The 107,564-nt window shown below is 50.4% G+C and overlaps 1 protein-coding gene across 1 annotated transcript; it reads right to left on the bottom strand.

The window, feature by feature from the left end:
• Positions 1 to 10,560: 10,560 nt before the first annotated feature.
• On the bottom strand, positions 10,561 to 106,779 carry SGPP2 (sphingosine-1-phosphate phosphatase 2). The gene is made up of 5 exons (XM_075530209.1): positions 106,561 to 106,779; positions 63,900 to 64,058; positions 31,012 to 31,191; positions 26,511 to 26,600; positions 10,561 to 11,112 (listed from the first exon to the last, which is right to left on the bottom strand). Exons 1-5 carry the CDS (start codon positions 106,777 to 106,779, stop codon positions 10,561 to 10,563), a joined length of 1,200 nt encoding a protein of 399 aa, XP_075386324.1.
• Between the last annotated feature and the right edge of the window lie 785 nt (positions 106,780 to 107,564).

Below are 107,564 nucleotides of genomic sequence, written 5' to 3' on the forward strand. Positions count from 1 at the left end.
CCCTCCTTGCTCCCCCCTCCCTCATGAACCCTTGATAATTTATAAATTATTTTTTCATGTCTTACACTGTCTGACATCTCCCTCCCTTCACCCACTTGTCTGCTGTCTGTCCCCCAAGGAGGAGGTTATATGTAGATCCTTGTAATTGGTTCCCCATTTCTACCCCACCTTCCCTCCACCCTCCCGGTATCACCACTCTCTCTACTGGTCCTGAAGGGATAATCTGTCCTGGATTCCCTGTATTTCCAGTTCCTATCTGTACCAGTGTCCATCTGTGGTCTAGCCATAAAGTAGAATGGGGATCATGATAGTTGGGAGTGAAGCAGTTAAGAACTAGAAGAAAGTTGTATGTTTCATCATTGCTACCCTGCACCCTGACTGGCTTGTATAATTAAACATAATTAAAGCATAGTGATTAATCACAAAACAATAGGTCATTATATACTATGACATATTTATGTATTTTCCATTTGATGCCCAAGGGGTCGCGACCCACGGGTTGAGAACCACTGTCCCAGCGCTTCGGCCTGGACTCAGTGGGAGTGAGGGCCTGAAAGGGCACCTTGTTCTTGTGTTCTGTTGTACGGATGCTCTTCATGTGAGCAGTTGTGGAAGGGATTCGTTCATTTGTGACATTTTACAGTTCTACCGCCGCTCCAGTGAACTCACACACACCAAGCCCACCCCACTGCCATCAAGTCGATTCCGTCACGGACACCCATGCAGGGCTTCCAAGGCTGTCAGTCTTCACTGGAGCAGATCGCCTCATCTTTCTCCCACGGAGAGGCTGCTGGGTTTGAACCTCAGACCTTGCGGTTAGCAGTCCAACACTATCCAACAGGACCACCAGGGCTCCTCCAACTTGCCTAAGCCTCCCCTCACCCAGCAGTGACTTAGGGCCCACTCAAAACCACCAGTCTCAACGAATGTGTAAGACTGAACACATCCACATCCGGTATTCGGTGGCCACATTCAGGGCTGACTGGGGTTAGAGATTCCTTCGATCAGAGACCGGGGTCAAATATTGCAAGACGGTGCACTTGGGTGACCCTGATGAGAGGCAGTCCCCTGCAGGGTGTGCTGTGGGCCGGTGAGAGCATCGGTGCAGTGGTGTGTGAGAAACCAGGCACACCTGTCACTTGGATGGCATCAACTGCCTGTGCCTGGGGGCGAAAGAGGATCACTGGGAACCATCTAGAAAGGACGTTGCTGAATATCTGAAGGATCCAAGAGAATTTAGGGCAGCTTCTCTTTATTATGAAGGAAAAACAACCTCACTGCTATCATGTCATGGCAACTCATAGCGACCCTATAGGACAGAGCACTGCTCCTGTGAGTTCCTGAGACTCTAACTTTAGGGATTCCCGCCTTTCTCCCAAGGTGCAGCTGGTGGTTTCAAACTGCTGACCTTGCAGTTAGCAGCCCAAGGTGTAGCTACTGCGCCCCAGGGTTTGCGCGAGTAAAAAGGGGGCTCTGGAGTCAAACAGGTTTGGAGAACCCTGCATTCCCTAGCGCCCTGTGGGGCGCACTGCAGCCCTGGAGGTGTCATTGGTTATACGTTGGGCTGCTAATCACAAGGTCAGTGGTTCAAACCCAGCAGCCTGTAAAGATGGACAGCCTCGGAAACCCACAGGGACAGTTCTACTCTGTCTGCTCGGAGCATTGCTGAGTCGGAATCAACTAGATGGCCATGGCTTTGACTTTTTCTGGGCTCGGTGGGGCTCACAGGCAGCCACGGATGGAAGGCAGGGAGCAGATAGTCTGGGAACAACTTGCCTACCATTTTACCTGCGAATGGCCTCCAACTGGCTGGCCATCACACACACACACACACACACACACACACACACACACATTTTTTCATGTGTTACTGTGAATTGGGTGAAGGTTTCCAGAGCAGACTGAGTCTTACATCCACCAATTCATACACCCAGTTTCCTTTCCTTCACTGTGGTCCCTCTATGGATCTTCACAGGAGTGTTTCTTGTTTCCACCCCTCCTCTCCCAAAGTTTAAGAATATTTATAGAATGACAAAAATGTTCCACCCCTGACAGCCAGCCTACCATTCACAGTACCTGATGAGGCATGGAAATCAGCGTCAAGAGTGGACTCCAAAATGGCACAGACGGCAACGGGACAGACAGGATATGATGATAAGTGTCTTCGGTATGTGTAAGTGGAAACGACAATGTCGGAGACAAAACAGAAAGGGATACGCTGATTGTAAACACACCCAGCTTCCCTGTCTCTCTCATGATAGCGGCATATACGGACGACATAACAGACTCACATTCAGTGGTGCCCCCCCCACCCCCCACCAATGAAAATCTCTATCGGGGCCTAATTAAGATGGCTAACGTGGCCTAAGTCCAGTGTGCACGGAGCAGAATGTGTCCCAATCCAAGCAGCACCCATCTGGTCCCCATGTGGTGGAGACACCCTGCAGACTGAAAGCCCAAGCCTCACTCCTAGATCACAGCTACAGGTGGAGTATACAACCGACTGAGCTCAAACGTTCAGGCAGCCTCCCGCCCTCACCCCGAAACTTTGAGGGGGTTGAAGAGGCGTTGACGTCCTTTGAGCACCTCCATGGGGGTGGTATCTGGCATGCCCGTCCACCAAGGGGACCCTGTTGCCTTCTGGGGAGAGAGCGCAGGGCCAGATGTGTTGCGTGTGTGCACTGACAAAACGTCACAGCCGGAACTCCTGGCTGCCTCCCAGCTTGGCTTGTTGTTGTGTTTGCATACCATACAGACAGGCGTGGAGAAAGAAAAAGAGTTCTTGGCTTCGTAAGGCTCCCTGGTCTCCTGTGGCTACACTTTCAAGAATGTTGCGTTCCATTCATGGCCCACAGTCAACGCTCTGCCTTCTTCGTGAGCATCCTGTGCCTTGTCCTCCCGTCTGCACCGCAGGTGTGCCTCGGCTTCAGAAAGCCCTCGAGGACTGGCGTCGGGTCGGGGGGGTCTTACTTTAACAGAGGTGACATTTCAACAGCCAACAGCTCCGCGGACATAACATTCACGTTGAAAACAGGTCAAGTGAACAAGCACCTTTTAGGAAAACGTCTCCTCTCTGAAATGAGATCTGTAACCCTGGGCCCATGGTCCTGGGTGTTCGCAGGCAGAGATCCATCGGTGTCCCTGTGCCAACAGACCTTGGTGTCCCTGGAGACCAAGGCCCTGCTCTTCCAAGCCAAGTGACTCATTCCCTCAAGGAACGTGGTTGTGTCAAAGAGGTCTTCATAACGTTGCTCCCCTGCGTGTTCCACAGTCATGGGGGATATTGCAGCAAAGGCAAGTACACAGGTACTTCTGTCCATTCATGGGCAGACTCCCCCTCTCCCTCCCACACCCGTTCAGCCTGCATGTCAACTCAGGCAGCTACTCGTAGATCACTATTGCAGGGTTCACACCCTGTCCCTGTCAGAACCTCTTACTAAGCCATGCACAGTCATTAAAAGGAGGACACGGGGAATTTCGACATTCATCAAAGAGCCCGGATGATGGGGCACTCTTGTGAAAGAGGGAGTTTCACAGGACTGGATGGGGAAACGGGTGGCCCAGGTTGCCAAGGAGGAGGCTGCGGTTCTCAGCAACACTGGCCGGCCGGGCCTGTCAGCTGAGAGCAGAACAGAGTGTGCGGGCGGGCTCCTGGGTGAGTGGTGCAGAGGTGGGAGCAGGACCCGCTCCCGGCGGGCGCAGACGGTGACCATGTCAGAGAGGGATGACGGCGGCTGTGACTTCACCGCGGGAAGTCACCACCTCCGGTCACGGGACACATGTGCTTCTGAAGGTCCCCTCCTGTTGAGGAGACTCAACTCTGCCCCGTACTCAGTCCTTATCCCCCCCACCGCTTATTCTTTTTTTTTTTTAACATTTTATTAGGGGCTCATACAACTCTTATCACAATCCATACATATACATACATCAATTGTGTAAACCACATCTGTACATTCATTGCCCTCATCATTTTCAAAGCATTCTCTCCCTTTGCATCAAGTCCTCTTTTTCCCCTCCCTCCCCGCTCCCCTCTCCCTCATGAGCCCTTGATAATTTATAAATTATTATTTTGTCATATCTTGCCCTATCCGGCATCTCCCTTCACCCCCTTTTCTGTTGTCCATCCCCAGGGAGGAGGTCACATGTAGATCCTTGTAATCGGTTCCCCCTTTCCAACCCAGTCACCCTCTACTCTCCCAGTATCGCCCCTCACACCCCTGGTCCTGAAGGTTTCATCCGCCCTGGATTCCCTGTGCCTCCAGCTCCTATCTGCTCTATCCCGACTTGCAAGGTAGAATTCGGATCATAGTACTGGGGGAGGGGGGAAGCATTTAGGAACTGGGGGAGAGCTGTATTCTTCACCGGTGGTATGTCGCACCCTGGCTGACTCATTTCCTCCTCTAGACCCCTCTATGAGGGGATCTCCCGTGGCCAACAAATGGGCTTTGGGTCTCCACTCTGCACTTCCCCCTTCATTCACTCCCACCGCTTATTCTTATGTGTCATCAATAACACTAGTTTTATTTTGTTTCCGTCCTAAGAGTTGGAGGTGCTCGGGAAGTCTCTCTGACAAGGCGTTTCCAGGGGTCACTCGCTGTTAGCTGCCATCAAGGGGCCCTGACTGAAGGCGGCATCCTGCGTTAATGGAGCCAGCACAGACTGGGTTGGCTGGACAGTGTGATCCCATTTCCATTGGCTGGTGTTCAGGCCTTTCTTCCTACCCCCTCTTAGTCCAAAGGTTCTTCTGAAGCCTATTCTGCATCCAAGCAACACAGAGGCCTCCTGGGGTGGGGGGTGGGGGCGCAGACAGATGGAGGCTGGGCCCCAGGTGCATCGGCTGGGGACTGCACTGGGCACCGCTCTGGTTCCTGCAATACTTTTTGCCGGGGGGGCGCTTCACTCAGTTGCTGCCGCTCCCAAGTCAGAATGAATCTCCCCCTCCTCTCAGTTCCCATAGCACCGGGAGGTTTTCCTTACAATCTTGATGTTTGGGGTCATCCATTGTAAGCTCTGAAACTGTCTTCTCTCCTCTGAGGACCCCAGGGCAGGACCAGGTCTCACCCAACTCACATTCTTCAACATAAGTCTCAAACCAAACCCGCTGCCGTCAGTCCATCTCAGTTCATCAGTGAGCCTCGATAGAATTTCCCAGGCTGTACATCACGGGCACAGTCAGCCGCATCGTTCCTCCCTCTGAGCTGCTGGGAGGTGTGAACCACCGACCTTGTGGTTAGTATTAATCAACTAGCTCACTGCCTCGAGTCAATTCTGATTCATGGTGATCTGTAGAATGGGGTAGAGCTGCCTCTGTGGGTTTCTGAGACTAACTCTTGACAGGAGTAGAAAGCCTGTCTGTCTCCCACAGAGCGGCTGGTAGTTTCAAACTGTAGGCCTTGAGGATTGTAGCCCAACTTGTAACCACGACACCCCTAAGGCTACCCTCACCTTAAGTTAAAATGTCCCCTTGTGCCATACGGTTTTGATTTTTAGCAAGTGGTCTAAGGCGATAATCAAATGTGGACAAACATCCAGGAGAGGGCCTATGAGCTCATCCTTTGAAGTATCTTTCCTTTCGTAGCTTCAAGGAGCCCCGGTGGCATCGTGCTTACACGCTGGGCTGCTCACCGCAAGGTCCTAAGTGCGAACCCCCCAGCCGCTCCCTGGGAGAGAGATGGGGCTTTCTACTCCCATGAGCAGCTGCTGTCTCAGAAACCCACAGGGGCAGGTCTACTCTGTCCTACAAGGTTGCTATGAGTCCGAACGGACTCGATGGCAGTGAGGCTGATTCTGGTGAGTACCTTCACCTACTGCCATCAAATCACTTCTGACTCAAAGTGATTGGGTGAAGCACTTCCAAGTCACCTTGAGTCAGAATTGATTTGATCACAGGTGCAGACAGCCCCCTCTTCCTCCCAGGGAATGGCTTCGTATGGCCCCCACCCACTCAGCCACCGCTAACGAGTCTATTCTGACTCAAAGTAGCCCTAGATACGGTCCCCAGGTCGTCACTCTTCATGGGAGCAAAAAAGGCAGCTGGTGGGTTTGAAAAGCCAGCCCTGAGGTTAGCAGTCCAATCTTGAACCTACAGCTTTGCCAGGATGCCTTGGGCCTCTCACCGGGTCTAATATCTAATATGATGGCACCCAGAGTATTAGACACCAAACAGACACTTGTTGAAAGGACCAATCCTCACGTGGCCCTTGCAAACAACGCATCAGCTCTCTGCACCCCCTCAAAGAGCCAGGTAGGCAGGGCAGGAGTCCTGTGCTAACTCCAAGGTCAGCAGTTTGAAACTACTCGTTACTCCTCAGGAGAAAGGCAGGGCTTCCTGCTCCCTGAAAGAGTTCCGCTCTCAGAAAGTCACGGGCAGGCCTACCTGGTCCTGCAGTTACTGGGTCGGAATTGACTGGGTGGCAGGGGGTTGCGTTTGGTGGATGTAGAGGTTAAATTGCTCAGCTCAGCAGTTCAGTCCCCTAGCTGCCCCATGGGAGACAGTCGGCTTCTGTCAGGGTCACAGCCTTGGAACCCCCAGTGGGCAATCCTGCTTGGTTGCACGTGGTGACTGTAAGGCGACCTGGCTCCACTCCAGAGCAGCGGGTTGGGGTTTCGCAAGGGCATGTTTCTGTAAGGTGTTCATTTGGCAGTCAATGGGGAAGAGCTACAAACTAAAACACCCAAGTCCATTGCTGTTTAGTCAATTCCAACTCACAGCGACCCTACACAGAGTAGAGCTGGCCCTGTGGGTTCCTGACACTGAGACTGTATGGGCGTAGACAGCCTCGTCTTTCTCCCACAAGCAGCTGGTAGTTTTGAACTGACTTGTGGTTAGCCCAGCGCTTAACCCACTACCCCACCGGGGCTCCAGGAAAGGGTTTAGTTGCCTTTAACTAGCCACACCTGTCCCACTTAATCTTTCAACCCTGTGGTATTTATCTTTGAAGGTAGGAAAGGGCGCCCCTGCGATTGGTTAGAGGAGGTGACGTAGGAACCCCAGGATAGTCCTCACTGGCTGTCACACGCGTGATGATTAACCTTGGTGCCTGGCTGGGTTCTTGCCAGAAGAGGGCACGGCCTGCTGTTTATTTCTGTCCCCCGTTTTGACTCAAGTTCCCTGAACCCACAAAAGATCCAAGGGGATGAATGCCCAAGCAAACCCACCACTGGTTCCCGAAGGATCCATTAAGCCAAACAAAGGCGATTTTCTTTATTTTCAAAATCCTGTTTACGTGGTACACGAGCGAGAAAACTGGAGGTGTGTGGTCCCCAGAAGGCCACTTGCACTGATTACCCTGGGGAACTGGGGTGAAGAACCCCCATATGACAACGGGACCAGCAGGCTGTTTGTTTTTGTGGGGGGGGGCGGTAGGGGAGTTCTGCCACTGTCTCTTCAGGGCTTGGGGCTCTGGGCCTCCTGAGTTGTTGGACTGCCTCCTTTTGGAGTGCAGGACAGAGTAAAACGGGCACTGAAGGACCAGGAGCCACATGCTGGCCCACGGTAGTAATGGGTTGGGGGCAGGCTGGTGGCAGTTAGGAAAGGGACATGCCAATCCACCCGGCTGGTGCCGTGTCCTTCACCCCCAGCAGCGGCGCCTGGAAAGGAGACTGAAGAGCACATCTGTGGGACAGCACCACCTGTGCGCACAGCATGCGTGTCTCGTGTGTGACTTACACAGAAGTGAGTTCTGGTGCCTCGTCCACCGCTCCTCCCCAACGGCAGATCTCCCAGATCATTCCGTCCACCGTCTTTAACCCTGGGTGTGTGTATAAAACACTGCTTGGGGTCACGAATACTTAGTGCAGGTTATCAGCTGTGGTTAAGAAGTCACGGGTCCAGCTTGGCCGGCCGGCCCGTGGCAATCAAAGATCACCCAGCCCCACAGGGCATCTCCTGCCCTCTGGACAGCTCAACAGCGGCTGACCGCATCCTTGCCAGATCCTCCTCAGAGAAGCTAGGGGTTTAGTCTGTGTACTCTGGAATTACATCTTCATCCGCAGGCCCACTGAAGGCAAGCAGCGACATGTGAGGACAAAAGCGGCACGAGACGCTTCAGAAAAAAGGTGTGGAGGGGAATGAAAACGTATCACGTGAGATTTATCTGTGGAAAAGGGGGCTCTTTCTTTCTGGGAGTTTTAGTGTCACGGCTTCCCAACCCAGGCTTGGCCAGACCAAGGGCCTTTACTTTGCACCGGGCCCATCCCTCAGCCTGGGGGCCATGATGTCCTGACTCGCGCTCAGGAGAGTGGCTGGAGCAGCAGGGGGCAGGCTTTCCCCAGAGAGAAAATCCCATTTCCTGCAAGGAGACCTAGCCCTCTGCCTGGGAGCACCTGGGCGGAAGAGAATGAAGTGCCTTGGGAGAGACAAGTGGAAGCCCGTTGACCAAGCAAGAGATGGCTCTGGGGATGGTTGTCTGCGGACGCCGAACCACAGAGCAATAGCAGGGTTTAAATACAAAACCGGACTTGGACTTCCCAGGGTCTATCTACCCCCTATATGTTCGCGTTGTAGGGATGAGGCCTTGAAAAAGTGACTCGGGACCAGCAGCTCTTTGGATCAGTCTTTAATGTGCTATTGCCCACACCGCCGGTCTCAGCGTCGAGTCGTGCGCACGGCGACATTGCTGGGGCTTAGGACAAAAACAAGAGTGGCAGGAAGGAGCCGTGCACATCTGTACGGAACAGCAACACCTTCGACGGGGAGAACTCAGTTCGTCTTTTCAAAAGGTACCGCAGGGGACGTCACTGCATTTCTCCGTGGGCCTCGATCAAATCAATTGGAATCATTTTGTATAAATATTGCCCAGTGCCATGCTCTCTGGTTTGGCAGCTGGGGTGACAGAGAGACTGAAATCCGTCACTCAAGAGGAGCAGATCTATGGAGGGGTTGCCTGACAGCAAGGGGTCTTCCTCCTCTACCATCATGCCACAGATCTCGGGCAGAATGTGATATAAAACAGCCCAGTGGCGGGTCACACTGGCCCCAGCCTTCTCGCTATCACGTTGAAAAGGGTCTGAAGGGGGTGATGCCTCTTTTGCTCAAAATGATTCTTCTCAGGGAGATGTCAAAGGCCAAGATTACCGTGACGATAAGGCTGCATACAGGGGCCTGCAGAAAGTTTGTGGGGAAAGGGAACTGCAAGGTAAGCAGATTTCCCCGTGCACTTTTTGAACCCCTCCCACCCCACCCCCCATCAACAGTCAGGAGAGGGCAGCTGTCAGCTTGAACGTCGGAGGGGGAGGGAAGGGCTCACGTCCCTCCAGGTGTGCACAGGGGGATGTGGACGGTTATAAACCTCAGCTTCTGTGGTTGAGAAGCTGTGTTCTAAAAGAGGCCTTGCTAACAGTGTTTAGCGTTTAAGCAAAAACGAATGATACCTGTTTCTTGTTTTTAAGGACTGAGAGGAGGAGCCGGGGGAGAGGCGGGGGGACCTGTCTGGTACCCGCAGAGCACTCGCTCAGTGAGATCACCGTGTCTAACGGGCATTTGTTGCACCCAGGTGACTTGTTTTCCGAGACTTGTTTTCTGCATTGACGATCCCTAAGTCTTCCAGTATGGGAGGCAACCCCAACTGCCGACGAGAAACAGATGGACGGGAAGGAATTAAGCAATGGAAGAGCACTGGGGTGACTCTGTCAGGGTCCAAGTCAATGTCAGGGCGATCGTGTCAAGGTCCGTATCAGGAAGCCACGTCTTCTTTCTGCGGCACCAGAATGGACTTACGCCACTGTTCTTTGATGGCACCTGAGAGGTGGCAAACGAAGCTGACTTAGGGCTGGCCCCACGTCTGGCTGGGGCAGGAGAGAGCCAGGCATCCAGTGAACCCCAGATGGACCCCCGCGGTTGCTCACTGTTGATGGAGGCTGGGCCCCGCTTGCCTGAGGGGGTGGGAGCAGGCACTTGGTTTCCTGGATGAGACAAGCATGGTGGTGGTGCCCGGAATCCCACAGAACGTACAGAGGCGGCCGAGCAGATGTCAATATCAGTGGGAATGCCTAACAGCAGCGAGGGCTTGCCACAGAGAAGGGTCTTCCTGTCGGCTTACAGCCCTGCCTCGGGCTGCAGAGTGGCCGTGCCACCTGCCAGGCATGGTCTGATTAGATCACAATTGAGTCACCGTGCGTGGGGAGTGTAGTTTTCCGGGGTGCCACCCATTCTGCCGGACTAAAGTTCCAGTCTTTGCAACGTTTGCATTGGGCTGCTCTCCTACCAGCTTTCATGTCACCTCTGTCTCTGTGGGCTATAGCTTGCCCTAAATTGTACCCCAACTCCTGGCGGCCTTTGACTAGGTCCAACACATGTGTAATAGGCACCTTCAGGAATGTTAAAGAACTTGCCTGTGGCTTTTAGCTCGGGTCCAATGGAATCACAACCCTTACAGACTAGTGGTCCCTCTATGTGTTTTTTGTTCCTTGGAGACAGCAGCATCATGTATCTCAGATATCAGCATCAGACACGCAGGTTTACGATTGAAGAAAAAATGCCTTGTCAAGACTTGCCCACCCAACCCGGTTCCTGTGTCTTGGCTCTCGTGTCACGTGAGCTCCTTCCCAGTTCCCCGAGGCTCACAGCAGCCCCAGAAACCTGTGCAGCATCGGCACGAACGTGGTGGCACAGATGGCAACAGACGTGTAGGTGACAAACTTGTAAGGCACTTCGATCTCCAGTCTCCGCCTGGCCTCCTTGTTCCTGGTGACCACCTGGAACCACGAGTATAAGACTTGCAGCGACAGGTTTTGCACAAGTTGGCGGACCAAGAGGACCACCGCAATACCCACGGTGAATTTGGCTAGACCCAACGTGAGCATATCCGCGGAGAGCAGAGGGATGTTCTGAATGATGGGGAGTGGGGCAGGGGGCTTGGCCACCAGCTGGAAGAAATGGTTCATCCAGCAGCCGGTGGTCACTCCGGCCCCGACAGCGAGGATGGTGGTGGTGTCTGCTCTGGTGGGGCTGTAGTATTCAGACACGGGGTAGTTGTAACACAAGAAGAAGAGCACAATTATGAGGCACACGGGGAAGAGGGGGCTGGCCGAGTCGAGGTGATCAATGAGGGTCCAGGCAGGGTAGGTCAGGGCAATGAACAGTGCCGTCATCAGGACGCCACAGACCACGTCCTGTGAGAAGGAAAGAGAAAAGACGACAAAGGTAAGTGTGGGAGGGGGGCAGTGAAGGAGCCCTGGTGGCGTAGTGGTTGCTTATTGGGCTGTGATCTGTAAGGTCAGTAGTTCAAACCACCAGCCCCTCCTCAGGAGAAATACAGGGTTGACTCCTCCTGTAGAGATACAGACTAGGGGCAGTTGTGCGCTGTCCGACAAAGTGGCTGGGTCAGCAGTGAGTTTGCGTGGAACAAATTTCATTTTCTTAATGCAGAGCTGACACCACTGTCCCTGCCGTCTCATTTGTAAAGTGTTTCTGTAAAAAGACATTTTATCGGGAACAAAAACAGAGATCAGAGAGCTCACTCACATCAAGCAGTGCTGTACAACTGCTACCACAATCGATTTCAAAACATCTTCTTTCGCCAGGGCCTCTTGACCACCCCTCCCCCACGGCACCCCCCAGGAACCCTTATTCTACGTGCTGTCTCTATCGGTTCATCAATCCTGGGTTTCAGATACTGAAAAACTGAACAACCTATAACTAAAATTCAAGAAGGCTTTTCAAATTTTGGTGAATCTCTGTTAGGAGTGGGGTACAAAGGCGCCCTGTTGGCATCGTGCTTATGTCTCGCACTACTAACTGCGTGGGCTTTCTACTCCTGTCAAGAGAGTCTCCGAAACCCACAGGGGCAGTTCTGCCCTGCTCTACAGGGTCGGCATCCACTCGAGGACAGGCAGTGTGGAGCTTTGGGAGGTGCAACGTGGACCTGGAGATGCGCGAGGAAATGCAGTGTCCACGTCGCATTTGATGGCGCTCTGTTCTCCCTGGGCGCCTGTTCCTCTCATCCTTCATCCCCATCGCCTTTCCCACGGGACTGCCCAAGGGCCAGCCCTTTTGTGCACTTCCTGTGGCCAGTTCTGCCCTCGGGCAATCACTGACCCCGCCTCCTGGAGAAGTCTCCACAGCGTCAGGTGCAGGAGCATCACCCACACAGACAGCGACGTGGCGGACCCCGGATGCTGACCTGCAGGGCCCCAGAGTCTGCATTTTAACACCAGGTGGTGTTAAAACCTTCACGGGTGGCCACGGGTGGAAATGTCCTCTCCCGTCTTCATGCGCTGGATGGTCAGGCACGGGCATGACAGCACCCTGACCTCCGATTTTCTAAAGAATGCGCTCCGGTTGCTGTTATTGAGACGACACAGCAAGGCCTAGGAGGGGGCTTCAAAAGGTCCGTGGAGAAATGGAATTCCAAGAAAATGGGATGTTCCCACAAGTGTTTGGAAGCCCCAATTGCTTCGGTGTGAACAGTTCCGAGACGGTGCCTCCATTCTTCGGGTTGTGTGACTACTCTCACTTTTCTTTTCTGAGTTATTCCTCCCTCATGAAGGTTAACTCCTGGCGCCCTAAGGCTCCCGTTTTATCTCTGGGGCGACTGTTTGGTTCCACACACGGGCGAATCTCAGGCAGCCCGGGGAAGCGGTGGGTTAGGCCTGGGCTGCTAGCGCCAGGTCAGCAGTTCCAACCCATCCCCTGGAGGGCCTTCCTCCCTGTCGCTGCCCCTCCCCTCTACCACACCCGATGTTCTTCTCCAGGGGCTGGTCTCCCCTGACAACACGCCCACAGCGTGTGAGAGATGAAGTCGCACCCCCTTGTTTCTCAGGGGCACTCTGGCATGACCAAATTCAACAGCCCAAAGACAGCTGGTCCAAAGAGCCCTAGTCAATGAATCCTGCTCTTCTCCAGTGAGCGCCTCAGGAGACCAGACCGCTTTGGTTCTGAGCCTCGGCAGTTGAAGCAAATATCATCTTAGCCAACATGCCTGTGGGCACAGATTTTTATCCCTTCTGACCACACAGTCAGGTTTTCAAGTATAAAAGGGGGTATTATAATGCATTTAGGTGTTTCTGTCAGGAAAACACAGAAATGATTGCTACTCTGGAGCTATAAGCTTCTTATAATAAAGTCTTCCACATGTCTTCTAAAAACAATGATTATTAAAAAAACAATGATTTTATGCTTGAGAAATTCAAGAATACCTTTGTACATTAGTTTTTTTAATTGGTTTTTTAACCACTGAATTCTCAGGTGGAAGCTCACTGCATCCAATCTCCGTCTTTGGTTTGGGTCTGCTGCGATGGTTTCCCCAAACCCCAAAGAGGTGGTTTCGTGGGGGATGACAGAGTCACGTGTTTGGCTGGGCCCTGGGGGCAGAGGGGAAGGGGTTCAGGGAAGAGCAGCAGCCCTCTGCAGGATGGGCAGGTCGCCCACAAAAGCACAGAGTGGAGGAGGCAGGCAGGAGGACACTGCTGGGGACAGACTCCATTCAGTGGCAACAGGCTTGGCTGTTCTTTAACAGGTGGATGCGGGAGAGAAGGGAAGTGCGCATGTGCTTTGGACAGAAACAAGAAGTGAAGACAGCCTGAGAGACCAAAATAAAATTGCTATCAGGTCAAATTCCAGCTCAGAAAAGCCCTTTCCGATAGGGTAGCCCTGCCATAGAGGGTTTCCAAGGCCGTCGATCTTTCCAGCCGCAGAGTGCCACATCCTCCCCCGGCGCAGCTGGCTGGTTTTGAACTACCAAGCTTTTGGTCAGCAGGGGAGCGCTTGACTTTCTAAACCACCATGAGGTTGCCATGAGTCATCAGCACTGACTCGATGGCGGCATGGGGGTGGTTTGGGAGTGCTCTGTATTTGAACATTCAAACCAAAATCAGTTCTGACTCATAACAACCCTGTGAGTTTCTGAGACTGTCAGTTTTCACAGGAGTAGAAAGCCTCATCTTTCTCTCGAATTCAAACACAAAGACCCAATTATTCTAGACCCTGCCCCCCCCCCCAGCTAGGAATTTGTTCTAAGAGAAAACCAAGGTGGGCACCAATGTTGGCATTTAGGATGGTTCCTGGTGGGTTACTTTCACACACACCAAGTAAACCCCAAATCCCACATATGTGCTCTGCTGCCAATCATCAGAAAACACAATCAGATGACATAAAGACTGAAGTACACGTCCTAAAACGGACCCAAATCTGGACCGCTACAAATCCAGCACATTTTGATGTTGTTTATACCAAAAGTGAGGCCCAAATGGCGCAGTAAAGATTCTTTACTGAGACAGCTTTGAAAGGTAGCATTCCACAGCTATGGGCCTCTGGTTGCAGTAGGCGAGATGGAACAAGGGCGACCCAAGCGCTTCTGTAAAGAGTGGGCCTCCCTTCATGTAAATGTATCCTTGCATGTCCCAGTAAATATGAGACGGGAACAAGCTACAATGTTTCCAGCGGTTGGTCTGCTTCTATCCGGATGTGACCGTGGACTATATTATTTATTTATGCATCTCAGTTCTTTCTGAACGCTTCTCCAGTCGACACCCGTTGGTATTATTCTAACACGAATAGAACCAAAGAGAAGGCCTCAGGATGGTAAAGCCAAGAATGAGCCGATGCTGCTCTTTGTCACAAGGAAGCAAGGTCAGCAGTTCAAAACCACCCGCTACTCCTTGGGAGGAAGACGGGCTTTCTCTTCTTTCCCATCAGGTGTTACCACCACAGGGGCTGTGCTCCCCGGTCCTATGGGGTCGCTATGAGTAGGCATTGACTTGATGGCAGTGAGTCTGCCCTTGTCACAACATGCCAACCCTCTACAATAAATCAGCACGAACCTCAGGACTACCCCCAGTGTGAGCGCCACGGGAAAGAAGCGCACTCGGGATGAGTGCTCGGGGTTACTCCCGGGTGGTACCGCCGGAAGCAGAAAGAGCCGTTCAACCCAAGCGACCAGCCCAGGTGCCGGGGCCGCCTAGGGAATCCTTTGGGGCCAAAAAGATCATGACATGGAAACTAACATTTTCCAGAAGTTAAAATGCACGTCCCTTTGACTTTTGTACCTCGTCTCATTTTCAACGATAACATTTAGTCTTTGGACAAAAACTGGAGCTGTGTTCTATCTCATTAGGTGAAGTCAGAACAGAGACAAGCGATGTAAAGTGTTTAGAAAAGAACACTGAGAGATGGAGCTGTGGGAAACAGTCTCAGCGAATGCTTACAGAAGCACTCGAAGCGGTGTGTGCATTCAAACACAAACAGTCCACCTGTCGGTAAACATCTCTGGATTTTTCATCAGCAGTGCTAGCCCCAGGATCTGAGTCCTGACCCTACATCCCATCACATTCCCATAAGCCATAAATTTACACTCTCCCTTCCAATCCCTTCCCCGAAGAAGCCTATTGAAGAGCCCACACAAGGTTAGCTAGCTAGAAAGTGAGGGGGGATAGGGAACAGACGGACAGACCTATTCATTCGATTGGCAGGAAGGAATACATTCAGATCTTGCAACTATTTATGCCCAGAACTCTGAGTCTGGCATCTTACCCTCGGCCAGGGCCCCTGCTGAGATCATGAAGGGCCTTCTTTGCCCTTGGCTGTCTTCTCAGAGGGAGTTGAAGCCCAGAGCAGAGCAAAAAGTCCAGGCCAGCTTTGGGCCGTTCTGATTGCAAGCCGACCCTTTACGTCAAAAACAAAGGGAAGCGACCCAGTCCCGCCAGGATGACAGAAGGTTCCATTTTCCGTCAGAGACCGGTCAGGTTGCTGGGCTAGCACCGACAGGATGCTGCTGCTTTTCCTAGCTCACCAGGACTTCGATTTTTGAGCATCACGCAGATAAGATTCAACAGAAGCCAAATGGCAGAAGGGAGGCATGGTTGCTCGTGAATCTGATACATACGATTGCAGAGAGAAACCGATCTGTTATGCAGTTAGGGATGAGGTGTGGGCACCTGTCCAAAACAATGTACATCTCCAACTGAAGCACACCCATGTCCTCGGAGATCTGTGGAAAGCAGGGAGCAGATACACTTTGCCCCGTTGTGTCTGAGTGGGCAGCCGGCCCTCCTGAGAGGAGCAGGTCTTTGGTGGGCACTGGGTCACGGATAGGAAGCCCTGGTGGCACAGAGGGGAGTATGCTCACTGGGCTGCGATCTGCAAGGTCAGTAGTTTGAACCCACTAACTGCTCTATGGGCCAACTACAGGGCTTTTTATTTGTGCAACGAGGTATAGTCTGAACCCACAGGGGCAGTTCTGCCCTGTGCTGTGAGTGGGAATTGATTCCGTGACAGTGAGTTTGGAGAGAGATGATTACTCTATCATGACGGGACCCATGGCTACACCCTGCTTCAGACTCGACTCTCTAGCAACATCTGGACAGCAAGTTAGGGTCTCCTCCCTTTGGAAGATTTTACTCTGAAGCAGCAGTCCTCAACCTGTGGGTCGCGACCCCTTTGGGGATTGAACGACCCTTTCACGGGGGTCGCCCGATTCATCACAATAGCAAAATGACAGCGATGAAGTAGCCATGAATATTGTTTGATGGTTGGGGGTCCCCACCACACGAGGGACTGTGTGAAAGGGTTGCGGTGCGAGGAAGGTGGAGAAGCACGGCTCTAATCCCTGTTGCTAGAGAGCTGGTCCTGGCTCAGGGTGACCCCAGGTGTCACAGGTGCTGGGTTTTCTTAGCTGTAAGCTCTACCAAAGCAGTCGGCCAGTCCTCTCTTCCGCGGTCCCGGGCTGGGTCTGAACTGCCAACTTTGAGATGAGCTGCTGACTACAAGCCACTAGTGCCGCCCAGGCTCCTCGGATGAGAGGGAGCAAGCAGTTCATGTCAGTGCATGTTCAGAAAAAGGAAACGCAGGGCTGGGTGTGCATCATCTCTATGGAAAGCACTGGACTTAGGTCAGCTCTGCTTTTGCCGTGCTTTTCAAACTCACAGTCTGGCCAACAAAGAAATCAGGGCAGTTCTTCAGTTTCTACTATGATAGACTAACTTCAAAACAAAACAAAACAAACCCACACCTCACTGCCTTCAAGCTGACTGCTATTCACAGTGACCCTACAGGAAAGGGTAAAACGGCCCCTGTGGGTTTCTGAGCCTGTAACTCTTGATGAGAGGAGAAAGCCCCCATCTTTCTCCTGTAGAGCAACTGGTGGGTTCGAACTGCTGACCTTGTGGTTAGCAGCCCAGTGCTTAACCACTCCACCACCAGGGCTCCTAGAATTACAAGCCCAGTGTAATATGATGTTAGGTAGAAAGATAATTGGGTGTACTGTGTCCTAGTGGCACAGTTGGATTGCTAACTAAAAGGTCGGGAGTTTGAAACCACTAGCCACTCCAAGAGAGAAAGATAAGCCTTTCTACTCCCACAGTTACAGTCTCAGACACGGTCTGTTGTATAGGCTTGCTGTGAGCTGGAATCGGCTCAATGGCGGCGAGTTCAGTTTAGAGTTGAGTGTATTTCTCCTTAATCCACAGTCATCATGGTTTAGGAAACAACTGCTCCTCGTCTTGACTTTAAAAATTCTAACAAGTCCAAACAGCAGGCCTTCCTTCAGCAAGACCCAACATCCCCACCCACTGTCCTCACTGACACAAACAAGTCTGAGAAGGATGAATCGGCGTGTTTGGCAGGCCGGTAGGATTATGACATGCCGGGCAGGTTATAACATCATCATTGACAACGACGGCAGGGCAGCTTGCAAGAATGACAGGTCCAGGGAAGGGCAACGTGCTAAAAGGCACAAAGGGCACTGTCACACCTTCAGCCACTTCCAATCTGGATGGCCGAGGGACCTGAGGTCAATGCCACATCACTGCAGGTGGAGAAGGAGTTGCCACTGGCACCCCACTGGCTGGGGGTGGGGCAAGGGTGAGGCTGGGGCATTCCTGGTGTTTTAATCGGGGTTGAACGTGGAATCAGCTGGGGAGTTTGCTGATATGCTGGTCTTGATTTGGGGGTCCAGGTGGACCCAAGAGTCTGTTCCCTTTCTTAGTGAGAACTCAGCTGCTAGTCTTGTGACCGGACTGGGAAGAGGTTCTCTGGCTCCCCTGGTGCGGTGGCCCCTATGGGCTCGTCAGCCGAGAGGAGCAGGCTCGAGCTAGGCACACGCTTTCTTGGGACCTAAGCAGCTGGATAAAAACAACAGAATCATATGAATGGAGCATCCCCACAGAGTCACCTGTGACGTGCATCCCCACAGAGTCACCTGTGACGTCCAAACCGGCAGGACTGCCTGGCTTTCCTGGGCTCCACAGGTTTGCTACATTTGACAGGGCGCAGCTTGGCGGGTTTTCCATGGTTAAAACTCCAATCCTTGTTATAAGTTCGAAACCACCAGCCACTCCTTAGGAAAAAGACCAAGCTTTCTCCTGCAAGAGTTAATATTCCCAAAACCCACCAGGGCAGTTCTACGCAGTCCCATAGGCCTGCGACGAGTCAGCATCGGCTCTATGGCACCGAGTTTGGTTTCTGGTTTTATTAAAACTCAAACCTTACTGCTGTCAAGTCGATTCTGACTCACAGACACCCTGCAGAACGGGGTTGAACTTCCCCTGGGAGTTTCTGACGCTGTGAATCTTTCCAGGATCAGTCAGCCTCCGATTTCTCCCTTGGGGTGGTTGGAGGCTTTGTACTGCACCTGTTGAACGTAGCAGCCCAGCACAGAAGCCACCGTGTCACCCAGTGAACCCCACAAGGGGAAAATGTCGGCCTGGTGCTTGTCAGACAGGCCGGCTCTGGCTCTCACAGTGCTGTGTAGGAGTGACCCGGAATGAAGCGCTGACAGATCTTGTTGATCTGGTGACTTGGATGCTCATGGTCGGGAGGCAAAGTAGGCCTGGCCCAGTCAGTGGCCGGGGGAGGCTGCCTCCACCCAAGGCCATGGTAGTCAGTGGGACTTTTTCATTGTACATCTGTCTTGCTTTGCAGACTGGTACACCGACGTCAACCACGGCCACGCTCTGGTTTGGGTGAGGCGAGCCATCATGCCTGGCAAAGTACAGGGCGGGGCAAAGAGGAAGGCCCTTGATGAGGCAGAATGACACAGGGACTGCACGCATGGGCTCAAACACGACAGCATTGTGAGCACTTGTGATGGCGCAGGCCGGGCAGCTTTGCCTTCTGTTGTCCACAGGACCGCTACAAGCCCAAACTGACCCAACAGCACACAGCACCAGCGACAACTGCAATAACAGTGATGGTCACTCTGTGCCAGGCAGTGTGTGTCTTTGGGCATACTAATCTCCAAGGTGAAGCACTGAACTTTGTGGCTATGGTTGCCAGGTGTCCTCGAGCCCAGGCTGACTCCTAGCGACCTGTGGTGTTACAAAAGTTCACGTCAATTTGAGGATCTATGAAAGTGCAGGGTGACATCCACCTGTCAGTCAGGTCACAACCTGATGGTGCCTCCTTATGGCCATGGCCTTCTCGTAGGGAGGGCCCAAGGAACCTCCCCCCACCCCCCGCCTCTGCCTTTACTTTCCTGCTTGCTGGCCACGCAGCGAGCGGCCAGAGCCCTGCTGTGTTTTCCAGCAACTCTGGACCCAAGCGATCTTGCACATACCAGCCTGTGACACACGTGCGGTCTGCATCACTGCACGTGGCTGTGTGAGTCTGAAGAGGGGCCTGTGCAGTAGCATCAGACTTAGAGACTTGAGTCGGCCAGGGCGGGGTTGTGTTCTTGATATGTTTCCTTCTTGATCCATGTGACCCTGATACAACTGCTGGAAACACTGCCGGGCCCTGGGCCACCCTTCCACTTGTGCAGCCTCTGTGTCAATCCATGTCGTTGAGCGTCTTCCACTTTTGTGCCCACCCTCTGCTTCACCCAGCTTGATGTCTTTCTCCAGGGACTGGTCCCTCCTGACAACACAGCCAAACTACGTGAAATCTTGAACTTTGCAATCTTGAAAAAATGCTATTCAAGCTACAAGGAGATACAAGTTTGTCACAATGTGCGAGGGCTCAGAATAGGGTACAGAGACCCAGCTGTGCACAAGGGCACCGCATTACCCCTGGCGCACGGTCACAGAGGTTTCATGGGTTCGAATAAACAAACAAAGCAAGAGGACTTAGAGGAAGCCCTGCGTGCATCTAAAAATGTGACGCATGGAATGTTCTAACCTCCTTCCAAGGAAGCATGTTTTAGGGTGCTTTCCCACGAACGTGCACGAACACAGACCCAGTTGTAGGTTTGGGTTACAGCTAAAGCCTGGGCCTTCAGCTGATTTTCAGGGTCAAAAGACAAAGCGAGTCTGCTCCTGTTCAGCATCTGCCTGCAGCTCCCCGATAAGTGTCCAGCCCGCTACTTTCCACAGCCCAGAATGCGTGCCCCCTGGAGGCTGACCATCTGCAGACCTTCACTGGCAATGTCACTGCTGATGGGGTTCAGAGAAAATCAATTCTGCATCTGTGTTGTGAGAGCAGGCTACCGAGGGAAAGTAGACTCACTGACTCACTGACTCACTGACTCACTCACACACTCACTCACTCACTGTCTTTGGGGGCACCGGAAGGGGAGCACCTTCCAGTGAGTGGAAACAACAACCCCGGAAGTTACAGTCTGTTGCCCTGGGTGACTGTCCACTGTTTCCCAGGTAACCCAGCATCCTTGCTGTTACATTTCTCTCTTGAGTTGCCTATACGTCGTTAGCGCTCCTTAACATTTTCCTGGTTCCTTCGCTAATGACCGAGTTGAGTGACGCCCTTGATGTGTTCATTTTACATTTGGACAAGAGCTCTGATGTCACCTTTTGAAAAGCATGCTCGAATCCCAGTGCTGCCGAGTAGCTAGCAGATTGGGCCAGTTCTCGGGCAGTTTTTTGGCTGGGACGGGCAGACTGTCTGGACCCCGCTTACTCTTCCTCTCTGCCTTAGCTGAGCCCGGGTCCGCCCTCCAAGCCTTTGCTGGGGAACCTCTCTTCCCAGCGCACTAATAAAGGATGAATGCCACTTCCGCTTGGCCTCTTCTTGGCTCTGTTTCTGAATCCAATTTGGGAGGCAGGACAATGACTAAGGCATTTTGCTACTCAACAGTCTGCGCGACTTTAAATTGATTCCCAAACCATCAAGGGACAAAAGAGAAGCGCTCTTTGAAACTTAGGTTGTATTTATGCTCTTGCCAAAACTCAAATTAAGGGCTGTTTATAAAGAGAAGACACAGAGAGAGGACAGAAATCATAAAAGAGGCAAGTCCCATCAGGGCGGGGGTCCTCAAACTTTTTAAACAGGGGGCCAGTTCACTGTCCCTCAGACTGCTGGAGGGCCGGACTATAGTTAAAAAAAAACTATGAACAAATTCCTATGCACACTGGACGAGTCTGCTGCTAAGTAGGACAGGCAGCGGCAGCAAAAACACCTGGCGGGCCAGATAAATGTCCCCGGAGGCCACATGTGGCCCGCAGGCCGTAGTTTGAGGATGCCTGCATCAGAGAGAAAGCTAAGTCCTCTCGTCTGCTCTGGGAACTCCTCACACAGTGCTCGGTGGCAAGCAGAGAAGTGCCGAGGGGTGGCACTGCGTGGATTTTGACTCCGAGCAACCCCACAAGGCTGAGCCCCACTGCCCACTGGGTTGTCATGGGATCCCACTGCCAGGTCTTTCTCCCGAAAAACCCAAGTAGGATTGCACGGCTCTCCATTTCCTGTATCAGAGGAGCGCTTAACCACTGCGCTTGCAGGACTTTTTAATCTGAAAGCCGGAGTTCAGGAAACTGTTAACTCATTCACTCATGCAATGACTATCAGGCGCTTTGTCAAAAATGAGCTATTCTATAACAAGAAACATACTAGGATAGAGGAACAACGACTCAGTCCGTTTCCATGAAGAATCATATTAGCTTTCATTGTTTTTGTAAATGGAGTCAGGCTCACTGTCTAAACAATAATCATAATAGACGCATTTCAGAGGCCTCTGTCCCTATCCTCTCCCACATAGTTTTATCACCAACAGCACCATGTTGTAGAAGTTCTTTTGGGACTTGGGACTAGCAATATGTCATAGATCCCTTTTTATGAAATCAGAAATACATTATTTGATAATGGCTGTACAACAAGTCTACTCGATCGAAATCCCTTCCTTCATTTCAAACCGAACCCGACTGATGGGACTATTTAATGAGTTTGGACTGCTTGCTATTGAACGCATTAATAACCATCCTGGAGGGGTAGTAATCTAACGGTAATTAAAAGCAAAAATTCTGAAGCCAAGTGGCTTCATAGAAAAGCTCAGTTCCATTTCTAACCAGTTACACAAGCTTGGCCCCATAACTTTGCCTCTCTGCACTTCCTGGGTAAAAGTTAAGACAACATCAGAACCTCCCTCAGTAAGTTGCTGCTTGCCACCCGTACTCATAAGTAGTCTATGTGCTTGCTGCCTCACAAACCCTAAGTTTTGCCATTGATATGTTTCCATGTGTGCTTGGGGAAAGCCCTTAGAAAGGGCTCGAAGCATAGAAAGTTCTGTGCGTCTTCCAATGGTTTAGCCATCATTTCACAGCAGTCATTCTTTCTGGGAAGGGATGAGATCCGGAAACTTGCTGTCAATTGGGCCAGCCCGGTTAAGCAATGCAGCTACTAACCATGAGGTCAGCAGTTCAAACCCACCATTCAGTCACCATGGAAACCACAATGAACACTGCTGGTAGGTGTGTAACTTTGGCTCAGTGGGCAGGTGGTCACAGTCAACAGACCAGCTCAAGGACCTGCAGGGAGGGACACAGGGAATTGTCTATCTACCGCAAACATCCTTCCAAAAGGGAAGTGGGGTTGGAAGACATTATGCTGAGTGAAGTTAGTCAATCAATAAAGGGCAACAATCCTACGTGATCAAATCAAGGTTTTCCTACCAAAAGAAACGGACTTTGATGGCTTAGGGGTGAGGGGGAAAGGGATGGATGGGGAAGGAAAAGACTAGAGGGGAGATTGGGGTAACTAGGTGAAGGGGAAGATCATAGCCTACAAAAGAGGGAGAATTCAAGGAGGAACAAAAAGCAGGGGTCAGACAGAAGTGAAATGAGGACATGCCTGGAAAGACATGGTTGAAAGCCTGGCCAGAAGCAGCATGCTAGCTGTGATAGGTTTTTGGTGCCAACATGGCTTCCTAGGAACATGTGGGTGGTTTAGCCTGTCAATTAGGTAGCAGCTTGATTAGAGGGCAAATGAAATAAATGGCTTTCTAGAGCCGGGTTCTTCCTCTTTCTGCCCGGTGATAGGACCAGCGTGCCACTGCCTGAATTAGCTGCTCTGCCTCAACCGTGTGCTGCACTACCCGTGAGCTGAGCCAACCCATGGATCATGCTGGATCATATTGCCATGCTGTGCAACCTTGAGGCTCTGTCATGACCTGCGTGACTAGGCTGCTGCTGCCTGCTACTGGGCTCTGCTATGTCTCAACATTTCATCGTCCTGCTGTTGCCTCCCAACCTTGCTATGTCTGCTGTCCGTGGGCCAGTTCGATTCTGCTCCTCTTGCCTGCAGGCAGACTCTGTGCCTCCCACCAACCACTTTGCTGTCTGCTTCCTTGACCTTGGACCAGCGGCCAGCATGAGAAAGGACCTTCAGTGTATTAACTGTCCGACAAAAGTGAGTTGAACTGAGACTTCTGTACTGCCACGTGGACTAATTAGCTGTTGTATTCCTTCTCGCTGTATAAGTCTGTCCTTTTTATATCATAAGTATCCTATTTTTTGTTTCTCTAGAGAACCCTGCGTAACACACTAGCAGAAACACTGCGTGGAATAGTTTAGGAAGAAGCCACAAGATACCAGATGGAAGCTGGGGCTCTGGGAACAACATAACATAAAGGGTAAATATGTGGCCTCACACAAATGGGCAACGACTCTTAGACAATCAAAGCAAATCTTGTTGGCTTCAGAGTACATGTGGAATTAAAATCACGGTGGAGAAAAAAAACACACTTTTTACTAAGCCCAAATTTTGACTCGATTAATACGGAGTCATCAAATACTTCAATTTGCCTTCATATCATTACAAAAGCTATCTGCCTGAACCTCTTCTAGGGTAGAAAAGAATTTCTTTCTTTCTATCATCATCAGAAAGACTAAATGCTTGTGATACCATCAGTACTAAGGACTTCTGGAGCCAGAAATGATGGTCTATTTTACAAAAGGGTAAAGGCATCTCTTTCTGAGTTACACAGAAAATCCTGGGCATCATACAGAGGTGAGTGTGCTCAGAAATATGGTCTAGTCCCTTCCCCTCCAGAACCTCAGCTCACGCCCGGGGCAGGGGAGAAAGTAGGGCATGCTGGGGTGTATGTAATTGGCATCTGACTGGTTTTCTTTCCCATATTAAGAAAGTCACTTAGAAGTTGTGTGTGTGTGTGTGGTATTTTAAGTGGTCAGTTTGAAAACACCCCTCCCAAAATGCTCGAGCCCAACGCCAGAAATCCGTTTCCTATGGTCTGCGGATAATTTAATATTTTAGAAGCCTTTTCAACATCCTCCAACTCCAACCAAAACTAAAACAACACTTAGGGGAAAAATAATAAGTGCGCAAATAAAACCTAATACCTATATAATTATCTGCAGCTCAATCCATTTAGAGACAATAAAATAGAGCGATATTTCAGCTCACTCAAGTCCAAAATCCTGGAAGTGTCACTGGCCATTTATTCAAATTACAAATATCCACTGTCCGAACAGCAACAAAGATGCCACCTAATTTTACTGCTTGTACATTTGGGCTGATGGCTTTATACGTCAAAGGATTCAACGTCAGCACTGTCTGCACTTTAATTTAGAGCATCACAAGTGATCTGCATTTTGATTGGCTCTGGTCCCTGTTCCCCAGCGAACACAAATGAAAAGACAATCTCCCGTTTGGGAGCCTCTGAAAGAACAGGGAAAGTGTACACTCAGAGACGGACAAAAAGCAACACTGGGGCTCGGTTGGCCAGCACCCCTCCTCCTGCCAGTAACAGGCTGTGCTGTATATGGGACACCTGCCACAGCGCAGTCTGATCTCAACCCGAATCCTTGCTGCCAGCCAGTCTTTGTGGTGGGAGTGCCACTGACACCTGCCCACCGTGGTGACCACAGTGGCATTGGGAATCCCAGTGGCACAGGGTCCAGCATCATAGTGACTCGGAGCCGCACAGTCCGATGGGTGGGCAGCTGGGTGGAGGACCTGATGCGTAGGCAGCCTCAATCAGAGTGAGCTTCTTTACTGGTTGGCCTCCCCATTTTGCTTCTCTGGGTCTGCCTCCTGCTGCTGTCTGTGACCCTGCCCCCTGTCAACGCTCACTGGGCCCAGGGTAGCACTGACCCTGCCTGGCTCTGGGCCTGCCTGAGGCTCCCCGGTCCGGTCACCCCCTGGATTCCATGTGCATACCCATCCTTTGAGCATATACATGCCACCTGCACAGTGGTGTCACTGGGCTTGCCAAGCGGTGTCACTGGGCTTGCCAAACCTGCTCGGGCCCCGCCTCAGGGAGGGTGCCTATTCACTGGGCGTTCTACGACCTGTCCATGCTACCCCAGTTCCTCCAGCCCTCCAGGGCGGTCATGGAACGAATCAAGGCTGGCTCCTCAGTGCTTCTCCAATCTGGTCTCACCCCCTCCCAAGCACTCCTGTCCATCACCTTCGGCCCAGCCAGACTCCTGCCCCATCAGCACCTCTCGGGTTTCCTGTGAGGGCCGCTTGCCATCCTGAGAGAAACAGGCATGAGAACCTCCTGAGGCCTCATGCCCTCTATCCCTGGGGTCCCCACCCTTCCAGGTCTTTGCCTCTGCCGAATCTGAATCTGCTCCTCTCTCCCAGGGAGGGCTTCCCCACCCCTCCCCGACCCTCTCATCCGATCAGCACAGGCTGGCCAGGAAAGGACAACGCTTCCTTTGGAGGGCTTTGCCAACGCCCCTTTAAGCCTTCACTCTTGAAACAACGCAATTAGCCAGGCCTGTTTCTCTGTTTTACAAAACACCAAGCCCTCTCATTCTAATCAGGAGGACGAAGGGTGCCTCTGGGAAACTAGGGTCAGCCCCGTTCTCGTTCTCGGGAGCTTCAAGGTAGTTGCACGTTGCCGCACAAGGAAAATAACTCTGAAGTCTTTTTAACTGGGCCAGCGCTGGCAGCCCGGGGTGGGGGTGGGGGCCCTAGATGAACAGACCCTTAGCCAACATGATCCCACCAGCACCAACAGCCTAAAGAAACATCATGGGAGGTACTACCCATGATTTCTGGGTTCTCCAGATCGACAAGCCCCTGGCCTGCCACACAAGGGCACCAAGACCCCTGAACTTGCCTCTGTGAGGAGCGAGGTGGGGGACTGGGTCCACGCATGCCCATCCTTGGTCCTGGGTGTACTCTCTGCCTTGATAACTCAGGGCAATTGAGTCCAAGGGCTGAGGGTCCAAGGGCCGAGGATCTGTCAGGAACTCAGATTCGCTGATGACATCTCTAAGATTCATTACTTTCATGACACACACACACACTGCAAAGTAGTAACAACGCACTGGCCTGGCGAGCGAGGTAATTAAGGCAGGAATGACCAGGGAGGGGAATCATGGGCACGCCAACCACAGGGCTCTGCAAGCAATGCTGGTGAGCTTGGAGGACACAGCCTTACCAGGATTGTGTGCATTCCAGTGTAGAGTCGGCTGAGACACACCAGGGTCGAGAACACCACGGCCATCGTCAGTCCCAAGGCAAACGGATACTGTGGAGACAAGGGGGTCAGTGAACGAGAGGCTCATACGGTGCTCAGATCCAGGGTCTGCTGCTGCGTGCCAGCGGGAAGAACAGATAGTCCTCCACCAGGCCGCTGCTCTGAATTGCACATCCCACAGATCAGAAACCTGACGATCTGCACCCATCTTTAAACGGAAGGAAGGGGCGGGAGATGGGCAGAGGAATGTGGCTCACAGGGGGGGAGTGGTGGGTGGAGATGGATGGTGACCAGATAGAACTGTGCGAGCAAGACTCAGTAGAACCTGGCTTGCCATCGTGTTGGCAGTTGTAGTGGATTAAATCACTCTGTCTCTACCTGGGTGTAGACGGTACTTGTTCGGTGCGGTTACGCTGGGTTCTGACTTGTAAGGACTCTGCGGACAACAGGAAACCCTGCGTGGTCCTGGTCCTAGACCGTCTGCACAGTCAACGCTACGCATGAGCTGCCTGTTGCAGTCACTGGGTCGGTCCACATCACCGGCGGTCTTCCTCCTTCTTGCTGACCGTCCACATGACTAAGCATGATGTCCTTCCCCAGGGACCGGTCCCTCGCGATAACAAGTCCAACGGTAAGTGAGACAAAGTCTCGCCATGCTTGCTTCTAAGGAGTTGCTCATTTCTCTGGAAGCCATGGTCCAGTCAGCATTCGCCACCAACACCATCAGCCAGTGCCACGCCTCTTCAGTCTCGCACGTATCAGGGCAGGGGCGACGGGAAATGCTATAATCTGGAGGTCACGGGTTGGATGATCAATGACTTCCTGAAAAGGACCCGAGTTCATGGGCCCAGCGACGAAGAGACCGATTTATAGACAGATGTCAACGCAAAATGCCAGATTCCCTCAAGCTCAGCTTTTGTCAGTTGATAACAGGAGCCGCTGGGGAAGTCTGGCTAATGCTACCTTGTATTAGGAACCTGCAAATACTTTGCTTACTAATTAACCCAGCGTTATGAGCCACGCGGTCAAACGGCGTCTTCCATTTCTTTCACACGCTGCCATTAAGTGGATTCGGACACACAGCAACCCTATAGGACAGAGAGCCTCCTCTGCGGGTTTCTGAGACTGGAGCTCATGCGGGGGTAGAAAGTCGCATCTTTCTCCTGTGGAGCAGCTGCTGGTTTTGAACAGCTGAGCTTGAGATTTAGCTGTCCAACGTGTAACACACGGCATCGTCAGGGCTTCCTTAATTCGTTCAAAGATATCCGAATAAAAACCAGAGTGCCACAGCTATGTGAAAGACGAAGTACTTGACGGCCACCATCCCATCTGATTGTCACTCAACGCTAGGGGCTAAGTCCTGTACTTGGCTCCTCTTAGCAAATGAGGACAGTCTAAACTTGCAACAGTTAGTTACCGTAGCACTGAACTTCCTAGTTCCCAGTGATGCTTCCCCACATCACTCACCGCCTTTGGCTCTCATCAGAGGGGCTGAAAAGGTTAAGATGACTTGCTCAAGGCCCCAAGGCTAGTCATGTGGGGACAGGCTCAGACCTGGAGGCCTCACGCAGTCGGAGGCCAAGTTCAACGTGTACTTCCTAATGGGGCACGTGAACTGAACCGCACCACCTGGCCTTGCCATTTGCCGGGCCTCTGGTTTCCATCGCAAAGCTGTTAAAAATCAGTGAGTTGATGTTTTCAGACACTGGAGGCTGGGCATAGGCTTCAAAATACATTTATATAACGAAACCCTTGCTCAGAGCTTTTAAAAAGCAAATCAACTCAAAACTAAATAGATTTGCCATTAAACATTAAATGGAGAAGTTACAAACACAACTCAGACTATAAAAATTACTGTATCAAGTAGCTGAAGGGAATTTTTTAAAGACGGCCCAGGTGTCTTCAAGTTGTGAGCAGAAATGTGTGTGTGTGTGTGTGTGTATGTGTGTGGTTTCCTATCATCAGCCTCCGTTGGCAGCTTTTCTTCCCATCATCCCATTCCCATCCCCAGGTCTCTCTGGAGCAGGCACTTTTAATCACAACTTTAATCACAACTCTTAATTGTGAATTAGTTTATAGAGGGGATCATCAGTTGTCCATTCAATCATTCATACGGGGTTCATCCCCTCCAGGGACCATCTCTCACCCCTCCTGCCATCCTGCCCCCATTAGGTTTATTTTTTTAAATAGTTTGATTGGCATATAATTCACATGTCATACAAGGTAATAGTTCAATCATGCTAAGAAGAAGTGTGCAATCATTAAGATAAATTACAGAACCTGTTCTTTCTCACACTCAGGGTTGTTAGCTCTCCATTCCCCCACCTTCCCCTGCCACGCACCTAGGGAATTACGAATCCAGTTATTGACGTCATAGATGTACCAATCCTGGATTTCGTCTACAGAAAACCAGACAAAGCAAAATAAGAAGAAAACAACCCAACCATGACAAAACAGAGAAACCTCAACTGAAAAGAAAGCAGAAAATACTGTTAAATACTAGAATATTGTTTTTAAATCTTGAAAAATTGTGATACTAAGAATATAGTTTAAAATATTAAAATAGGGAAAGAACTTTGAAAGAGGTGAAAAAGGGAGATCAAGTAATAAGATTGTACATTTTAACCTAACTCCATCTGCCACAATGACTTGACAATGCTGTCCGATGGCAAGGCCCTTCACACGCTGGACCGTGGTCAGAGGGGACACATCGGCGGCTTCATCCATGTCTGCGATCCTGCAAAGGGATTCTGGGCTTCCACCATCATTCACAGACTTCTACACACCAGGTATTCAGAGTTTAAGCTCCGATATTGTTCTCTCCTTCGGATTTGGATTTACTTGTTTATAATCTGGGGATGTTCAAGGCCGCCCGGCTTCTTCCACATGAACTTGGTTGTCGCCTCACTTGGATGGCTGCTCGTTTAAAGACAAGCCTTTCTGATCCCAAACACTATTCCTTCTGACAGTTGGGTGCCATCTGGTTTCTTCCCCACACGTTGCTGTAACACGGTATCTTCAGTGATCTTTTTATGTGGGAGTATTGAGTAGGGCCCAAAAGAGCGAATTGTTCTTAGATTGGGGCTAGAATTAGGTGAAAGCCCCAAATCCATTCATATATCTATAGCGTCTCTAAGTCTCTGACTCCCGTTAGAGACATCACTGTCATTTTATGATCAAGAACATTAATCATTCACCCCCCTATATCCCATATGGTGATTCTCTTGATAGTGCCTGCCATTCATACAGCCAATGGTATAGAATGTAAAACACTGTCGAGAAAAGGCAACTAGACGTTGGCTTTTCAGATAGCACTACATGAATTGTTGACTAGCACAGATTAAAGTCTTCAGCAACTGGGAACGATGCATACAGACCACGAGGGGTTGGTGACAGAGCAAAACTTTCGATAACACTCATTCCCCAAAGCAGGACCATGCCTACCAGACCACTGCGTGTCATAAGAAAGCAGGGAGGGCATTACACTAGTACATATATGTTAGTCCCGGGCCACCATTCATTGAGCACCTTCAAAGTAAGAGATCAAAACCCAAATCTAAAGATCCCCAACTCCGTAACCTTGGGCGAGCAGCCACCGACCTCTTCTGATATCAGGGCATTTCAGCCTCAGTCCAAGGGAGAACGTCAGTCCTTCAATCTGCTCGGGTGCGTTTCCCACAGGGTTTTCAGGGGCTAGTTTTTCAGAAGCAGACCGCCTGGTCTTCCTCTCGAAGCTCCTCTGAGTGGACCTGAATCATCAGCCTGTTCATTAGGTGACACCCCGCTACCTGCACCTCTCCGAGGGCTCTTACTGGCAGCTAGCTTAGGAGAGAGCAAAGCGAGTGAACTTCTTTATTTCCAAGGTTTATGAACAACCGGACAGATCCAGGGTTTCGTTTTAGATGTGCTTTTAGAAAAATGTGGTGCGCCCGTCCTCTCAAATGGCTGAGCCCTGACCCGAAGCAGAGAATCCTGGGAGGCAAATTCAGGGCAGACATGCTTCTGCCACAGGCCTTGGGGAGTCTGTGAAGGGGCTCGGGACCCCCTCGGCCCTGGAGGCTCCTTTAGGGAGATGAAATGACTCCTCAGCCGGCTCCACGCAGTGGTTGGGACCCAACTGCTGGCCCATCAGGCAACTCAGCGGGAAACTCGGTCTGAGCAGGGACACTCCCCACCTGGTTCGCTGGGGGCAGCCCCACGTAATGCCCGTTGTCCTGGTATCACTATGAATGGTGCCCACTGTCCCTCTCAGAGTGTCTTGGTCTGGGCACTGAATGATATGGTTATTCTTTTTATGAGGAATTATGACCAGAACTGTCAGTTTCTCGTTGTCTTGGTTTTACAATCCCCCAAATTCCCTCCACCCACCTTAAAAAGACAAACTTCTACAGGGATCTTCTGATTGCAGGACCACGATGTGGATAATCTTGGACTAGGGAGGAAGAAGGGCGAAGTGCCTTACCTCGTATCTGTCCATGGTGGAGAGCAGGGAGGTGAAGGAGATGGCAGTGGCTGCCATGGCATGGGTCGACGGCATCCCATATTCAGCGACCACTCTCTTTTCAAGTATCACAACGGGAGGGGAGAAGGGGCGGGGCCACTTCAAGATATCCTTGGTCATCTGACCAATGTACATCACCAACTGCAAAACGGAAAGGGTCGGGGTAAGTCCACCAAACAAATACAACGAACAGATGCATTTTGGCATTCCTCTTGGCTGGCAGAAGGGTCCTTTGTCTCGGACCCAGTGCCCTATCAGGAATGTCTTATAAACACATTTTATGGTGGGTAAGGAGAGAAGAGGCATTCTGTCTTCCACTGAACACCTACAAGGTGACAACACATGTTTCTTTAAGTCAAATCCTTAAAAGACACCTTTGTAGCTTCCCTGTGAGCCAGGCATTGTTCTCAGAGCTTTAAAAATGTAAACTTATAAAATGCAAATCCACTTGACAAATGGGTAAGTCATGGCACACACACATAATGTGTCCACAGGCAATCATTAAGTGGCAGAACTGGGAATCAAACCAGAGAGCTTTCGCTTCGGAGCCTATACACCACCTCCGTCTGCAACAGGAAGCGATCTACAGACCCAGGACAGAGCCAAATTACGGATCATCTAACACCAAATCAGACATCCTTTGTTTTCAAGTTTGAAGCCGGAAAGCAAATGTCCTTAGATAATTTACACTTTAAAACAGTTGCATGTCCTTGTTACTTCTGGTATGCTAAGAAAGCATGCTGGATTTAACTTAAAACTTCATCAGGATCACCAATACAGTAACCGACCCGGGGAATTTTCAACCCTAAAAAAAAAGATGGCGCTTGAATTATCATGCTGTCAAAGAATACTGAAAGTATCATGGACTGCCAAAAGGCTCAAGAATCCCATCTTAGAAGAAGTACCGCCATAATGCTCCTTACAGGCAAGGAGGTGAGAGACTTCGTCTCACGCACTTTGGACACTGCCCGGAGAGACCAGTCCCTGAGAAAGGACGTCATGCTTGGTCTAGGGTCTTGGCGGCACCATGACTGAGACCAGTAGCAGACAGATCTTCTTGTTGACAAAGCTTACTCCGCCCACCTTCCCCACCCAATTAAGTGACATCAGCTCAGCTCGCTGAAGCTGGCTCCCGGCTCATTGGAATTATCCACGGCAACCAGAAAGATGTGCAGGACTCATGTCTACAAAATTTATACATGGCCCCCAAACATAAATACGATGGAAAGTCCTTTGTTCTCTATCATGCTTCTCACCCCTGCTCGCTGACAGGGCTGTGGTTCGTGTGTGCGTGTGTTTTCTCTCTCTCTCTTTCTCGCTCTCTCTGACTCTTTCCTCTGCCCCTTTCTCCAGCAGCTGCAGTGGCTGCGGCACCAGAGCCATTTAACTCTTTCCTCACCAAACTCTGTTGTACAGTGTTAGTGGGTCTATTAAATCCAATTTCCTCTTCCTTTCTGTGATAGCGGGTCTCGTGGTCTCTATACCTTTTAGGTTAGCTAATGCTCTGGCTTTAGACAAAGGGCCAGCTCTGACCTTTCTTTATGTGGCCATCCTCTACCTCTTTCACCTCACCTCCTTTGATTTCCTGCTCCCTACAAAGCTCATCTCGCTCAGCAAATCTATTAATTAAAGGTCTTTCTCCGTTGCTTATCTCGGAAAGACCTCGCATTTGGTAAAGGAGAGGGGCAGTGATGGAGAGGCAGGCCCTCAAGGAGACGGGCGGACACAGCGGCTGCAACAGTGGGTGCTGCGCAGGGACCGCCGTGAGGAAGGAGGGTACAGGACGGGGCAAGGTTCCGTGCTGTTGTGCAGAACGTCGCTATGAGTTGCAACTGACTCACCGGCACCTGACAACAACAAAGGAAAGATACCACAATCTCAGTAAGAGTTTCTTTCAAGTGATTTTCCCACTGTGCCAGCAATGAAGAGCCCCCGCCCCCCACCAGTTTACAGCAGAAGATGGAAATCAGAATCCTCTGTCCACACTTTCCTGTTGAGAACAGGGCTGTCTCATGAAAGGGCCTTGCAGGGCAGGCCCGTGATCGCCGGAGAGGGGAGGCACAGCATGCAGGCATAACCATCTCAGCCCTGCGAGGCACCTGCCAGTGGGAACACAGAGTGGAGCCGCCACTTGGGAGACAGTCCAGCCGTTTCCTCAAAAGTTCCGCATCTGCTGCCAGCGGGATGGAGCCCGGCACTCTGGGCCATTTTCCCCGGAGGAATGAGGGTTTGCAGCCAAGTCTGGGGCCTCATCTGAGACCTACTGAATTAGAACCCCCTCCCTTTAGTCACTGGGGGAATTCATACCTGTACCTCAGGGCAGACACGAACCCATCAACGGCTACACGGACCGTTCGCTGCCGAGGATTACCTTCTTGGAGTGGGGTAGAACTCTGACCCTCCTCTTTCCAACGTCCCTCCCCACGGACAGAAACTTTGCTCTGTAATCATCCCAGTCGAGCTGGCATGGTCCATTTGTTCCCATGGAGAGAGGTCTTTCAGGAACACAATGCCCACGGGAGGGACTCTGCTAGCTACACAACCATTTGTTGCAGTCACCCGACACTGTTGTGACAGAAGCACTGCTAGGGGAGGGCTTCCACAAACACAACTGTTTTCTCACTGGTTAGGCCAATGGCTCCCAAAGGGGGCAAGATCACCCTTCAGGGAGGGGTGGGGCCCTAGGCTGACCCAGGGGACTGCAAAAACAGATGTTGATGTTGTTGTTGTTAGGTGCCACTGAGTTAGTTACAACTCGCAATGACCCTCCAAACACCAAAACGAAACACCGCCCAGTCCGAGCATCTTTACAAATGTCCTGTGAGAGCCCCTGTCCAAGCAGAGAACCGACACTTCATCCCGGATTCTAGCACCAAAGCTTTAAAGGTCAGGGGGAGGTGCTGCGCAATGTGTTTTGTCCTGAAATGGGATGGTAGACCCACTATTTGGGAATGTGTGGTTTAGGTGGTCAGAAGTTCAAAGCTTTCTCTCTCTCTCTCTCTCTCTCTGGAGGAAGGTCCTTATCTCTTCGCTTTCTGTTTCCTGGCTCCTTGGAAATCTCCCTGTGTCTTGTCTTTGATCCGACCTCATGTCTCCTCTGCCCAGGTGTTTCACAGCTTTACGATCTTAAAGAAGACCGACTCAAGGCGTAGCCTGCAGGAACCCCAGCTCATTACCAGAGGCAGCTCTTTGCTACATGGGAGAATAGCCCCCCCAGAGACTAGGACGTGACAACCCAATCTGGGGGACTCAATTCCATCCAGACCACCGCTTGGTTTTACAAAGACGTCAGGGGATGTTTTTGGTTTAACGGTTTGAAGATGATCTTAAAGGGATAGTCTGGGGGGGGGGGGGGCGGGTCATCCAGTCTCAGCGGCTCCAGAAGGTCTGAAATTATATTCTGTTTCCCCCTGTTGGTGATCTCCAGGGCTTTGTTAGCTCAGGATGACTGGAGTCACCTTGTTTTGGTCCACCAGCTGCCATCAAGCCAAATCGGACTCATAGTGACCTCCGATAGGACAGGGTAGAGCTGCGCCTGTGGGTTCTCGAGACTGTAAATCTCTACGGGAGTAGAAATCCCCATCTTTCTCCTGCAGAGTGGCTCATGGTTTAGAACTGCTGATTCGAGCTTCATTTTACCCACAGCCTGCTTTAATTTTGTGCAGTGAGAGGAGTGCTTTAGGGTTTCCCAGATGCTGGGGGGGAGGTTCTCTCTCAGTTCCTTTGGTTGCCCACTGATTCTGAGCATCATTCCAGTACACCCAGGGGTCCCCAGAAGGGCTAGGCCCCACAAAGTCCACCACCCCTGGCTGTGTACATCAGGCCAAACCCACAGAGGAGGAAGCCTCTCCTCAGCAGCAAGGCCTGATTGGAGTTGAAAACCCAACCTTCTTACCATCCTCGTATTACCAGGATCAACCCAAGATTTTTCCTGGAGACCTGCTGGCTTTTCTTAGGCATCTGCCTCCTTCCTGGGAACCAGGAACAACCAGATCAAACCATTACCCAGAGAGTTAAACAACCAACAAAAGCCCTGCAGATCTAATGCACCACACCAAGCACTCCGCAGAAGCTGCTGGAAACCTATTTTCTCAGCCCGCCCCTTTCCCTGTGCATCATTACAAAACCCAAAGCCCCTGAGGTCTTCAGTGACAGGAAGCCAAGGTTGCTAGGGTGACCTTCCGGAAGAAGTTTCGACTTACAATTAGAGGGACGGTCTTAGCATGAGGACAACTGTTGATTCCGCCCCCGAGCACTACTACAGCTCCGCTTCGCTTCTGATGAATGAATCTCAAAGGGCAGTTACAGGACTGGCAGAGCTCTTTCAAGGAGAGAGAAATGCACTCTATTTCTCAAGAAGCTGTGCTGAGGGTCTTGAGTGCCCTCTCTGGCGCCTGCTGCTCGTGACAATGAACTTCAAGTAGGTGAGTGGTCGCCCAGGGATGAAGGAAAGGATCCTGCGGATGGAGCAAGAACAGGACAGAGGCCCTCTGTTCCATTGTGCCTGGTTTGCCACGAGCCTGGTTCCAACCGCATGGCCGCTAACAACACTGCAGGGGCAGAACTACCCTGTCCTGTAGGGTCGCCAGGAGCGGGCATGGGCTCGATGGCGGTGCGTTAGGAGAATGATATCAACAAGGCCGGGGGAGTGTGGGAGTATGGAGTGACTGTTCATGGTCATGGTGTTTCTTTGGGGTAATGGAAAACGCCCCCCAGTGAGATTGTGGGGATGGGGTACAAATTTGTATGTGAAATCGATGGAATTGCAGAAGGGGGGTTATTCTGGTACATGTACTAGTCTATCTCCATTGGGAGGACAGACACACACTAGCCATCAAGATGGGCACCGGCAGCCCCTGCTCCTTCTGCAATAGTGCCACCCTGCCACTTGCAGCTCTGAAGGTGAACCTCCACAGGTGCCGCCCTCTGCTGCCACACGCCTGGCATCGTCGGCAACAGGCTAGAGCTGTTCTGTGCAGGGCATTAATGGTGGCGCCGCGCTGCCGCCATCACCTACACCCTCATTTACTGAGGATCCTTGCTTGCTTACACGAATCCATTCAGATGCTACTGCGATACTCAAACCAGCCTGACCCGAAGCCCAGATGCGCTGGTACGCATGACGAGTGAACGCGGGACGCGGACTGGGGCTCTAGCGCAGAAAGGTAGTATTCTCCTCTTTCAGATGATCCCGGCTGCTTCCTCACCTCCAGCCCCTGACTCCAGAAAAGCAGTAAGATTTTCATTTTCCTCCCTGAAAAGTAGTAAGAAGGGGATCCTAGCGAGGTAAAGCCTAAGTTAAGTCCTGAGGACTTGTTGACTAAATGATTCGTGGATGACCTGTCACCTCCGCCAACGGTTAAATGTACCTATCCCGATTCCTCAGGTTAACTGAGTAAACCTAATTCACAGAGTCCCATTTCCTCCTTTGATAACGATGGTGCCCGTGTTCGCGCGATCCAGTCACGGCCTTTCATGGGCACACCTTGCAGATGGGACAATTGTGAGGTGGCATGAGAAACAGCTGCCTGAAGACACCTTCCTTTGTCACGTGCTGCAGCAGTCCTGGATCGACTGACTGGGTGGGTTGATTGTGATTGGGTGGATCTACAGAGCAGATCACTTTATGAGTCCACACTCTTACATTGATCTTTTTTTAAAATTTAATAAATCTTTTTATTAGGCTCATACAACTCTTATCACAATCCATACATACATCAATTGAGTAAAGCACTCTTATATATTCGTTGCCCTCATCATTCTCAAAATTCGCCTTCCTCTTGGGTTCCTGGAATCAGCTCGTTTTCCTTGTTTCCCCTCTCCCTCCCTCCCCGTCCTACACTGATCTTTACCACATTCATTACGCTCGCCACCACACCTTCCCCACTTCCTTTTCCAGCCCTCCTGGACTTTGTCCCTGTGCACACGCCGTCCCTTTGACCTGAATGGTGTGTGGTTCTAAGGTGGCATTCACGGTGATGGTTTCCCTTACACACCTGTCTCTTGTTTGGTTGGAAACTGAGCCAGGAGGGTGAGCACGTCCATCCCAGACATGAAAGACGACCACGGACCAGTGTCACAGGCCCTATAGTGTCTGACCAGCAAAAGCCTGATGTCTCCTCGGGTTCCACACTGTTGACCCACTCACTCCAGAACCTTCTAACATGGTCCTATTTGGGTAGTAGTGGTGGCTGGGCACACCAGTTAATTCTTCTGACACACCTTAGGTTTTATTCCATGCTGTTCCCCTACTCACCCCAGGACCTTCTACAACGGTCCTTTTTTGGTGGTGGTGGTGGAGGAGGTGGTGGTGGTGGTGGTGGAGGAGGTGGTGGTGGTGGTGGTAGTAGCAGCAACAGTAGCAGGAGTAGTAACAGTAGTAGTAGTGGTAGCAGTAATAGTAGCAGTAGCCGTGGCAGTGGTAGCAGTAGTGGTGGTAGTAGTAGTAGTAGCAGCAGTAGCAGCAGCAGGAGTAGTAGTAGTGGTAGCAGTAGCAGTGGTAGTAGCAGCAGCAGCAGGAGTAGCAGCTGCAGTAGCAGGAGTAGTAATAGTAGTAGTAGCAGTAATAGTAGTAGCAGCAGTAGTAGCAGCAGCAGTGGTGGCAGTAGCAGCAGTAGCAGTGGTAGTAGTAGCAGTGGCAATAGCAGCAGTAGTGGTGGTAGTAATAGCAGCTGCAGTACCAGGAGTAGTAATAGTAGCAGCAGTAGCCACGGCAGTGGCAGCAGTGGTGGTGTGGTGGTAGTAGCAGTAGCAGCTGGGCACTAATTCTTCTGACAAAGACACACCTTCCTTAAAGCTTCCAGTCACGCTGTTGACTGCCAGGGAAACTTAGGTTACATAACTGCAAAAATTGAGGTCTATCCACTATGCTGCTGATCTTGAGGTTCGTTGTTCACCACGCCAGTTGCTCCTAGGGAAAGAGATGAGGCATTCTATGCCCCTAAAAAAGAGTCAGAGCTAGCCCGTCCTAAAGGGTAGCTCTGAGTTGGAATTGATGTGGTAGCCATGAGTGAGCCTTTATCCTCAACACATCCATCAGTCAGAAAAACAAATCATTTTACCTGCCTCCTCCCAATTCCATCATTTCCAGAAACCCAAACGCTAATCCAAACCAAACAACTCTGAAGATGAGGCAACTCATCTGTCGCATAATTTGCTAAGGACTTTTTTTTAATGACTTTTTCTTCTCGTGGGGAAATAAAAGTGTTTGTTTGTTTTGCTGTGGCTCGCTGCCATTCCATTGGTCCCCAACTGAGGAAGACGCTGTGGGCAATAAAAGCAAACCACTGCGGTTCATCAGATTGTCTCTGGCTGGATTTTCACCCCTGCCTCCCCCCCCCCCCACCATCACCCGAGCCTAGAAACTCTGCCAAACCGTGTTCAGCAACACAACAGCACACCCCAGCCTCCACCACGGAGGGGGCCGGGGGCTGGGGGGTGGTGTATGCGAGGAGCTGGCCAGGAACCACACCGGCGTCTCCCAAACGGAAGGCAAGATCCTGTCCCCAAACAACAGAGCCTCCAGAAAACACAGAGGCTGCTTTACAAATGGGATTCAGGCTCAGTCTCTCCTGAGCCAGGTCACACTTGGAGGAGAGCCCAGTCTCGAAGATTGGGAGGTGCCACACTCGGCCCACCTTCCCCAGCCATTCTTAGTGAGTTTCTGCACAACAGACAGTCTGGCTGGTGGTCACTGTACTGACCTGATGGACCGGGACCCTGACTTCAGGCTGCGGGGGGGTGGGGGGGGGTCACTGTCATCCACATTGAAGGCCTCAGTTTTCAGACGCCTGCAAGCTTTCCTTACAGGGGCCCCTCATGCTGGCCTGTAAGGAGATGGCTCTGGAGGGGCGAGGTCCCTGCTGCATCTGCTAAATTGCTGGGCCTGCAGGTCACCTGGGTGAACTTCCCTGTCTGTGTTGATCAGAGAATTCATGGCGGTCTGATGGTCTCTTTCTAGAATGATCCTGGCCTCCCAGGAGAACAACCACAGCACACTCCTCCATCCAGATTCCACCACAAAGCCTCACCCTTCCCGGGACCAGTTAATGGTCTGATTTATGCAGCAGCCTCGCATGACCCTGGCTCTAAGTCCAGAAGGTGAGGACCACTCCTCAGAAGCACTCATTGCTCAAGGCAAATATCGGTCCTCAAGGCTCTGTGCGAACAGGCTGAGGGCCTTCCTGCTCATCCAGACTTAGTCTCCTTCCCTCATGCCCAACCCTCCCCACTCCTGACAGGTAATTTAACATCGAGAAGAGCCGTGCAGGATCGCCAGCACCACCCCACCCATGTCCCCCCAAAACCCTCAGGCCTAAGTGTTCTTTGTCTCCAGAGATGGGTCTCGCTGACTGCTTTTCGAGAACAATTTCTGTAATGCTAGAACCGCGCTCATGGGAGGGGGCTTGGGAGGAGGCAAGCCTGTTTGGAGGCAGGTGCCTCAACAGTCCCTGAGCGAACACAATGACCAGTTGGGACGCGTGGGGGGGAAATGAAGGCGCGCCAGTGGCGCGGAAACGCATACGAATAAAAACCCAGTGCGTGGACTAACAAAATTACGGGAGCCGTAATCGCAGGATGCAGGAAAGAAAATTCACTTAGGGCCCCGAGATGCTGCCGCGTCTGTCTGCTCTGAAGCTGTATCTGTGCAGCTAATCGCAGAGAACAGACAGGCGCTTCTGTTTTCGTTGCTAGCTGCTGCTGAGTCTGTCTGCAACTTGTGACCATGCCGCCCGGTTCTGAGTCATCCCTGTAAAGTCTTGGACCACTGCGGTCTGCTGGGCTTGGTTGGCTTTCAGAAGTGAGTGGCCAGGCCTTTCTTCTTAGTCTGGAAGCTTAGTTGAAACCTGCTGAGCACCATAGCCACACCACCGCCTCCACTGACAGACAGGCGTGGGCTTGGTGTATGGTGCACCATCCAGGAATCAAACTCACAGCTCCGACTTGGAAAGCGAGGATTCCACCAAGAAACCACCTCTCGGCTTCTTCATGCAACACGTTTTCTTGGGAAAACGGCATGGAAAGCTCATGGGGCTTTCCCACCACCGTTTGGAAGCTACCTCTGTGTTTCCATTTTTAGATCGGCATCCTGGTGTGTGCTGTCACCGCTAGGCCAAGTCAGTGCAGTACTTAGGAGCAAACAACTGTCAACGTGAAGACCAGGGACAGAGGTGGCTGTCAACCGTGTTCACCCCATCCTCTTGGCCTGCATACCCTCAAATCACTGCCACGCCCTTCCTTTGCTTTTTCCTGGCTCTCCCTTCTCACCTTCCACACTGAACTCAGAAGCATTTGGGTAGATTTTGGGGGGGGGGGTGCTCAACTCACTTTTATTGAGATGTTTCTGGGGAGATCAAGAGGTGTAGGCAATGGGGTTCAATGACCATCGTCCCATCTGGACAACCTGGCCTTTATAACTACCAAAAATCCATGAGCATAGCTTCTGAATGCAATGGGGAACCAAGCAACAAACATAGGGGGGGGGACTTGCTTGACTGCAGAATCTACGCCTTATTGCAGTGATCTGGAAACCAATGGGAGATATCTTCTGGGTCTGCCTATAACTTCATATCCCAATGGAGAAGATACTGGCCTCTCATCCAGGATTACTGTTTTATGCTTGGGAATTTCAAAATCCTGGGCCAGCAAGAAGTCCTGATGGTGTGGCCGGTTATGGATTGGGCTGCCCAGCACAGTCAGGGGTTCAAACTCCCCAGCTGCTCTGTGTGAGAAAGGCAAGGCTGTCTGCCCTCATGATGACTGGCAGCCTTGGAAACCCTTGGGAGCAGTTCTACTCTGTCCTGCTGGGTCCCAATGAGTCAAGATAGATTCACGGGCAGAGGGTTTGGGCTTGGGGTTTGGGCCTGCCTTTTTGTCCATGGGGAGGGCTCTGGTATGAACTGGCAGCTCTCAGACCTCAGGGATGCACACCTGTCAGAAATATAATGGGACAATTCCCTTGGATCAGGGGTTTAATTCTGCCTGCTGGCAACACCTGAGGTGGCTCTCTGCCAAATACAAGGTTCAAACATATTCCAAATCAGGTCCAAAGTGACACTTTGATATGATAAGTTCTAGCCCAGGGTGCTGACATGGGATTCTTCAGGTTCTTGGACAATAGGGGCCTCAGGTCTAGTTAGTCTCCACGGAAGAACTCGTGAGGAATAAATGTAAAGACGTTCATTTTTTGGAGCCAAAAACATGTCACCACCTCCTCTTCAAAATGAAGCAACTCTGAAGACTAAGTTTCAGAAGAGGGCATGGAGCAGTTATATCATTGCTGGTGTCAGATAGATTTTGGTTGAAAGCCGAGAATCCCAGAAAGATGTTTGCTTGTATTTTATGGACTGTGCAAGGGTGTGAAACTGTGCAGATCATGACAAATTATGGATGACACTGTGAAGAACGGGGATTCCAGAACATTTAATTGTGCTCATGTGGAACCTGTCCACAGACCAAAGGGAAGCTGCTGGGACAGACCGTGGCGATACTGCGTGGTTTAAAGGGCGCAAGCTTTTCACCATACTTATTCCTTCTACCTGCTGGACAGCTATAATTCTGAATGGTTCAAGATACCGGACTCCGACAAATCCGTTTTCGGGATGAACGGAAGACTCATGGACAACTTTCGATCCTGACACAACCTTATTTGCTGAAGAGCAGGAAGATTGAGGCATTTGCTGAAGAAGACCAGGACGACACACTTCAATACAGATTACAGCTCAATGGAAAGCAAACGAGAATCCTCACCACTGGACGGACATCAAGACAGAGCAAAGAAGCGTGCTGTTAACGATTTCATTCTCCTTGGATCCAAAGTCAATGCTCACGAAAGCAGCACGGGGCAAACTTGCACGAGCCCTCTCTCCGGCGTCAAGAGTGGCGATGTCACTTTGAAGACGAAGGCACGTCCGACCCAAACTATGGTATTTTCAGCCATCTGATCTGCGTGTGACATTCGGACAACGAGGAAGGAAGACCGCAGAAGAATTGATGTGTTTCCGTCAGGGTGTTGGCAGAGAAGACAAAAACTCCAACGGACTGCCGGAAGAAGAAAGCAAGCTGGCCTGGAGGAAGGAGAGCTAGAAGGGTCCTTAAAAGAGAGACTTCAAGGCAAGACTCCGTTTCGAGGGCCCCCAGAAAAGGCCATCGTGCGTGGCAAAGGAGAAGTGCAGTGAAAGACATGAGACTTCCAAGGAGGTGCCCTGACACCGTGGCTGCATCGATGAACTCACGCGGAACCAGCGGGAGGTTGGCGCAGGTCGGGCAGGGGTTTTGTGCTGCTGTGAATAAAGTCACTACAATTGGGAACGGACTTGTGGGCACGTCAACAACAACAACAACAACAACAGATCACACAGAATTTGGGGGAGGGAAATGCTACAACCATGTGGCTATATTCCAAATATCATTTCTGGAAATCAGATTTTCTTTTCATTTTGGCTAGAGTCATTCAAGTATTTTCCTTTAGAAAGAAGGTCTCCACCCCCAGCCCCTCCCTTGCCACTTTGTCCCACTCCTTGTCAGCCTCCTCTTCCTCTTTGGAAGTAGGGCTTCAATCCAGGGCTTCCCCCAGGCAGAGAACTAGCTCTGATCCTCTGGGCTCAGGAAGTCTTTGAAGGCAGGGACAAGCATCCAGTGCCCCAGGCCTGCTCACTGCAGGGAGCTGGAGGAGGAGGCTGGGCCATCCCAGAGAAAGTGCAGAGGAGATTGGGCACACTGGTTATGCAGTTGGTGAGTGATTAACTCTCCTTGGAGGGGGCTGGGGGTCACACAAATCAGACAGGACTATAACCTCCCAGTGACCCTTTGTAATGAAGAACTGCTGAGTTTCCCCCTGCCAGGAGCTGCCTTCAGGGCACCAGGCCTGCTCGACTCCCCACTGTTCTGAATTTCCACAGTCCACTGGGAAAGGCCCTTTGAGGGTGACAATAGAAGGACACCCCCCCCCCAGGACTGTTCCAGGAGATGTTTCACCAGATTTTGATCATTTAACGATGGAAAAGACCAACCCCAAGAAGACCTTCGAGTTTTAAAATCCAGCCATCTCTGCTGGGGAGCTTGCTGGCCAAATGATAGATACAGAAGCCAATCAGCAAGACTCAACTATCTTTGAGTCTATCCTGACTCATCGGACAAGGTGGAACTGTCCCTTCAGGGTTGCCAAGAATAATTCTTTTAAAAAAACACCCTGATATGTGTACATTCTTTATTCTTGCTTAAGTTCCACAAAGGAGTTCATTATTCATGAAGCACTTTTAGTACATTACTCAGCAAATAGTAATTTGCTCCTATAAATCCATCTTGGTTAACAGCTGCCATGGCAAGGCCCTTCTTTCAAGTAGCATGGACTTCCGCACTGAGGCCATCTGGAAGGGCACTCGTTTGTCAGCTAGGTTTCCAACTCGTCTGCAGTACTGAGTGCAAATTACCCAGAGATCACACTTCGGCTAAAGAAGGGCATGTTCCATCCCCTTGCTATTCTAAATCAGCCAGTCTTCTCCGGGCAGACTGCCAGCCTTTGCCGGAGTAGAGTCTTATCTTTCTCCCTCAGAGCGGCTGGCGATTTTGAACTGCTGCCCTTGTGGTAAGGAGGGCAACAGGTAACCACTATGCCACCAGGGCGTCTCACTTAGCAAGAGTGGCAGTATATTTCTAACATCTCTATTTGTAGATCCATAGTACGTGCCAAAGGGGGTGGGGGTGGGGGAGCAGAAGAAACCCAATCTGGTTTTGGCAGGTCCATTAGCAGTTCCAGCTAATGCTTGTGGATTTGGAGAGAGGAAAACATGCTTCAGGAAACCACTGTATGTAATTTTCAGAACTTGAACTTGTTCCCTCAGTAAACCCAAGTCGATACCAGATGGAACTGCCCAGAGCAGCGGTTCTCAACCTGTGGGTCACAACCCCATTGGGGGTGGAACGACCCTTTCACAGGGGCCACCCGATTCATAACAGTAGCAAAATGACAATGATGAAGTAGTAACAAAAATCATTTTATGGTTGGGTGGGTCACCACAACATGAGGAACTGTATGAAAGGGTCGAGGCATTAGGGAGGTTGAGAACCACTGACCCAGAGGCCTCTATGATTGACTCTGAAAACTGCTGCCACTGAAAACCACATGGAGCAGAGTTCCAGTCTGACCGCCATGGTCGGCATCGACTGGGTAGCAACTGTCAGGACCACGGGGTACTACATACCAAGCAAACCAAATGAGACCTTCTCCTGATTCTCTGGAAGTTGCTTTGGGTGGAGGAAGACTCTGGTGCCCTGCTAAATGCCATTCTGAAAGACACCCTTTCCCTGCAGAAGGGTTAACATCAGCGTTACGGTGCCGCCACGCAGGCAGTACCTAGTGCTGGATGCTCTGCATTTCCCTACAACCTTTGTCAAAGGAAAACACAGATCTGGGCTCAGCCGAAAGGGCGCCTTCCTGAAAATAGCCGTTGCATGAAGAGAGCCCTGGCGGCGGCGTGCTTACACACTGGGCTGCTGACCGCACGGTCAGACTTGACCGAATGCTTACATGTCTTCAGATCCTGCTCCGAGAAGGAGAACGAAGAACCACCAAGACGCAAAAACAACCAGTTGACAGGATGAATGGCGTCCGGCTACCACTGTTGACGGAGACTCGGATGGAGACCACACAGAGAAGGTGCAGGTTAGAATGGGTGGAAAGGTACAGGAAAATTCCAAGTAAATAAAGCCAAAGATCCAAAGGGCAACCTGTGTTCAAAACCAAGGATGAGAAGACAGGGAAGCCTTCCGGGGCCCTTGCACTTGCAGGCTGTATCAGGTGGCAAGCATAATTTCCTGAATTTAGGTCTGCCCCTTGCAAGGGGCTGGTTTCCTGTCTTAGGGATGACCACGTGTAAAGGCTCTTACTGCCACCGAGTCAATGCTGACTCGCAGCGACACTTGCTGGGTTTCCAAGACTGCCAGTCGTTCTGAAAGGCTGCTGCTGGTTTCAAACTGCCGACCATGCGGATCACAACCCAAGGAACCACTACACTACCACAGCTCCTGTAAAGGCTCTAGGTGGCTTTTCATTTCTCCTATAGAAGTTCCTTAAGTTATACTGCCAATGAATACATAAGACCACTCAAAGCTAACATTACTGAGGGAGCTGGCTGGCAGATTAGCACAGCCCTACAATGTCATGCGAAGCAGTTGAGAAGTTTTGCATAAAGGCAGGCACCTGGTTGGGGAAACTCTTAGAAGCTTGACAAGAGTTGTCTGGATTTAATCCTTCCATTGCTGAAGACAATCTCCTGATTACTCCCTGGGGCTAACAGTCAAACAAGCTTTGTGCAGATGAGTACACTAAAAAATTTTTTTAAAAAGTACAAAGGGTCTTCAAAAAGTTCATGGAGAATTCGTATTCTGGACCAAAAAAACACCTGTGAACGGCTTTAAACCTCCCCCCTGCACCCCGCACCCCCAGCAAAAAAAATCATACTAACTTGTTATAACAGATCTGAACAGGGTCTGGTTTGAGGCACCGAGAAAGATCTCACTTTGAAAAGAGTCCCTGTAAGAATAAGCTGAATTCTGCTAAAACAGAAGCGGGGTGAGCAGCACATGCATGGAGAAGCGTGGGAGGGAGAAGGATATAAGCCCTGTGTTAGGGGAAAGAGGTTGCTAACAGAGAGACACTGAGGTTTAAGCTTCTGAATTCAGTCACCAGGCAGGTATAATTAAAAAAAAAATTTTTTTTTGCAGTCTTTTGGCAAGTGAATGAGCCTCACTCTCCTTTTCAGTTATCTTTTGTTGAATGGACTCTTCGGAGGCCAAGGTCCGAGGTATGGTCTTTGTCGCTACAGAAATTTGGAGACCTGGAGTCCAATCATGCAGGCCAGGGTTAGGGAAGCCTTCTTTTCTCTGCAAAGGGCCATTTAGCTATTTCTATCACCATTTGAGGGACATAACGATCGACATTAAAATTAGCCTGCTATATTGGGCCAACTATTTAATAAACTCGCCCCTCCTATAGGCCATACCAAACAACAACAAACTCACTGCTATCAATTGATTCCAACTCACAGCTATGAAGCTATAGGACAGGGTGGAACAGCCCCAGAGGGCTTCCACATCTGTGACTCTTTGTGGCAGGAGACAGCCTTTTGTCTTGCTCCGGAGGAGCAGCCAGTGGTTTCAAACTGCTGATCTTTTGGTTCACGGCCCAAATGGTAGCCACTCCACCCTCAGTGCTCCGCCACGCAGGTTAGAGGTTTCCAAGTTTATTTGGCCTACTGCCCCCTTTTCAGAACAAACAAACAAACAAACAAAACCACACCAAACGACTCAGCCCCCTGCCAGCAATGAAAAACGTTTGTTCTATCGTCCCGAATCCAGGATAAAGTACAAGTATGTGCTTTGGTTGGGGAAAGATTCGGCTTTCCCTCCCGTCAGTGACAGCCTTAGAAACCCACACAGGCAGCTCTACCCCGTGCTGCAGGGTCGCTATGACTCAGAACCAACTTGATGGCAGTGGGTTTGGATCATTCCAGTGTCCCCCAGGGGCTGGTACCACCCACTTTGGAAAACCCTGGTGTCAGCAGACACTGGCCCCTCACTCACCTGCCTATTACAAAGACTCGGCACATCATAGAACACATTTGTATCCATCACTGCCAAGTGGCCTCCCATTGCAAGCTCCCTAGCAACCTCTGCGGCTGCGTCTTGAGCAGATGCCCAGCCTTGTTATCCAACATGCTGGAATGGAGGCTGCCGACTCATGGGGACCCCACGTATGCAAAGGAGGGCTGTGCCCCATGGGGTATTCCAGGTTGTGACTGTCAGCCCTTTCTCCCTAGGTACCTCTGGGCAGGTTCACACTGTCCATCTTTCCACTACTAGCCCGGCCCTTCACCATTGATTTGCATCACCCAGACCCTGAGAATTGCTCAACTCCTATTTACTTTTTCATGGCATCTGGTCTCACTGTGCAGCAGAGCCGCCCACCTTGGGGCTGGAGACAGGTTGGCATGGGCTCGGGAGCCACTGGGGACCCGGTTATAAGTGGCGTGTTGGTGCTGTCACCCGGTGAGAGCCAGGGCTCCATGAGACTGCCTTGCCTTCTGGATCCCACCCTTTTCCACCTTTGCCACCGCGCCCACCACTTGCTCTCAGGTGTGGACAGTTAGTTTTCCTTCTTTGTCAGCCTGTCGCCTCACACGGGGCTTCACCCTTTCACAGCCGTGACTGCACTCCATCCAGAGTGTCCTCCGCTCAGAACCCTCCCTGTAGAACAGGCCCGGGGAGTTTCCCAGACTGTACCTGGCAACGGGAGTGGAAAGCCCCGTCTCTCCTGATGTTCTGCTCAGGTCAGGCCTGATCAAAGAAAGTCTCACTTACTCACTGCTGGCTCATAGCAACTCTACAGGACAGGGGAGAACTGTCCCTGTGAGTTTCTGAGTCTGTAACCAAAGAAATTGGCTCTTGGATTTTACTCCGCCAGCCTTTGTTGCTCTATTTGGCTAAATTATCTAAGAGGAAGCAAGCTAACTCACTTCTGTTCACAACTTGCTCATTTCCAATTCAGAGCCTGGTGGGGGGTGGGGGGGTGGGATCGTTCAGAAGGCTGTGTGCCCCAGCCCGCCCGCACCTCCCCCCCCCACCCGCCAACATCAAATTGCTCTGTGTTTAAAAAGCAAACTGAACAAAACCTTTTTTCCCCTTCTGATTTAAATGCCTGTGGATGCCAGGAAAAATTTCATTTTGAAAGGAACAAAAATAAAACATCTTTTTCTGGTTACATCTAAGCATATGCAATGCAAACAATTCATGTGCTCATGTGTACACACACACACAAGTTTCCAGTAAGACTTGGATGCTTGATATCCCCGAGTCTCTGTGTGCGAGAGGGTCTGGCTTCTACGTGAAGGCCAAATGGCCCCTGGTCAAAAGCAGTGGCTCAGACCCAGGGTGGAGACCCCCAGGGGCAGAGCAGAAAACCCAGAGTATTTAAAGTTGTGAAACCACTATCTCCTCAGGACATTTTTTCTCAGAAACTCACTCTCTTCTCCTCCCAGAACAGGGGACTCCCAAACAGCTGGGGCAGGGGATGACCCAGGGGGGATTTCCACTGGGACAGATTCACAGGGGAAGTCAGAGTTTGCGATTAACAAGGCTGGCTATCTGGAACAGGGCACCATTAACTATCTAAATTATGCTCCAATCATAAAACTTTCAAGATGGGTGGGGCCTTGTGGTCACCTGGTTTAACCCTGTGTTTTAAAAATAGTGGAACTAATGCCCAGAAATCAATGTCTTTGGCTGATTATTAGTGAACTCTGGACTGGAATCTGTCTCCTAAATGTCAAGGTGAAGAAACTCCCCTTGGATTCAATTAATTATTTTCATTATTATCTTTCTTTTTAAGGTCAAAGAGTCCTGCGTTTCTCCCAATGCCAGCCCTCTTCCTTACATGTGTAACAGAGCTCACAATCTGCGCATCCATTTGCAGGCAGCGGTGGAAGACAGCCCCAAATCCACATGCAGAGTCGGCTGGATTAAGCATCCACAGAATCTCTTCTGACCACTGACAGGGGATATGAACAGTCTTGAGCTCAGGAAAGTGGATGGATGACCTCCACACCCCTAGCCAGCCGAGGGAGGGGCAGTCTCCCCGAGGGGCTTGCCTGGCTGTGTCCTTGATAGAGACCACCACACAGGGGACCAGAGTCATGCACTATGAGTCACACCCTGCCTGCCTTGACCAGAAGGCCCTGGACCAATTTCGTAAGCTCTTCTGCCTAACCTAATGTGTATGTCTCCATCAGGGGCCCCTTCCCAAGTCTGTGCTTCCACCTGTAATAACGATGATGTATGGATCTGCTGCCAGTCATGCTTCTGTGACACTTCCCTTTGGTTCTTATGTGCCATGGCTTACACATTGGGCTGCAGTCTACAAGGTCAGCAGTTCGAAATTACCACCAGTCCTCCAGAGAAAGATGGGTTCTACTCCATAAAGAGATACAATCTCAGAAACGCATAGGGGCAGTTTGGGTCGCTTGAATCAGCATCATATCCACTCCATGGCGGTGAGTTTGGTTTCGGAGTTTTTCTCTCAGCAAACCCTTGGACGCCATTGGGACCTTGAGTTAATGGTCTTCCTCATCCCAACGCTCTGTCGTTGTCTTCACCTTCTCTTTGGCCTATCTAGGATTTCATAAATGTTTTCCTGAAATTATATTTGAGATGTGGGGTGTCCTTTGTACCCTAAGGAGCCCTGGGGTGTCATGGTTGTGCGTGGGGCAGCAACCACCAGGCCAGTTGTTTCCAACCACTGGCTGCTCCCGAGGAGAGCAATGAGGCTCTCTGCTTCCATGAAGAGCTACAGTCTCAGGAACGCCCAGGCAGTTCGACCCTGTCCTGTAGGGCAGCTACTGGTCACCATGGACTTGATGGCAGTGAGTTTGGATTTCCTGGGTTGGTACCCTAAAATGCATTTTAATTACAAGTCGCATCTAGTCTGACAGCAAACCATTTATTGCAAAGCAGCCTACAAACTGAAAACCGTGAGCAAACACTGGGGGGAAAAATAAGGCAGAAGGAAGGAAAATGGACTTGTATCCAAATCAACGAGCGAGCCAGACTTCAGGGGAAACGTTTTCTTCTTTGGCTTTCCTCCTCTAGTCAATGAGTTTTGTTGTGTTTGTTTGGGTGTATCTGGTAATGCTCACATTTCTAGGACACTCCAGATATAAGGCCTCTGCGGCTGTGCAGGGATAGAACACTATTAAAAAGTTGCTCCCCACGCCCAGCATGGGAACACGGCCCACTCCTCAGAAGCTGCGGAGAGCTCCTGTGGGCCCCCAGGCTTCTCACCACTCACAAGGGGGGCGGGGGCGGAACAACATGAACTGCTGGGGAGATGAAGAGAAAAATGCCCAGCTTTTCCCAAGCGGGGCTCTGTCTCCCCACCCCCCTACACACACACACACACACACACACACACACACACACACACACACTCTTCGGATACACCACACCCCTTCAGGTCAAATCCCAACGCTTTTAGGGCCGAAGACCCACTCTCCCGCACTTCTGCTCCCCTCGGCAGCTTTACAGAACAGAAGAAGCAAGTGGAGCCTGCCGTCTGGGGAAACACGCTCCTGGGATTCGCAGGCCTGCCCAGAATGAAAAGTCCTGAAGCTCCGATCCCCCTGCTCAGTTCTGGGATGCTCTGAACTTCCAAAACTAAAACCAAACTCACTGCCACCGAACCCAGAGCGCCCTCAGAGGACAGGACAGAACGGGCCCTGTGGAGTTCTCGAATGGGAAGCCTTGAGAACCACACCCATTCAAGTCTGTAACTCTTGATGGGAGCAGAAAGCCTCAATTTTCTTCCAGGGCGCACCTGCTGACCGTGGGTTAGCATCCCAACAAGGAACCCACTACACCACCAGGGCTCTTCCAGGTGCGTGTGAACCTAGGACAGAGTGTCTGACAAGTGGAAGGCATGCAGCACAGGGAATGGGAAAGGGGCTGAATTATCTAAGAGGAAGCAATCTAACTCACCCCAGCACAGACGCTGTCCTGCTATGAAGAGCTCTCCCAAGCAGACAGGCAAGGTTTTCTAAATGTCCAATGTGTGTGTGTTAGGGGGGTGGGGATTGAAGGGAGAGGAGTAAAATGTACCCTTATAAGGCCAGCGACTTCACCCCCTAGGATGCCCTTTGCCATTTGTGAAATGGGGCCCTTGTAGGGCAAGCCTAAGAACCACACCCATTTAGAAGCGACTTGGCACTTTGACATGGAACTGACCGATGAAAAGTAGAGTTGTTAAATATTTTTTTAATATTTTCATCTTAAAGGAGGGCTTCCAGGGCCCATGGATTTAGCTCTTTCTGTTTCCTTTCATTTCTTACAAATGAATGGGAGGATCTACTGGAGAATTAAACCCTTAGGGATGGACTTGCCTTCATATACTAAGGAAGCAGGCTCAATAGTATGCACCCTGGCGGCACAGTGGGCTGCACTTTGAGCTGCTAACCACAAGGTTGGTGGTTCGAACACAGTCACCACTCCACAGGAGAAAAACAAGGCTGTCTACTCCAATTAAAATGTAGAGTCTCCGAGTCCTACAGAGTCAGTCCTATCTGGCCCTAAAGGGTCACTGTGAGTTGGAACCGATTCAATGGCAGTGAGAGAGAGCTGGCCAAATTCAGAAAGAAAGTCTAAGCTCTGCAAGTTCTGTCCTGCCTCTTGTTTTCAAACCTACTGTCCCTACGGGAGCCATGTTGGCACAAACAACCTAACTAGCACATACTGCCACCAAGTCAATTGCTGTTCTTCATGACCCTATAGAATTGCTCCATAGGGTCCCCGAGAGTGTAAACATTTACAAAAGTAGACAGTCTTTTTCTCCCAAGGAGTGTTCGCTGAGTTTTCACTAATGCTTAATTAGCTGCACCACAAGAGTCCTGTTCGAGTCTGGCTAGGACGGAGCAAGGCTGTTAGATTGTCTTGAGAAGGCATTCGAAGCTGGAGCAGAACCCAAGGGAGGGGAGGAGGGCGGAATCCCACACTGAGACTCTGTGAAGCCTTAAGCTGGGTGCACCACTGAGCAGCTATTGCGCACAGATGTCCTGCCTCCGGCCCGGCGTTCCTAACCACTATACTCCTGCGTTGTTGCGGGGCGTCGATGTGCCCCCCCCACAACAGGAAACGGTGCCCAGTTCGAAGCCCTCCTCACCACAGTAGCTAAGTTTAGGCCCATTGTCGCAGGCACCGTGTCAATTCATCTCCGTGAGGGTCTTCTTCTTTTCCCCTGGCCGCCTTCTGGTGGGGTGGTGTTGAGGCACTGGGCTGCTAACCACGAGGTCAGCGGTTCGAAACCACCAGCGGCACTGCAGGAGAAAGACGAGCTATTCACCTGCCATAAAAAGTCACAGTTTCGGCAACCGCAGGAGTTCTACCCTGGCCTAGGGTCCCTCTGAGTTCGATGTGACTCAGAGACAGCGAGTTTGGTTTGGATTCGGAGAGACACCATAATTCAAACGCCCCACTTTGCCCTCGGGCTGCCTTTCATTGTCCAGCTTTTGCACCCACCGGAGGCGATTTCCACGGAAAACCACAGCGTGCACAGTTGCCCCTGAGCTAGTTAAGCGCCGACCTCTGGTCGACGTACAGGCACACGGAGCGCGTGGAAGGCCTCCCCCCCTCCCTCCGTCTTTGCAATGGGCTCCATTCTCTGCTGTGGCCCACAAAGCTTTCATACGGTCACCATTCCATGTGACAAATTAAATATGCAGCGCATTAAAAGTCGTGCTCCCAGGGACTGGTGGGGGCGAGTGGGTTTGTATCGGAAAGGACTGTCATTCTGTTAGCTGGGAGAGAAAAAGCCAGTGTCACTGCCACGCTAGAGGGGGTGGAGGAGCATCCGAGGAGGAGAGGACTAGGGAAGAATGTGGGCACATTTCCAGCCACTTCATCACGCAGAGAAAGGACCCTGTACCTGGATGATGGTGATCGTGAAAGAGACCCGAAGGTCTCGCTTTCCCGATAAAGGGTCCCATTTGCAGGCTGACTTTGGGTTTTGTTTCTGTTGAACCAACACTCAAATCAAAACGTTTCTGTCTTGTGTTTCAAAAGCCAGCTCAAAACAGTTTGCCTAACAAACCCCCTAGAGACAGTCACTTAATATTTAACTCAGGCCAAATTACAGATGAGACTTCAGACGGCTGGGGCAGAATCTCTGACGCCTCATTCTGCTCCATTCAATGCAAGTCCATGTGGGTTACAGTCTGGCCATTGTGGGATACTCTTAAGGACTCATTCATCTCCAGCAAGAGCCAATTTAACAAGCAAGGCGTTCGTTTGAAGTGGACGGGGGCAGTATTGGTTTAAACAGAGGATTAGGAGGTAATCACATTTAAAGTCATCTTTTGGCACTAAAATTGACCCCCGGTCGGGTTGTGATTACAGGGATGGGGACAGGCGTCCTTCCTCAGCACTCTTCCCAGGTGACAGACTCCCTGGAGACAGCCCGATGCAGTCCGCCCACATCCGAAGAGACCCGGGTCTGTTTCCACATCTGAGAACAAAGTTCACATTCTAATGAGATTGTTTTATAAAGCAATAGCTTAAGCTCTACTGCAGTTAGGCGGCTTAGGTGATAGGGGCACAACTGAAATGGGAAACAAGTCTGCTTTAAAGTGTATGAAGGAAATCAGCAGTTCAAGCCCTCCAGCTACTCTGTAAGTAAGCTTTCTCCTCTTGTAAAGATTTACAGCCTTGGAAACCCACAGAGGCAGTCCCCCCCCCCCCCCCCCCATCCTGTAAGGTCTCTATGCATCAGAATTGACTTAATAGCTGCGAGTTTGGCTTTTGTTTATTTTTAAACCTATGTCTACCTGACTGCTGTTGACCACAATGTCTGGTTTTGCAATGTCTGGCTGTCAGGAGTAGAGCAAAAGGCCTCCCTTCTAAGGAGCTCCTGGGTGGCCTCAAACCTCCAACCTCCAACCTTTCCCTTAGCAGCTGGCCCTGTTAACCCTCCTCCCTCCCGAGCGGGCTCATGGATGTCTCACCAGCAGATACTGATAGATCAGTCTGCAGAGTGCTCCGTAGGAGCAAGGATGGTGAGACTTCTTTCAAGGACTTCTGCCATGTCAGGAGCGACCAGTCCCTGGAGGACATCCTGCTTGGTTGAGGGGCATCGAAAGAGAAGAAGGTCCTCAATGACAGGGCCTGACCAGCAGCTGCCGCCATGGGCTCAAGCACGGACACACTAGGACCGGGGAGTGTTTCAGGATGTTGTACGTCGGGATGCGCCCTAGCAACAGCGCCAACAACACAGAGTTCGTTGTCCATCAGCAGGAGGGTGAGAGAGATGGCAAACGACCATTTTAAGCTCAGCCCCCCCAGGGTAGGGGTATTGGGCTTGGGACAGAAGGGCTTGCCCCAAAGGATTTGCTTTTGTTTTCCTGGCTCCGCTATCACCAACACTTGGATTGGACCTGAAAGGAAACGGGGGAAAACGTACTTTTGTCAAACAAGTAAGCTTTACATTTTTTCAGTCGGGTCGAAGGCACAAGAGCAGATAGTCGAATGGATAAAGAACTCTTCAGCCACGGGTTTGATCCGCACGTTGAAAAGTCCTGCCCAATGTGGATGGATTCCCAACATGGGGCAAAAGAAGCGAAGCCACATTAGCATTTGGTCTGGCGCGGAGCGCAAGGCCCTCTGGCTGTTTCCTTACCACAGCCACCTCCACCGAGTGTCCTGGGGCAGGCACGTATGGAAGCGCCCGGCCAGGTCTTTGTCTCCTATGCTCAGAACCATGAGAGGCTTTGGTGGACAGAAAGGTAGCTTCTCCCAGCCCAGGGGCAAATGGGCCAAACTCGGAGCAAGGCCTTCTTAAGTAAAGAAAGGCTTTCCCTCTGTCCTGGCTCTGGGCGAAAGCCCTTCTCTCTTCTCAGCTCCTGCTTCCTGGCTCCTGCTTGTGGTCAGTGTCCACTCCCTGTTTGTTCTTACTCTGTGAACATTCTGCTCCTTTGTACCATTTCAAAGGAGCATTGGTGGTATGGCGGGTTAAATATCAGGCTGCTAAATCACCACAAGGTTAGCAGTTCAAGACCAAAATGGCTTTGGGAGAAAAACTGCTCCGAGACAGGAAAACGAAGCTTTCTGCTCCTATCAAGATCGACAGCCTGGGAAATCCCACAGTGCTATGCTCCTCTGCCCTATTGTGTCCTTATGAGTTGTCATCCACTCACTGACAGTAGGTTTGGGCGACATTTCAAAGGATCAAGACACACCTTACACTGACAGGGTCTCGTGAATTTAACAAATGGAAAAATAGCATGCATTGTGAGTGGCATTTATGACACACATTCGGGGAAGGGGGCAGAACTCAGTTCATAAAACCATGTGACAAGCCCCAGCCCCCACAGGATCCCAAGTCATTTTAAACGGAAGGAAACTCCAGTTTGAAGGACTACTTGTCTTGAACAAAGTTTCATGGGTAGAGGGACGATGCTGGGAGAGTGGAGGGTGAGTGGGTTGGAAAGGGGGAACTGATTACAAGGATCCACATGTGACCTCTTCCCTGGGAGAGGGACAGCAGAGAAGGGGGGAAGGGAGACTCCGGATAGGGCAAGATATGACAAAACAACGATGTATAAATTACCAAGGGCATATGAGGGAGGGGGGAATGGGGAGGGAGGAGGGGAAAAAAAAGAGGACCTGATGCAAGGGGCTTAAGTGGAGAGCAAATGCCTTGAGAATGATTGGGGCAGGGAATGTATGGATGTGCTTTATACAATTGATGTATGTATATGTATGGATTGTGGTAAGAGTTGTAATGAGTCCCTAATAAAATGTAAAAGAAGAAAAAAAAAGTTTCATGGGTAGAATAACAGTCTAAGTTTCTTAAGTCTCGCAAGCAGTGGTTCTCAACCTCCCTAACGCTGCGACCCTTTAATACGGTCCCTCATGTTGTGGTGACTCCCCCCCAACCATAAAATTATTTTCCTTGCTACTTCATCACTGTAATTTTGCTGTTACAAATTGGGCGACCCCTGTGAAAGGGTTATTCGACCCTCCAAAAGGGTCGTGACCCACAGGTTGAGAACCACTGGTCTAGAGAGATTTACCACCTACTCCCAAATAGATCACCTTCTCACTCACTGCCATCAAGTCTATGACAGCTTATAGGGACCCTGCCCTATGGAAAGGGTAGAACTGCCTCAGTGAGTTTCCAAGACTGTAATTTTTTATACGAGTAGAAAGCCCCATCTTTCTCTTGTGGAGCAACTGGTGGTTTCGAACTGCTGGCTTTGCAGATCACACCTGAATGAGTAGCCACTACACCATCAGGGCTCCTTAATGCCTTCTTTGGGTCCTGTTACTAGAAGGCACCATCAAGGTAGTTCTGACTCACAGCAACCTGATGTATAACAGAAGGCAACACTGCCCAGTCCTGCTCTATCCCCACATTTGATGCAACGCTTGAGCCCATCCCATTGTTGCAGCCACGGTGTCAATCCATCTCATTGAAGGCCTTCCTCTTTTTCACTGACCTTCGACTTTACCAAGTATGATGTCCTTTACCAGGGGCTAGTCTCTCCTTTCAAAGCATGTGAGACAAAGTCTTAACCACCCTTGCTTCTAAGGAGCATTCTGGTTGTATTTCTTCCAAAACAGATTTGTTTGTTCTTGTAGCAACCCATGATGCTTTAAATAGTCTTTTGCTAGCACCAAAATTCAAAGACATCGATTGTTCTTCGGTCTTTCTTATTCATGGGCCAACTTTCTACATGCATATGATGCAATTGAAAATACCATGGAAAAAAAAAAAAAGAAAATACCATGGCTTGGGTCACGGCTATCAAAGATATAGCGTTTGAGGTCTTAAAGGCTTGAAGGTAAACAAGCGGCCATCTAGCTCAGAAGCAACAAAATACACAAGAAGAAGCACACCAGCCTGTGCGATCACGAGGTGTCGAAGGGATCAGGTATCAGACATCATCAGAACAAAAATCATATAATTGTGAATGAGGGGGGAGTGCAGAGTGGAGACCCAAAGCCCATTTGTAGGCCACTGGACATCCCCTTACAGAAGGGTTTCGGGGAGGAGACGAGCCAGTCAGGGTGCAATGTAGCAACGATGAAACATATAACTTTCCTCTAGTTCCTAAATGCTTCCTCCCCACCTACCCCCCACCATCATGATCCCAATTCTATCTTACAAATCCGGCTAGACCAGAGGATGTACACTGGTACCGATAGGAACTGGAAACACAGGGAATCCAGGGTGGATGATCCCTTCAGGACCAGTGGTGTGAGTGGCCATACTGGGAGGGTGAAGGGAGGGTGGGTTGGAAAGGGGGAACCGATTACAAGGATCTACATATTACTTCCTCCCTGGGGGACGGACAACAGAAAAGGGGGTGAAGGGAGACGTCGGACAGGGCAAAATATGACAAAATAATAATTTATAAATTATCAAGGGTTCCTGAGGGATGGGGGAGCGGGGAGGGAGGGGAAAAATGAGGAGCTGATGCCAGGGGCTTAAGTGGAGAGCAAATGTTTTGAGAATGATGAAGACAATGAATGTACAAATGTGCTTTACACAATTGATATATGTATGGATTGTGATAAAATAGTTTATGAGCCCCTAATACAATGATTTTTAAAAATACCATGGCTTGGGTCAGACACACTTTCGTCCTCAAAGTAACAGCCTTGCTCTTCAACATGTAAAAGAAGACATAGTGGCAGGTTTGTGCCCAATGCAATCTGTCATTGATTTCGTGACTGCGGCTTCTATAAGCATTGATTGTAGATCGAAATCACATGGAATTCTAGACCATCTCAATCATTTCTCAATCATTATCACAAGGTTACGTACTAGTCCAGTTGTGTCGATTGTTATTGCCTTTACGTTGAGTTATAATTCATACTGAAGGCTGCAGTCTTTGATCTTCATCAGCAAGTACTTCAAGGAGCCCTGTAGCCCAGATTAATTAGGTATCCCTGATCCTCCCACAGCCAGCTGGACACCCATACAATTAGTTCATCTACAGACTGACCAGAGATGGATGGACAGTGCAAACTGATCTGACTCAACGACCTGGGTCAGATCAGCTTGAGAATTTGAATGAAAGATACAGTTGGGAAGTAGGCAGCAGGAGATCGAGAAGTGGTATGTGACATCATAGCCCAATCACAGCAGAGTCAAACAGCTGATGGCATCAGTTCCTGTGAGGTTCTAGCGCTGGAATCCCCAGTAACCTTATAATATAGTCATTTCCCTCCATATATCCATCACCGCTGAGTAGATTCCGTTTCAGCAGCCCCACAGGACACAGTAGAACTGGAGAGCATTATGAGAAGAGCCAGCCTCATCGTTCTCTCATGGAGCAGCTAATGGACTTGAACCACTCACCTGGTGGTGAGCAGCCTGACACTGAACAATCACACGCCCAAGCTCCTGGAAGCAGGAATCACTTGCTGCCATCGACTCAATTCTGACTCATTGTGACCCAACCCTGTAGAACAGGGAACTGCCACTGTGGCTCTATAACTCTTCACAGGAGTAGCTCGACCTCATCTTTCCCCCAAGGGGCAGCTGGCGCTTTCAAACTGTTGACCTTGTGGTTACAAACCCAACTCATAGTCCACTACCCCAACCGGGTTCCCAGGGGCAGGATGATATATTTTGAAGACTGTAATCTTTAAGGAAGCAAATGGTCACATCTTTCTCCTATGGAAGGATTGTTAGACTGGAACTGCTGACCAGTCAGTTAGTGCTTAACCACTGAGCCACCAGGGCTGCCTCTAGAAAGGCACATTATATACTACCTACTTAGACCAGAGTTTGACTAACTGATGTTAAAAATAAAACACAGCAAAATTACTGTAAATCTGACTTAAGGACAGCCTTAGGAAGAGCACTTTGTTACAATCGGGGGTTTTGGGGGGGGGGGGAGGAACGGGGACAGGGCAATTTATCTGCAATTACAATTCACCCTACAACAGGGTTGAGTCTGACCTTGAAACTGAATGCACATAAAAAATTCTTCAAGGTGGGGAGAGAAGGGGAAGAAAGGGGAAAAGCAATCACAACGATTGACATATAACCCCCCCCCCACCCGCCAGGGGGACAAACAACAGAAATGTGTGTGAAGGGAGACAGCAGATGGTATAAGATATGAAAATAATAATAATTTATAATTTATCAAGGATTCACCAGGGTGGGAGGGCTGGGGAAGGAGGATAAAAAAAGGAGCTGATACCAAGGGCTCAAGTAGAAAGAAAATGTTTTAGAAATGTGCTTGATACAAACTGATGTATGGAGTGTTATAAGAGCTGTAAGAGCCCCCAATAAAATGATTTATTAAAAAAAGTATTCAAAAGAGCCCAATGCTGCAGGCAAACCTATTTCGACTGGTTTACCTATACTGCTATTCAACTTACAGAGCCCTGGTGGCACTGTCAGGTAAGCACTAAACTGCTAACTGCAAGGTTAGAGGTTCAAAACCACTAACTGCCCTGAGGAAGAAAGATGAGGTTAGCAACTCCAGTAAAAATGTACAGCCTCAGAAACCCCACCTAAGGTCACGATGATTCAAGATCCACTCAATGGCAGTGAATTTGGTTTGGGGTTTATAGTTGGATTTAAAATGTCAGTTTTAGGAGACCATTTTCTTCAGGATTTAAGGTTCAAAAAGATACCCAAGGGTGATGGGCAGAGGGGGCCACCTCCAACTTCGTGAAAGCCCCAAAGAATCAAGGCCATTTCTCAAGAGAAAGCAGCTCCTCCAACCGCAATCCAACTAAACTCCTCCAGGGCAGGATGAGTTACGGCCTATGAAACAAATGCCTTTTTAAAAAGCAGGGGAATCTGTTGGGTCTTCAAAGAGAACTGCCAAATTAATACAGAATGGAACAAAAGATTTGACACTCCTGAACTCAGTGGGCTTCCAACTAATTTAGGGAGGGAGAAAATGGTTCGAGTTACAAAACTTCAAACTCGCTCCCTTAGGCAATTAACATTCCTTAATCCCCATGGGGAAGAGGTGGTCATTAATTTAGGGATATCCCCTGCAGGAGAAAGGTCACCCCAGCAGGAAACTGATTGCCCTGCCTGGCTCCATAGAGAAACCTCCCCAGCTCCCCTCACCTTCCCACCCAACCCCCAACAACACCCCCACTGGTGCCAACAAGAAGTATTTTTCATTATCATAACCCAAAAAAATCCAAACTCAATGCCCTCAAGTTGATTCCAAAATCAACTTGGTAAAATTGCCCCTGCACAAGAGTAAAAAGCCGTTTTTCTACCAAGGAAGGCTGTATGGTTTTGAACAGCTGACCTGATGGTTACAAACCCAGTGGATAAGCCCTACATCACCATGCTTCCAGCCAAGCACAGAGCGCTCCTTCCTTCCCAGCACACATACTCTCTACTCCTAGGAATGGCCCCACTGTCTCTCTCTTCCAGGATCTCCCCCAGTAGAAGGCACATCCCCTGCCTACTCACACTCAGCTAGGCAGCCACAGCACAGCACACAGAATAACTGCATAACTCTTAGCACCGGTGGCCCCTGGCCAAGACCTTGAACCATTTTTAAATCCCTGCGCCATGGAGCAGGTCAGCAAACCTCCTGACAAACCACTGACTCCACGGCGCTGTTCCTTTCCTTGGGTGTAGGTTTTACTTGCTCTTCGCTGGCAGAGAATGACAATCCTCCCTGGATGGGACAAATGGTTGGTGCTTGTCTACTAACCTAAAGGTTGGCCATTCCAATCCACCCAGCAGGAAGCAAGGCCTGGAGAACATGCGAAGAAAACCCAATGACTTGGTGGATTCTCTAACGCAGAGGATCCCCGTACGTGAGAATGGACATGATGGCAATGCACTTGGCTTTGTTTCTAATGCCACCTAACCACCACTCCATGCCAAGTCTGAAGGCCTTCCCAACACCCGAGGAAAGATTGCCCAGCCCAGGGAGTGAGCATTAGTCTCAGGGGGCCCCAAGGGTCAATTGGTATCACTTCCAAAGATAATATTGTACATCTTACTTTGGTGTGGCTCCACTGGGGGTCTTAAAAGATCTTAAGCAGCCATTAAAGGTGCAACGATCAGTCTCTCCTTGTCAAAAAAAAAGGACAGAGGCGAGAACCAAGGGACACATGGAAACCACGAGTCCCATGGACAACTGGACCGTGTGACAAACACCAGCGTCCGAAACCCTGAGCCACAAGAACAGGCTGGCGCTCAGCGACCATGACTGACTGCTCTGGAGGGATCCCATTCGAAGGTTCTGGATAGAGTGAGAGAAAAACAGGGGACAGAACTCAAACTCATGCAAGAGATCAGGCTGACTGGTGGGACGAGAGACAGGTGGGACCCCCAAGGCTTCAGCTCTTCGTCAACCTTCAGGTGTGGCAGGGTGCTCACCCCAGTGTTAGAATAATCAACCACGTAAGCTCAGTCAACAGGGCAGCATTTGCCTATGGACAGACGGTTGGGACAAAAGGAGCCATGGCAGCAGGAAACACTGGGTGCCAGTGGGAGTCAGATGGTACATTGAGGGGCCCGAAACAGAGGCGTTGAAACAAAGTGTAGAAATTGTTGAATGAAAAACCGGTGATCTACTCTGTAAACCTCTACCTAAAGCTCACAAAAAAAGGTTTTTAAAAGAAAAAATTACATAATTTACACCCCACTCGACTGCCATGAAAGTCTGGGGGTGAAAAAATAAAAAACCTCAAAATATTGCCATCAATAAATGACAGAGTGAAAACACTTGTGGACCATGGTAGGTTTTCCCATCTAAACCACAGAAGGATCTCTTGTCCTTTCCTCCCTCTCACCCCAGTCAGCTCCAGCTGCCTCCCCTGCTCCGCGGACCCTTAAGCTGGAAAAGAGACAAGGAGACTACAGTTACCTCTCTGACTCCCAGGATACAGAGCCCGGTTTGCCGATTCTTGGATCGACCTCGTAGATAGAAGTTGGGTTTCAGAAGGAGGCAGGCCGTGGGAGAGGGAGTGGGGAAGGGAAGCCGTAGGCAGCAGTGTGGTGAGTAAGAGTTAAAGGAGAGATCAGAACCTAGGAACGAGTTACATGATCCAGGGACCTTGGCCATTCAGGTTAGCCACTCAGGCATTCAAACTTCAAGGACTCTGTTCAATAAGCATAAAACATTTTTAAAATCTCAGTAAGCCGACATGTAAAAACCTGGACATGTCACATGAACAACTGGAAGACCTGCCAACTCTGGGCCTGTTTGACCTCAGGGAAGTCACAAATGGAGTGGAGGGGCCATAGCTCCCCAGTGGGCAGGGGCGGTTCACAGGGCAGATGACACTCATGCATACTCCCACCCCACCCGAACACCCCTTGCTTCATTGCTGTATTGCTCTCCCTGGCCTTGAAGGAGCTGAGTGCATGGCCTCTGGCCCCGGCCGCTGGTTCTACAAACAAGATCAAGTCCAGAGCAGAGATTCCCTGGCTTCTGATCACACAGCTTCTCAGAGGCAGAGCCACACAAGAACCCACGCTCCGTGGCAGCCAAACAAGGGCCTGCGAGCCATTCCTGAGGCTCGGAGGAGAGCCCTGTAGCCCCCCGTCTTGGCAAGACCTTTTTTGATTTTAGAGCTGGAAGATCTTCTTCCCCTTTACAGAGAAGTCCAGAACTTTTATCCTGCTCAAATGACGACTTCCTGAGCCTGCGGCGTACCTGGAGTGGGGCTCTGGGTGCATCTTATACGTACGTCTTCATGACCGTTTGGGGAGACCCACGTCATGAACCCTGATTCACAGAGGAGGACGACGAGGCAAGGTCCACAGACATAGCTGGTAGCACTTGAACTCAGGCCAAAGCCCGTGCAGTTTTAGGATGCTGCCTGGCGACCTCAGAACTGTCAGCCTACGCCGCAGCCCTCCAACCCTCCGCGCGATCAGACAGAACTCCTTTGGTTCACAATGGAATTCAATGGCTGGACCCCAGATCAAGCACGGGAAAGCACCTTCCACCTGAAACTACGGTGCGGTTTTTGTGTGCCTGTTGGCTGTCGAGATCACACTAGAAGTCCTTTCCAAGGAAGGGCCCCATCAGACACCTTCTTGTCTTCCCAGTATAGAGAGCAGTGGCCTCACTAACACCTTGTGGGATGACTGGTCAACACTTTCTAGTTTCCGTCTTTGGTAACATTTTACTAGTCTCACTCCTCGCGGGAGGGTCCATTTTCAGTCCCTCTACATGGGAGAACCCAGTCCCCGGAGAAGGTCATCATGCTTGATAAAGAAGATGGGCATTCAAAAAGAGGCCGACCCTCATGGAGATGGATTGACTCCATCGTGGCTGCAACAACGGGCTGAACCGGAGCAACACTTCTGCAGACGGTGCAGGACCCGGTAGTGTTTGGCTCTGTTGTACATGGGCTTGCGAGGAGCCGGAACAGACTCAGCAGCACCTAACAACCACAACAAAATGGGCTTCATGGAAAGATCTGTGTACCTCGCCTCTCTACTTTGCTTACCCGCAGGAAGGTGTGCAACATATACGAGATCATAAGCTAAGGAGAACATTGGTCTGCCTTCCATTTTAATGGTTCCTAAATGACTTATTTTTTTATAACAGCTTTATCGGTACCTAATTGTGGCAGTTACATAATCTCCTGTCAACTTGAGCAAAGGGGTGGAGTCTAGCCTGTCAATCAGGCGTAGCCAATGATGCCTCTGTGTGGGCATGGCCTTCTCCTGAGAATTCTGGGAACTCCTGTTTTCCACCCTGGAAATGGGACACACACAGACTCTCTCTCTGCTTCACATTCTGTTGACAAGTCACATGAAACTATGCTGATGGCAGTCAGAGCCCTGGAGCTGGAGGAGGCACATGAAGAGCCAAGCCAACGCTGAGATGCTTCCACAAGACTTTCCACCCCCCGGCCTGTGATCTTTCTGTTTTCGACATCACTGCATGTGCTGTGGGAGTCTGAAGATGAATTTATGGACTAGTATCAGACATGTGGGTTAATATGGGACTTATGAACTTAAACTGGACTGGGCTGGGGTGGTTTCTTAATATACAATTGCTCTTTGATATAAAGCTCTCTCTTATACACCTATGAGCCTCTCTGGATTTGTTTCTCTAGTCAACCCAGACTAATACAATACTTTACATATTATATAATTCCATCATTCCATCATCTCAAGGAAAATTGTCTAAATTACTTTTCCAAAGAAACCAGGCAACAAATTCTACTCCAAGTTGTTAAAAACAACAAAACAAACAAAACAAGGACCCATGAGCAGAAAGCATTTTGAGGGCAAAACGCATCTTTGTACAAGCAGTGAGCAGTGGTCAGCAAACACTACTGTTACTTACAACCCATATGATGATCAGCCTTCGGGACAGGTAAGGATCGATGTTCCACAGAGTGAAGGGGAGAAAGGTGAGGAAGAACACTTCCTGACCCAAAGTGGCCGAAAACCTGAACAGGTAGTAGTAGAAGTAATTCTTTACAATGTACTTGTGGATGTACGTCTGAAAGACAAAAAGGCAGAAGATACCGTGAGTTCCCTGGTCAGCTCATCATGGGGCAAGCTTTAGAACCCTGAGCCTAACACCCAGAGGTCTCAATTGTCCACGTGTGGCCTCACCCGCCATGTCCTTCCAGCTACGTCTATCCACCTCAGTGCCCACAGAAATACAGAAGATGTCAGTTCTTCTTAAAGTTCAGGTGTCCAGAAGGCTGCACACTTCAGCGGTGAACTCTGACAGGGCAGTAGACTGTAGCCGGCGGGATGATGCTCCGGCATCCTCCAAATGGCTAGCACCTCATTCCCAACTTGTGAATATGCCTTATGTCTGGACGCTGGGGGTGCAGAGAGGGAACGTGACCTCCTACCAACCAGAAGGCTGGCGTGTGAACCCACCTGGCCATCCGCGTCTGAAAGGAAATCAGCTACCCAAGGGAACACAGCCCCACTCTGGCACACAGGAGGACACCCACCCACCACGTTACCCGAGTGATTAGGGACCTGTCGGTGGGAGATCCGCCCGGCTCATTGGGATGGGTATTTTGTGATTCCCAAAGATTTCCGTGTCATCCGAGGGATCCCTGAGAGATGGCCGGGGGCCGAAAGGTCCTTGACAGATCTAAAGATGCTATGCTGCTACCTTCAAAGACAAAACCTTTCTACCGGGAGTGGGGGTGGGGGCGAGGGAGAGTGTGGCTTTTTCAACGGACTAATCACATGGATGAAGCCTTGAAAAAGGTCAAGAGCCCTTTTACACGGGAGGAATAAAACACCATGGCCTTGAACCTTGTAAGACTAGCACTGTACTGAAGGCAGTTGGCTGCCTGCCAAGTATGCATTCCATCTCGTTCCCACCACCTTCTTCCCGATCTGATTCCGGCCTCTCGGCCGCCGGCGACGACACAGGGGAAGCTGACACCACCCGAGGTCCCAGAGCGGGATTGGGATTCATCCAGATTCATCATGTTGGGGCACCTTGTTCAAAATCCAGCCTCAAGGCAAGCAAGGCAAGGCCCTCCACGCGGATGGTAATGTGTCTGACGGGAGCACGTCACAACTGAGGGGGTGGGAGTCTCTCATCGGAGATTAACTTCGCTTCCAGATGAAGGCAGATTGGAGAGGACAGCAAGAAGGACATCCGAAACATGCCGGCTGCTCTCAAGCCCAGTCCGACGGGCGCATGGCCGGCCACTCTGGGGGTGTCACACCACCCTGTGTGTGTCACGGTGGAGCTGTGCGCCAGAGGCTTTCCCAGGGCTGACTTTTCACAAGCAGAACATCAGGCCTTGCTTCCGAGGTGCTCTGGGGGTACGCAAATCTCCAACCTTTGAGTTAGTGTCTGAGCCCTGCTCCTGATTAAGCACTGGTACCACTGAGAGGCAAAAACTACGGCACAAAATGCCTTCATCATGAAGTGTACGGTTTCACCAGTCTGACTTGCAACTCCAGGGCCAAAGCTGTCTGGTGGATTCTGGATCGGAGCAACCTAAAATGTACACCTTCATGGAAGCAGACTCATTCTCCTCCCACAGAGCAGCTGGTGAGTTTGAACCAGTGACCTTGCAGTTAGACAGGTCATGCTTAGCCCGCTGTGCCACCAGGGCTCCTTGGACCAAGGGCAAGGTCCTGAGAAGGGTGCATGACAGACTGTCTTTGTCCAAAGCAGAATCCGATGTGTGGCAGGATGGTGCCAGTTCTGGTTTTTACACGTGCACAGCAAGAGGTCTGACCTTGCAGTACAGTGGAGAGAGTGGCTTTCACATGAAGGTCACTTACGTTAACCCACTGGTTACCGGGTACACTTGGAAGCTGCACATGGAGAACTGACAGAGATCAACCCCCTCCAACAAAGGTCGTTTCCCGTGGCCCAGAGTTCCAGGGTATTAGGGGTACTCAGTGAGGGACCAGGTTCAGTATCTTAATCCTAGGAAACCATTAAAATGACTTTCAAGGATAAAAGTAAACCATTTCTATGTCACGTCTTAATCATTAACATTTCGTTCTCTCTTTTTTTTTGTAGAGAGCTAAATATTCTGTAAGCCTTTTTCAGGGACTAGAGAACAAAAGGTGAATTTTAATAAAATATCAGCATCTATACAAGAAGCCTAAAGGAGTTTTCTGAGGGGACACCCCTACAGACGTGACTAATGGGTCGAAGAACCACTTTGGAGCTCCAAGTTCTTAGGGATACGTGGGGGTGGGGGGTGGGGCGCTCCCAGAAGTTGGCAGAAAATGAAATGAAAAGAGAATGGACTTGTTCCGGGAACTTTTTGAAGTTCTTTTGTAGTTCTTCCAGCAAAGGAGTTAAGCACTTGACTTTTCAGAATGAGAATCTGAGTCTCTTTCAGAATGAGAATCTGAGTCTCTCTCCCTGGTAAGAAATCTCAGTGTGTATGAATTCATTTTAAGACATCTTCTGAAAATAGTGAACATGATGTCCTTTCGTGTGTGTGTGTGTGTGTGTGTGTGTGTGTTGGGTGGGGGCAGGGATGCCATAGATGGAATGAGAGATCAAAGAAACAGGAGGTATACTTGGGCGGAGCACTTCTTTGTCTGCCCAAGGTGGGGTGTGGGCGCCACAATGTAAAGTACTTGGCTGCTACTGGATTGTCTTGGGTTTCAACCCCACCCAGTGCCTCTGTGGGAGAAAGCCCTGGGCACCCACTTCCCTTGGTTCTACTCTGTCTAGGTGGTCAGAATCCAAAAGCCACTCAGCCCCCCACAAGTGTCCCTATCATTTGTCACCAAGTCAAAGTCATGAAGCAGTTTCTAATAGGGAATCACATGGAAACAGAGGTACAACCATTATTACCAACTGAAAGTCTTCGCCTGTCATTGATGTTCTAGTTTTCAATTTGACGTGGGATTTGAAGCCAGGTGGCATGTAGAGCCATTCAGGCTACCCTTCGATGACAAACGCTTATGCTGTTTTGTGTCTTGACTGCAGTCCCCACAGGGGAACATCACTCATCCCACTCAGGCCCGTTTCCCATTCTCATTCTGCCTTCTCTCCTACCCGGGTCTGTCCTCTGCCCTCTGTCCTTGGGCAAATGCTGCCCGTTGATCTCAAATGGTCGGCTGGTCTATGGGGTGCACACCTCCCAAATGTAACCATTCACTTTATGCACCAAAACCAAACCCGCGGTCATTGAGCCAATTCCAACTCACAGTGACCCTAGAGGACAGAGGAGAACTGCTCCCCTTGGGTTTCTGATGCTATAAATCTTTCTGGGAGCAGAGAGCCTCATTCTCCCAGCCACTGTGCTTGAACCACCTGACTCTGTGGCTAGCAGCCCAGCATTAACCCACTGTGCCATGCCATCATCCATTGCTTGGCTGAACTTGTCCATCAATTTGTTTTATTGATGGTTTATTTTCCAGGAAGTTAAAAACTTTTTTTAATTAAAGCATTTCCACAGGGTCTCTTATGATTTCAGTTTCTCAGTTTCTTATGACCTCTTTTGGGCCCTAAGTGCCTCAGATGCACCTTCTTCCAAAATGGCAGGGAGGCTTTCTCAGCCTTTGGAGGAGGGAGCTACGTCTCCAGGCCTGCCCAGAGCCAGGGCACATCACTCTGAGAGAGAAATAAAGTGTGCAGGCAGACTGTCAGGTGCAGCAGAAAGACCACGGGGGAGAGGAGATTGGGCTGGTTCTGCCCTGAACCCCTGAGCAGCGTTATGTGTTCGGAGGACACCCCCAGGAGGCCTGAATGCTGGGAAATGTGCCCAGGTCAATGCCGCCGCACACAATGAGGGCCAACCCGATCCAGCCGGCACAGGGCGGCTGCCCAGCAGACTTGGCAGTCAGCCCAGCTTTTGAGCTTTCAAAGGAGGACCACAAACACTTGCTTTTAACCAAAACATTGTATGACCTTGGGGGAGTCTGTCTGCCTTTCAGACACTCAACTACCTTATCTGCAAAGGATGGGTACGAGGACTAATGTCATGTGTCACCTTGGCTAGGCCATGATCCTCCGGATGAACTAATTAATCTCCATCTTATGATTTGATGCACAGGGCGGGTGCGCGGCCTGCATTCAATATATGTGGATGTCTGGCAAAACGTAACTTTCTGCATTTCTCTTTTCTCAATTCTGTTCATTCATTTCTGTACCTTGACCTCAGATGCTGGGGACCTAAGCCAGTAGCCTGGTGTCTGATGTACTGGTTTAGGTATGTCACTCACTACAGCCACATGAGTCAGAAGAAGCCCCCAGCCTGATTTACCACCCTCCACAGGGGTGTGAGCCAGTTCCTTGAGATACATCTCAATATCTCCACCCATCCATCCTGCTCCTCTACAGTTTGACACCGTGGCTGCCATCATGGGCTCAAACATAAAAACAATTGTCAGGCTGGTGCAGGACTGGGAAGGGTTTCTTTCTGTCATACAGAGAATCACTGAGTCAGAACTAACCCAGCAGCACCTCATAATGGCACAACCATCCATTCATCCATCCATCCATCCTGGTTTTGCTCCTCTATTAAACCTAGCCTAAGACAGTGAGGCAGGATTAGTTCATTTGTTTTGTTTTAGATTATTATTTTCTTGTGGCAAAACATATACATGAGGGGGCTTTTAAAAGTTTATGGAAAAATGCATATACTTATAGGCTTAGCATTAAGGCAGCAGATGGACATTGGGCCTCCACTCAAGTACTTACTCAATGCAAGAACACATTGTTCTATTAAATTGGCATTCCAGGATGCACACCTTCCTTACACAATTGCCAAAGAAAAATGTGTGCATAAGCAAATGTGGTGAAGAAAGCTGATGGTGTCCGGCTATCAAAAGATATAGCATCTGGGGTCTTAAAGGCTTGAAGATAAACAAGCAGCCATCTAGCTGAGAAGCAACAAAGCCCACATGGAAGAAGCACATCAGCCTGTCTGACCACGAGGTGTAGAGGGACCAGTTATCAGACATCAAAGAACTAAAAATCCTATCATTGTAAATGGGTGAATGCAGAGCGGAGACTCAAAGGCCATCAGCAGCCAACTGAACACCCCCTTACTGAAGGGTTGTGGGGAGGAGATGAGCCCATCAGGGTGCAGAGTAGCAACGAAGAAACATAACTTTCCTGTAGTTCTTAAATACTTCCTCCTCCCTATTATCATGATTCCAATTCTACCTTACAAATCTGGCTAGACCAGAGGATGTACATTAGTACAGATAGCAACTGGAAACACAGAGAATCCAGGGCAGACAACTCCTCCAGGACCAGTGGTGAGAGTAGCGATGTCTGGAGGGTGGAGGGAATGTAGGGTAGAAAGGGGGAACTGATTACAAGAATCTACGTATAGCCTCCTCCCTGGGGGATGGACAGCAGAGAAGAGGGTAGGTGGAGATGTCGGACAGTGTAACATATGACAAAATAATAATTTATGAATGATGAAGGGCTCATGAGGTAAGGGGAGTGGGTGGGAGGGGGAAAACGAGCAGCTGATATTCAGGGCTCAAGTAGAAGGCAAATGTTTTGAGAATGATGGTGGCAACAAATGTACATATGCACTTGAAACAATGGATGGATGTATGGACAGTGATAAGACTTGTATGAGCCCCAATAAAGTGATTTAAAAAAAGAAAAAATGAAATGAAAAGGTCACAGAATGTCCCCACAAAATTTCTGAAGCCTTCTTCTGTGTATATAATACACCCTTTGTCAGAACGTCATTTCCGTACAGGTATAATTTCGTGGCATTGATAACGCCAGGGAACCATCCCAAGGATCCATCTCCGAACGATTCCGCAGCCATTAGGAGTGGTAGGTTACACGCTGGGCCACTTACGGAAAGTCAGCAGCTTGAGCTCATGGCTCCCCTGCCGGCTCCCCTGATGGCTAGAGGCTATGGAGGAGGCTTTCTGCCCCAGCACAGAGTCCCATCTGGGAAACCCTCGGGAGTGCCCACAGTGCCCACGGAGCTGCTCTGAGCAGGAACTGACTGGGCAGCAAAAAAAAAAAGAAACTCAGTGCCTGGCAAGCACGGCTCCCGCTCCCTCCCCAGTCCTTCCACCTGCTGCCAGCCACGAATGCATGTGTGGGATCACAGACTTATTTACCAGACTCAATGCACTATGCCTGACTCTCATAGCGCTCCATCCATCCCCCCATTCAAAGGGTACCATGCCATGGCTTGCAGTGCATTTACAAATGTGCACAGCCATGACCACAGGCAAGTTTAGAACATCTTCATCGCCTTCCTGGTGGCCCTGTGGCAAAGCAGGTGACTGCTGGTCCAAAGGTCAGCGATGGGCACCCAGAAGGCCGTGGCATCACTTTCCTAACGGCTGTGGCTGTGGTTAATGCTGTAGAGTCCACCCTGACTCAGAGTGACCCGAGTCCGTCAGAAGGAAGCACTGCTTGGTCCTGTGCCAACTGCACAACTGCAGCTGCTCGAGCCCAGTGCTGCAGCCTCGGGGTCAGTCCATCCTACAGAGGGGCGTCCTCTGTCGCTTACTTCGCCAAGCCCGCTGTCCTTCTCTGGGGTCCTATCCTGTCTCTCCTGATAACATGCCCAACAGCTGTGTGGTAATTCCATAATCTGCTGTCAATTTGAGACTTGAGAGGATTCAGAGTGAAGGGGTGGAGTCTAGCCTGTCAATCAAGATAGAACCAATGAGGCCTCTGTGTGGGCCTGGCCTTCTCCTGAGAATTCTGGAAACTTCTGTATTTCCTCCTGGGAGGCGGGAGACATTTCTCTCTCTCTGCTCACTTCCTGCGGACATCCTTGAGGAGAAGCCACATGGACCTACCTTGATGCAGCCCTGGAAGCTGAAGAAGCCATGTGGAGACCCCTGCCAGTGCTGAGATGCTTACAATGCCATTGGATCCAAAGACTTTCTACCCACTGGCCTCTGGTTGTCCTGCATTCAGTGGTCCTTACATGTGTTTTGTGAGTCTGAAGAGGACTTTATAGATTGGTGTCAAACATATGAGCTTGGACTGGACTGGCTTGGGATGCTTTCTTAATGTAAAATTACCCTATATGTAAAACTCTCTTCTAGACACAAGTGTCTATGCATTTGTTTCTCTAGTCTACCGGACTAACACAGTCTGTGGGCTGGAGCCTCTCCGTCCTCACTTCTAAGGAGCATTTGAGCTGAACTGCCATTGAATTTATTCCGACTCACAGTAAATCTGAAGTCGCAAATATTGTAGGGAAGCAGATAACTTCATCTTTCTCACGAGGAATGGCTGGTGGGTTTGAACCGTCAACCTTGTGGTTAGCAGTCTAACGCTCACCCAACAGTACCGCCTTTGGGTTGCTAACAGGAAGGTCAAAGACAGCCACTCTTGGGGAGAAGGATGGGTAAGAGCTGGTGGAAGGCTACTGTTTACAGAGGGGGCCTAAATCCATTATGAGTCCTCACAGATTCAATATGCACTGAGTCCTTTCTGACTACGATCAGCAGGCTAGAAGCTCTTTCCTCACAGATTCAATATGCACTGAGTCCTTTCTGACCACGATCAGCAGGCTAGAAGCTCTTTCCTCAGGCCAAGTGTGTTTGAAAGTGGATTACTATCACGTTGCTAGCCAATCCCAGGCGGGGCAGCCTCGGCCTCAGGGACTCGCTTGGATGTGCCCTTTGTGGGAATTGGGGTCCTGGGGGGCAGTCATGTTGTCGCTGTCATCTCCTTGGCCAAGATGTGGCTTGGGATTCTAGGCAGTATAGGACGGCAACACGAATTTCTAACCTTGAAGTAGAGGTTCACAAGAACAAATCTAAGGCCTCTCTTTAGAGAATCTGCCCAATTGGGGTGTCTGGATGTCTCTCTGGAAGACAAAACCTGGTGCACAGTTCACTGCGCACCCCAGAGACGGACTATTCATAACACAAACCCTCTCCCCGAATCCATCAGCACGCTAGCTACACACAAAGCAGCTGCCAACTCGTGTTTATCACTTTAGCTGGTAAATCTCTTTCTGAACAGAAGAATGAGAATGTGTTTCCTCTGCAGCTTGCTCAGACCACGTTAGGTTTTAAGCAAGAGGATGACATCAGACTTCAGTTTGAGAAACACGGCCCTGTCCCTAACAGAAAACAGAGGTCATCGAACAGAGACTAGCAACTCCCATGATTCTAAGTGCTTACTGTTTATCAAGCACTATGTAAGTGTGTTTATAGATTCCCTAGGCCCATGTTAGTGGTGAGAGGTTGACAATAAGTACAATTTCATTCATCAGCAACTGCTACGGTGAAATTAAACTAGGAAAGCAAGATACAAAGGGGTGTGTGTGCGCGCGCGGGCACGTTGCTCTCTGGAGGAACCATCGGAGCCCTGGATGAGAAGAGTTAGTGCCTCCAGGATGAAGGTCAGGAGGAACCTTTGGTAAAAGGCCAGGCTTTGGATGGAAGAGCCAGGGGGAGCTGCAGGAGACAGGTAGGGGATGCATTTGAGAGCAAAAGGCAGCCTAGACCAACATCAAGGGTTCCAGGAATCAGCCTGAGGACACCCACCAGCCTGAAGGTTTTAAGCAGGACCTTAATCTGATAAACCCAGCAAATCCTGGCTCAGAACCACTGAAAGCACCCTGGCCTTCATCTCATTTTCTCCCCCTTTAAAAATCCACAGGTTCCCAAAATTATCTGGTTACTACTCCCTCTTCAGGAAAAAAGAAAACCCCAACCAGCAGCCCCCAGCCAAGAAAATCTTTTGTACACTAGCCCACAATCCAGGATAAATTATAGACATCGGCGTTGGCAGTCCCCCCGCCCGGGGATCATCCCAGTAGCCCCTAGGGGGCAGTATCACCCACTTGGGGGAACCCTGCTGTAAACAGTAGTGGGAAAGAATGCTTGCCCTTGTGAGGTGCCCTGGGGTCGGCTTCCACTCAGCGACCCTACGTCCAACCAAAAAAAAACCAGCCCAGTCCTGCGCCGTCCCCACTGTGGTTCCTATGCTGGAGCCCAATGATGCAGCCACTGTGTCGATCTATCTCCTTGCGGGTCCTCCTCTTTTTAACTCACCTATTTTATCAAGCGTGAGGTCTTTTCTGCAGGGAGCTGGTGTCTCCTGATAACACGTCCAAAGGACGTATGTGAGGCCAAGTCTCACCAGGCTCATTTCTAAGGCGCACTCTGGCTGCATTTCTTCCGAGACAGAGTTGTTCTTTGGGCAGTCCACGGTACTGTGCATCTTTTTCGTCAGCTCCACAATTCAAACACACTGATTCTTCTCTGGGTCTTCCGTCTCCACTGGGCAACGTTCACAGGCATCAGAGGCGAGTGAAAATCCTGTGGCTTGGGCAGGTGCGCCTTTGTCTTCAAAGTCTCACCCCTGCCTTTCAACACGTTAAAAGAGCAGGTTCTTGGGCAGCAGGTTCACCCAACTCAGTGCGTCGTTTGAGCTCTCGGATGCTGCTTCCGTGAACACTGATTGTGGATCCAAGCAAGGTGAAATCCTTGACCACCTCGCTTTTTCCCTCTATTTATCACAGCGTGACGTACTGGTCCAATGGCGGGGATTAGTAATAGGCAGGACCACATTGCAAAACCAAGGGGCAGAGTCACACTGGTCCTACAGTGGCGGAGCCTCATGGTTTACTGAACTCACAAGTCTATTTATCAATAGGCACGTGTCCACCGCTTGAAAGGACTCATTTCCCCCATTGCGGGTAACACAAGCAGTCTCCACATGATGAGCTAGTCCAGTTTGTACAGACGTCGGAACAGGTGGTTGAAGTTTGCATCTAGTATCAGTGAGTCCAATGTCTGTCTTAGTATGTTATGTGCCATGCTGTGCATTAAGAATCGCACACACTTGCAGACGCGCAGTAGCCTCTTTGACACGATCACTCAATAATAATAGCCTTTTGCTGGGCACCACGGGGAGCATACGCTTGAGGTCAGAACCACCGCTTGAGGGGGGCTTCCAAAAGTCCATGTGGGGGGGGTTGGGCATGGCATTGAAAGATAATGGAACTCTTCCATAAAGGTTGTGGCGCCCTCTGTGTGTTTTTTAAATATCATATAATGTATATTTTTGATGGCCCTCGGGTTTTTATAGACTGTAGCCTATGTAGTATACATGCAACACATATACACTAGGCTAATGTTGTTGGTTCGTCAGGAAGCACTGTCTGTGCATTGGACTTTGTAACCCAGGGGTGGCCTACAATTGCCTCCTAACCTGTAACGAAAATGCAACTCCGCCGCCTGAGACATCGACAGCGTCCCTTCCAGGGGGAAACTGCAGGCAGAGAAGGCACAAGTGCTGCCTCGTTCATCTTCCAACCCCAGGTAAGAAATATCAGGTGGGTGACCTCCCTGCTGTCTGCTCAGCACCGGTGTGATTAAACTGTAGGGTGGTGCTTGGCGGGAGCCCGCGCCTGCGCAGAGCGGGAGCGAGGCTGGCAGTGTGCGGGCAGGGGCCTCTGCGCGTGGCACTGCGGACAGGGAGAGCGCGGTGCGTGCTCCGAACGCGGGCTCTCTCCTTTCCTCCAGGGCCAGCTTCCTGTGGGGAACCTACCGGAGGCAGGCAGGCCGTGGGACCAGAGGCAGCCACGGGGCTGAACTGAAGGGGGCAGTGGGCCTTGCCACTGTGCCTCGTCTTGCCACATAGCATCCTTGTAACCCTGTATCCAAAATATCGGAGGATTTTGAGAAGTTCCTGCGAAAACGTCCATTCCCTTGTAACTCCCTCTTTCAGTGGGCACAGAGAAGAGCTCCCCCTGATGCCCGATTTGCTTGGGCAACACATTTAGGGGTGGGGTGGGGATAGAAACCTGCTTGGCCTATGGGGTGGGGGGTGGGGGACTATAGCCCCACCTTAGAGCCTAGAAATGCAGGGCCTCTGCCGGGAAGAAAGCCCTTTACAGACAAACAGGACCACGGCAGGCGACACAAAGGGCTGGTCTGTACCCGCCTTTCAAGGGGGTTGGGAGAGTCAGCTGCCCTTAAATTCTCAAAAATGTCTTGAAATTTTAAAAGTGGTTTCGAAACATTTTTGAATCCCTAAAACTTGAAACACATTGAATCCAACATTCTTCCATTTAATTGTTAAGCCCTCGTGTGTTCAGGGGGGTTTGGGCCACAGATGTTTCTGATTCATTTATATTAACTTATCAAAATGACATTTTGGGAGAGCTCTATGACATTCAGGGAGTCTTACAGACTTGAGTCTGTAAGGTTTAAGCCAACAGACTGCCCCCCCCCCCCCCCGCAATCTCATGAGTGTATGATTCTCTCTAACACCCAAACACAGAGACACAGAGAGGGGGTGGGGGAGAGAGTACATGAGGGAGGGGGAGGAAGAGATTCACAAACTGGGAGAAATGAATTCAATTCTGCTCTACTTGGCAGTGTCTCTTCATCCATTCCTAATTTCCCTTCAGAAATGTTTTCCTAAAGCTTTAAACATGACAAGAAATGTTCTTTGGGCACATATGAGTATATACATTTCCCCACCCCACCCTTGGTAATTTCTTCTAGGCCAATATTTAAAAGTCAAATGTTAAATTGTACAAGAGCAAAACTGACGCCTGAATCATTTGCCACTGACGTCAAAGAAAAGGCCTAGAGACTGCCCGCCTTCCACGCTCTCTCTCCCTCTTCCCTACCAACTTTAGCATGCGCATTTGGCCTCAATGGGCCCCGAGATTCCTGGGTGACAAAAATGATTTGTGCTTGTCCACTGACTGAAAGGCTGGCAGTTCGAACCCACCTGGCTGCACCATGGAAAACCGGCCAGGTAGTCTGTTTCCATAAAGGTGACAGCCAAGAAAGCCCTCGGGTGCTCCATTCGACTCCAATCTCAGTTACCATGGGTTGGAAGGGACTCGATAGCTAATACACCTTTTTATATCACCCCAGCAGGTGTGGGGGTGCCCAGAGGATGATGGTGGAAAACAAAATGCATCTTAGCAGCACTCCGCCCCCCTACCCCTCCCTCCTCCCTCTCCCTCCTCCCTCCTCTCTCTCTCTCTCTGACTCAGACCCAGCGCTCCAGCTTTCAGAGGCCCTAAAAGCGCCCCAAACTGGTGACGATATTTGCCTTACTCATTGGGCCTCATTCCCTGGGGTTCCCATTGCTAGGTGGCAGTGAGCCCTGGAACTCAGCAGTCTTGGGGCAGCTCAGGAAGGGGCAGAGGAGGAGGAGAAGGGCATGGACACGACTGAGGTGTCATTCTCTCCACACATACCCCCCACCCCTCTAGGTTGGTCTCTACCAATAAATAACCCTTGGGAGATTCCTTCCATTTCAACATGGCTGGGAGGCTCTCTGAGAAAAGTCTGAAGTACAGAGAGAGCCTTCCACCTCAGAGGGCACACAAGACACCACATGCCCCCCACCCACCCCTGCCTGGATGCGTCAGAACACCTGGCAGGCCTCCTTCCCGCCCACTTCGGACCCCACCCCAGATTTCCTTTGCATCTTTTACTTTTGTAAGTTAAAGTTCTAGGCTTTTTAAAAAATGGGTCACGAGGATGTGTTTTTGTTGCTGATAATCCCTTCACATTTCATGGAGAACCCCCAGACACTAGGTGGGTCCTGCCCACTCACCTGCTGGCCAGCAGCCATGTGCTTTGCCATGGCACCAGCTGGGGGACATTACTGAAAACCCTTCAAATCAGGGAACTCTGCAGGCTAGCAATTACATCACAATAAATCTTCAAAACGAGATTAAAAAACATCAACAACCAGATCTCAGAAATACTGTACCTAAAACTTTCTGATGTCTGGCTGCAGAAATAAACAAACAAAACAAAAACCACCTGTAGAGGCAGATCTTCGAAGAAGCACTCTAAGAGAGTGTTGTCTCCGCTGCGTGAAGTTCTCAATTCAAAGGCACCAAAATGGACATTGGTTCCTAAAATAAGGTGACCAGATTTTAACATTGGTAAAGCGGGACACCATTGATAAAACTCATATCCTGGCGAAATAGCCACATGGCAGCTGAAACCGTACACCGTAGCTTGCTGTGCATTTTTTTAAAAATCGGGACTTTTTTAAAACGCTGCGGGACGTGGGAAAAATTGTTAAAAATCGGGACTGTCCCGCCTAAAGCGGGACGTCTGGTCACCGTATCCTAAAAGCATACACCTTTGGGTGTCACCCTTTGGCCCAGGCCACCAGAGCGTGTGCGCAGGACCAAGAAAATGTACCCAGGTGTCCATGTCATTTCCAGGCACCCAAGACCCCCATGCTTTCCTGCCTCCCCTCCGGTGGACCACAGTGTAGCGCCAGTGTGTGCTCCCGAGACTTGTGGTCCAAGGATGGTGGTGGGAGGAATGCAGATAGGACTTGGGAGCAGCAGCTGGGGAGTTCCTTGGATACAAGCAACTTCTTACAGGGCTTTCCCACTGTGCCCCATTCCAGTGTGGGACTCTGGGGGGTCTGAGAAGTCTACATTGAGGCCTGGCCTCTCAGATCATGTGAAGATGTATCTGTCATGTTTGGAGGCCAAAGCATCATATTTAATGTTCCGTTAGCCGCAGATAGACTTTTTCAACATTCAGGGCCCTATGGGAGTTGATTTCCATGGACACGTGTCCTAACTTGCAACTTCAGAGGACGGCCTGACTGCTTGTCTTCTTCTGAGTCGGTCAAGCACTGAGTGACCATTTGTGGTCCTCTCCCCAACCTGATGCGTATTTTGTCAATAACTATGAATCGTTCAGACAAGGCCATCTCCTTTTGTCCTGACTCCGGACATAATAAATAGCAAGGATTTATTCTTGTGCCACGGCAGCACACGAAGCTCTAGAACAAGAAGCATCTTCAATACATTTGCTTTCATAAAGGCCTCACACGGGCAAAATCCAGCCAGGGAAGAAAGAAAACAGGAAATGGAAAACAACAGGAAAAGGGGACGCTGGTGTGTTACAGTGTTAATACAGCTTAAGGCTTCTCTTGGGTAACTTGTCTCCTTGGGAAGGCTGCGAGAACAAATTTTCTAGAACACAATGCCCATCCTCCGGAGAACTCTTCCGCCTCTGCCTTCGGACAGGAAGCACCTGCCTGGAGCTTGGGGGAGGGGATGAATTTAATGAGAGGTTAGTGTCTTCCATGGCTCTTCGATTCTTCTTAACTCGAGAGTCTGGTGACAGCATCCCAAAGGGACGATGTTCTTTCTAGTGTCCCACACAGCCCACAACTTGCCCCACAAGCACAACCTCACTTTCATGCCCTCTCAAAATAGCCCGCTTTGGGGGAGATTATGTTTATTCTCTGTGATTTGTGAAGCCCAGGCTTTCCATTGCCTGTCGCTGAGCCTACAGATGTCACCCAGGCCTGGTGCCAATGGGTTTCCTCCTGCTCAAATATAGTTCCAGAACGCACTATCCCTTCTGCTGTTCCCCCTGCCATCTGGTTTCCTTGTGGGGACTCTGCAGCCTTTTCTTTGTAGTGAGGATTGGGGTTAAATGCAACAATTTGTCGAGCATATGCTACGAAATTCCCGTGGGTTTGGAAGCCGGGGAGGTAGGGAAGATGGGGCCGGTGAGCTCAGATAAGACACTGGCTTTGTAAGTTGCCAAAGAGCACGACTGTCCGATACGGGAGCCACGTGTTGAGCGATTTAGACTAAAACGAAAGGAAGAAATTCTTTTTACTTGAAAGTCGCAATCCAATGGGTCCCACTGACTGCCAGTGCTCAACAGCCACGGGTGGTGAGTGGCTACCGCTGTGGAGAGTTACCGACGCCGCTCCCTTGGCCCCCTTGGCCCCGGAAGCTGCACTGGACGCATGCAATGCTAGGGTCTGACTGCTTTCCTTCTCCCTAGACCTAACCCCGCCTTCTTTCCTCACGCTGGCGTGGGTACTGTGATTGATTACCCTGTCACTTGTTTTGCAAGTTCAATTTATTCTGAACTCCTAAAAATAGGTAGTGGTGAGAGTGGCACAGCTTTGTGAATACATTAAAAACCACAGAATTGTACGTTTAACAAGGCTGAATGTATGGTATGCAATATATGCACGAGAGTGTGTGTATGAGTGTGTGTGTGTATACACACATACACACGCATAAGTAGACATAGCTTTCTGAAAGCAATGGCCATTTGGTCGAACATCAGGCAATGGTTTTCTTGACTTCTGGTGCCTTTGCAATAGTCACCGTCGTCTCAGATTTCAAACTGAGGCACAAACGGCTTCGAGACTGCAGTCAAGGGCGCAACATGCCCCAAAGCTAATTAATTATCTGAACAGAAAAGGAGGTTCAGGTGGATCTGGAAACTGGCTGCTACTGCTCCCAGGACTGGCCAGGGTCCAGGGCTCCACGTCCTAATCCTCTAGTCTACCTGCACTGCAGGGTCAAAGCTGGCACAGGAAGTCTAGTATAAAAACCCGTCCTTTGGAGACACACACACATGTATACATATACCTATTATGTTTGACAAACTTTTGAGATAAAAGGGCAGTTGAAGAGAATTCATGGTCAATCCGAGGTATTTTCTAGAGGCTGTGCATGGCTTTCAAAGTCTTCACCATCAGTAGGATAAGTAGATTCGAATTTTTTCCAGCCACATGAAGAAAGGCCAAGCATTTCACTTTTCTTCTTTCAAAATACCCACCCAATACCAACTAGACATACATGATTTCACCAGTACTCTTAAAAATGGCTTCTAGAAGCATGGTAGTAGGGCAGGAGGAAAGTCAAGGGAGATGGAGGAAAGAGCTAGGAGTCAAAGGGCATTTATGGAGGTCTAGACAAAGACATGTACATGCAAATATATATAGGAGGATGGGGAAATAGATCTATGTGTCTATATTTATAGGTTAAGTATTAAGGTGGTGGAAGGACCTTGGGCCTCTACTCAAACACTCCCTCAATGCATGAATATTTTATTAAATTGGAACTCTATGATGCTCACTCTCCTGACACAACTGCTGGAGCCAAAGTGGGTGAACAAGTAAATGTGGTGAAGAAAGCTGATGGTGCCCGGCTATCAAAAGAGATAGTGTCTGGGGTCTTAAAGGCTTGATGGTGAACAAGCGGCCATCTAGCTCAGAAGCAAAGAAGCCCACATGGAAGAAGCTCACCGGCCAGTGCGATCACGAGGTGCCAAGGGACCAGGTATAAAGTATCATGAAAAAAAAAAGATATATGTGTGTATGTATATATATGTGTGTGTATATGTATATATATGTATATATATGTATATGTATGTATGTATGTATGTATATATATACCACCATATTAAATGAAGGGGGACGTGCAGAGTGGAGACCCAAGGCCCAAGTGTCGGCCAATGGAGATCCCCTCATAGAGGGGTTTAGGAGAGGAGATGGGTTAATTAGGGTGCGAGGTAGTACCGATGAAGAACCCAGCTTTCCCCCAGATCCTGGATGCTTCCTCCCCCCAACTACCAAGATCCAAATTCTACCTTGCAGGGCTGGATAGGGGAGAGGCTGTACACTGGTACATATGAGGGCTGGAGGCACAGGGAATCCAGGGTGGATGATACCTTCAGACCAAGGGCGTGAGGGGCGATGCTGGGAGAGTGGAGGGTGAGTGAGTGGGTTGGAAAGGGGGAACTGATTACAAGGATCCACATGTGACCTCTTCCCTGGGAGAGGGACAGCAGAGAAGGGGGGGAAGAGAGACTCTGGATAAGGCAAGATATGACAAAATAACGATGTATAAATTACCAAGGGCACATGAGGGAGGGGGGAGAGGGAAAGGAGGGGAAAAGAAAAAAGAGGACCTGATGCAAAGGGCTTAAGTGGAGAGCAAATGCTTTGAGAATGATTGGGGCAGGGAATGTATGGATGTGCTTTATACAATTGATGTATGTATATGTATGGATTGTGATAAGAGTTGTATGAGTCCCTAATAAAATGTAAAATGGGAGAAGAGGAGAAAAAAATGATTAGGGCAAAGAATGTACAGATGTGCTTTATACAATTGATGCATGTATATGTATGCACTGTGATAAGAGTTGTATGAGCCCCTAATAAATTGTTTTTTAAAAAAATGGCTTCTAGAAAGGTGTGTGTGTGCGTGCGTGTATGTGTCTACCTCCAATTTTTCCTTCTTGCCTCTTCAGAATTAGTATATACCCATCTAGCCAAAAGGTATTATCTACATTACAAAGATATTATACCAAGGGGCTAATATTTGCCCATCAATATGAAGCAAAGCTTAATTGGTTACAGAAAAACAGCTGTGTATGTGCACGCATGTAAATATATTAAATCATAAAAATAGAGGTATTGGCCTATGTACATCTATTTATATGGCAATACGTTGGGCCTCTGCTCAAGCCCTCTCTCAATGCAAGAACACTTTGTTTTTAATAACCTGGCATTCTGTGATGCTCACCCTCCTGGCATGATAGCTGAAGGCAATATGGATGCACAAGCAAATGTGGTGAAGAAAGCTGATGAAGCCCGGCTGTTAGATGATATAGCATCTGGGGTCTTAGAGGCTTGAAGCTAAACAAGCGGGCCTCTAGCAGCGAAGCAACAGCCTACATGGAAGAAGCACACCAGAGGGTACAATCATGAGGTGTTGACAGGATCAGGTAACAGGCATCAGAAGACCCAAAACAAACAAAAAAAATATATTGTTGAAAACAAGAGGGGTAGAAGCAGAGACTCAAAACCCATCTGTAGACAATGGGACATCCCCTCACAGAAGGGTCACAAGGAAGGGATGAGTCAACCAGGGTGCACTATAGCACCGATGAAACACACAATATTCCTCTGGTTCCTTGAGGCTCCCTCATTCCCCACCATCATGGCCGCAATCCTGCCTTTCACTGTGGGCTAGACCAGAGCATGTACACAGGTACAGACAAGAGCTCAGGACACACGGAATCCAGGTCAGATAACCCTCTCAGGAATAGAAATGGGAGTATCACTACCAGGAGGGTAGGGTAGAGGTAGAGGGAGGAGGTTGAAGAAACCATGAGTGAAGGGAGAAAGTGGTTGGTATAAAATATGAAAATAATAATAATTTACAATTTAACAAGAGGTCACAAGGGTAGGAGAGGGGAGTGAGGGGGAAAAAAGAGGAGCTGATACCAAGGGCTCAAATAGAAAATAAATGTTTAGAAAATAATGATGGCAACATATGTACAAATATGGTTGATACAATTGATGGGTGGATTGTTGAGATGTAAGAGCCCCAATAAAATGATCTTTAAAGAAAAAAAGAAAAGAAAGAAAGACCCCTATGTCCTGATTCACCCAGAGTTGGAGCATCCCCAGGTGAGCCTCAGGAACAGAATGAGCCGGAGAGCATGCTCAGAGGGGTGGGGGTCTTCTCCTGCCGGGCGCCCCCTGCCCCTCCAAAGGAGTCACACCATCAGAGAGGGAACCACCTCCCGGTTCCTGTGAACAGTGAGCTCAACCAAGATGTGTCAGCCCGGGTTCCCGTACGTAACTGCACCCATCTGTCCAGGACATGGCCCCGGGTGTGGTGTTCGCAAACCACTTCCCGCCTCTGGGGAAGGAATTGGCCTGCTGGTCTGTTTGAGCCTGAGCTCGGCCCAGCTGACTGCAAACGAACGAGGTTTGGGGGGAGTGGTAGGTTCTATAAGTAAGCAGAAGGAAAAAGAAGAGAGAAAGCTCTCTCTGCGAAGTTTCCATAAATGTCGACGCTGCTAAGAGCGCTTAGGCCGTTCCTCTGGAGGACAGACAGATGCTTTAAAACTGCCTGGCGCAAATGAGACATCGGTGTGCTAGGGACGGGCGCTACCCAAGCCGTCGCTGGAAACTCCGTCTGCTGGCAGTTTGCTAACTCATCAATGGGAGCAGTGGAGCCACAAGAGAGGACTCTGAGTCTCTGGGGAGGCAGGCATTTGGAGGCGACAGGAGAGAATAGTTTATCATTTATATTCTTGTTTTGTCTCATGTGGGTGAACTGTTATTCTTTAAAGCGTCAGGGCATTTGCAACTCTCAGTGTTTGGTGGTTTGGGACCTACAAAAAGGGCGATTTCTCAGTTTAACAGGTATGTCTGTATGCCCCCTGCCATCGGCGCGATGCCAATCACGGAGACTTCTCCCGCCGGACCCCCCCCCACCACCCACCTCCGTCCCCAACAGCAGGGAGACCCAGGAAACTGTCCCTCCTGGGGTTCCGAGACTACAAAGCTTTACAAGAAGTTTCCCCTTTCTCCTCTGGCGTGGCCACTGGGTTCAACTCGCTGCCCAATGCACAGCCCGCGAGCCACCAGGGTGGCTGACCCATACATCCGGAGCTGCTCATCATAAACGCCACCACCCATCCATCGGTCACCGCGTCTACTGTGGCGGCTTCCGTATTGCGGCGATGCTGGGGCCTACGTCACCAGCCTCTCACGCACCAGCAGCGTCGCCTTGGGGACCAGGTTTCAGCGGAGCTTGCGGACTAAGACGGCCGAAGGAGAACGGCTCGCTTTCGAGCCTGTGCAAACCCAGTGGATCACAGCAGGGCATCACCCAGCTCGCTGGCTTTGAAGCCCATATCTGGGAGATCCATCACGAGAGGAGGCCATCATGCCTGGTTCCGCAGAGGGCCAGCTGGGGTGGATGAGACCGAGTGACACAGCGACCTTGAAGATGGGTTCGAACACACCGATGAGGGAGAGAAGGGCTTGGGACGGCGGTGCTTTCTGCGGCACTCAAGGTCACCATGCGTCTGAGTCGGCCACACCCTGGCAGCTAAGCGCCACAGCCATTGCCCAAGAAGGCCCCTGCGGTCCCAAGTCCCGTCATCCTCATCATCCTTCCAGCCGACATGACCACATGCATCAGATCAGCAGTGAGCAGCGGGCACCCTAAGGGTGACCCACAGAAAGGAAGGGCCCTGGGCCCACCCTGGAGTGTGTGTGATCTGCTACCACCAATTTGAAGCTCCCCGATTTCTAGATCCTGCTGGGAAACAAGCCCTGGCCACAGGGCGTCTTCCACACAGGGTTTGTGACGGAAACTGACACCAATTGAGGAATGGCTGCCCCTTTGGGGGTGGGGGCACGAGTTCTCCATGTGCTTCAAAGTTTCACAAAAAGCTCGTGGAAAGATGGAATTAAAAAAAAAAGCAGAACTCTCCCCCAAGTTTTCGGAAGGCCCCTCGGGTGTAACAAAGTCTTTGCCATACGCTCCTCATCCACACAATTCCGTGCCATCTAGTGCAGTCATCCCAAGGGGCAACTGTCACCGTGCCCTGTGTTCCACATTTTCCCACCAGCCTTTGCAGAATCTCGGGGTCCACCATGGCCTTTCTGTCCCCCCCTAGACTAAGAAGGCTTTTAGCCCCAGGTGAATGAGCCCAACTTGGTTTTGGTGGCCCAGTGGGAAGATGGAAGCCTGCTGTCCTGAGCTCAATGGCCCCCATGTATCACCCACCCTGGGCTAACAGCCTGCATCGGGCCCGGGCCCCCGTGGCCAGCCCTTCAGGGAAGCCGCCTGGAGTTAGAAGCACAGCGTGGGAGACGTGGAGACAGTGTCTGCAAAATCTCCACGGACGAGAACCTCACAGCCTCTCTCCGTAATCTAGTCCTAATGTTGGGCAACCGTCCCTGTCAGGAAATTCTGTCCTAAATAACCCTTCACGCAGCTTAAAGCCATTTCCTCTGGGCTCCCTGCTCACTGGAGATGGGGAACAGCTGGTCACGGGCTCCAGCCCGTGTTCCTTGTCAACCGTCTGACTGGATCATGGCTCAGAACCACGGTCATGATAGGAGGCTGGCCAGCTCCATACTGTGCTGTCTGCAAAAACACGGGAAACGCGAAGGGAGGATCCTGAGCCTGCTGCCCCTCACAAACGCACCGCCACTGGAACCCTGCCCTCCTCATGCCCCCAGACAGTTCACAGATCGCCTTAGCGGGAGGGCTTACATGCAAAACTCCTACTTTAGCACAAAGACTCCCCACTCTTCAGCAAGGTTCTACAGTTCATTGCAAGCCCCCCCCCCCCACCAGCACTCACAGACAGGTTCTGGTGGGGTTCACTGTGGATGTTCAGGAAGAAGTGCTCACGATAGAGCTGTGCAGCCAATACAGGTTACACAGTTCTTTCTGGGCTGATAAGAAATGCCCCAAGGGCATGGCCACTCAGCTGTAAGCACAGACACTCAGCTCTAGCTTCATGGGACAGTGAGCCCAGATCCCCAAATTAAGTGCCCAGAGGCACCCCACGCCGGTAAGCCTCTGCCTGCAGACACTCAATTCTACCTTTGGGGGCCAGCAGACACAGATCCTCAGTTAAGTGCCCAGAGGCCCCCACTCCACAAGCCAGAACACAAAGCTTTACTTGCTCCATGGGCTGGGAAGTTCACGGCTCTGGCTCCTGGTTTTGCTGAGGCTGCTCTGCCGCTCCTCCCGTGGCACGGCTGTCCTTCTGGATCAAGAAGACTCCTGCAAGGGATCTGAGCAGTGAAACCCCTCCCTTCTGCTTCAGAGAGCAAGCGCTCACACCTGAATCCCATCAGTATTTCCCCCACCTTCTCCTACTCATCGGGAAAAGGTCATTCATTTGGTGTGAGTTAGAGACTGTGGCTAGAAGGGCCACAATCGCTGTCCTGAAACAGGCTAACCCTGTAAAGCAGGGGTCCTCAAAATTTTTAAACAGGGGACCAGTTCACTGTCCCTCAGACCCAGGTACGTGACAGCGTGGGGTGGGGTGCGACCATGCAAACGGGGTACAGGGAACTCGAATGCAAGGATCGATTGATGCTGTCATTCTGCTAGGTTTACAAACGAGCCGTCTCAGAAGTAGAAATGCAGGCACGCTCACTGCCTTGAGGAAAGAAGAGCCAGGCGCAGAGCATGTCCTTTGGACGCTGAGATCCCTGTGCACTAAGCCCCATAAATCTCGGACAGGGCGAGCTGTGACACCAGAGGGGTGGCAGCAGCTCCGGACAGTGTAGCAGGCTTCCCATTGAGAAAAGGGGCCTGGCTTCTTCTAGCAATCTCTGCAATGCCCCAGTAGGTCAATGTCTGAAGCATACCACCAGAGGCACCCTGGGGTGCTCGCTGGGTGCCCAACCTTTTGGCAAGGAGAGAGAAGAAGGAAACACTTTTAAAATCAGTAAGCACAAAGGTGCCTGAGTAGTGTACACTGAGTAGTTTGTACTCAGCTGGTCGCCAAAAGGTTCAAACACACCCAGGAGCAGACCGTGGAAGAGACGTCTGGCAAGCAGCTTCCATACAGATGCACGGACCCACTGTCAACAACAGGAACCTACAAACCTTCTTCCCTGAAGGTGGCAGTTGTCACACACTACGGAGCAGTTCTACTCTGTAACGCATGGAGCCTACGACATCAACGACAGGAACCTGGTGAGCACCAAACTAAGCCAGTCTAGAAAGTCTAGTATTGTGATACGGTCTGCCAAGTACTCATGTTTCATCCAACCACAGAACATGCCCACCAAGACCCTGCCAGCAGATAGGTGCAGAGTTCACCCCACTCCCAACTGTTTGGATCCCACACAATGAAAAAGATCTACGCAACGTTTAGACAGACACACGAGGAAAAACCACTTGCCAAAAATGTGCGGGGAGGTGGGCAGAATAACACCTCCCATCTGTTTTGAAGGGTTTCCTGAGCATTCTAGTAACGTATTTTTTGGCAGAGAGGAGAGATCTTTTTCTTGAGGCCCAGATCATTCACTGCATTGAAGAATTCCCTTTAGCGCAGAAGAACATCGGGGTATGCCAAGATCTTGGCAGGTCATGCAGTTGTATGGGCAGAGGAGGGAAGGCACACTGTCGTCTCACGAAGGGTCTTTGTGCAGAGACTGAGAGGCCCCATTTAGTTTGGTTTAAGGTAGCTAAGGAGACCTGGTAGTGTAGTAGGTTACACATTGGGCTGCTAACTTCGAGGTCTGAGGTTCAAATCCACCAGCTGTTTCTTGGGATAAAGATGAGGCTGTCAGTTCCCATAAAGATTTTCAGTCTCAGAAACCCAAAGGAGCAATTTCCTAAGCCTCGAGCAGGAGTCCTCAAACTTTTAAAACAGGGGGCCAGTTCACTGTCCCTCAGACCCATTGGAGGGCCAGACTATAGTTAAAAACAACAACAAAAAAAAGATGAACAAATTCCTATGCACACTGCACATATCTTATTTTGAAGTAAAAAAACAAACGGAGCAAAAACACTCGGTGGGCCAGATAAATGTCCTCAGTGGGGCGCATGTGCCCATGGGCCGTAGTTTGAGGATGCCTGGTCTAGAGAGTCACTGTAAGACAGAACTAACTTGAAGGCAGAAGGTGTGGCTTGGGGGCATGCCAGCTAAAGCCACACGTGGAAAACTATGGGTGGAAGGTAGAAGTGGAGACTAGATCAGCAGCCATTCTCTGTAGCTATCTCTCAGTAAAAGGCAGTCAGGAGCATCCGCTTCCAGGATGGAAGGGCCGAAGGCTCCTCGCTGGGCAATGAGGGGGCCTGAAGACTTGGGCATGTTTGTAGACCGGGAGATAACTTGGGGGCAATCCTGAAAACAGGATATGCACATATGACCAACCTCCTTCCAGCACTCACTGGAAGTGACTTCACCAAATAAGGCATTTAAAAAAATCTTTATTTAAAAAAAAAAAGCAAAACCCACAACTGTGAAACAAGCCAGTCAGAAGAACGGACAGATGTGTGCCTTCCCTGGCACGCAGCGTCCTCGGTGTGCTCCGGGGGCTTCAAGGGAGGCTGCCCAGGCCTGCCCAAGGGCACCTCCGAGCCCCTCCCTGGGCTGAGCGTCCTCCAGCACACGTAGCACCTGCAGGAAAAGCTGAGCAGGCAAGCACAGAGTCAATTTTTACACAGAAGCATTTATTTTAAGTTTATTTTGAAATGAGCAGAGATTCACAGGAAGTTCCACAGGGATCGCAGAAAGGTCCCAGATACCCTTCGCTCAATCTCCCCAGAAGGCTCACCCCAAACCCAACAATGCAACTCCTAGTCACCCTACAGGACGGGACAACTTCCCCCTGAGGATTTCTGAGACAGTATACCTCTACAGGAGCAGACAGACTCCATCTTTCACCCTCGGAGCGGCTTTGCTTTCAAACTGGTAACTTTGCTGTTAGCCGACCAAAGCACAGCCCACTCTGCTACCAGGACTCCCCGTGCAAAAGATCACCGCTTACAGCAGACAATAATAATTATGATTTCTAACAATAATTATGAACACGTTGCCTTTTAGTCGATGGTGACTCATGGCCCTTGCATTTTCACAGACCTGTGCTCCACAGAGCTTCCGATGGTTGGTTTTTGGAAAGGAGATCTTCCAGATCTTTCTATGGAGGCACTTCTGAGTAGTCTTGAACCACCAACCTTTTGGTTAGCAACCAAGCATGTTGGCCACTTACAGCACATTGGGATGCTTACAATGATGAGGTTGTCGTCAGGTGGTGCAGATGTACAGCAGAATGAACCCCTGCCCACTCTTGTGCCAGCCTCACAAAGGTTGGGTTGCAGCCACTGTGTGAACTCATCTCTCTGAGGGTCTGCCTCTTTTTCACTGACCCTTTACCAAGTGCGATGCCCTTTCACCAGCAACTGGTCTCTCCTGACCCACATCCAAAGCACGTGAGGCAAAGCCTCGCCAGAAGTACAGGCAACCTCAAAACCGGGAACTTGACATGGACACGGCGTGGATCTACAGTGCTGTGCCTACCGCTTGAGCAGACTCGCTTAACTGCCCCTGCGATCAAGATCCAGAACTATGTCATCACCACAAAGATCTCCCTAGGGGACTCTGTCCGTCAAGCCCCACCCACCCACCCCCAACAGCCTTAATCCCTGGCAACCACTAATCTGTTTTCCATCTCTACACTTTTGTCATTTCAAGAATGTTCCACAAGTGGATTCCTACAGTATGTAAAGTTTTTGAGATTGGTTTTTGAGGTTAGCCTAGACTCTTAAGGGCCGTCCAAGTTACGGTATACATTATGCGTGCAGCACATTTTTGGATAGAGGAGACAGGAATTCTTTGTACTCTTTCTGCTCACTTTTAAAGTCTCAAAATGTAAAGCTAACTTTATCTATCTATCTATCTATCTATCTATCTATCTATCTATCTATCTATCTATATATCAAAATGCTCATCGTTGCTTTTGATTCATGGTAATCCAAGTATCTACAATCAGCAGAATGGGTACACACATGGCCATATGTTTGTGCAATGGGTCTACCACCCACACAGTTGAACACAGCCTTGGTTTGGGGGAGAAAAGTCGCCCATCACTGTCAGCCTGCATGGTTATGCCAGTTGAGGTGAAACTAGGCTCCGGTGATAAAGGCAGGGTCAGCGGTTACCCAAGAGGTGCTATGGATGCAATAGTGGAGTGCGCCCCCGCCCCCACCCCCACCTGCCACCACCAAGAATATCTGCAGTTTAATTCCAACTGGGGATGCGAGTTGTTGTTCTGTGGATGAGGCAATATTTGAGCCTGGAGTGGTTTAAAGCAGCCCCATCCCTTTTGTGCCCAAAATGAGCAGATTGGGCAAGCCAGTATCCAGGGGAAAGCCACATGCCAGGCCCCATGAGTTCCCCCGAGGAATCGAGAAAACAGCTGAAAAGAAAGAAAAGACCTTCTGCCAGAGCCAGCAGCCTGGATTCAGACTGCTAACCTTCTGGACATGAGAATATAAGCTGGTGAAAGCCAGGCCCTCATGGTATTCCTGTCATGGCTGCACCACAGAACCGAGACAGGGGGTGAGTGGTATTGGTGGGCAGGGGCTGATGGGAACCTGCAACGCTCAGGGAATTATTCTACCAAGGTGGCTTCCGAAGTCTGTCGAGAAAAGACATTGAAAGATAATGGAATTTTTCAATGAACTTTTTTATTACATCATTTTATTGGGGGTTCATTCAACTCTTATCACAATCCATACATACATCCATTGTGTCAAGCACACTTGTTGCCATCATTCTCAAAACATTTGCTTTCTACTTGAGCCCTTGGTATCAGCTCACTTTTGCCCTCCTTCCCCGCTCCCCCCTCCCTCATGAACCCTTGATAATTTATAAATTATTTTGTCATGTCTTATACCGTCTGACATCTCCCTCCCTTCACCCACTTTTCTGCTGTCTGTCCCCCAGGGAGCAGGTTATATGTAGATCCTTATAATTAGTTCCCCCTTTCTACCCCACCTTCCCTACCCTCCGGTATCACCACTCTCATCACTGGTCCTGAAGGGATCATCTGTCCTGGATTCCCTGTGTTCCCAGTTCCTATCTGTAGCAGTGTACATCCTCTGGTCTAGTCAGATTTGTAAGGTAGAATTGGGATCATGATAGTGGGTGGGGGGGGAGAGAAGCATTTAGGAACTAGAGGAAAGTTGCATGTTTCATTATTGCTACACTGCACCCTGATTGGCTCGTCTCCTCCCCGAGACCCTTCTGTAAGGGGATGTCCCATTACCCACAGATGGGCTTTGGGCCCCCAATCTGCATTTCCCCTCATTTACAATTATATGATTTTTTTGTTCTTTGATGCCTGATACCTGATCCTTTCGACACCTCGTGGTCACACAGGCTGGTGTGCTTCTTCCATGTGGGCTTTATTGCTTCTCAGCTAGATGGCCCCTTGGTTACCTTCAAGCCTTTAAGACTCCAGATGCAATCTCTTTGATAGCCGGGCACCATCAGCTTTCTGCACCATCTTTGGTATGCACACATTTGTCTTCAGCGATCATATCGGGAAGGTGGGTCAATGAACTTTTTGAAGCCCTCTCATATACCTTGTTCTCAGTGGCACTAAAACTCACTGCCACCATGTGGATTCTGACTCACCGTGCTCGTACAGGTGAGAGCAGACTGCCCCTTTGGGTTTCTGAGGCTGTAAACCTTTCCAGGAGGAGAGAGCCGGGTCTTTCTTCCTTAGAACTAGATGGTGGCCAGTGACCACTGCATATTCCTATGAAAAGAATCACTTTAGAATGTTGTAGATAGAGTGGGGGGGGAAGTGGAGCATAACTAAAAATTGTAAGGTACCTTACTGGTAGGGCAGAGGCTAGTAGAGGCCCCAAGTCCACAGCCCGAGTCATCTTTCCTATCTGATACTGAACTGACCGCATGGTGCGATTTTCAGTCACACAACAGACAGGTCTGTAAGGAGGAGAGAAGGAAGTACACACACCTCAGAAAACCAAAACCTTTGAGATGAAAAAGGTAGCATTTGCCCAAGGACAAATGGTTAGGAAAGAAGGAAACAGGAAGCCCACGGAGGAGGGGTGAGTCATGTTGCATCGTGGGAATTACAATCAGTGAGCTGGAAAAAAAAAGATGTATGGAAGTTGAATGGAAAACTGGTCTTCTCTGTAAACCTTCACTCAACTCACAGTAAAAAGTTTTATTGTGTTGTTGTTTTTTAAATTCAGCCTTATTAAAAGATAGAGCATCTGGGGTCTTAAAGGCTTGAAGATAAACATGTGGCCATCTAGCTGGGAAACAACAAAGCCCACATGGAAGAAGCACACCAGCCTGTGTGATCATGACATGTCAACAGAATCAGGTATCAGGCATTAGAAGACCCCAATCACACTGATGCGAACGAGTCGGAGTCGGCTGGAGACCCAAAGCCCATCTGTAGACATCCCCTCACAAAAGGGTCACAAGGAAGGGATGAGCCAGCCAGGGTAGAGTATACCACCGACAAACCATTTCTCTAGTCCTTTAATGCTTCCTCCCTATCATGACCCCACTATCATGACCCCAGTTCTACCTTACAAATATGGCTAGACCAGAGCAGTACATTGGTCCAGATATGAGCTCTCAACACAAAGAATCCAGGACAGAAAACCACCCAGGAACAATAATGGGGTAGTGATACCATGAGGGTAGGGGAAGGTGGGGGAAGAAAAAGGGAATCAATCGCAATGATGGATGTACAACCTAAGCACACCCCCAGAGGGATGAACACCAAAAACGTGGGTGAAGGAAGACAGCAAACAGTGTAAGATATGAAAACAATAACAATTTATAATTTATCAAGGGTTCATGGGAGAGTGGGGGAGGAAGGGGAAAAAAGAGGAACAGATACCAAGGGCTCAAGTAGAAAATATTTTTAAAATGATGATGGCAACATATGTACAAATGTGCTTGACACAATGGATGGATGTATGGATTGTGATAAGAGCTATAAGAGCCCCCAATAAAATGATTTTTTTTAATTAGCAGCCTAAATACACTTTCATTTTGTTTTGAAAGCAAAATAAAGAAAGAATAATGGAATTCTCCTATAAATTTTTTGAAGCCCCTTTGTACTTTCAAAGTTAGTGATTTGCACAATTAAAATCTAGGCTCTGTGAAAGTTTTAACATCACTGGAAAATAAATAAATAAATAAAAGGTGATGGTGACAGTGAGCAGCAGGCTTGGCCCACAGCTGGGAGTGGTAATTGGCACACATTTTCACAAAGGCAATTTGGCAGGAAGTATGCCAAGCTCTGAAATAAGCCTGTCTTGTGGTTCCTGGAAAACCATCCGGTCCTCGGACTTCAGACACAAAGCCAGACACGGGAACAGCCTGAGGAAACTGAGTAAGAGCACAAGCAAACCAAGACCTTACACTATAATAACCATGCAAGGGGGCTTCCAAAAGTTCATGGAAAAATGCCATCATCTTTTCATTTCCTTTTCCCACGACTGAATCCCAACCCCCACCCCGCGTGCTGAGTAGTTAAGCAGCCATTAGCTCATGTGATCAGAAAGTATTCAGTGATGTGCGCACAGGCTCATGTGACTGAGGAAGGCAAAATCCAGTATGTACGTACATAGCATTTCCATAGCTTAAATATTCTATTTCCACCCGCCTCCTTCCCCCTAAATTCACTATGCCCCCTAAATTGGCCATTTAGCCAATTCCAACTCACAGAGACCCTGAACAGGGTTTTAGGGGCTGTAAAAATTCACAGGAGTGGACGACCCCTCTCTCTCCATAGGTGGGGCAGCGGGTGGTGGGCCTGAATTTCCAAGCTTACAGTTAGCAGCTCAATCCCAGTGGGCCCAGGTCTCCTTGACTATTCTATTGGCGCACGGGAAAGGGGGGGGACACAGTCCTGTGAGACATGTACAACAGCAAGGCTGCACAATTCGGACCTGATGTGTGTTTTCTTCCATAGACTTGGTGGCTCCTACCATTTCTGACGTAAGAGTTAACAATGACAAAACTTAACTTCAGAAAACTCGGCAGCCTCCTTAGTTAAAACAAAAACACCATCAAAAGGGGAAGGAAAGAAAGCCACCCACTTCCACCAGAGCCTCCTTTCTCTGTGCTTTTAAGCAAATCTTCAATGCTGGCTTTCACGTGAGAGGCCGCTTTGAAGACAGAGGACAGTGTTTGTTGGCTTTTTAACTGTGAGTTTAATTTTTAAAAATGTTCGCCTAAATCCAATTAAGTCCTGCCCTTTCAGCTTCCCATGTCTTACCTGGGAGCCTGCTTACCCTCTACGTTACCTGCAGCATTTGGAGAACTCAGAGCCTTTCCAGACTAGAGACAGGGCTGCTCCCAGGGGAGATGGCTCTCCTCACCCCCCATGTCTCCTGTCAGGAATGGCCGCCACACACATGGGATTAACACAGCATCCAGGAAGCCTGTGAGATCTTTTTAAACTAAACGAAGAGTTACAAAACTGCCAGTCACTGGTTTTTGGAGGGTCACATTCAAAACGGGAGCCCTACTAGGACCAAGGGTGTGCAAACTCACGGCCATGGAGTTGATGACGGCTTACAGACCGGGACCCAAGAGCGCAGGGAGGAAAGAAGGCTTTGTTTGAAAGAGGAGGGGGGAGAGCAGCTGAAACAAAACCCACTGTCATGGAGTTGATGCCCACAGTGTGTAGGAAAGAGACTTCTCCCTTGTCTCCCCAAATGTATGTTACACTTAGGACATTGCTTGCAGCTAATGATAAATGATTGTCAAGTTACCTCCCTGAAGGCAGTCAGTTGCCAGACTACAGGTAGGCTCGCTCTTTGCTGTTAAGGACAATTGGCTACTTCTCCCTGAAGGCTCATGACCATTAGCTTGGTCCCTTTAGGTGGGGTTTACACCCTACTGATAATGGTTTCTATGGAGATCCAGAGAAAAGGTCCAACCGGCTCAGTGACATCCAAAGTGAGGATGCCATCCTGCATCTAGGATCTGCTCATCTTGTCACATGGATACCCCAATCCCTCCTCTTCCTAGTGCATGTATCTCCCTAGATTGTCCCCCTCTTGTTGCTGTATAATATAATCTATGGTGCAACCCCTTCCTGTGACGTATGTCTTTACCTGTAATTAGTGGGCTTGCACTCACCCAAAGGTATACAGACCTGGGTTAGCAATAAAGGGCTCTCTCAGGCTCCTCCCTTGGCCTCTCATCCATTCCCCCTCTCCTCGCTCCCATTCCCTTTCCCTTATCCTTCTTCCCCCCTCCCTCTCTCCACATGGACCACCAAGTGGGGCTGAGGTGAACATACTACCATGAAACATGTCTGACTCCATTATTTCAATCTCTTTTATCTCTCATGCTCTCTCTGACTTTATTATAATACTTACATACATCAACCATACAATTGTGCCTATCGAATCCATGATTAGTGGTGGGGGGCTGGCCCTTCCCTCACAATAGTGTCTGATAGGACCGGGTTGAACTGTCCCCATCTGTAACTCTTTTTGAAGTCGAAAGCCCTGTCGGTCTCCCGAAGAGCAGCTGGTGGTTTCAAACTGCTGACCTTGTGGTTAGCAGCCCAACTTGTAACCATTACACCACCAGGCCTCCTAGGTGATGCAAACAGGTGACACCCTGGTTGCTAACGGAAAGGTTAGCGTCACCCCAGAGGCACGTTGGAAGGAGGGCCTGGCAATTTCCTTCCTAAAATCCCGCCATTGAGAAGCTGGGGAGCAGAGCTCGTCTCTGACATCCAGGGTCCCCACGCGTCAGTCAGAATCCAGGACAACTGGAAAAGACAGACCTCAAGGATGAGCCAGCCTCCAGGATACACAGGTGAGGGAGGGGGATCCACTCCCTGCTCTCCTACCTGCCCCCGAGAGAAATAATTTCCTATTGCAATTAGAAGGGAGCCCTGGTGGTATTGTGGGTTACACCTTGAGAGGCTAACCACAAGGTCAGCCGTGGGGACCCACCAGCCGCTCTGCAGAAGAAAGAGGAGGCTGCCGGCTCCTGTAAAGATCGACAGCCTTGGAAACCCAAAGGGGCCGGTCAGAGTCTGACTGTGCGACAGGGTCAGTAGGAGTTGGAACCAACTGGAGGCCAGCGGTGTTTATTTTAATGCAGTGATGTGCTCATTCTTCAAAGCAGTGGGACTACCCCTGCTAGTTGCCAGGGCGACCACCTGGGTTTCCCCAAGGAGCGGGATGTGTGTTCTGATTCCCCAGCATGTCCTTGGGATGGGGCCATGGCTACAAGGTCATTCTATCCAGAAAGAAAACAGCCCCTCCAGCCCCTCCCTTGGAAGTAGAGTCCATCAGACACAAGGCTCAGCCACTCTGATTGATTGATCTATCTATCTATCTATCTATCTATCTATCTATCTATCTATCTTACCAACAAACCTCAATCAACAAATCTGTCTTGGAAGAAGCCTAACCAGAATGCTCGTTAGAGGCAAGGATGGTGAGACTGTCACATACTTTGGAATGTTAGCCAGAGAGACCAGTCCCTGGAGAAGGACACCATGCTTGGTAAAGTGGAGGGAGAGCCAAAGAGGAAGACGCTTGACAAGGTGGGCTGACATAGAAGTTGTAATCCGACTAATAGGATGGCGTACTATCAGCAGGACCCACTGGACGCGATCAAACATCAACAAGAAAGCAATTTGGTGGACTCTGCTAGATGTGATCCAAATGCAATTCCCCCATTGGGTGAGTTCCCTGCCAGAGCAAGTCTGCAGGATGCTGAGCTGCCGAGAGATAGCAGCCTTTGATTCCAGGGTGATTCCTGACCCAATCGCTGTGGCCATACTGTGGGGTGTCCCACCATGCGAAACATGGCAATTGATGGATTCAGAAGCCATTTGTGAAGGTGAGGACTCACTCTGTTGCCATTGACTTGATTCAACTCATAGCAACCCCGCACAGGGTTCCCAGGGCTGTGAAAGAAGTCCGATACAAAAGGCAGCACAGTGTAAGATTCGAGTGTATAATATCTAGAATCAGAGAATCCGGAGAGAGCAGAAAGCAGATTGCTGGTGGCCAAGGGCTGGGGGAAGGGAAAAGGAAAAAGGCATGGGATTTCCTAAGGAGGTGATAAAAGATTCTGAAATTAGATTGGAGGGGATTGGGGGGTGCTGGCACAACCTTGTAGATGTCTTAACCCAGAGCCATTGAGTCGATTCCAATACCACCCTATTAAGACACACACACACAGTCCCGCTGCTCCCTGGGGTTTCTGAGGCTCTCAATCTTTATGGGAGCAGACAACCTCCTTGGAATCCTGAGTTTGAACCCCTGACCTTGCAGTTAGCAGCCAATAGTTAACCCATAGAGCCACCAGGGCTCCTTGTGGATATCTTAAATGCCACTTAATTGCATACCATTTAATTTTATAAATAGGTGTACTTTATTTCAATTTAAAAATTTTAAAAGCAAACTACGGTAGGTAGAATTTATCCAGTGGGGACTTAACTTGCTCTACAAAGTTTCACCACAAGCTCAGTAAAATAGACTCTCATTAGGAGAGAATAAGATGGTTTGTGGTCACGTTCCTGAGGTGACTGTGGGTGAGGGAGCTGCTCAGGCTGTCAAAATATCCCCTAGAATATTAATGAGCCACACCACACGCCCTGATTGGACCTCACACACGCTGCCATTCCTAACATCCTTGTTTCTGAAACGGTTCTGTACCAGGTGTCCCTGCATCCCACATGGCTCCTGACAGTTCACCCTAATCCACCCTACAGTCCTTTCATGCTAAACACAGCCATCCAAGAACCTTCTGAACACAGCGCCCCGCATTGCCATGTCTGCTCTGGCTCAGCCCTGGCCTGCAGAATGGAGTCCAGATTCTGCAGCAAGCCACAGCCCGACACTCCAGCCAGGAAGATCTCGCCGATTTTTCGAGGAAGCAGGGCCGAGCATGCTCCCTGAGCGCTGGTCCAGGTTCCCTCTCAAGGAGGCTGACCTTTCTGGGCTGCATCAGCCAGGCTCCTCCCAGGGGCACTGGCTTCTGCGGGGATTTGTTGCAACTGAGAGGGCAGATGTGGAACGAGTGTCTGACAAATGTGTATATCTCCCATGACACCCCGCCTGGCAGTGGCTGGACCGCGATTCTCTACCAGGGACCACGGCCGCACTCAGGGGCCCCTCTCTGACACCTCTAGGTCTTCCTCGTGCTTATTTCAGCCAAAGCTGCCTGCCCCAGGTCACTTCATCTCCCTATGTTGGTTTCTTCAAGCCCAGCCTGTGGCTAAACAGTCACTGAGTCTGCGTGCCCATCGCGGTGACCCAGACGCCCGGAACGAAATGCAGCTCTGTCCAGACTCCTCCCCACGCGGAGCAGTCGAGGCTCCTGCGGTTGTGACGCTGGGGTTTACACTGGCTGCTTTCCGAAGCAGGTTGCCCGATCTTGCTTGAGACTTGTTGGTTCTAGCAGGGGAGTGCAGCTACTCGTATACCCTTGACCGAAGGACCAGCCTCTTTCTGTGGGGAAGGTCGTCCTCATCAGCCCGAGCTCCCAGCTCTGGGAGGGAGGCACGTGGAGCGGTGAGGGAGGAATGGGACACCCGCCTAGCCAGCCAGATGAGCCGAATCAACGCCGGCCGCGATCAATGGGGTGACAGATGTGGTAGCCAGATCTCCCTCACATCCTGCCTGGTCTTTCTTCCTCAAGCCGTACCTCACTGCCATCGGATCGATTCCGTTTCACAGTGATCCCTCAGGACAGGCCTAGCAATGCCCCTGTCGGTTTCCAAGATTAACTCTGTACAGGAGTAGAATGCCCTGCCTTTCTCCCTTCTCCCGTGGAGCCGCGGGTGGTTTCAAACTGCTGGCCTGGAGGTTGGCAACCCAAAGCACAGCCCACCTGGCCCCCAGAGGTCCTCTCTCTTCCTAGTTCATCAGGCTGGAAGCTCCACTGAGACCTGCTGAGCCTCAGAGCAACCCACAAGCCTCCCACTTTGGGGGGGATGAGGGGAGTGGCGGCCCATGAGGGGCCATGGCCAAGAATCACATGTAGGTCTCCCACGTGGAAGGTGAAAGTCTACCACAGACCCACCTACACCTCTGTAAAAGGTCCCAACTTGAAATGTTCACCAATTAACCTTTGGGAGCAGATCTGATAGTTCTTTTTTCCTGGAAGCCTGGCTGAAATTGCATGTTGATACTGTCACCATTCCACCAGACATGGTGCACGTGTCTTCTGGTTTTAGCATGAGTGCAGGTAGAGGGACCAGCTCACTCGCTCACGCGTGTCTGCTTGCCCACTGAGGTTGTCTGTCAGACCCACGTCAAGAGCCCGTAGGCTGCCCATGGGAAGAAGCTAGTCTGGCTACCGTTTCCACAGCGACATGGTCAGCCTTCTCCTGGAGGGTTTTCTGTATTGTGCCATCTTATTGTGGCTTTCCGTGGGCAGTAGCCAGCTCCCACTTATCTTTTCATCTCTAAGGCTGCCGACTGTGCCAGAAACATTAACCAATCAATAAGTGCAGGCTGAAAATGAAGATGGCAAAAGGGGAGAATGAGAAAGGGCGTGAGCAGAAGTGGCCTAATTTCCCCAAAGGTTAATAGTGGGTGGCACTCACTCGGGGGTGGGAAAGGTTACACCGACTTGGCTCGTCCTACCTCCCTCTCCTCCTTGGGTAACCTGGTAATGCACATTATACTTCACGGGCTACCGGCCTATTACTCCTCCAGCAGCTCCAAGGCTGGAATATATACGTTAAAGATAATATGGGTGCTGGAAGCCCAGGGAGTCCAGGGTGGATGATACCTTCAGGACCAAGGGTGTGAGGGGCGATGCTGAGAGAGTGGAGGGTGAGTGGGTTGGAAAGGGGGAACTGATTACAAGGATCCACAAGTGACCTCCTCCCTGGGAGATGGACAGCAGGGAAGGGGGGGAAGGGAGACTCCGGATAGGGCAAGATATGACAAAATAACAATGTATAAATTACCGGGGGCACATGAGGGAGGGGGAAGTGGGGAGGGAGGGGAAAAAAAGAGGACCTGATGCAGGGGGCTTGGGTGGAGAGCAAATGCTTTGAGAATGATTGGGGCAGGGAATGTGCGGATGTGCTTTATACAATTGATGTATGTATATGTATGGATTGTGATAAGAGTTGTATGAGCCCCTAATAAAATGTTTAAAAATAAAATCTCCCAGGGAGGGAAAAAAAAAGATAATCAAACACAAGTGAAAACATCTGCATGCAAAGATGTGTTTATTTCTCGTGCAAAACAAACACACAAACCCCAAACCAGAAACAGCCTACAGGCCATCTAACTGCCTGTGTACCCATCCTCTGACATAATAAACAGCCATTAAAAGTCAGGTCAAACATCTATTGAACAATCCTCTTTGGGTGGTGGGATGTGGGCCTGTGTTAAGTCCCCCTTGGTTGGTTGGTCAGTTGGCTTTCTTTAGTTTTTAAAATTTTCTGCTCTGAATAATGACTATCGGGAACTAGAAAACATGATCAAAAGTACACCTTTGAAGTGGCTCATTCTGTGAAGTGGCTCCCTTTGCTGACTGTCCACTGACAGATAATTAAAAATTCCACTTGACCTGTTGATCAATTTAGTTATGATCCACCAAAATGCCACCGCTGCCTTATGTGCTGCCTTCAACGAGCACCAACCTCGCACCAAACCCACCAGCGGTGGCGAATCTCAGGGGAAGATAATGTAGACCCTCCTTGCTTTCTTTGCCAGGAAGCCCCGGTGGAGCAGTGGATGATACATCAAACTGCGCAAGTCAAGGTCCATGGTTCGAGGCCACCAGTGGCTCCCTGAGAGACAGATGGAGCCATCCGCTCCAGTAAAGATGTCAATTCTAAGAAGCCGAAAGGGGGCAGTTCTGCTCTGGCCTAGAGGGCCAAAGCGCATCAGAATTGACTTGATGGTAGTGGGTTTGGTTTTGTTTAACTTTGTTTGCAAGAGCCCTGGTGGTGCTGTGGGTGAGGTCTTGGCCAGACAACCACAGTGTTGGTGGTTTACACCCACCAGTCGTCCCATGGGCGCAAGAGGAGGCTGTCTGCTCCTGTAATTACCTGTAGCCTGGGAACACTATGTAAGGTAGCTATGAGCTGAAATCCACTCAAGGGCAGTGTGGGATTTGAACTTGTTTGCAAGGAGCACTTGTAGTACAGTGATCAACTATCTGGCTGCTAAGCTAAAAGTTGGCAGGTTGAACCAGGGAAGAGAGACATGCAATCTTTTTCCAAAAAGATTTTAGCAAAGTTTAATGCCATCGAGTCAATGCTGCCTCATAAGTGACCCTGTAGGATGGAATAGAACTGCCCCCTTTGAGTTGCCAAGACTGAAACTTCCTATGGGAGTAGAAAGCCCCATCTTTCTCCGAGGAGCAACTGGTGGTTTTGAACTGCCAACCTTGTGGATCACAGCCCAACACAAAACCACTACATCAAAGCCTTAGAAATCTTACCAGGCAATAAACCCTGCCCAAAAGAGTGACGGTGAGTTGGAACTGATGAGAAGCGTTCAAGTTCAGCTTTGTTTACATTTCTCCAAGCTCCACTTCCTAACCATTTGCAAGCATGGTTTAAAATCACGCTTCTGCACATGGGCTCATTCTGGAGATGGGAAACAGGAGAAGTCCAAAGTGAGAGAAAGACAGAGGCAGGCCTCAAATCCAAGCCTCCTGCCTCCCAGGACTTGCTCCTTGCACTTCGCCGAGCCAAGAACACCAAGGGTGGAGCTTTGTAGCTCAATCAGTTTGTAACGTCTCCAAGGTCATATGGGAGAAAAGTTAGGCATGCCAGGGATTCTAAGAAGAAACTATACTTGACCCCATCCCCAACTCAGTGCTAGAAACCAACCTGTCTGAGAAAAAGGTTATCAAAAAGCAGGATCGTGACTGATGAAACACACAATACTCCTCTGGTTCCTTGAAGCTTTTTCACCCCTCACTATCATGACCCCAGAGCTGCCTCTCACTCCAGACTAGACTGCAGCGTATACTCAGGTGCAGAACAGGGCTCACAACACACGGAATCCAGGAACAGGAATGAGAACAATACCAGAAGGGAAGGGGGAAGGTGGAGAGAGGAGGGGAGGAAGGAGGAACTGATCACGATGATCGACACATGAACACACACACACACACACACACACACACACACCCCTCCAGGTGGATGAACAGCAGAAACTATGAGGGAAGGGAAACAGCAATCGGTGTAAGATATGAAAATAATAATTTATCAAGGGGTCAAGAAAGTGGGAGAGGTGGGAAAAAAGAGGAGCTCATACCAAGGGCTTAAATAGAAAGTAAATGTCTAGAAAGAAATGATGGCAAGCAACACATGTACAAATATGCTTGATGCAATTAATGTATGGATTATTATAAGAGTTGTAAAAGCCCCCAATAAAATGATCTGTTGATTTAAAAAAAAGCAAGTAAGCAAGCAAGCAGGGATCGTGTGCAGTGGTGATTTCCCAAGGTGGCCTCTGGTCCAATGGAACCATGGTAGAAGGAACCAGAAAGACTAGACGCAAACGCATCCAATCAGCAGAATCCACCGAAATCAAAACCCCACTGTATCTGAGGCTGGCTCCTTCCCAGTGCAAACACACGGTGCTAACCAGGCCTTGCCCCACCCCAGTCCTTGGACCCTGCTCAGGGTTAAGACACTGGCAGGGGACTGACAGGTATGCCTTCCTAGGGTTATCCGGTGAGCCAGCGACCTGTGCAAAGCGGAAGAGGACCTTCTTCCCATCCTGCCTCCAACCAGCCCTGCTGCCTCCACCTTCCCAAGGAGTTTGGGAAGAGAGTACCCTGGAGCTTTCCTTGGGAACCTGGGAAAGCACTTAGACAGAAACAGCTGATTCCCCTGACTGTGAGGACAGGTGGGAAGTCTGCCCAGCCCAACAGGTTCAATGAGAACACTGAGCAAGCCCAGCCAGCCCCAACTTGGGAGAGGGGTGGTTACTCTATAAGCTGGCAAGAGGAGATGTGGTGTTGCTCAATCATGTCCGATCCCATCTGCCCATCTCCAGCAGCAAGGGCGGAAACACAGAAAATGGGCACAGTAAGAAGAATTGGACTCTTGGAGGTCGAAGGTCACCAAAAGCAATATACAACTCCTTGATGATTCGAAGGCTCTTGAACCCACCTGCGTGTGTTGCCTGCCTGCCTGCCTACCTCCCTTCTAGGCTAGGTGGGGAGATCATTTGATTTTCAATATTCACTCCTCCACTTTAAAATGTACTGATTTTATGAGGCTGACGCATCACCCACTGGGCTAACCAGGCACCTAGAATGTATTGATTTGAGAGAGCCAACTGCACTCATTCCATTTCACAAACTTTACATTGTTCCTCCTACGGGCCAGGCGCCGTGTCCAGCTACCTAACCACCCACTGCCCATCACATCCCATTGCGACAGCCGCCTTCAGGACTGAGAAGTGCACTAGCCAACCCAAACCTGCTGGCGCCGAGTGAATTCTGACTCACAGCAACCCTCGATGGGGAAAGCCAAGGGCAAAGCAACCGTGTTCCTGCACACTTTGGGAGGAGGCAGGCAAGGATCAGATACCTCCCCCCCCCCCCCCCGCCCCGCCTCTTTTCAAAGCATGGTAAAGGCTGTGCTGAAGAAATCCAGGCAGCAAGGAGAGTCTCTGGAAGGGAGAACCAGTCCGAGCAGCAGCAAAGGTATCTCTGGAAAAACTGAACTTCAGAGAAAGCTGCAGTGTAGGTGCTAACTCATAGCAACCTTGTGCCACAGAGCACAAGTGACCCAAAGGGTTGGCTAGGCTGTAAGGCGCTCTGGTGGCATGGCGATTGGGCACTGGGCTGCTAACGTTGAGGTCAGCAGTTCTAACCCACCAGCTGCCCCTCTGGCGCTTTCTGCTCCTGTAAGGATTCACAGGCTTGGGAACCCTCGGGAGTTCTACTTTGCCATACAGGGTCTCTAGGCGTTGGGATCAACTCCATAGCAGTCTGTTTGGTTTTCCCTTTAAACCTTTATGGGGGAGCAGGCCATCAGGTCTCTTCCCTTGCAGGGTGAAAACCTTTTCCGTTCACAGCGGGTGCTTAACCATTAAACTGCCAGGGCTCCTTCACAGAGAGACGAAAGGGGGCTATTTAGAGAGAGTGGGGCAGCACCTGCCAGCCACCAAGCAGGACTGTCGGAAGCAAGCATCCTTGATGCACCTGCTAAGCCTATAAATTCAGGCCAGGTGTGCCAGCATTCTCTCCTGGGACTGCCACATGTATCTGTGAACACATTCACCTTTCGAAGTCACTCGAAGCCAACTCAGATCGAAAACACATTCCCCAACCTCTCACTTAGTCAACGATCCAATTTTCTCAACCTCACCCCTCACCCCCACGCATCAAGAGTGATTTCTGAGCTCAAAGGTTTAGCTTTGCTTCACTTTGTCTTGATCGACTCTGTGGGATGGGATGGGATGGGATGGCCAGGGGGGAGCCTCCACAACTGGACTCACGGAAGAAGATCCAGGTTTTTCACACAAGAAGTCACCTCTCTGCAAATCTGACCCTGTTTTTCACAGGGCAAGTAGACCCTTCCCCACACTTTAAAATTCCATCCACGAGAGAAATATCTAAAACCGTTTGAAAAAGCACTGCTAGAAAAAGTCACTTTTGTGGCTTAAATGGCATAAGCTTTACATATCGGGTTGCTAACTGCATGGTCAGCAGTTCAAAACCACCAGCTGTTACTCGAGAGAAAGACCAGGCTTTCTCCTCCAGTAAAGAGTTATTGTCTCTGAAATTTACAGGGGTAGTTCTACCCTGTCCTCTAGGCTTACTGTGATTTAGCATTCGCTAGATGGCAGTGAGTTTATGGCTTGAATGATGTGATTCCTCCCCCACCCCCCAACAGACATGCTGAAGCCCTCACCTTCACCTTGAGTCTTAGAGGATGTTATCAGTTAACATGAGGTCATGCCAGGGTTGGGTAGGTCCTACTCCAATCTGAGTGGAGCCCTTATGAAAGGGAAAAGAGATCCAGGCAGAATCTCACAGGAAGGATGGCCAAACACCACGTGGGGCTCCTGGGAGCTGAGAGAGACTAGCTACCTTCACCCTCTGGGTCTTTGGAGAGAGGGAACACAGTCTTGCTGACAACTTGAATCCCAACTACGCGGGCCCAGATTTGTAGACAATCAATTCCTGTTTGTGGAAGCCACCTCTTATGCAGTGGTTTGTTGTAAGGCCAGGAGACTCCCACAGTTGCTCTGCTGTTTCCTGAGCTGGGAAAGGTGAGCAGCGGCTCAAGAGCCACAGCAAGTGACCTGAGCATCCCCCATGGTAGGGTGACCAGATTTTAACATTAGTAAAGCAGGACACCATTGATAAAACTCCTATCCTGGTGAAATAGCCACATGGCAGCCGAAAACCGTATACCCTAGCTTGTCGGGCATTCTTTCCAAAAATCGGGACTTTTTAAAAATGCCACGAGATGCGGGGAAAATTGTTCAAAATTGGGACTATCCCACCAAAAGCAGGGCATCTGGTCACCTTACCCATGGGTGTACACAGTGGGTGCCCAGAAGAGAACACAGCACGCTTCGCCTTCATCCCAACCCTCTACTTAAGACAAGAGGAGAAGGGGATGGTCTCCACGCTGGTCTGAAAGTTACCAGAATGTCATGTGGGGCAGGGAAGGAACAACAACAAAAAAAGGCAGGGGAGGAGGCAGATGATAGAGGAGGTATTCTCTGGAGTGGGACAACCCCTCCCTTAAACAAATTTTATAATTCCGACTCAGGACCTTAAGCGAGATCCGGACGGCCCGTAAGGTTTCTGCAGCTGTGAATCCACAGCCACACTTCCTCGCTGAGCAACAGCAGGTGGGTGCGACCAGCTTTAGCTCAGAGGCTTCCAGCTGCAACCACTGAGCCACCAGGGCAGAGCTCCAATTCAACTCCTCGAATACTCTACACAGAAATCAGTTCTCTTCATTCTCGATCAGTGGTTCTCAACCTTCCTCGTGTGGTGGTGACCACCCCCGGCAACCATAAAATTATTTTCATTGCTACTTCATCACTGTCATCTTGTTACTGTTATGAATCGGGCGACCCCTGTGAAAGGGTCGTTCGACCCCCAAAGGGTCTCAACCCACAGGTTGAGAACCGCTGTTCTAGACACATAATTCTGGATATTGTGACTAGATAGACATCTATCTGTATACACCACTGTCTCCTCATCAAAACCTTCTGGAAAGGTCACGATGTTACTTTTGATCAAAGAAGTGAGTTAGGTGCTACATATTGGGCTGTTTTTAACGGAAGGTCAGCAGTTCTAAACCACCAGCCTCTCTGGGAGAAATGAGGCTTTCTACTCCTATAAGGAATTACAGTCCACTTTGTGCTATCGGGTCACTGTGAGTCAGAATCAACTCAATGGCAGTGGTTTGGGTTTGGGTGGACGGGGGTGTGACTTACTGTGCTACTTCTGTCCTCATTTACAGAGCCTTTTGTTTTCCCTCTCCCAGAGAAGGAACCTCTTCTGCAGGTCCCTGACGTCTCCCGCATCAGGAAACCCATCTGTCCTCCCAAGGTCAGTGCCCGTAGTGACTGAGTATCTGCAGCCAGTCTGGTTCCTGAGCCTGCATTCCGGCGCCCCAGTGCGCTGCATCGCCAGCACCTGCTGCAGTAGGTTGTATAACCAGACTCAGCCCTAGCAGGCAGCCCGTGAGCATCCCTCTTGACAGTCACTGAAGCCGGCAAGTAAAAGACCGGCCAGACGGGAGGGACACCCCGGGTTGTGGCAGGGAGGGAGGCACTGTTAAGGATACCCTTATTGGGGTGCCCGGGTAGGTTGTAAACCTTTAGAGAACAATCTCAGCCCAGAAGTTCTGTCCTTAGAGCTGGTGTGACAAATCCACCCAGCTAGTGCCCTACACACAGGGGGGTCTGGCAAGAGGCAGGGGAGGTCTGGCAAGAGGTCTGGCAAGGTCTACAGACACCCCCTGCTCTCTTCAATTACGTCATTCTCATAGATTTGAGGAAAACTACAGCAAATGCATGTAACACCTTAGAAGATTAAGGTAGAAATGGGCCCCTAGTGGTGCTGTGGGCTAAGCGCTGGATTGCTAACTGCAAGGTCGGCGGTTCAAACCCATCAGGCGTTCCAGAAGAGAAAGATGGGACCGCCTGCTCCCATAAAGATTTCGTCTCCGAAACCCCATGTAAAGGCTCTAGCTAGCAAGCAAGATGCTCGCGACAGTGGGTTTGGCTTGGGGTGTACTAAAATGGAAAGCCTCTAACAGACCGCATTTCAGGACACCGGGTGCCTTTCCAAGTCCCAGTGACCTGACTACTACTTGGCGGCAGAAGATGGCACCCTGGAGCCTGCAGCCGGTCCGCCGCCGCCGCCGGGGATGGTGCCCGCTGGGGAGGGAGGCATTGGCGCGCGCCGACCCCCGCGTCTCGGCCTCAGACTGCGATCCGGATGCCCCGTCCCCGCCCGGCGAACACCTGGCCCAGGGTTACCTGCGGGACTGCGGTTCTGCACCGCCCGTTGGCCGGGCCCTGGACGCCCTTGCCCTGGGCGGCGGAGCGATGCTCAGCCTCGGGAGCTCGCGCCGCGCCCTCCGCGGGGACCGCGCCACTCTCCTGGGCGCCGTCCTCCGGCGCCGGGAAGAGCCCGCAGCGGCGCTGGAAGCGGGCCACCAGCTGAGGATCTCGCAGGCTCCGCAGCAGCTCGGCCATGGTGCGCCCGCGCCGCGTTCCGCCGTGCCCGCCGCTGCCCTAGCCCGGCAATTGCACCCGCCCGCGTCCGGCGTCCGGCGGCCCCGAGGAGGGCGGGGCGGGGGCGCCAGCCAACAGGTGCGCCGCGGGCTCCTAGCGCCGCCCCCGAGCGGCGCCCAGGTGTCCGCCCCAGCCGGCCACCAGGTCCCGCCCGCCGTTCCGCGCAGCTCGCTCGGGCGCCGGCCTTCCTGCCCTGCGGCGAGCTCGGAGCCCGCCCCCGAGAACAGGTGGCCCCGCCCCGCCCTGGGCGCGGCCACAGCCCCCACGCGCTTCCTGCGGCTCCGCGCTCCCCGGCCACCTCCCGGGACGGGCGGGGCGCGAGGGGACCAGCACGCGCCCCCTCCCTGCCTGGCACGGTCACTCGGCCGTAACCTTCCTCCCTTTCACGTGGGGTGGGGTAGGGGGCGGTAACTTTCCTACCTGTCGTTCCCAGGGCCGAGGGGAGCTCGGCTCCGACACACACCCGCCCGGGGATTCACCCCTGCCCTCCAGACCTAGTACCCAGCCCCACCCGTTCCTTGCCCGCGGCTGCGGGGCGGCCAGTTCCCAGCGGGAAGAGCGTGCCTCCTACGGAAAAGATCCGAGTTCTTTCCAAACTTGGCACGATGTAATGTCATCCCACGCCCTGGTGGGAACTCCCTGGACCTTGCTCAAGACCCGCGGAGGCTCAAAGTGGGCCCGGCTTCGTCCCGGAGCCCTGCCCTGGTAGCTCGTCAATGGAACGCCTTTTGAGACCTGGCGAGGAG

Source organism: Tenrec ecaudatus, chromosome 13 (genome assembly GCF_050624435.1).
Source record: "Tenrec ecaudatus isolate mTenEca1 chromosome 13, mTenEca1.hap1, whole genome shotgun sequence".
In the NCBI taxonomy this organism is placed as follows: domain Eukaryota; kingdom Metazoa; phylum Chordata; class Mammalia; order Afrosoricida; family Tenrecidae; genus Tenrec; species Tenrec ecaudatus.

What these genes read in the sequence shown, in the direction of transcription:
- SGPP2 (XM_075530209.1), bottom strand. Translation starts at nt 106,779, where the DNA reads ATGGCCGAGCTGCTGCGGAGCCTGCGAGATCCTCAGCTGGTGGCCCGC. An exon ending in GGCTGATCATCATATGGGTT is followed by an intron (nt 31,192 to 63,899) that starts GTAAGTAACAGT and finishes TCCGTTTTGCAG; the next exon opens with TTGGTGATGTACATTGGTCA. An exon ending in CCACCATGGACAGATACGAG is followed by an intron (nt 26,601 to 31,011) that starts GTAAGGCACTTC and finishes TTGTCTCCACAG; the next exon opens with TATCCGTTTGCCTTGGGACT.